At 49.4% G+C, this 139,785-nt stretch overlaps 13 protein-coding genes across 14 annotated transcripts; 7 read left to right on the plus strand and 6 right to left on the minus strand.

Moving 5' to 3' along the window:
- Positions 1-1,796: 1,796 nt before the first annotated feature.
- LOC116238488 (olfactory receptor 14J1-like) lies at positions 1,797-2,723 on the minus strand. The gene has a single exon (XM_090147772.1). It carries the CDS (start codon positions 2,721-2,723, stop codon positions 1,797-1,799), a length of 927 nt encoding a protein of 308 aa, XP_090003898.1.
- Positions 2,724-11,384: 8,661 nt separating this feature from the next.
- LOC149916497 (olfactory receptor 14J1-like) lies at positions 11,385-12,347 on the minus strand. Its single transcript, XM_090147773.1, has one exon. It carries the CDS (start codon positions 12,345-12,347, stop codon positions 11,385-11,387), a length of 963 nt encoding a protein of 320 aa, XP_090003899.1.
- Positions 12,348-20,752: 8,405 nt separating this feature from the next.
- LOC116234979 (olfactory receptor 14J1-like) lies at positions 20,753-27,085 on the plus strand. The gene is made up of 2 exons (XM_090147774.1): positions 20,753-21,662; positions 27,006-27,085. Exons 1-2 carry the CDS (start codon positions 20,753-20,755, stop codon positions 27,083-27,085), a joined length of 990 nt encoding a protein of 329 aa, XP_090003900.1.
- Positions 27,086-29,337: 2,252 nt separating this feature from the next.
- LOC149916498 (olfactory receptor 14J1-like) lies at positions 29,338-31,127 on the minus strand. The gene is made up of 2 exons (XM_090147775.1): positions 31,040-31,127; positions 29,338-30,320 (listed from the first exon to the last, which is right to left on the minus strand). The coding sequence occupies exon 2, from the start codon at positions 30,295-30,297 to the stop codon at positions 29,338-29,340; it is 960 nt and encodes a 319-aa protein (XP_090003901.1). The 5' UTR covers positions 30,298-30,320; positions 31,040-31,127.
- An 8,973-nt stretch (positions 31,128-40,100) lies between these two features.
- On the plus strand, positions 40,101-41,125 carry LOC149916499 (olfactory receptor 14A16-like). Its single transcript, XM_090147777.1, has 2 exons — positions 40,101-40,994; positions 41,081-41,125. Exons 1-2 carry the CDS (start codon positions 40,101-40,103, stop codon positions 41,123-41,125), a joined length of 939 nt encoding a protein of 312 aa, XP_090003903.1.
- Positions 41,126-54,697: 13,572 nt separating this feature from the next.
- On the plus strand, positions 54,698-55,657 carry LOC149916500 (olfactory receptor 14J1-like). The gene has a single exon (XM_090147778.1). It carries the CDS (start codon positions 54,698-54,700, stop codon positions 55,655-55,657), a length of 960 nt encoding a protein of 319 aa, XP_090003904.1.
- A 5,964-nt stretch (positions 55,658-61,621) lies between these two features.
- Positions 61,622-63,346, plus strand: LOC116234981 (olfactory receptor 14A16-like). The gene is made up of 2 exons (XM_031602834.2): positions 61,622-61,709; positions 62,367-63,346. The coding sequence occupies exons 1-2, from the start codon at positions 61,685-61,687 to the stop codon at positions 63,344-63,346; spliced, it is 1,005 nt and encodes a 334-aa protein (XP_031458694.2). The 5' UTR covers positions 61,622-61,684.
- Positions 63,347-67,990: 4,644 nt separating this feature from the next.
- LOC149916501 (olfactory receptor 14C36-like) lies at positions 67,991-121,110 on the minus strand. The gene is made up of 3 exons (XM_090147779.1): positions 120,517-121,110; positions 87,226-87,254; positions 67,991-68,327 (listed from the first exon to the last, which is right to left on the minus strand). The coding sequence occupies exons 1-3, from the start codon at positions 121,108-121,110 to the stop codon at positions 67,991-67,993; spliced, it is 960 nt and encodes a 319-aa protein (XP_090003905.1).
- On the plus strand, positions 78,147-79,109 carry LOC149916502 (olfactory receptor 14J1-like). Its single transcript, XM_090146936.1, has one exon. The coding sequence runs from the start codon at positions 78,147-78,149 to the stop codon at positions 79,107-79,109; it is 963 nt and encodes a 320-aa protein (XP_090003062.1).
- Positions 83,713-87,611, plus strand: LOC149916503 (uncharacterized). The gene is made up of 4 exons (XM_090146938.1): positions 83,713-85,804; positions 85,903-85,974; positions 86,074-86,145; positions 86,245-87,611. The coding sequence occupies exons 1-4, from the start codon at positions 85,021-85,023 to the stop codon at positions 86,850-86,852; spliced, it is 1,536 nt and encodes a 511-aa protein (XP_090003064.1). The 5' UTR covers positions 83,713-85,020; the 3' UTR covers positions 86,853-87,611.
- LOC149916504 (uncharacterized) lies at positions 90,065-94,282 on the plus strand. Of its 2 annotated transcripts, none has more exons than XM_090146940.1 (6): positions 90,065-91,156; positions 91,444-91,567; positions 91,827-91,889; positions 92,143-92,229; positions 92,473-92,529; positions 92,629-94,282. In XM_090146940.1, the coding sequence occupies exons 1-6, from the start codon at positions 91,103-91,105 to the stop codon at positions 93,759-93,761; spliced, it is 1,518 nt and encodes a 505-aa protein (XP_090003066.1). In that variant the 5' UTR covers positions 90,065-91,102; the 3' UTR covers positions 93,762-94,282. The 2 variants fall into 2 exon arrangements, with proteins under 2 accessions (XP_090003066.1, XP_090003065.1); XM_090146939.1 differs by having other exon boundaries at positions 90,066-91,156; positions 92,470-92,529; positions 92,629-94,280.
- Positions 112,360-115,161, minus strand: LOC149916505 (olfactory receptor 14J1-like). Its single transcript, XM_090147769.1, has 3 exons — positions 115,147-115,161; positions 114,060-114,174; positions 112,360-112,997 (listed from the first exon to the last, which is right to left on the minus strand). The coding sequence occupies exons 1-3, from the start codon at positions 115,159-115,161 to the stop codon at positions 112,360-112,362; spliced, it is 768 nt and encodes a 255-aa protein (XP_090003895.1).
- A 14,362-nt stretch (positions 121,111-135,472) lies between the features above and the next one.
- On the minus strand, positions 135,473-136,009 carry LOC149916506 (olfactory receptor 14J1-like). The gene has a single exon (XM_090147780.1). It carries the CDS (start codon positions 136,007-136,009, stop codon positions 135,473-135,475), a length of 537 nt encoding a protein of 178 aa, XP_090003906.1.
- Between the last annotated feature and the right edge of the window lie 3,776 nt (positions 136,010-139,785).

Here is a 139,785-nt window from a genome sequence, read left to right on the forward strand (position 1 = left end):
CTCCAGATGAAACGCATAACATTTTGTCCAAGTCCAGGGAAGAATTTATTTACTGGGGGCTGCTGATCACTGGAACCGGCTGCCTAGAGAATTTCCTTCCCTGCAATCAAAATCAAAAGATGTAACCAAAAGATGTGTGGACCCACTCCTGGAAATTCAAGTCAAATCTACAGCCCTATGTCCAGATGGAGGCCTGTGATGAATGTTGTCCTTGGGACAGGTGATCTGTAACATCTTTATGAATGGCATAGACAGTGGGATCAAGTGTTCCCTTAGCAAGTTTGATGATCACACCAAGCTGAAGGGTGCAATTGACACAGCAGAAGGAAGGGACACCATTCAGAGAGACCTGGTTGGATTTGAGAAGGTGGCCCACATGAACCTAATAAGATTCAACAATATCAAGCACAATGCACTGCACTTGGGTCAGGGCAATCTCAGATATTTGTACAGAGTGGGAGAAGATCTCGTAGAGAGCAGCCCTGCAGAGAAGGACTTGGGAATCCTGATGAGTGAAAAGCTGGACGTGAGTCAGCAATGTGCTCTCGCAGCCCAGAAGGTCAACTGTGTTCCAGGCTGCATCAGATACGAGTGCCCAGCAGTGGAGGGAGGGAATTGTCCCCCTCTACTCTGCCCTTGTAATGCCCCAGCTGGAGTAGTGCATCCAGCTCTGAGGTCCCCAGCACAAGAAGGATGTGGAACTGTTGGAGTGGGTCCAGAGCAGTGCCACCAGAGAGCTGGAGCACCTCTCATATGAAGAAAGGTTGAGGTCAGTCTGGAGAGAGCTCTAGAGAAGCCTCACTGCAGCTTTTAAATAATTAAAGAGAGCTTATAAACAGGAGAGAGACCGACTTTTTCTTAGGAAGAACGTGATAAACAATGGGGCAACATTTTAAACCAAGAGACAAGACATTTGGATTATACAATAGCAGGAACGTAGTTACTCAGGGAGTGGGAAGGCACTGGTACAGAGAAAGAGGGCAATCTGGAGGTCCTCAAGGCCAGGCTGAATTCAGCCCTGGGCAACCTGATCTAGTGGGAGGCAACCCTTCTCTTGACGGGTAGTTAGGAAGGAATTGTTAAGGCCCCTTTCAACCCAAGACATTCTATGGTTTTATAATATCAGAATAAATGCCACCAAGAAAGGAGCTCTTGGTTCAGCACTCAAATCACTTCCAGATCACCTGGGCCTCTTAGCCTGTGTCCTTCAGTCTGTGGAGAACACCAGCAAATAAAAAAGAAAAGAGCAACTCTGCAACCACACGACTGCCACTATGAGATGCAACAGGACTGCTGTGAAATGGCATGAGACCCGAGGGCTACCAGGAGTGTAGAGGTACAGCATGGGTACAGGAGTGTAGGAAAGCATGGGAGTGGAAACAGCAGCACTCAAAAGACCACCTCCTGCCCCTGCCCATCAACATGGCCCCAGCAAAGAAGCAGCCCCAGCTCAATGGGCACAGATAGCGGGAGACAACCAGGCAGTGAGGAGCATTGCCCAGGGACACCAGGGCTGCTGCTCCATTTGGTAGCTGGGCTTCTGGTCCCTGAAATCCTCCTGCATAACAACTTTGTTCCACCAGGTCCAGAGCAGGAGAGAAATGGCTGCTGGAAGAAATGAACAACTTCTGCCTCAGTTATAGTGTTTATCTACAGAGGAACCCTACTTCTGTAGGTACATGAGATGACTGGGTCAAAATAAACAGCTAACAAGTAGGAGGCTTAAACTCAAAATCCAAGTTTTAAGAAATAGCAACAAAGAAAAATAACAAAATATTGTTCTAATAGTTTCTGAGCTACTGTGGGATTCTTCTAAGAGTCCGCAAAGCGTCCTTGAGCTCCTGGTTCCTCATGCTGCAGATGAAGGGATTCACAGTGGGAGGTAACACTGAGTACAGAAATGAAACCATCAGGTCAAGGGATTGGGAGGAAATAGAAGAGGGCTTTAGGTAGGCAAAAATCACAGTGCTTACAAACAAGGTGACAACAGCCAGGTGAGGGAGGCACATGGAGAAGGCTTTGTGCCGTCCCTGCTCAGACGGCATCCTCAGCACAGCCCTGAAGATCTGTGCATATGACACAACAATAAAAACAAAACATCCAAGGACTACAGAAAAAATAAAAGCAAGAATCCCAGTTTCCCTGAGGATGTCTGATTCTGAGCAGGAGAGCTTGAGGATGTGGGGGATTTCACAGAAGAACTGATCCACAACATTGCCTTGGCAGAGTGGCAGGGAAAATGTATTGGCAGTGTGCAGCAGGGAATAGAGAACCCCAGTGCCCCAGGCAGCTGCTGCCATGCTGGCACAAGCTCTGCTGTCCATCAAGGTCCCATAGTGCAGGGGCTTGCAGATGGCAACGTAACGGTCATAGGACACGATGGTGAGAATGGAATACTCTGCTGAAAACAAAAACAAAAAGAAAAAGACCTGTGCAGCACATCCTGCATAGGAGATGGTCCTGGTGCCCCAGAGGGCATTGGCCATGGCTTTGGGGAGAGTGATGGAGATGCAGCCCAGGTCGAGGAGGGCGAGGTTGAGGAGGAAGAAGTCCATGGGGGTGTGCAGGCGGTGGTGGCAGGCTACGGCTGTGCTGATGAGGCCGTTGCCCAGCAGGGCAGCCAGGTAGATGCCCAGCAAGAGCCCGAAGTGCAGGAGCTGCAGCTGCCGCGTGTCTGCCAACGCCAGCAGGAGGAACTCGCTGATGGAGCTGCTGTTGGGCATCTGCAGTTCCTGGGCATGGAGTCCTGTGCAGAGTGCAGAAGATAATGACAGGACAATTCTCTGAGACACTCCTCCTAATACACTTTTATTTATTTTTCTTTCTCTCAATACAGTGTTCATTTAGTTCCATTCCTTGAATTTAATTTCATGAAATTTAGCATTCCATGTGCATGAAACAATTATGGAGCTTACACATTTCTCTCATTTTTTCATCTTATCCCATCTCCCTTGATATTTTCATCTTTTTCCCTGTCTCATATCTTTAACCCAAGTGCTCTTAGAGCCCCCAGCCCCAACTTCTTTGCCCGTCCATTTCTGTCAGAGAAAGCTGCCTGTTTGCAGGATAAGTGCATTGTTCACCCCTACAGAAAATGAGAGTAGTGTAATTTGGCTCTATTCTTCAAGAGAGGAGAGGCTGAAAGCACATTCTGTGCTACTGTTCACAGAACAAGTGAGTGAGAGAAGTTTGATTCAGGAGCCATAGAGATGTGTTCACAGTTGGCAGCCCCTTTTAGATTTCTGCCTCAAATCATTTCCCCTCCCCTGAGAATAGGAAAAAGAAAATCCCTGCCTTGTCTCTCCTCTTGCACAGTGTCCTTAGAAACATTCTGGCATGCAGTGAAGCTGTGAGCCCCCTGCCCCAGGCAGCAGCTGCGGCAGCAGAAGGCCCCTGCCCTGAGGCGGGTAGCCCTCATGTGGAACAGGTCTCCTTCATGATAAAGAAACACAGACTCTCTGCATCCTGATCTGCAATGGGATGTCCCAGATTTAGTGATCCCTCCAGTTAGTGCAGCAGTACTGCCTGCAGCCAGAGACTTACCGTGTTTATGGCTGTGAGTAATGCTCCTCAAGTGAGGTCGCAGCCTCCTCACGCCCAACACATCTTGTAAGCTCTCTCTCCTCTCTCTTCTATCCTCATGTCAGCTGCAGATCATGCCCCCAGCCCTGCTGTGCTGTGCAGAAGAGCTGCTCCTTGGCACAGCTGTCTCTCTGCAGCACTGCCCACTTGTAGGAGCTCCCTGTGTCCCAGGAGCCTGGCCCAACTCAGCAGCAGAGGATGTGATTTTTTCTTCCCCAGTGATTTCCCCTGAGAAGTGCCTGGGTCTCCATGGCCAACAGCTTCTGAAAGACAACAGTATCATGATTGTACTTAGAAATCTGCTGAATTAACCATCACATGCCCACTGGACACTGACTAATTGCATCCATTTGGTTAGCCCTACCTGAAAGTGTTTGCTGTAACAAAATGGGCACACAGACAGGGACAGGGAGGGGTGGACTTCCCCTGGGCAGGGCACTGATCCAGCTGAGGCAGTGCAGGCATTTCATCCCTAGATGGAAACCCTGTGGCTGAAGTGGGATTCTGCTCCCCACAGACCCACAAGAGTTTCAGGGATTTCTCTGGTTCAGTTCAGATGTGCACAAGAAGTTGCCTGCAAGTGAGCTTCTGCTCTGAGTCCTTGGTTCTTCAGCGGGGAGTCAGTTGCTCACACACAGACCCTGGGTGATGACCAAGGTGCCTGGGGTGCTCCTGGATGTGTGCTAGTGCTTGTAAAGTGTGTGGGAAATCCCTGAGATAGACACCTCCTTCCTGAGCATCAGCTGAGGGGGATAGGGCTATTCTTTGCCATCCTAAATGACAACAGACTCTTGCATTTATGGCAAGGCAGATGTACTGTTGTTGAAAGAAGAGGTGATTAGGGAATTCCTAAGCTTTGCTTAGGTTGGAAGTATTGGAAGAGGCTGACAGGAATCACAGGATTTTGGAATGGTTTGGGTTGGAAGGACCTTAAAGACCATCCAGTTCCATCTCCCTTGCTGTGTGCAGGGCTGTCCCACAGTGAATCAGGATTCCTTGGGTCCTTGACATCTCAAACATCTCCAGGGATGGGGCAGCCCCATCTTCTCAGGGCAGCCTGTTCCATACCATCTCCATGCCTCACGTCATGATCTATTGAATGCTGGGAATTCCTTCCAAATGTCTAATGTAAAGCTCTCTTTTAGTTTATTATCTTGTCATCCTAGCCCTACAATTCAGAAGTAATGTAAGAAGTCGGTCTCCACCTTTTTGTTTGAGCAAGACCATGGCTAGAAGATGGAAGGAAGACATAATGCAGAGTAGTGCCTCCACATTTCAGATCCCCAACACAAGGAAGATGTCTGCAAGTGGGAGATGATATAAATGTGGTAACACTTCTCAACTTCAAATATTCTCATGTGTCATTTCTCACTTTTTAAGCTGAAAACACTCCATTTGAGAGGATACTGTGTCTTTTATTTTATTTATTTATTCAGATATTTTTCCTAAAAGGACAGTGTTTTAAAGAACTGTGTTAGCAGGGCACAAATGCCTTCAGGTAAAGGGACACAGACAGTGGTGCCAGTGCCAATGCCCTCTGTCTAATGTCCAGCATCCACTGCTGCTCTACCCTGCTGCGTATTTGATGTCCCTCATCCTGCAGGTGTCTCCAGCTCTCCTAAATCAATGACCATGGTTCAGGGCATGTTTTCAGCAGGCCATCTGGACACATGCTCTTCCCACAGTCTCCATATTTCCCCATCCCTTGCTCTTTGTTCACTCAGATACCTCCCAGTTATCTAGCTGATCTGTGACTTTCACAGAGATTATTGGAACTTGCTCCATCTCTCCAAAATGTGACAGACTCTTTTCTCAGTTCCTTAGCTGTGACTGTATCTATCCCTTCCTATCCCCGTCTAACTCATTTCTTGTACAAATATTCCAAGTGAAAGACAAAACTCATTAGGTGCATCTTGGACAAGGCATGCAACTGATCACTGTGTTTTACTGTTCATTCATTTGCATCATGTTTACAATTGTTTGCTGGAAAAAAACAAAAGAAAAAAAAATCTTTCCTTGCCCATATGCAGCTGGTTCTCTGAGGAAAGCCAGTGGGAGTTGGTGCAAAAGTTGTCTAACCCTGAGTGGGTGACTGCAGAGGAGAAGAGTGATGTGACGAAAAGTGATGCAAGACCCATAGGGAAAAATGAGTAGAAATGGGGTGGAAAAGTTGAGGAGGACATTTGTCCACACAGTGACAGAACAAAGTCCATTAGGGGACATCCTGGGTCACTATCAGTTCCCAAGTGCTGCTTTAAATTCTTGTTTAAACCCAACTATAAATAAATAGACAATAAATGTCTGTTGGATTCATCGTCCTTAAGCAGTCTCCAGATACCTCTCCAGTTTACTGTACAAGTTCTGAACACCTGAAGAGGATGACAGGAAGGCACAAGGCACAGGAGGGCTCTTCAGGTTGTAATGGGCCCCAGGGGGCATTTGCTGCTGAGTCCATCAACCTCCAGTGCACAGAGAAGATTGCCTGAAGTGCTCAAGAAGACCAAGTCAGAAGGAACAGTGAAGTTTCTTGGAGTATTAATGGGCCCCACTGAGGGCCATTCACAAGCAAGCTTCCCCAGGGACTTGTTAGAGCAGATAATGGGAAGCCATGATTGCAGGCAGACCATGGCAGTGGGATGGTGGCTGTGATGCTGAGCAAAGCCTCCTTTGTCTTGTGAAGCAGAAAGGCCAAGCCCTGATCCCCAGAGCCTTGGCAGGGAGATCGTGTTCCTCCTGCTGGCTCAGGGCCCTTCCTGGGGCAGTGGGATGGAGGTTTGTCTGATGTCAAATGAAAGACCAGGGCACAGCAGCTGCCAGACTCTGCATGGGGTGCAAGGATGCCGTGAGGCCCAAGTCCCATGTGGGCAGTGTGTCTCATGCCAGGATGTGGGATGTGAGAAGGGCCCAGTCTGGACAAATTATTCAACTGCAGTTGAACTTTGAACATGAGATCTCTCAGGCGCAAGGTGGAGACACCATTTCCTCACTGGTAGCATTTGGTTCTGGGGATGCCATGTTTGATGCTCACCCACATGCAGAGCTCCTGTCTGACTGCAACACCACTGTGCTCATATCAGCTGTGACAACACAGTGGAGCTGAAATCACTGAGCTTGTCTCCCCTTTACAGCACAGTGACTCTGACATCACTGCAATACTGACCACTGACACAACCCAGTAATTCTGACATCACTGCTCTCCACACTACCGAGACAACACCGTGACTGTGCTGTCACTGAACTCCTACCCACTGTGACAGCACAGTCATCCAACATCACCGTGCTTGTACGCACTATCATAGAATCCTAGGACAACCCGCAATGGGAAGGACCCACAGTGATCATCAGGTCCCACATTTGGCTCCACACGCCTGTCCTAAAAGCAGAGCATATGAGTGAGTGTGTTGTCTATTACTGAGTTATCTAGATCAATGTGTGTCCGTGACAGAGGGCAGAAGGCTTGGCAGTCCCACTGGCCAAAAAATAACTGAACTAAACTAAACTAAACTAAACTATAATTTAATATAAAATAATATAATATAATAATAAATAAAGAAATAAAATAATAATAAAAATAATAAAAAACAGCAGCAACGATCTAAGGAGGAAACTTATTTTCACTAAATATGATATTGGAACCTAAGATAACACAATGTTATAAAATAAAATTGCAATTTACTGTAATCAACTAAAATGAGACAGCGAGTGTCTGAAACGAAAAGCCTTACACTGAACTGAAGGCGCACGGCTGGGGAACGCAGCCACACACTGCCAGGCAGCGAGCAAGTGAGAGATCCTGGGACTTCCTCCCATGGCTTATCTTCCCCTCTGAACTCAGAGTCCTTGGGAAATGGAGTTCTCTTCTGCAAATCAGGTATTCAGAACAGTCAGTCCTGGAATCAGAACTGGAGCATTAACTCTTTTATTCCGTGTGCTTTACATGATGTTATGATGTGGAATACTGATACCAAGAATCATAAAACCATGACACCAGATGGGGCATTTGCAGCTTTGCTAGGCACACACAATGTGTTAGGACAAACAACGCTTCTGGAATCAGCCTGTCTACTCATGATCAATTCATCTGACTTCAAAGTACGTTTTGCAGAGATGACCCTGTTGTCTATCAGGAGCTGCCAGCCCCGCAAGCCCCAAGGACGTCTCCAGGGAAAGCAGTGAGGAAGAGAAAATGACATCCTCTGCTGCTGAGCTGGGCTGGGCTCCTGGGACACAGGGAGCTCCTACAAGTGGGCAGCGCTGCAGAGAGACAGCTGTGCCCAGGAGCAGCTCTTCTGCACAACACAGCCTGCGGGTGACAGGAGGAGAGGAGAGAAAGGGCAGAGAGCTTATAGGATGTGTACGGTGTGAGCAGGTGTTGAGCTCACTGCTGGAGCACTGCTCACAGCCTTTGACAAGGTAATTCTCACTGCAGGCTATGACGCTGCCGCCTGCCAGACTTGTGCTGTGAAAAACAGCCAGATGGTCTCCCCAGAGACATCTCTTCTCCAGGCTTAATGACCCCAACTCTCTCAGCCTCTCTTTGCACAGATCAGACACGTTCCAGCCCTCTGGTCATCCTTGCTACCCTCCTCCAAACTTGCTCCAGCAGATACATGCCCTGTTGTTTGTGGCCCTTGATCCAAATGCTGTACTCTGGCTGGAGTCTCCCAAGAGTGGAATAGAGGGGAAGAATCGCCTCCCTTGACCTCCTAGCTACACTCCATTGGGTGCAGCCCAGGATATGGTTGGTTTTCTGGCATGCAAGTGCACATTGCCAGTTGAGTTTTTCATCAACTAACACCCAAAGTGTTTCTCCTCAGGACCGCTCTAAGTGCATTCTCCACTCTGCTTGCATTGTTGCTTGGGACTGCCCTGACACGTGTGAATATCCTTGCACATGGCCTTGCTGATCTTCATCAGTTTTGTACAGACCCATCTCTGTAGCCTGTCAAAGTCGCTCTGGATGGCATCTCTTCTCTTTATTGGGTTGATCTCATGACAGAAAGTGGTGTCACCCACAAACTTGCTGAAGGTGCACTCAACAGCACTGTCCCAGTCAGCAACAAAGAGGTGAAATAGCACCAGTCCCACTTGCAGACCCCTGAGGTGTACCGCTGTGTTCACACAGCCCTTGAGCTGTTGACCACAACTCTGGCCATGAGCATCCAGCCAATCTTTATCCATTGAGTGGCCAATCCATCAGTTCATGCCTCTACCATCTAGAGAGAAGGGTGTCATACAAGGCAGAATCAAATGTCATCCACCAGTCCAGGTAGCCCGAAAGTGCCATCATTTCAGAATCTACCCTCCAGGTAGGGCAGTGTACCAACCCATCAGCCTTCTTTTGGCCTGCCAGCAGACCACACAGAGGAAATCTCACCATGATCTCTCAGTCACAAGCCTGATCCTGACCTTTCAGGTATACATGCCCATGTTATGTGCCCATTATGTGCTAACGTGCAGGGGACGTGAAAACCCACACCCAAGGCCTCTTCCTGCACGCAGGCAATCAGCTTCTCAGGCAGAAGGGACCTCTCAATCCACCTGCCAACCTGGTGCCTTCTACTGGCTTACCAGAGACATGGGAATGACCATTAGCTGCATTCCTAAAGGTACAGACCTCAGCCCTGCATTAAAGGCTGTCCTATTGGCTACTACGGAACGAATGTCTTCCAAGGCCCTTTGCCAGCCATGTTCCTGCTGCTGCTCTGTCTCCTCCAGAGACAGAAATAACCTCTCAAGCACAATCTAAGCCACATCCTGCTACAAAATGATGAGCTCTGTTTGCACAAGTGACCTCACTGCAACATATCTACCCATCCCCCTCCTTTGGGCCCAAGACGTGATCAGATCAAAGTAAGCTTTTAAAATGAAATGTATCAAATAACATTCAACCAGTGGTTCAAGTCCTGCTTGACCAACCAACCTGGTGGCTTTCTGTGATGGTGTCACTGCATCAGCAGACAAAGGAGGAGCCACTGATGTCACCTGTGTGGACTTGAGTGAGGCCTTCTATGACATGTATGAGTATGACATGGTACCTCATAATATCCTTCTCTCCAAATTGGCAAGATAACGATTTGATGGGTGGACTGTTTGCTGGATGAAGAACTGACTGCAGGACTGAAACCAGAGAGTGGTGGTCAGTGGCTCAGTGTCTGGATGGAGATCAGTAACAAGTGATGTGCCTCACGGAACGGAATAGGGACCAATAGTCTTTAAGATCTTCTTCAGTGACATCAGCAGTGAGATTGAGCGCACTCACATCCAGTTTGCAGATGACACCAATCTGTGTGGTGTTTCAGTGGTTTTATGATTTTTGGTGTTGGTGTTCCACATCGTCATATCATGGAGTGCACTGGGAGTCTCAGAAGAGAAGAAATGTACTGCAGATCCCAGAAATCTTTGCTGTTCCGTTTCCAATTTCCAATAAGAAGGAAAGAGATAACTGACTGGAAATCATGAGACTTTCTCTGTTTTCTCCCTGGCAGATCAGAGTAAGAACCTCAGTTTTCAGAAACCCATTTATTTGATTTCTTAGCTTCAATCCCAATTAACTTGTATTTCTACTATTACAATTAGTAAATTTGTTCTCCTCCATAGACTGTTGCTGTTGTTTTTTTGTTGTTGTTTTTGTTTGTTTGTTTGTTTGTTTGTTTGTTTGTTTGTTTTCCCCCTTTGTTCCCTCTCCCCATTCTCCTCCCCCTTTTTTGGGCCAGTGGACCTGTGGGCCTGCCGTCCCACTGTCATGGACACAGACAGATCTAGAGATAACCATGACAGGGTCTGAGCATTATCCCAGCCTCTTCCCTTGTGCTGAAACACACCCCCTCCATCAACAAGCTCTTCTGTTGCAGCTGCTTTTGTCACTTCAGTTCCAGGTGTGGGGGCCCTGAAGGACAGCACCAAGACTGTCACCTGCCCCACTGCCATGCCTCTATCGCTGTTCTTCTCAAGGACAGTCTTCTAAGAGTCCCTAGAAGGTTCTCAATTCCTTAGTGAAGGAAAAATGAAAGGAACCTGACGTTTCCTTGGACTGCGGACTTATCTGAGCACCCTGGAACACACTGAGCCACTGTTCCACTGACAATCATGGTTCCTGGTAGGAAGCTGTAGATTATTATGCCGTCTCCCCTCAGTCTCCTCTTGTCTAAGATGAACAAGCCAGGTGACTTCAGCCATTCGTCATACTTCTCTCTTCTGGACACGTACCATTTTCAGAGCACTCATAGAAATGCTCTCCAATAGCTTGATGTCCTTCTTAAATTGTGGCACCCAAACTGCACCCAGTGTTTGAGGTGATGCTGTACCAGCACAGAGGAGAGCAGGACAATCCCTTCCCTCACCCAGCAGCCAGCAGTGCTGGCCCTGATGCACCCCAGGGGACTGTTTGATCCTCAGGCTGTCAGGGCAAACTGCTGGTTCATGCTCAACTTGACATCAACCAGAAGCCCCAGATCCCTTTCCCACAGCTGCTCCCCAGCCCTCTGACCACAGTCTGTACACATGGACAAGGTTGCCCCATCCCATGCACAGAATCAAACACTTGCTCTTGTTAACAGTCATGCAGTTGGTGATTGCTCAGCTCTTAATTCCCCTCTTCAAGGCCTCTCCACAGACTTCAGGCAAACTTCAGGCAGTGCAATGTGGATATCTTGTTTTATTAAGCAGATGCTAATTTAGCACTGATCTACATTTGAATGCATATTTATACAGATGGAAATATAAACAAATCAGAATCGTTCCTCAGTGGAATGCAGATAAACAAAACCATCGACCTGAGAGAACAATAAAAGGAAGTGACTCTAAAGACTGCAAGAACAGAGAGTGAACTTATGACAGCTCAGAAACATTTGTGAAATGACTTTCCTAACTGACCATATGAGCTCCTTGTTTCTAACACTGTAGATGAGAGGGTTCAGTGTTGGGGGCACCACTGAGTACAGAACTGCCACTGTCAGATCAATAGATGGGGAGGACATGGACCGGGGTTTCAGGTGTGCAAATGTGGCAGTGCTGACAAAGAGGGAGACCACGGCCAGGTGAGGGAGGCACGTGGAGAAGGCTCTGTGCCGTCCCTGCTCAGAGGGCATCCTCAGCACAGCCCTGAAGATCTGCACATAGGAGAAAAGAATGAAAGCAAAACACCCAGATGCTAAAGAGGCACTGACCACAAGAACCCAAATGTCTTTGAGGTGGGAGTGTGAACAGGAGAGTTTGAGGATCTGGGGGATTTCACAGAAGAACTGATCCACAGCATTGCCTTGGCACAGAGGCAGTGAAAATGTATTGGCAGTGTACAGCAGGGAATAGAGAACCCCAGTGCCCCAAGCTGCTGCTGCCATGGTGGCACAAGCTCTGCTGCCCAGCGAGGTCCCATAGTGCAGGGGCTTGCAGATGGCAATGTAGCGGTCATAGGACATGATGGTGAGAATGCAATACTCTGCTGAAAACAAAAACAAAAAGAAAAAGACCTGTGCAGTACATCCTGCATAGGAGATGTGCCTGGTGCCCCAGAGGGCATTGGCCATGGCTTTGGGGAGAGTGGTGGAGATGCAGCCCAGGTCGAGGAGGGCGAGGTTGAGGAGGAAGAAGTCCATGGGGGTGTGCAGGCGGTGGTGGCAGGCTACGGCTGTGCTGATGAGGCCGTTGCCCAGCAGGGCAACCAGGTAGATGCCCAGCAAGAGCCAGAAGTGCAGGAGCTGCAGCTGCCGCGTGTCTGCCAACGCCAGCAGGAGGAACTCGCTGATGGAGCTGCTGTTGGGCATCTGCAGTTCCTGGGCATGGAGTCCTGTACAGAATGCAGAAGATAATGACAAGTCAAGACATTATTCAGAGACACTCCTCTCTCCGAACTACAACAGTTTTTCTTTCTCTTTGGAAAATGTTCATTTAACTCCATAACTTGAACTTACTTTCATGAGCTTCACCATCCCATAAGACGTAAAAAATGAAGGAGCTCTTACTTTCTTCTCATTTCCTAATCATATCCTAGCCTCCTGGATATTTTTCTCCTATGAGCAATTTCCATGCCTCATCTCTACCTTGTCTGCACTCAGAGTGCCCATCCCAACCTCTGTGCACTTCAATTTCTGTTAGAGAAAGCTGCCTGTTTGCAGGATTAGTGCATTATTCATCTCAGCAGAAAAAGACGATAATTTCAGCTGGTGCTGTCCTTTGGGAGGGGAGAGGTAGAAAGCACTTTTAGAGATGGTTTGCATAACAGCAGATTGAGAAAGGCACAATTCAGGATGCTCAGAGATGTGTAGTATTTCACAGCTCCTTTCAGATTTCTACCCCCAACACTTTCCTCATCCCTAAGAACAGGAAATGGAAAATCCCTGCCCTGTCTCTCCACTTGCAAATTGCTCTTAGAAACACTCCGTGATGCAGTGTATCTACGATGGCCCTGCCTCAGGCAGCAACTGTGGCAGCAGAAGGCACATGCCCTGCCCTGCTGTGCAGGGGGCTCCTTCCCCACACACGTCTCCCCGCAGCGCCCTGGGCAGCTCCCCAGGCAGGCTGAGTGCTGAGTGCTGAGTGCTGAGCCTGGCAGGCGGCAGAGTCCCTGCCCCGGCACACAGCCCCTGGGGCACAGCAGGGACCTGCTCTGCAGGACAGCCCTGGGCACCTGGCTGCAGTCCCGGCTGCACAGCCTGCAGCCGTCCTGAGACACGCAGCCCTCAGGGCTGTGCTCTGATGCCGCAGCACAGAAGCCTTCAGCTGGAGCAGGTCTTTCTCCACAGTAAGGAAACAGAGAGTGTTTTCGTCCAGATCTGCACTGGGATGTCCCAAATTTAGTGATTCCTCCAGGAAAACTTATCAGCAATGCCTGTAGCAAAAGGCTTACCTTCTCAAAGACTGTGAGCAACGCTCCTGCAGTGAGCACACAGCCTGCTCACACTCCGTCCAGCTTGGAAGCTCTCTGCCTTCTCTTCTCTCCCTCTCATCCACAGATCATGCCCCCAGCCCTGCTGATCAGTGCCCTAGGTCTTCTCCTGGGCCCAGCTGTCTCTCTACAGCACTGCCCACTTGTAGGAGCTCCCTATGTCCCAGGAGCCTGGCCCAGCTCAGCAGCAGAGGATGTCATTTTCTCTTCCTCACTGCTCTCCCAGGAGATGACCTTGGGGCTCCGGGGCTGGCAGCTCCTGATAGACAACAGGGTCATCTCTGCAAAATGAACTTTGAAGTCACATAAATTAATCACCACTAGACAGACTGATTCCAGAAGCATCTTTGGTCCTAACACATCGCGCTTGCCTAGCAGAGCTGTAAATGCCTCATCTGGAAACCACTGCTCATGGCTCTTAACTAAAAGGACACACAGACAAGGACAGGGATCCTCTGACTTCCCCTGCACAGAGTAGTCATTCAGCTGAGGCAATCAGTGCAGGTGTCTCATCTCCAGATGGAAATGCCGGGGTTGAAAAGAGGTTCAGTTCCCCACAGACCCATGGGAGATGGGACTCCTCTTGTTTCAGATCAGATGTGCACAATGAGTTGCCTGCATATGTGAGCCCCTGGTCTTCCTTCTGTGGGAAGTTGCTTGCTCGCACACAGGCACTCCATGATGACCAAGGTGCCTGTGGGGCTCCTGGATGTGTGCAACAGTGCCTGCAAGCTGTGGTTGACAACCTCTGAGAGAACAACCTCCTTCCTGAGTGTCAGCTGGGGGCAGACAGGGAATGGGAGCATTCTTGTCCATCCTAAATGATATCAGATCTGCCAGTAATGGGTGCCTGAGAGTGTCATTTTTCACCTCTCCCCATGGAGCATGCAGCGTTATTCAGCTGACCAAATGGAGGAGCTCACCAGATGAAGAGTCAGATCTTTCTCTGTTCCCCATCTATTGCATATTCTGGAGGATAAGGCATTACAAAGCTGTGACACACCTACATGCTTTCACTGATGACACTTTCGGTTTTTTTGGGCTCTCCTTTGAATGGCAGTTCCAAGGGGTCTCCAGCACGCCCCCAGCCAGCTGGCAAATGCAGCTCAAGGCCTTCAGGAAAGCCATGCCCTGGTGGTGTCAGTGCTCGCTGGACAACTGTGAGTCCCACAGTGGGTCTAGTACCTGTGTGTCACCTTCTGAACACCAGTACTATGGTATAGATTCAAGGCCCAGCCAGGCTAAGTCAAATGATGCTTCTGGCATGGGACGCTTTCTGAAGTGTCTTTACACTAATGAGAAGACCACAAACATTAACACAGTGACCTTGAAATCTTGGTGCATTTGCAGACCTGGGGTCTTGTTTGGCTCACAGAGACATGGTGGGATGGTTCCCACCTCTGCACTGTAGCAGAGGGGGTACAAACTCTTTATGATAAATGGTCAAGGAAGAAAAGGATAGGCTGCTGCTCTCTGTGAGAGTGCACTGAGCTCTGCCTGGGGGTGGCAGAGCAGCCAACTGAGAACTGAAGGAAATGGCTCAAAGAGGAGACCAGCCGCATCTGTTCCTTGCTTCCTGATCAGGAAAAGGGACCCAAAAAGACAAACAGGCCCTTTTTCCACTCAGGAACCTTACTCTCTCCAGTACCTGCTGCAGGGACAGCCCAGCAGAGCATACGACATCCAGAAGATCCCTGGAGAGTGCTGCTGACAGCTTCTTGATCAAGCCATAGAAGAACCAAAGAGGAGAGCTGCTCTGCTGGGTCTCATAGTCACCAGCAAGGAGGAAGTCGTTGGGAATATGAGTATCAAAGATAGCCTGGGCCACAGTGCCCATGAGATAGTAGAGATTTCTGATGGGAGGGCATAAGACAAATTCATGACTCTAGGCTCACACAAACTCACAACAAGCTCACAGCTTTGGCATCAGGAGAGAACACTTTGGATTCTTCATATAGGAAGCAGTAACAAGAAGTGGTCACTTGGCAGCAGAAGAGACTTAGTCCTGGTATGCCTTTTGAGATGAATTTGAAAGCCTAAAGCTCAAATGCGGTTGAATCTGCCCAGGCATATCTAAGAAAATAAGGACGTGTAGAAATACATATGCAGCAAAAGGAAGGCTAGGGTGAATGTGGACCAAGTGGAATGGGGCAGGGTACCTGTTATGAAGGGCATGACAGGCATGAAGGGCATGAAGGGCGTGATGAATCCTGTGCTGCATGTCACCATCTAAAAGAAGCTCTAAGAAAAACGAGAAGAGCTCAGCACTGCAGTGTGGCTCAGTCAGTGCAAAGTCTGAGAGATGTCATGGACAGTTCTGGGCAGGGAAATTCTGGGGGGGGGGGCACCAGGCTCTGTGCAAGACACAAATGGATCTTCTCTTCTTTGTGAAGCAGTAAGTCCAAAAGATGTTCATTAATGTCAAACAATGGTTTGCAGACCAAAATAGAAATAAAGAAAAGCATACTAACACACTTCTCAACTTCGAATCACCTCATGAGTACTCTCTCATTTTAGGTTGAAAACACTAGTCATTGAGGAGATTTTGTGTCTTTTTCTGTTTTTCTTTTTCATAAATAAAGTTTTTTTCTAGATTGGGTTTGCAGGATAGAAATGCCTTCATGTACAGGCACACAGACAGTGGTGCCAGTGCCAATGCCCTGTGACCAATGCCCAGTGTCCACCGCTGCTCTACCCTGCTGCGTATTTGATGTCCCTCATCCTGCAGGTGTCTCCAGCTCTCCTAAATCAATGACCATGGTTCAGGGCATGTTTTCAGCAGGCCATCAGGACACATACTCTTCTCACTTCTCTCCAGATTAACCCATTCCTTGCTCTTTGTTCATTCAAATGCTTCCCAACTATTTGGCTGATCTGTGACCTTCAGGGAGATTATTGCTCCATCTCTCCAAAGTCCAATTGATTCTTTTCCCAACTCCTTAATTGTGATTATATGTATATCCTCCTTTCTCTGTCAAACACATTTCTTGTAATATAAAAATAGTCCCTGTGAAAGACTAACTTCATTAGATGCAGCTTGGACAAGGCATGCAGTTGATCACTGTGTTTTACTGTTCATTCAGTTGAATCGTATTACCTACCATTTGTTGGCTAAAAAAATGAAATGAAATGAAATGAAATGAAATGAAATAAAATAAAATAAAATAAAATAAAATAAAATAAAATAAAATAAAATGGAAATCTTTCATTTCCCATGTGCAGCTGGTTCTCTGAGGAAAGAGTTGTTGCAAAGAAGGTTGAACGCTGCACGGGTGACTGCAGAGGAGACGTTTGATGGGAGGAAAAGTGGTGCAAGTCCCATGGGGCCAATGTGAGTAGAAATGGGGTGGGGAAGTTGAGGAGGACATTTCTACACACAGTGACAGGGCAAAGCTCATTAGGGGACATCCTGGGTCAATATCATTTACAAAATGCTGCTGCAACTTCTTGTTTACACCCAGCCATAAATAAATAATTAAATTGTCTTCATAAATGCCTGTTGTTCTCTTCCTCTTTATGCTCTCTCTAGATACCTCTCCAGTTTTCTGTACAAGTTCTGAACACCTGAAGAAGATGACAGGAAGGCACAAGGCACAGGAGGGCTCTTCAGGTTGTTATGGGTCCCAGGGAGCATTTGCTGCCGAGTTCATCAACCTCCAGTGCACAGAGAAGATTGCATGAAGTGCTCAAGAAGACCAAGTCAGAAAGAACAGTGAAGTTTCCTGGAGTATTAATGGACCCCACTGAGGACCATTGAGAAGCAAGCTTCCCCAGGGACTTGTTAGAGCAGATAATGGGAAGCCATGATTGCAGGCAGACCACGGCACTGGGATGGTGGCTGTGATGCTGAGCAAAGCCTCCTTTGTCTTGTGAAGCAGAAAGGCCAAGCCCTGATCCCCAGAGCCTTGGCAGGGAGATCGTGTCCCTCCTGCTGGCTCAGGGCCCTTCCTGGGGCAGTGGGATGGAGGTTTGTCTGATGTCAAATGAAAGACCAGGGCACAGCAGCTGCCAGACTCTGCATGGGGTGCAAGGATGCCGTGAGGCCCAAGTCCCATGTGGGCAGTGTGTCTTATCAGAGGATGTGGGATGTGAGAAGGGCCCATTGTGAACAAGCAGTCAATCCCAGTGAAACCTTGAACTCCTGGTCTTTCAGCTCTTCTGCCCTCCTTTGGACAGTTTCCAATAGTTTTATGTCCTTTATGTTCTGCAGTGCCCAGAAACGCTCCCAGTGCTCCAGCAGTGCAGAGCAGATCAGGAAAATCCCCCCTCAGTTCCACATTTAGCAATTGCATGCACAGTGTACCCAAGGGAATGGTTGGCCTTCCTGGCTGCCTGGGCACACTGCTGACTCATGTTCAATTTGATGTTGACCAGGACCCCCAGTCCCTTTCAGTCAAACTGCTCTCCAGTGTCCCATATTCAGTCAGTGAGTATGTTCAGGGTTGCCCCTTGCCAGGTGCAGAATCAGGCACTTGTTCTTGTTACATGTATTACAATTGGTGCTTACCCAGTTCTCTAACTTGTCCACATCGCTCTGTAAGTCTTCTCCAACCTCATAGAATCAACTTGGTATCATCAGCAAACTTGCTCAAAACATCTTCTAGTCCTGCATACAAGTCATTGATGAAAACAATAAAGAGAAGTGCCCTTAATTGGAGTACTAGGGAACCCTGCTATTGGCAGTCCATTAGCCTGATGGAACCACATTTACTGTAATCCTTTGGTCCGACCCATTGGCCAACTGCTCACCCATCACATTATGTTTCTGTGTAGCTGAATGCAGGACATTTGGCCCAGAAGGATACTGTGAGAAATAGTATCAAAGGCTCTATTGAAATCTTAAAGGATAACCTCAACTGGCTTCCCTTGGTCGACTCAATGGGTGATGTTGTCATAAAGGGACATTAAGTTAAACAGGACCTTCCCCTCATGAACTTGTGTTGGCTGTGCCAATGACAGAATTGTCCTTCAAGTTCTTTTCAGGAACTCTCCGCAGCTTTTTCTCCATATGTTTACCAGCCTTTGAAGTAAGAATGGCAGCTCTGTAATTGCCGATGTCCTCTTTCTTGCTTTTGTTTAAAATTAGCACAGTGTTTGCCATTTTCCTCTGAACTGGGAACTGGCATGACCCTAGACTTCTTCTGATGCTACTCTCATAAGAGTCCAGAGCAAACTAGTAAGGTGTCATGAGTGAAAGAATGTAGATATGTCATAGCTTTGTAATGCCTTGAACTCCAGAGTTGCCACAGATGGAGCAGAGAGGAAGATCTGGCTCTTGTGTTCTGAGCTCATCCATTTGGTCAGCAGAATGACACAACATGCTCCATGGGGACAGGTGCAAAAGGCACAGTGGGTGCCCTAAGCACAGGGCTGTGGTGGCATTTAGGATGGCCAGGAATACCTCCCTTCTGGCCCTCAGCTGATGCTCAGGAAGGAGGTGTCTGTCTCACAGATTTTTCACCACAGTTTACAAGCACGAGCACACAGCTAGGATCACCCCAGGCACCTTGGTCATCCCTGAGTGTGTGTGTGTGAGCAGTGCAGTCCCTGTTGAATAAAGAGCAAGGATTCAGATGAGGGGCTCACACACAGACACCTCACTGTGCACATCTGAACTCAGCTAAGGGGACTCCCAGCTCCCATGGTTCTGTGAGGAACTGATCCATTTTAGCCCCAGGGTTTCCATTTGAGAGTGAGATGCCTAAACCTGCATGTAGGATGGGCTGGCCTGATAGAATCAGAACAAAGGGAAATGGCTTCAAAATTAAAAAGGGGGGACTGAGATTAGTTGTTAGAAAGACATTTTTTACACACAGGCACTGGAAAATGTTATCAAAAGAGGCTGTGGATGCCCCATCCTTGGAGGCATTCAAGGTCAGAATGAATGCAATTCTGGGCAGACTGATTTTGTGGTTGGCAACGCTGCCCATGGCTGGGGGATTAGAACTAGGTGATCTTTGAAGTCCCCTTTAGCCAAAACGTTTCTATGATTCTGTAATGTTATGACTGCATTTAGAAGTCATGAATGGAGGATTTCCAAATTTGCCATTTGTTTCTCTCATGATCTCATGATCTTTTTTTTTTTTTTTTTTTTCTTGTAGGAGCAACCGTGCTTCAGGAATTGTGTTGATTAATTGAGCTGACTTTGAAGTATGTACTGTAGTGATGACCCTGCTGCACTGCAGGAGCTCTTAGTTCAGGAGGGTCATGGATATCTCCATGGAGAGAAGGAAATCACATTGTCTGCTGCTGAGCTGGGCCGGGCTCCTGGGCCTCAAGGAGCTCATGTAAGTGGGCAGCACTGCAGAGAAAGCTATGCACAGGAGCAGCTTTTGTGCAGTACACAGCAGGTCTGGGGACATGATCTGCAGGTGATAGGACAGAAGAAGAAAAGCTTACAGGCTGTGTGCCACGTTAGCAGGCTGTGAGTTCGCTGAAAGAGCATTTCTCACAGCCCTTGACAGGGTAAGTCTCTCACTGCAGGCAACGTAGTGGCTTTTACTGGTGGGATTACTAAATTTGAGACATCGCATTACAGGTCAGGCTGCATAAACTCTGTTTCATTATCATGGAAAAAGACCTGCTCCAGCTGTGGGCTTCCATGCTGCACCATCAGAGCACAGCCCTGAGGGCTGTGTCTCCCAGGACGGCTGCAGGCTGTGCAGCCAGGGCTGGAGCTGGGTGCCTAGGGCTGTCCTGCAGAGCAGGTCCCTGCTGTGCTTCAAGGGCGGTGTGCCAGGCCAGAAGGAGTCTGCAGAACAGAGCTGAGCACACAGTGGCTGTGATGTGCTCTGTGAGCTCCAGGGATGGGATGTGGGGACAGAGAAGCGGCTGCAGGCAGTTACAGCTGCAGGCAGCAGAGATATGGGCAGGGAGGGAGAGGAGAGTGCTGACTGAAAAGGCTGGGAGGGGAAATGGGCACCTCACTGCCATCCCTGCAGTGCACATACCTTCCCTGCAGCAACCCCTTGGTCTGTTTTCACTGTTAGCCTGCGCATCCATTCCTAGTGCCATGAGAACTTGATTAAGAGTTGCATTAAGGGCTCAGCACAGAGTGGGATGGGGACTCAGGAGGGGCTCAGGCACCCTCTGATAAACGCTGTCTTTAGGGCTAGGAATGAGCTGATTCTCTTTCAAGAACACCCCGTGTTTTGGCTTTTTACTCTGCTCCTGTGATTCCTCCTGTATTCAGAAGACATGGCGAAGGCTTTTTTTGGAGAGGTCTGAAGTAACATTTTCCCGTTATTCCCTCCTCAGACAGGTCTCCATGCCCAGAGGCAGCAGATGCCCAACAGCAGCTCCATCAGCGAGTTCCTCCTGCTGGCGTTGGCAGACACGCAGCAGCTGCAGCTCCTGCACTTCTGGCTCTTGCTGGGCATCTACCTGGCTGCCCTCCTGGGCAACGGCCTCATCAGCACAGCCGTAGCCTGCCACCACCGCCTGCACACCCCCATGGACTTCTTCCTCCTCAACCTCGCCCTCCTCGACCTGGGCTGCATCTCCACCACTCTCCCCAAAGCCATGGCCAATGCCCTCTGGGACACCAGGCACATCTCCCACACAGGATGTGCTGCTCAGGTCTTTTTCTTTCTCTTCATCTCAGCAGAGTATTGCATTCTCACCATCATGTCCTATGACCGCTATGTTGCCATTTGCAAGCCCCTGCACTACAGGACCTTGATGGATGGCAGAGCTTGTGCCACCATGGCAGCAGCTGCCTGGGGCACTGGGGTTCTCTATTCCCTGCTGCACACTGCCAATACATTTTCACTGCCTCTCTGCCAAGGCAATGCTGTGGATCAGTTCTTCTGTGAAATTGCCCAGATCCTCAAGCTCTCCTGCTCACGGTCCTACCTCAAAGAAAATTCACTTCTGGTGCTTAGTATATCTTCAGCATCTGGGTGCTTTGCTTTCATTGTTGTGTCCTATGTGCAGATCTTCAGGGCCGTGCTGAGGATGCCCTCTGAGCAGGGACGGCACAGAGCCTTCTCCACGTGCCTCCCTCACCTGGCCGTGGTCTCCCTGTTTCTCAGCAGTGCCACATTTGCCTACCTGAAACCCCCATCACTTTCTTCCCCATTTCTGGACCTGGTGCTGGCAGTGTTATACACAGTGGTACCTCCTGTACTGAACCCCCTCATCTACAGCATGAGGAACCGGGACCTCAAGGATGCCCTCAGAAAACTACTTATATGTATGTTTTTTCAGCATTAATTATATCTTCATCATCTCCACATGATTACCACAAATTCAAGAAAAGCTGGGAATGGCATCATGTAATATTTCAATTTTTTTCCTTGTTTATTATGTTAATTCTTGCAATAGTTTTTACTCCACATAAATAATATTATTAATTGATATTTCTCATGTACATTATTTTTTCTTCTGAAATCTTTACTATTCTTCAAGCACTAGGCTGTTTGAGTAGATAAAAAAAATAATAATAATAAAAATAAAACTTAGACTATCATCTGTATCTCAGAGAACATCCCTGCACACAGGAGGGCTGCAGGAACCAAGAGCCCAATGCCACACATTACAGCAGCCCTGGTGTCTGTGGGGCTGCCCCTCACCGCCCGCTGGGCGCTCCCTCTCTGCTGCCTTGGAGTTGTGCTGCTGCTTCCCTGGAGCCACGGCCATGGGCAGCAGCAGGACGTGCTCTTTTCAGTGCTGCTCTCTTTGTACCACCTTTGCACGCTATTCTCCTTTCTCCTTGCACTTGTGTCAGCCCTCAGGCCCTGCATTACGTAGCAGACTAACAAAAAACACTTTGCCTGTGGTGTGCCTGGAGTTGTCGCAAAGGCTTGGAAGTACATTGATATGTCAACAGACTGAAGGCTGGACACTTGGGGAGGAGGGAATCCTGTGAAAAATGAGACAGCCTTGCTCTGTCCAAAACGTTCCCATTGTGCTGTAGGAAGTTCTGACTGCAAACTTGTTTTTGATGGACTTGTTTATTGCCGGCTCACTCACAGCCCTGGATGGCACACCGTAAACCTAGGAGACACAGAAGGATGCCAGAGAGATCCTTAAGGTCCTGTCTGGAGATTTTCATGCTTCAAAACTATGAGACAAGCACACTTACAAGTCAAGGACCCCCCACTTCTCTCTGCTGGATCAAAGCTGGAACCCAGACCTGTGATGTCTTTCTCTGTCCCTCTTTCCTCCCTACCCCCCAACTCTGTCTCTCTCTTTTCTTTCTCTTCCTCTCATAGAGTTATTAAGTATCACAAGGCTTACTTGGTTTCTTATAACATCACAAGGTGTAGCTGCACATGGAAATAACTGTAGAAGTGCCAGTACCTTACAGATAACTGCAGTGCACAGATTCTCATTAAAACTGATGCCTGTGTCTGGACACTGAGTGTCAGTTTCACTGTTATCTAACCAGGAGTTGCAAATCAGCTGAGGTTCCCCATCTCTGCTCACTGTGTAATCAGTGCAACCCACTTACTCCAAGTGGCATCAGTTGCATGATGGGTGGAGGGAACCTTTCCTTTAAACATCCAGTTCAGCACTGGCAGTTGAGGTGCCAGAGGAGCTGTGTTTCAGTACCGACTACTTCAGAAGCAGCCCGAATCCCCTCATATGCAGCTAAGATCTCCTTCTCAGTTGGAGTGTAGCACTCTTTGAACCCCCTTTATACTCACCTCAAAAATCCCAGGCATCATCCTCGGGTCTTTCCTGAGGATCTTTACCATAAACTCCAAGTGGGACCTTTCTCTCCAGCAGCAGTGTAGAGGATGTTCTTTACATCCTGTCCCAACCATACTGACCCAAGGGCCATGGCACGGGCTATGTCCTGTTTAATCTGTTCAAAAGCCTGCTGCCTTTGAAATGTGAAGTCATTTTTCATCCGCGTCACCTGATGAAGGAAGTGCACAATAACGCTATAGTTTGGAACATGCATTCTCCAAAAGCCCTCTACACCCAGAAAAGACTGTGTCTCTCTCTTGCTAGTGGGTGGAGACATAGCAGTGATTTTGTCAATCACATCTGCTGGAATGTGATGACGCCCATCTTGCTACTTTATACCTAAGAACTGAATCTCCTGGGCAGGTCCATTCACTTTGCCTCGCTTAATAGCAAAACCAGCTTGCAGAAGAATTTGGATTATTCGCTCTCCTTTTGTGAAGGTGACTTTTGCTGCATATCCCCACACAACAGTATCACAAATGTAATGCAGGGATCCTTGAAATGCCCACCTCACTCTTTACTCCAAGTTCTCTCACACATTACTCTGGGTTTATTCACACTTCTTTTGTGTGTGTGTTTTACTCACACTTTCCTCAGCGTTTACTGAAACATTTCTTCAAGTTTACTCACATTTCACTCTGGGTTTACAAACTTTTCTCCGATTTTTACTGAAACCGTACTCTGTGTGTACTCATGCTCTACTTCTGGTCTACCCACACTTTGCTCCTGGTCTTTCTCACACTTTACTCAGAGTTTATCCACACCACTCCAGGTTTACTCACACTCTTTTCCATGTTTTACTCACACTTCACTCTGGTTGTTATGCACACTTTACATCAGATTTGCTCTCAATTCACATTGACTTTTTTTTTCCTTACTCCCCATGGTCAAGGAACCCACAGTTCGTGTGGCGGCACCAACCTTTCATCCACTTATTCCAAGCCTGTGATTTCCTAGACTGCTCCGTATCCCTCACCACCCCAGAAGAAGGAGAGAGGAAAATACCACTGGTGAACCCACTCCTTCAGCCATTCGCCCTAACCCCTGAAATCCTCTTGGATAGCTCACAGGCTTCCCTGAGCAATTTCACTGCTGCCCACTGGAACTATCAAGAATGGGTAGTAATCAGAGGAGCAAACCAGACCTGGGACTTTTCTGGTGATGTCTGTGATGCAGGCAGGCCCCAGGGAGGCAGCACACCTCCCTACAAGTTGGGTTGGGTCTGCAAATGGGGCCCTTTGTTCCCCTGAGAAGGGAACGGCTCACCACAATTCCCCTCCTGCCTTTCCTGACAGAGGCAGTCTCAAGGCTTGGGGGTGACCGCCTCACCCCAGGCTCCCTCCTAGGCAGATCCTCCCTCACCTCCCCACTCATCTCCCCTTCCATTTCCAGTGTCTCAAACCTGTTGCTTAGCGGGACCTGAGGAAGTAGGGTAAGCAGGCAGGGGATGCACCTGAGACTTCAAGCCAGGACGCACGTCCAACCCTCTTGCTCTGTCAGCTCTGTCTGACTGTGACAGGGCAGGGGATCCACCACTTATCATTGCATTATCTCCCTGGCATCCTTCCCTCTGGCACATCAGTGACTCACTCCACCAGTTCATCTCCTGCTCGCACTCCCTGTTGGCCCTCAGTCTCTCCACCTCCTCCTTCAGCTCCCCCACCAGGCTGAGCAGCTCATTCACCTGCTCACACCTCACACAGCTGGAATCCCTGCCTCCCATCCCTGGCAGCAGCAGGCTCAGGCATTCCCTGCAGCCGCAGACCTGAATAGTTGCATTTCTGGCAGGCCCTCTGTCCAGGTCATCATGGTCTCCTTGGAGTAATCCCGCTGTCTTGTGGAGACCATGTTTAAGCCTTTGGTTTCAGAGAGCGCCAAGTGGAAAGCCGGTCCCCTAAAACCAAGAGGGACAGCACTTATACACCCTGCATTTGAGCCACCTCCCACACCCACAGCTGCAGCACCGTAGAGGCAGTGTGGGCTATGCCCACACACAGACTTACCCTCCCTCTTCTCAGCAGGCAGCAACAACCCGCTGTGCTCTGTGGCCGGAAGTGAGCCTCCCTTGAGAATACTGAAAACTTATCACCATGGGTCAAGTGTCGAGGTTATGGGTTGGCAGTGCCAGCCCCACCCTGCTCGCTCAGCAGCCTGCCTACAAGCTGCCAGCCATCCAGCAGATTTACCTGCTGCAGAATTGCTTGCCCTGATAACTAGTCTCCACAGTATTTACTCACACTTTCTTCCAGGTTTACTCACACTTCACTCTGGGATTTGCTTAAAATTTACTCCACCTTTACTAACACTATACTCTGGGTCTACTCACACCCTTTACTTTGGGTTACCTCACACTTTCCTCCAAGTTTACTCACACTTCACTCCATGTTTACTCGCACTTTTTTGTGTGTGTGTGTTTTATTCAGACTTTACTCAGGATTTCCTGAAACTTTTCTTCCAGTTTACTCACATGTTACTCTCCCTTTACTCAAAGGTTTCTCTGGGTTTTACTGACACCCTACTCCAGGTATACTCACTCTCTTCTCAGGGTCCATCCACACTTTACTTTGGGTCTTTCTTTATTTTACTCCAGCTGTACTCACACTTTTCTCCATGTTTTACTCACACTTCACTCTGGTTTTTGCTCACAGTTCACTTCAGACTTACTCTCAATTCCCACCAAGTTTTCTCTTCCTTACTCCCCATGGTCAAAGAACCCAAAGTTCCTCTGGTGGCACCAACCTTTCATCCACTTAGTCAAAGCCTGTGATTTCCTAGACAGCTCTGTATCCCTCACCACCCCAGAAGAAGGAGAGAGGAAAACATCACTTGCAAACGCACACCTTCAGCCATTCCCCCTAAACAGCTATGTTACAGAGTCATCCCTAGAGCAGGTCCCTGTCAGGGGGGACACAGGCCCCAGAAAAAAAGAAAAAAAAAAAGGAGTGACAAAAGAGCAAACAAATAAAAAGAAATGGGTACTAGAATCTTGCCATGCAATCCTGCTGGCCCTGCCCTTGCAGCAAGGTGCGTCGCGGGCCACGCGCTCTGGAAGAAGTGGAAGGGCAGAGAGCTAGTAGATGGGTTTAACAAGTGGATCACAACAGCAACGATCTGTGGAGGAATGGTAATTTACTAAATCCTACTGAATCAAACAAAATGAGAGAGAGAGATCAGGGTGCCCAAAGTGCGAGTCCTCATGATAGTACAAGGGAAGCACATGCCCTTCTCCACTGCAAACTGAGCGGGGCCTGAGGGAGAGCCACTGTGGTGCAGTCCGGATCTCCACCTATCTTCCTCTTCACACCACGTGCTCCAGGAATTCCGCTCCTCCCCTCCCATCAGAATGCTCAAAATGCCCATAAAAGGCAGCAAATGGAACCAGAACACTAACTCTTTAACTCCCACTGCTTCACATGATGTTTTGATGTGAAATACTGACAACAACAAAAAATCATGAAATCACAGCTGCCAGGACCTCACAACCCTCTCACTGAAAATATCCTCCCAGTCTCTAATCTAAATCTCACCTCTTTTAATTTAAAACATTTGTACATTATGATATCAATATCTGCCCATGTTAAAAGTTGATTTCTGTCTTCTTTCTCAGCTCTCTGCGAGTACTGGAAGGCTGCAATATGCTTTCCTCTAGGCTGTTTCTTCTCCTATCTCCCTTAGCCTGTCTTTCTAGGAGAGGTCCTCCAGCCCTCTGATCACCCTTGTGGCTTTCCTCTGGGCCTTCTCCAAAAGATTTATGTCATGCTACATATGGGGCCTTCTGAGGGCTGAGTGGAAAAGGACAGTGCCCTTCCTTGCTCTGATGACCACCTGTCTGTTGTTACAGACCTGGGTACAGTTGGCCTCTCAGGCTGCAAGCACCCCCTGCTGGCTCCTGTTAAGGTTTTCGTCTACCAGGTCCTCTAAGTCCTTCCCCACAGGGCTGCTCCCAGGCAGTTCTTCCCTCATACCTGGGTTTGTCCCGACACAAGTGCAAAAACTGGCATTTGATCTTGTTGAACCTCATGCTGTTTCTTTGGGCCCACTTTTCAAGCCTGGCCAGGTCCCTCTGGATGGCACCCCTTCATTCTGTCATGCCAACTGCACCACACAGCTTGGTGACATCAGCACACTTGCTGAGGGTGCTCTCTGTCTCATCATCCATGCCACTGATAGACGTTGAACAGCTCTGGTCCCAAGGCTGACCCCTGTGGACATAACTTGTGATCGGCCTCCACCTGGTGGAGCCGATTTCCCAGAGAGCCATTTACCACAGTCCTTTGGCTGCAACCTTCCAACCAATTTCTTATCCAATGAACAGTCTGCCCTTCAAATCCATCCCACACATCTCTCCACAGAGATATGGATGTGATGTGGGACCATGCCAAAGGACTTCCAAAAGTCCAGGTAGAGTTTTGTACTGGTCTGTGTAACTGATGTACTGACAAAGCATCCAGATTATCATTCTGACCATAAGGAAACACAACATGTAATGAACTTTGGGGAAAATACTGATTTCTCATTTAGATCCTTATAATATTGAGGTAAACAAAGCATTGTAAATCTCAGGACTAAGGCTGTGTTATAGTAAAACACATCTTTTTACAGTACACACCGAGAAATTGTTTATTAGTTTGTTTCTTTGTGTACAACTGGCACCTGGTAGATAAGTAATGTAGAAACCTTTATTTTGGGATCCAGAGAGCTGTTATTGAATGGTCTGGAGTTCAGCAAATGACCAAAGCATTCAGAAGTGAATCATTACCCGAGCTGCAGTGACACAACAGACTGGGTCTGACAGTAAGAACAGAAATAAATAGCTGGTACACAGGATGAGTTTAGGAAGTTATTTCTAAATATTAGGAAAATAGGTCAGGATGTAGATAACAAAGATGAAATAGAAACATGGCATATCACTTTGATTACAGTAAATAGGTAAGGAATAAGAGGAATGTGAAACCCTAACTAACAGTGAGCAGATTTCTGTGTTGGAAATCATTAAATTACATAAACTATTAGTCAAATGTGTTGTCAGTTAGGTGTAGTTTCAAATAATATACTGAGGTGAAAGGGACACTGAATTCAATAGCTTTTCCAAAGTGTGCAGAAAAAAACCCTGCATTTGATATGTAGCCATTAACACACACAATTTGTTGTCATTGGGTTTTAAGCAAGGAAAGAATAAGCACCTTGTGCCTCAACCCAGGAATTGCAGAGATGTGTTTTCTCCCCCGTCCTGTTGAGGAGGGGCAGTGACAGAGCAGCACAGGGGGCACCTGGGAGCCAGGCAAGGTGAGCACAGCACAGCTGGGCGCTGAGTTCCAGGCTGATTTTGGAGTCCCAGCCCTGCAGCATGAGGCTCCGTGTGCCTTCCCCTCTGCAGGACAGCCCAGCCCCACCGCCCCACAGGCAGCCCCTGGCAGCTCAGTGCAGGCACTGTGTGGGGCAGCATGCGTGCAGTAGTACAGAGATGGGCCCCCAGCACAGCCCCTGACACTGCATGTCCTCCTCATAACACCTACTTCCTCCCCTTTATTTCATCTTCCTCTTCATCACTGTGCACCCTGGCTCACCTTTTAGCTCTTTTACCCCAATTTGGCAAATTTCCATTGCTAGATTTGCCACAATCAGCAACTTTCTATCTTGGCCTGGTGTAACTACAAACAGTTATATCAAACCAAAGAACAAGTCCTTGCACCTGGCAGAGGCAAAAAAAGTGATTTCAGAGCTTCTGTGAAACAGGATGATTGATAAAAACAGGGCTATTCACACACCAATCAAAACTAAACACAGAAGTTTTAGGACGAGCACACACTGATTCCTTCTGCTAAAGTAATATATTGTTCAATCGGCTAATACATTGATCCCATTTGCTAATCAAGCCTATATCAGCTCCACGGTGCCTGCTGGCATCTCATTTGCCTGCAAACACAGAGATGGAACACGGAGTCTGTGAGAAAGTCAGCACTGAGCCAGAGTTCCTATGGGCTCCAGGAGAAAGAGAGCAAGGTGATGCCTCAGTACAACTAGAAGGAAGCCAAACATATGTATAGGACCATGATAACCACTAATGATAATTACACACACATATATATGAACATTAAAGAAAAATGAAATGATAAACATAGATAAATATTATAATGAGTAAGAAAAATAAGTTTGTTATTGTACACACTGAGTCACTTGTTGAGACAGGTGTGAAGTTTATGCCTGCTGAAATGTGACAATGACATCATTTTCTTCACTGCATTCTTGAGCTCCTGGTTCCTCATGCTGTAGATGAAAGGGTTCACTGCTGGAGGCACCACCAAGTACAGAAATGAAACTACCAGATCCATGGATGGGGAGGAGATGGAGGGGGGCTTCAGGTAGGCAACCATGCCTGTGCTGAGAAACAGAGAGACCACGGCCAGGTGAGGGAGGCACGTGGAGAAGGCTCTGTGCCGTCCCTGCTCAGAGGGCATCCTCTGCACAGCCCTGAAGATCTGAACATAGGATACAACAATGAAAACAAAACATCCAAGGACTAAAGACGCACTGACCAGAAGAAGCCAAATTTCTTTGAGGTAGGAGTGTGAGCAGGAGAGCTTGAGGATCTGGGGGATTTCACAGAAGAACTGATCCACAGCATTGCCTTGGCAGAGAGGCAGGGAAAAAGTATTGGCAGTGTGCAGCAGGGAATAGAGAGCCCCAGCGCCCCAGGGAGCTGCTGCCATGGTGGCACAAGCTCTGCTGTCCATCAAGGTCCCATAGTGCAGGGGCTTGCAGATGGCAACGTAGCGGTCATAGGACATGATGGTGAGAATGCAATACTCTGCTGAGATGAAGAAGAGAAAGAAAAAGACCTGTGCAGCACATCCTGCATAGGAGATGGTCCTGGTGCCCCAGAGGGCATTGGCCATGGCTTTGGGGAGAGTGGTGGAGATGCAGCCCAGGTCGAGGAGGGCGAGGTTGAGGAGGAAGAAGTCCATGGGGGTGTGCAGGCGGTGGTGGCAGGCTACGGCTGTGCTGATGAGGCCGTTGCCCAGGAGGGCAGCCAGGTAGATGCCCAGCAAGAGCCAGAAGTGCAGGAGCTGCAGCTGCCGCGTGTCTGCCAACGCCAGCAGGAGGAACTCGCTGATGGAGCTGCTGTTGGGCATCTGGTACTTCTGGGGATGTGGTTCTGTGAAAGGAGGATAAGACATGTTGATGGTAAAAAAGACTTCAGAGCAGTCAGTCTGTTCTCATCCTTTGGGGACATGGAAGTTTCCAGCAGTGTCTCCTGGATTTGAAGTGGGGAAATTTCTGCACTTGGATTCCTGCTTTGAATTATTCAGATTCTGTCGAGTGGCTCTTTGGGGATATTCTCTGTTTAACACAGTGAGACATGATATTGGAACACTGTCCTCCTGCCTGGGTAAGGGAAGGCGATGGGATTCATTTCATCCTTCTTTTCCATCCTTCAGAGATGGGTCCATACTATCAGAATCACAGTGCTCATGCTGACATACTAGGCAAGGGAGAGAAGGATGCTCATGAGAGCAGCACTGAACCAAACTTCTACACATTTTGTCTCTTTGGTAGGAGATAGCCTGACTTCAAATCAATTTGCAGTATACTCTGTTTTTTTCGGATCCTGTATGAGTAATAGGATTTCACAAGCTTTGCTGTATGCAGTCTCCCACTGATTAAAGTCAACTTCACACCTTGCTCTCAAGAAGATGAGAGGAAAGAAAATTTTCTGTTTTTGGATTTGGATTCCCCACAAAATAAATTGTGAAATTGTAAATATCTTCATGTTTGCTTTCCAGGAGTAAGTGCAAGTCAGTGCACAGAGGTAAAACCCCCTCACTGTCACTTAGAGAAGAGTCAAGCTACTCTGTCCATCAGGCTTGTTCCTACCTGCCCCGTGCTGCCCCTTGCTCAGCTGGAGGATGGCTGCACACACAGGTTGCTCCGGAGAAGAGCCTGGGCTGTGCAGAGGGCCAATGTCCAACTGCTCTCTCTCAGCCCAGCTCTGGGGGGAAGGAGGAAAGGGGCTTGCTCACAGGAAGGCATCTGTACTGGAGGGACAGATGGGGAGAAGCCCATATCCAACCTTTCTGTCACAAGTTCCCTGCCTGTCTCTGCCCCTGTATCTGCAGCCTGCAGTTCTCCCAGGCAGTAGCTGCTTCCCACATCTCCTTCTTGGTATCACCCATAGACCCCATCACAGATCCTGTGCACTCAGCTGTGCCCTTCAGACCCCTCCTGGCAGCAGGGCACTGTTCAGCAGCATCTCCCTGTCTGCAGGTAGCACAGAGCAGGTCACACACATGCTGATGGGGCCAACAGAAGGGATTTTGGTGCTGTCTGTAGGCAGAAGAGTGGGTATGGATAATTTCTGAGGTTTCATGCAGGTTTGATGATCTCTCCACATAATGATTCCACAGTCTCAGAAAGTAGTTCAAACTAATTTTCACATTCCTTTAAGAAGAAAGTATAAGCACAGACTATGCAACTTCTTATCTGAAAGATGGAAACATGGAATGTCTCCACAGAAGTGTCCTTTGGTGCAGTTTCGCCCATGCCCCAGGCAGCAGCTGTGGCAGCAGAAGGCACATGTCCTGCCCTGCCCTGCTGGGGGGCTCCTTCCCCCCAACACATCTCCCCGCAGCTCCCTGGGCAGCTCCCCGGGCAGGCTGAGTGCTGAGTGCTGAGCGCTGAGTGCTGAGTGCTGAGTGCTGAGTGCTGAGCCTGCACACAGCCCCTGGGGCACAACAGGGACCTGCTCTGCAGGACAGCCTTGGGCACCCGGCTGCAGCCCCGGCTGCACAGCCTGCAGCCATCCTGGGACATGCAGCCCTCAGGGCTGTGCTCTGATGCTGCAGCACGGAAGCCCTCAGCTGGAGCAGAAGTTCTTCCTTGATGAAGAGGCACAGAGTGTATGCAACCTGTTTTGCAATGGGATGTCCCAGATTTATTCATCCCTCCAGTAAAAGCAGATGCATTGTCTGCAGCAACTTACCACGTCAAAGGCTGTCAGCAGTGCTCCTCCTGTGAGCTCACAGCCTTCTCACACTGTTCACATTCTGTAATTGCTCTTCCTTCTCTTGTCTCCCACTCATTTGCAGATCATGCTCCCAGCTCTGCTGTGTGCTGCACAAGAGCTTCTCCTGGGCACAGCTCTCTCTGCAGTGCTGCCCACTTCTATAAGCTCCCTGTGTCCCAGGAGCCCAGCACAGCTCAGCAGCGGAGGATGTGATTTCCTTCTCTCAATGGAGATATCCATGGCCCTCCTGAACTGAGAGCTCCTGTAAGGCAGTAGGGTCATAGCTACAGAATGTACTTCAAAGTCAGCTCAACTAATCAACACATCCACTGGATTCCAGAAACACAGTTGTTCCTACAGGAAGAAATTTGACTGTTAGAGAAAAAAAAATGGTAAATCTGGAAACCTCTGAACATGATCTGTAAATGCAGTCATAACATTACAGAATCATAGAAAGGCTTTGGCTGGAGGGGACTTTGAAGATCACCCATTTCTAATCCCCCAACCATGGGTAGGGTTGCTATCCACCTGATCAGTCAGTCCACAATCCCATCCATTCTGACCTTGAATGCCTCCAAGGATGGGTAATCCACAGCCTCTTTCAATAATATTGTCCAGTGTCTGTGAGTAAAAAAATATCTTCTTAACATCTAAACTCATTCTTCCTTTTTTAATTTAAAGCCATTCCCCTTTGTTCTGATTCTATCAGGCCAGCCCAACCAAAACTCTAGGTTTAGGCATCTCACTCTCAAATGGAAACCCTGGGGCTGAAATGGGTTCAGTTCCTCACAGAACCATGGGAGCCAGAAGTCCTCTTAGCTGAGTTCAGATGTGCACAGTGAGGTGTCTATGTGTGAGCCCCTCATCTGAATCCTTGCTCTTTATTCAGCAGGGACTGCACTGCTCACACACACACACTCAGGGATGACCAAGGTGCCTGGGGTGATCCTAGCTGTGTGCTCGTGCTTGTAAACTGTGGTGGAAAATCTGTGAGACAAACCACTCCTTCCTGAGCATCAGCTGAGGGCCAGAAGGGAGGTATTCTTGGCCATCCTAAATGCCACCACAGCCCTGTGCTTGGGGCACCCACTGTGCCTTTTGCACCTGTCCCCACAGAGCATGTTGTGTCATTCTGCTGACCAAATGGATGAGCTCAGAACACAAGAGCCAGATCTTCCTCTCTGCTTCATCTGTGGCATAGTCTGGAGTTCAAGGCATTACAAAGGTATGACACATCTACAGTCTTTCACTTATGACACCTGAGTTTACTCTGGGCTCTCATGTGAATGGCATCAGAAGAAGTCTAGGGTCATGCCAGTTCCCAGTTGACAGAAAGATGGCAAACACTGTCCTTATTCTAAACACGAGGAAGTAAGAGGACATCAGGAATTACAGATCTGTCATTCTTACTTCAGTGCCTGGTAAACTTATGGAGAAAATGATGCTGGGAGTTACTGAAAAACACCGGAAGGACAATTCTGTCATTGGTCACAGCCAACACAAGTTCATGAGTGGAATGTCCTGTTTAACTTAATGTCCCTTTATGACAACATCATCCATTGAGTCGACGAAGGGAAGCCAGTTGAGGTTATCCTTCAGGATTTCAATAGAGTATAGAGAGAATAGTTTGACTATTTCTCACAGCATCCTTCTGGGTCAAATGTCCCGCATACAGCTACGCAGAAACGTAATGTGATGAGTGAGCAGTTGGCCAATAGGTCAGACCAAAGGATTACAGCAAATGGGGTTGCATCAGGCTAATGGACTGTCACTAGCAAGGTTCTCCAGGGCTCCATTTAAGGGTATTTCTCTTTAATGTTTTCATCAATAGCTTTCATGTAGGACTACAAGATGTTTTGAGCAAGTTTGCTGATGATGCCAAATCGGTAGGAGCTGTTGTTTCCATTGAGTGGAGAGGACTTACAAAGAGATGTGGACAAGTTAGAGAACTGGGTAAGCACCACTTACTTATGAAGCATGAAGTGTAACAAGAAATAGTGCCTGATTCTGCACCTGGGTAGGGACAACTGTGGGCATACACACCTGATTGGGGATGGGATATTGGAGAGCAGTCCCACTGAGGGAGATTTGAGGTTCTGGTCAGCATCACACTGAACATTTGTCAGCAGTGTGCCCGGGTAGCCAGGAAGGCCAACCATCCCCTGGGGCGCACTAAGAAAAGCATTGCCAGCTGGGTGAAGGAAGGGATTGTCCCCCTCTGCTTTGCACTGCTGCAGCCTCACCTGGAGCACTGGGAGCACTTCTGGGCATCACAGAACACAGCACCAATTGTAATACATGTAACAAGAACAAGTGCCTGATTCTGCACCTGGCAAGGGGCAACCCTGAACATACTCACTGACTGAATATGGGACACTGGAGAGCAGTTTGACTGAAAGGGACTGGGGGTCCTGGTCAACATCAAATTGAACATGAGTCAGCAGTGTGCCCAGGCAGCCAGGAAGGCCAACCATTCCCTTGGGTACACTGTGCATGCAATTGCTAAATGTGGAACTGAGGGGGGATTTTCCTGATCTGCTCTGCACTGCTGGAGCACTGGGAGCGTTTCTGGGCACTGCAGAACATAAAGGACATAAAACTATTGGAAACTGTCCAAAGGAGGGCAGAAGAGCTGAAAGACCAGGAGTTCAAGGTTTCACTGGGATTGACTGCTTGTTCACAATGGGCCCTTCTCACATCCCACATCCTCTGATAAGACACACTGCCCACATGGGACTTGGGCCTCACGGCATCCTTGCACCCCATGCAGAGTCTGGCAGCTGCTGTGCCCTGGTCTTTCATTTGACATCAGACAAACCTCCATCCCACTGCCCCAGGAAGGGCCCTGAGCCAGCAGGAGGGACACGATCTCCCTGCCAAGGCTCTGGGGATCAGGGCTTGGCCTTTCTGCTTCACAAGACAAAGGAGGCTTTGCTCAGCATCACAGCCACCATCCCACTGCCGTGGTCTGCCTGCAATCATGGCTTCCCATTATCTGCTCTAACAAGTCCCTGGGGAAGCTGGCTTGTCAATGGGCCTCAGTGGGGCCCATTAATACTCCAAGAAACTTCACTGTTCTTTCTGACTTTGTCTTCTTGAGCACTTCATGCAATCTTCTCTGTGCATTGGAGGTTGATGGACCCAGCAGCAAATGCCCCCTGGGGCCCATTTCAACCTGAAGAGCCCTCCTGTGCCTTGTGCCTTCCTGTCATCTTCTTCAGGTGTTCAGAACTTGTACAGAAAACTGGGCAGGTATCTGGAGAGGTATCTGGAGCTTAAAGAGGAAGAGAACAACAGGCATTTATGAAGACAATTTAATTATTAATTTATGGTTGGGTTTAAACAAGAAGTTCAAGCAGCACTTGGCAATTGATATTGACCCAGGCTGTCCCCAATGAGCTTTGCTCTGTCACTGTGTGTAGAAATGTCCTCCTCACCTTCCCCACCCCATTTCTACTCACATTGGCCCCATGGGACTTGCACCACTTTTCCTCCCATCAAACGTCTCCTCTGCAGTCACCCATGCATCATTCAACCTTCTTTGCAACAACTCTTTCCTCAGAGAACCAGCTGCACATGGGAAATGAAAGATTTCCATTTTATTTTATTTTATTTTATTTTATTTTATTTTATTTTATTTTATTTTATTTTATTTCATTTCATTTCATTTCATTTCATTTCATTTTTTTAGCCAACAAATGGTAGGTAATACGATTCAACTGAATGAACAGTAAAACACAGTGATCAACTGCATGCCTTGTCCAAGCTGCATCTAATGAAGTTAGTCTTTCACAGGGACTATTTTTATATTACAAGAAATGTGTTTGACAGAGAAAGGAGGATATACATATAATCACAATTAAGGAGTTGGGAAAAGAATCAATTGGACTTTGGAGAGATGGAGCAATAATCTCCCTGAAGGTCACAGATCAGCCAAATAGTTGGGAAGCATTTGAATGAACAAAGAGCAAGGAATGGGTTAATCTGGAGAGAAGTGAGAAGAGTATGTGTCCTGATGGCCTGCTGAAAACATGCCCTGAACCATGGTCATTGATTTAGGAGAGCTGGAGACACCTGCAGGATGAGGGACATCAAATACGCAGCAGGGTAGAGCAGCGGTGGACACTGGGCATTGGTCACAGGGCATTGGCACTGGCACCACTGTCTGTGTGCCTGTACATGAAGGCATTTCTATCCTGCAAACCCAATCTAGAAAAAAACTTTATTTATGAAAAAGAAAAACAGAAAAAGACACAAAATTTCCTCAATGACTAGTGTTTTCAACCTAAAATGAGAGAGTACTCATGAGGTGATTAGAAGTTGAGAAGTGTGTTAGTATGCTTTTCTTTATTTCTATTTGGGTCTTCAAACCATTGTTTGACATTAATGAACATCTTTTGGACTTACTGCTTCACAAAGAAGAGAAGATCCATTTGTGTCTTGCACAGAGCCTGGTGCCTCCCAGAATTTCCCTGCCCAGAACTGTCCATGACATCTCTCAGTCTATGCACTGATTGAGTCACACTGCAGTGCTGAGTTCTATTTGTTTTTCTCAGAGCTTCTTTTAGATGGTGACATGCAGCACAGGATTCATCACGCCCTTCATGCCCTTCATGCCTGTCATGCCCTTCATAACAGGTACCCTGCCCCATTCCACTTGGTCCACATTCACCCTAGCCTTCCTTTTGCTGCATATGTATTTCTACATGCCCTTATTTTCTTAGATATTCCTGGGCAGATTCAACCATGTTTGAGCTTTAGGCTTTCAAATTCATCTCAAAAGGCATACCAGGACAAAGCCTCTTCTGCTGCCAACTGACCACTTCTTGTTACCAATTTCTGTACGAAGAATCCAAGGTGATCTCTCCTGATGTCCGTGAGCTTGTTGTGAGTTTGTGTGAGCCTAGAGTCATGAATTTGTCTTTCGCCCTCCCTTCAGAAATCTCTACTATCTCATGAGCACTGTGGCCCGGGCTATCTTTGATACTCATATTCCCAACGACTTCCTCCTTGCTGGTGACTATGAGATCCAGCAGAGCAGCTCTCCTCTTTGGTTCTTCTATGGCTTGATCAAGAAGCTGTCAGCAGCACTCTCCAGGGATCTTCTGGATGTCGTATGCTCTGCTGGGCTGTCCCTGCAGCAGGTACTGGAGAGAGTAACATTCCTGAGTGGGACAAGGGCCTGAAAATGTGAGGCTCCTGTTTGTCTTTTTGGGTCCCCTTTCCCTTGTTTTTCCTGATCAAGAAGCAAGGAACAGATGCGGCTGGTCTCTCGTTTGAGCCATTTCCTTCAGTTCTCAGTTGGCTGCTCTGCCACCCCCAGGCAGAGCTCAGTGCACTCTCACAGAGGGCAGCAGCCTATCCTTTTCTTCCTTGACCATCCATCATAAAGAGTCCGTACCCCCTCTGCTACAGTTCAGAGGTGGGAACCATCCCACCATGTCTCTGTGATCTGAACAAGACTCCAGGACTGCAAATGCACCAAGATTTTGAGCTCACTGAGTTCGTGTTTGTTCTCATTAATGTAAAGACACTTCAGAAAGTTTCCCATGCCAGAAGCATCATTTGATTTAGCCTGGCTGGGCCTTGAATCTACACCATAGTACTGGTGTTCAGAAGGTGGCACACAGGTACTAGACCCACTTTGGGGCTCACAGTTGTCCAGCGAGCACTGACACCACCAGGGCATGGCTTTCCTGAAGGCCTTGCGCTGCATTTGCCAGCTGGCTGGGGGTGTGCTGGAGATACCAGGGAACTGCCATTCAAAGGAGATCCCAGAAAGAACGAAGGTGTCATCAGTGAAAGAATGTAGGTGTGTCACAGCTTTGTAATGCCTTAAGCTCCAGAATATGAAATAGATGGGGAATAGAGAAAGATCTGACTCTTCATCTGGTGAGCTCATCCATTTGGTCAGCTGAATAACGCTGCATGCTCCAAGGGGAGAGGTGAAAAATGACACTCTCAGGCACCCATTACTGGCAGATCTGATGTCATTTAGGATGGACAAGAATGCTCCCAGCTCTGTCTGGCCTCCAGCTGATGCTCAGGACGGAAGTGGCTCTCTCAGAGGTTGTCTACCACAGCTTGCAGGCACTGTTGCACACATCTAGGAGCCCCACAGGCACCTTGGTCATCACTGAGTGTCTGTATGCAAGCAAGCAACTTCCTGCTGAAGGAAGACAAAGGATGCAGACCAGGGGCTCACACATGCAGGCAACTCATTGTGCACATCTGATCTGAACCAACAGGAGTCCTATCCCCTGTGGGTCTGGGGGGAACTGAACCTAATTTCAACTCCGTCTTTTCCATCTGGAGATGAGACACCTGCACTGATTGCCTCAGCTGAATGACTGCTCTGTGCAGGGGAAGTCAGAGGATCCCTTTCTGTTAAGGGCCATGAGCAGTGGTTTCCAGATGAGGCATTTGCAGCTGTTCTGGCAAGCATGATCTGTTAGGATGAACCACAGTTCTGGAATTCTGGATTAATTCATCTGACTGCAAAGTTCGTTTTGCAGAGATGACCCTGTTGTCTATTAGGAGCTGCCAGCCCCGCAGCCCCAAGGACATCTCCAGGGAGAGCAGTGAGGAAGAGAAAATGACATCCTCTGCTGCTGAGCTGGGATGGGCTCCTGGGACATAGGGAGCTCATACAAGTAGGCAGTGCTGCAGAGAGACAGCTGGGCCCAGGAGAAGATCTAGGGCACTGATCAGCAGGGCTGGGGGCATGATCTGTGGATGAGAGGGAGAGAAGAGAAGGTAGAGAGCTTACAAGCTGGGTGGAGTATGAGCAGGCTGTGTGCTCACTGCAGGAGCATTGCTCACAGTCTTTGAGAAGGTAAGCCTTTTGTTACAGGCATTGCTGATAAGTTTTCCTGGAGGGATCACTAAATTTGGGACATCCCAGTGCAGATGTGGATGAAAACACACTGTGTTTCCTTACTGTGGAGAAAGACCTGCTCCAGCTGAAGGCTTTGGTGCTGCAGCATCAGAGCACAACCCTGAGGGCTGCGTGTCCCAGGACGGCTGCAGGCTGTGCAGCCGGGACTGCAGCCGGGTGCCCAGGGCTGTCCTGCAGAGCAGGTCCCTGCTGTGCCCCAGGGGCTGTGTGCTGGGGCAGGGACTCTGCTGCCTGCCAGACTCAGCACTTAGCACTCAGCACTCAGCACTCAGCACTCAGCACTCAGCACTCAGCCTGCCTGAGGAGCTGCCCAGGGTGCTGTGGGGAGACGTGTGGGGAGAAGGAGCCCCCTAGCAGGGCAGGGCAGGGGCCTTCTGCTGACACAGCTGCTGCCTGGGACAGGGGGATCACAGCTACTGCACCAGCAGTGTTTCTAAGAGCAAGAGGAGAACAAGGCAGGGATTTTCAATTTCCTGTTCTTTGGGACGGGGAAAGTGTTGGGGGTAGGAATCTGAAAGGAGCTGTGAAATACGAACACATCTCTGAGCATCCTAAACTGTACCTTTCTTAATCTGCTGTTATGCGAATCATCTCTTAAAGTGCTTTCAACCTTTCCCCTCCAAAGGACAGCACCAGCTGAAATTATCATCTTTTTCTGCTGTGATGAGTAATGCACTTACCCTGCAAACAGGCAGCTTTCTCTAAGAGAAATTTAAGTGCTCAGAGGTTGGGATGGACACTCTGAATGCAGACAAGATAGAGATATGAGACATGGAAATTGCTCATAGGAGAAAAATATCCAGGAGGCTGGGATATGATTAGGAAATGAGAGGAAAATTAGAGCTCCTCAAGCTTCTCCTTCTTAAGGGATTGCGAAGGTCATGAAAATAAATTCAGGTTATGGAGTTAAATGAACATTTTCCAAAGAGAAAGATAAGTTTTTATAGTGTAGCATGGGGAGTTTCTGTGAAAAAGATCTTGACTTGTTATTATATTCTGCACTCTGCACAGGACTCCATGCCCAGGAACTGCAGATGCCCAACAGCAGCTCCATCAGCGAGTTCCTCCTGCTGGCATTGGCAGACACACGGCAGCTGCAGCTCCTGCACTTCTGGCTCTTGCTGGGCATCTACCTGGCTGCCCTCCTGGGCAACGGCCTCATCAGCACAGCCGTAGCCTGCCACCACCGCCTGCACACCCCCATGGACTTCTTCCTCCTCAACCTCGCCCTCCTCGACCTGGGCTGCATCTCCATCACTCTCCACAAAGCCATGGCCAATGCCCTCTGGGGCACCAGGACCATCTCCTATGCAGGATGTGCTGCACAGGTCTTTTTCTTTCTCTTCTTCATCTCAGCAGAGTATTGCATTCTCACCATCATGTCCTATGACCACTATGTTGCCATCTGCAAGCCCCTGCACTATGGGACCTTGATGGACAGCAGAGCTTGTGCCAGCATGGCAGCAGCTCCCTGGGGCACTGGCGTTCTCTATTCCCTGCTGCACACTGCCAACAAATTTTCACTGCCTCTCTGCCAAGGCAATGCCATCAATCAGTTCTTCTGTGAAATTCCCCAACTCCTCAAGCTCTCCTGCTCACACTCCAACCTCAAAGACATTTGGGTTCTTGTGGTCAGTGCCTCTTTAGCATCTGGGTGCTTTGCTGTCATTCTTTTCTCCTATGTGCAGATCTTCAGGGCTGTGCTGAGGATGCCCTCTGAGCCGGGACAGCACAAAGCCTTCTCCACGTGCCTCCCTCATTTGGCTGTGCTCTCCCTCTTTGTCAGCACTGGTACCTTTGCTTACGTGAAGCCTCGTTCCCTATCCTCCCCATCCCTGGATCTGACAGTGGCAGTTCTGTACTCAGTGGTGCCCCCAACACTGAACCCTCTCATCTACAGTGTTAGAAACAAGGAGCTCATGTGTTCAGTTAGGACAGTCATTTCACAAATGTTTCTGAGTTCACTCTCTGTTCTTGCAGTCTTTAGAGTCACTTCCTTTTATTGTTCTCTCAGGTCGATGGTTTTGTTTATCTGCATTCCACTGAGGAACGATTCTGATTTGTTTATATTTCCATCTATATAAATATGCATTCAAATGTAGATCAGTGCTAAATTAGCATCTGCTTAATAAAACAAGATATCCACATTGCACTGCCTGAAGTTTGCCTGAAGTCTGTGGAGAGGCCTTGAAGAGGGGAATTAAGAGCTGAGCAATCACCAACTGCATGACTGTTAACAAGAGCAAGTGTTTGATTCTGTGCATGGGATGGGGCAACCTTGTCCATGTGTACAGACTGTGGTCAGAGGGCTGGGAAGCAGCTGTGGGAAAGGGATCTGGGGCTTCTGGTTGATGTCAAGTTGAGCATGAAGCAGCTGTTTGCCCTGACAGCCAGTTGTCAGTTTGCCCTGACAACCGTCCCCTGGGGTGCATCAGGGCCAGCACTGCTGGCTGCTGGGTGAGGGAAGGGATTGTCCTGCTCTCCTCTGTGCTGGTACAGCATCACCTCAAACACTGGGTGCAGTTTGGGTGCCACAATTTAAGAAGGACATCAAGCTATTGGAGAGCATTTCTATGAGTGCTCTGAAAATGGTACGTGTCCAGAAGAGAGAAGTATGACGAATGGCTGAAGTCACCTGGCTTGTTCATCTTAGACAAGAGGAGACTGAGGGGAGACGGCATAATAATCTACAGCTTCCTACCAGGAACCATGATTGTCAGTGGAACAGTGGCTCAGTGTGTTCCAGGGTGCTCAGATAAGTCCGCAGTCCAAGGAAACGTCAGGTTCCTTTCATTTTTCCTTCACTAAGGAATTGAGAACCTTCTAGGGACTCTTAGAAGACTGTCCTTGAGAAGAACAGCGATAGAGGCATGGCAGTGGGGCAGGTGACAGTCTTGGTGCTGTCCTTCAGGGCCCCCACACCTGGAACTGAAGTGACAAAAGCAGCTGCAACAGAAGAGCTTGTTGATGGAGGGGGTGTGTTTCAGCACAAGGGAAGAGGCTGGGATAATGCTCTGACCCTGGCATGATTATCTTTACATCTATCTCTGCCCATGACAGGGGGACGGCAGGTCCACAGGTCCACTGGCCCATAAAAGGGGGAGGAGAATGGGGAGAGGGAATAAAGAGGGAAAGAAAAAACAAACAGCAGCAACAGTGTGTGGAGGATAATTAATTTACTAATTATAATAGTAGAAATACAAGTTAATTGGGATTCAAACTAATAAATCAAATAAATGAGAGATTTTCTGAAAACTGAGGTTCTTTCTCTGATCTGCCATAGAGCAAACAGAGGAGGTCTCACGACTTCCAGTCAGTTTTATCTTTCTGGAAAATGGAAACGGAACAGCAAAGTTTTCTGCAGCTGCAGTACATTTCTTCTCTTCTGAGACTCCCAGTGCACTCCATGATATGACGATGTGGAATAACGAAATCATAAAACCACGACAACATCACACAGCCCAGTGTCATCTGCAAACTTGATTTAAGTGCACTCACTCTCAGTGCTGTTGTCACTGATGAAGATCTTAAGGACTATTGGTCCCTATTCCGTTCCGTGAGGCACATCACTTGTCACTGATCTCCATCCAGACACTGAGCCACTGACCACCACTCTCTGGTTTCAGTCCTGCAGTCAGTTCTTCATCCAGCAAACAGTCCACCCATCAAATCATTATCTTGCCAATTTGGAGAGAAGGGTTTTATGAGGTACCATGTCATACTCATACATGTCATAGAAGGCCTCACTCAAGTCCACACAGGTGACATCAGTGGCTCCTCCTTTGTCTGCTGATGCAGTGACACCATCACAGAAAGCCACCAGGTTGGTTGGTCAAGCAGGACTTGAACCACTGGTTGAATGTTATTTGATACATTTCATTTTAAAAGCTTACTTTGATCTGATCACGTCTTGGGCCCAAAGGAGGGGGATGGGTAGATATGTTGCAGTGAGGTCACTTGTGCAAACAGAGCTCATCATTTTGTAGCAGGATGTGGCTTAGATTGTGCTTGAGAGGTTATTTCTGTCTCTGGAGGAGACAGAGCAGCAGCAGGAACATGGCTGGCAAAGGGCCTTGGAAGACATTCGTTCCGTAGTAGCCAATAGGACAGCCTTTAATGCAGGGCTGAGGTCTGTACCTTTAGGAATGCAGCTAATGGTCATTCCCATGTCTCTGGTAAGCCAGTAGAAGGCACCAGGTTGGCAGGTGGATTGAGAGGTCCCTTCTGCCTGAGAAGCTGATTGCCTGCGTGCAGGAAGAGGCCTTGGGTGTGGGTTTTCACGTCCCCTGCACGTTAGCACATAATGGGCACATAACATGGGCATGTATACCTGAAAGGTCAGGATCAGGCTTGTGACTGAGAGATCATGGTGAGATTTCCTCTGTGTGGTCTGCTGGCAGGCCAAAAGAAGGCTGATGGGTTGGTACACTGCCCTGCCTGGAGGGTAGATTCTGAAATGATGGCACTTTCGGGCTACCTGGACTGGTGGATGACATTTGATTCTGCCTTGTATGACACCCTTCTCTCTAGATGGTAGAAGCATGAACTGATGGATTGGCCACTCAATGGATAAAGAGTTGGCTGGATGCTCATGGCCAGAGTTGTGGTCAACAGCTCAAGGGCTGTGTGAACACAGCGGTACACCTCAGGGGTCTGCAAGTGGGACTGGTGCTATTTCACCTCTTTGTTGCTGACTGGGACAGTGCTGTTGAGTGCACCTTCAGCAAGTTTGTGGGTGACACCACTTTCTGTCATGAGATCAACCCAATAAAGAGAAGAGATGCCATCCAGAGGGACTTTGACAGGCTACAGAGGTGGGTCTGTACAAAACTGATGAAGATCAGCAAGGCCATGTGCAAGGATATTCACACGTGTCAGGGCAGTCCCAAGCACAAATGCAAGCAGAGTGGAGAATGCACTTAGAGCAGTCCTGAGGAGGAAACACTTTGGGTGTTAGTTGATGAAAAACTCAACTGGCAATGTGCACTTGCATGCCAGAAAACCAACCATATCCTGGGCTGCACCCAATGGAGTGTAGCTAGGAGGCCAAGGGAGGCGATTCTTCCCCTCTATTCCACTCTTGGGAGACTCCAGCCAGAGTACAGCATTTGGATCAAGGGCCACAAACAACAGGGCATGTATCTGCTGGAGCAAGTTTGGAGGAGGGTAGCAAGGATGACCAGAGGGCTGGAATGTGTCTGATCTGTGCAAAGAGAGGCTGAGAGAGTTGGGGTCATTAAGCCTGGAGAAGAGATTTCTCTGGGGAGACCATCTGGCTGTTTTTCACAGCACAAGTCTCTACAAGGCAGTTAGGGAGGGAGTCTTTATCAGGAATGAAGTGATGGCACAAGGGGTAGCAGCTTAAATCAAAGCAGAGTAGATTTAAATTGGATTTTCAGAAGAAATTCTTTCCCAGGAGAGTGGTAACAAACTTGAGAGGTTGCCCAGACAAGTTGTGGCAGTCCTATCCCTGGAGGAGTTAAAAGTCAGCTTGGAGATTGGGCAAGAGAAAAGTGTCTCTGCCCATGGTAGGAGGATTGGAACTAGGTGATTTTTATTGTCCCTTCCAACTTAAACTGTTCTGTGATTCAATGATTCTTCAATTCCCTGGTGGTGGGAAACAGCAGGAAAGAGAAAAACTGGGGAAAACTGCAGCTTGGATGGTGGAGACTGGGCATGAGGAAAAGGCTGCCCGGAGAGATTGTGAAGGCTCCTCCAATGGAGATATTCAGACCCATCTGGACACCTGTCTGTGCAACATATTGTAGAGTACTTGCTCTAGCAGAGGGGTTGGACTCAATGATCTCTTCCTACACCTTTGATTCCGTGAAGGTGTGCAATGCCACTCAAGGTGACAGAAGTCATAGAATCACAGAAGCATAGAATGTTTCTAATGTAAATCTTGACTCTTTCAATTAAAAACTGCTCCCCCTTCTCCTATCACTATCTCTCTCATAGGAGAGGTTTCCAGCACTCTGAACATCCTCGTGGCTTTCCTCTGAACCTGCTCCAAAAGCTCTACGTCATACTCCAGATGGGGCCTTCTGAGGGCTGAGTAAAAAAGGACAATGCACCCCCTTGCTCTGATGACCACCTCTCTACTGATGCAGCCCAGGGTACAGTTGGCTGCAAGTGCACACTGCTGGCTCCGGTTAAAGTTTTCATCCACCGGGACCCCTAAGACCTTCCCTTCATATGGGCCCCAGGAGACAAAGAGCAGTGTGATGCCTCATAGAAGTGGAAGGAATCCAAACACGAGTTTAGGAACATGATATCCACTGACAGTAAATACAGACACATATGTATCTGAAGAGCAAAGGAAATGTACCTATTAATGAAAAGAAATACATAAAATAAACAGAAGCAAACATAAAATAGTGTCATTGTGGAGAAGACAAGATCATATGTAGAGACAGATGAGAAGTTTATCCCTGCTGAAATGTGACCATGACATCATTTTCTTCATTGCATCCCTAAGCTCCTGGTTCCTCATGCTGTAGATGAGGGGGTTCAGTGTTGGAGACACCACTGAATACAGAACTGCCACTGTCAGATCCAGGGATTGGTAGGAAAGGGAGGGGGGCCTTAGATTGGCAAAAAAGCCAGTGGTGACAAGCAGGGAGACCATGGCCAGGTGAGGGAGGCACGTGGAGAAGGCTTTGTGCCGTCCCTGCTCAGAGGGCATCCTCAGCACAGCCCTGAAGATCTGAACATAGGATACAACAATGAAAACAAAACATCCAAATAAGACAAGGACACTACACATAATAAGTCCAACTTCCCTGAGGTAGGACTGTGAGCAGAGAGCTTGAGGGTCTGGGGGACTTCACAGAAGAACTGATTGATGGCATTACCTTGGCAGAGAGGCAGGGAAAATGTATTGGCAGTGTGCAGCAGAGCATTGAGAACACCACTGCCCCAGGCAGCTGCTGCCATGCTGGCACAAGCTCTGCTGTCCATCAAGGTCCCGTAGTGCAGGGGCTTGCAGATGGCAATGTAGCGGTCATAGGACATGATGGTGAGAATGCAATATTCTGCTGAAAAAAAGAAAGACAAAAAGGAAGGTCTGGGCAACACACCCCGCATAAGAGATGTGCCTGGTGTCCCAGAGGGCATTGGCCATGGCTTTGGGGAGAGTGGTGGAGATGCAGCCCAAGTCGAGGAGGGCGAGGTTGAGGAGGAAGAAGTCCATGGGGGTGTGCAGGCGGTGGTGGCAGGCTACGGCTGTGCTGATGAGGCCGTTGCCCAGGAGGGCAGCCAGGTAGATGCCCAGCAAAAGCCCGAAGTGCAGGAGCTGCAGCTGCTGCGTGTCTGCCAACGTCAGCAGGAGGAACTCGCTGATGGAGCTGCTGTTGGGCATCTGCAGTTCCTGGGCATGGAGTCCAGTGCAGAGAGCAGAAAATAATGTCTAGTCAAGATCATTCACACAGACAATCCTCTTGCTACACTATAAAAATATTTTCTTTCTCTATGGAAAATTTTCATTTAGCTCTTTAACTTGAATTTATTTTCATGACCTTCACCATCCCTTAAGAAGGAGAAGCTTAAGGAGGTCTAATTTTCCTCTTATTTCCTAATCATATTTCAGCTTCCTGGATATTTTCCATCTTTGAGCAATTTCCATGTCTCATATCTTTATCCTGTCTGCTCTTGGAGTGCCCATCCCTACCTCTGTGTCCTTAAACTTCTGTTAGAAAAAGCTGCCTGTCTGCAGGATAAGTGCTTATCCTCTCTGCAAGTTAAGTGCATTATTCATCTCTGTGGAAAACAATGACAATTTCAGCTGGCGCTGTCCTTTGGAAGACAAGAGGTTGAAAGCACTTTAGGAGATTTTTCGCATAACAGCAGACTGAGAAACGTACAGTTCAGGATTCTCAGAGATGTGTTCATATTTCACAGTTCCTTTTAGCTTTCTTCCTCCGACTTTTTCCTCGTCCCTAAGAACAAGAAATGAAAAATCCCTGCCTTGTCACTCCACTCGCAAAGTGCTCTTAGAAACACTCTGGGGTGCAGTGTATCTGTGATCCCCCTGTCCCATACAGCAACTGTGGCAGCAGAAGGCCCCTGCCCTGCCCTGCCGTGCTGGGGGCCTCCTTCCCCCCACACGTCTCCCTGAAGCATCCTGGGCAGCTCCCCGGGCAGGCTGAGTGCTGAGTGCTGAGTGCTGAGTGCTGAGCGCTGAGCCCTGAGCCTGGGAGGCGGCAGAGTCCCTGCCCCGGCACACAGCCCCTGGGGCACAGCAGGGACCTGCTCTGCAGGACAGCCCTGGGCACCCGGCTGCAGCCCCGGCTGCACAGCCTGCAGCCGTCCTGGGACACGCAGCCCTCAGGGCTGTGCTCTGATGCTGCAGCATGGAAGCCCTCAGCTGGAGTTGATGGATAAAGAAACACTGAGTGTTTACATCCTGAAATGGGATGCCCCAAATTTAGTGATTCCAGCAATAAAAACTGATACATTGCCTTCAATGAGAAACTTACCTTGTCAAGGGTTGTGAGCAATGCTTCTTCCATGAGCTTACAGCCCAACGTGCCACACAGCCAGTTAGTTCTCTTCCTTCTTTCCTCTCCCTGTCTCTTGCAGATCATGCCCACAGACCTGTTGCATGGGGCACAGGAGCTGCTCCTGGACACAGCTGTCTCCCTGCAGTGCTGCCACTTCTATAAGCTCCCTGTGTCCCAGGAGCTTGGCCCAGCTCAGCAGCCGAGGATGTGATTTCATTCTCTCCATGGAGATATCCATGGCCCTCCTGAGCTGACAGCTCCTGCAAGGCAGCAGGGTCATCACTGCAGAACATATTTCAAAGTCAGCTCAGTTAATCAGGATGTCCACTGTTTTCCAGAAGCACTGTTATTTGTACTAAAAGAAGTCTGACCAAAAGAAAAGCAAATGCCATATCTGGGAATCCTCCATTCATGATCTGTAAGTGCAGATTCTGCAATAACATTACAGAATCACAGTATTGCTTAGGTTGGAGGGGACTTGAAAGATCACCTACTGACCAAATGGATGAGCTCAGAACACAAGAGCCAGATCTTCCTCTCTGCTCCATCTGTGGCAACTCTGGAGTTCAAGGCATTACAAAGCTATGACATATCTACATTCTTTCACTCATGACACCTTATTAGTTTGCTCTGGACTCTTATTTGAATGGCATCAGAAGAAGTCTAGGGTCATGCCAGCTCCCAGTTCAGAGGAAGATGGCAAACACTGAGCTAATTTTAAAGAAGAGGAAGAAAGAGGACATCGGCAATTACAGAGCTGTCATTCTTACTTCAAAGGCTGATAAACAAATGGAGAAAATGGTGCTGAGAGTTCCTGAAAAGAACTTGAAGGACAATTCTGTCATTGGACCAGCCAACACAAGTCCATGAAGAGAAGGTCCTGTTTAACTTAATGTCCCTTTATGACAACATCACCCATTGAGTCGACCAAGGGAAGCCAGTTGAGGTTATCCTTTAAGATTTCAATAGAGCCTTTGATACTATTTCTCACAGCATCCTTCTGGGCCAAATGTCCTGCATTCAGCTACACAGAAACATAATGTGATGGGTGAGCAGTTGGCCAATGGGTTGGACCAAAGGATTACAGTAAATGTGATTCCATCAGGCTAATGGACTGCCAATAGTAGGGTTCCCTAGTACTCCAATTAAGGGCACTTCTCTTTATTGTTTTCATCAATGACTTGTATGCAGGACTAGAAGATGTTTTGAGCAAGTTTGCTGATGATACAGCATGAGGGACACGATCTCCCTGCCAAGGCTCTGGGGATCAGGGCTACGCCTTTCTGCTTCACAAGACAAAGGAGGCTTTGCTCAGCATCACAGCCACCATCCCAGTGCCTTGGTCTGCCTGCAGTCATGGCTTCCAATTATCTGCTCTAACAAGTCCCTGGGGAAGCTGGCTTGTCAATGGCCCTCAGTGGGGTCCATTAATACTCCAAGAAACTTCACTGTTCCTTCTGACTTTGTCTTCTTGAGCACTTCAGGCAATCTTCTCTGTGCACTGGAAGTTGATGGACTCAGCAGCAAATGCCCCCTGGGGCCCATTTCAACCTGAAGAGCCCTCCTGTGCCTTGTGCCTTCCTGTCATCTTCTTCAGGTGTTCAGAACTTGCACAGCTAACGGGAGAAGCATCTGGAGACTGCTTAAGGACGATGAATCCAACAGACATTTATTGACTATTTATTTACAGTTGGGTTTAAACAAGAATTTAAAGCAGCACTTGGCAACTGATATTGATCCAAGATGTCCCCTAATGGACTTTGTTCTGTCACTGTATGGACAAATGTCCTCCTCAACTTTTCCACCCCATTTCTACTCATTTTGCCCTAAGGGACTTGCACCTCTTTTCATTACGTCACTCCTCTCCTCTGCAGTTACCCACTCAGAGTTAAACGTCTTTTGCACCAACTCCCACTGGCTTTCCTTAAAGAACCAGCTGCACATGGGCAAGGAAGGATTTCTCTTTCTTTTCTTTTTTTCCAGCAAACAATTGTAAACATGATGCAATTGAATGAATAGTAAAACACAGTGATCAGCTGCAGGCCTTGTCCAAGCTGCACCTAATGAGTTTTGTCTTTCACTTGGAATATTTGTACAAGAAATGAGTTAGACAGGGATAGATACAGTCACAGCTAAGGAACTGAGAAAAGAGTCCATCACATTTTGGAGAGACGGAGCAAGTTCCAGTAATCTCTGTGAAGGTCAGAGATCAGGCAGATAGCTGGGAGGTTTTCAAGGCTGAAAACACACCCTGAACCATAGTCATTGATTTAGGGGAGCTGGAGACACCTGCAGGATGAGGGACATCAAATACGCAGCAGGGTAGAGCAGCAGTGGACGCTGGGCATTAGACAGAGGGCATTGGCACTGGCACCACTGTCTGTGTCCCTGTATGTGAAGGCATTTGTGTCCTGCTAACACAGTTCTTTAAAACACTGTCCTTTTAGGAAAAATATCTAAATAAATAAATAAAATAAAAGACACAATATCCCTCAAATATGAGTGTTTTCAGCTTAAAAAGTGAGAAATGACACATGAGAATATTTGAAGTTGCGAAGTGTTAACACATTTATATCATCTCCCACTTGCAGACATCTTCCTTGTGTTGGGGATCTGAAATGTGGAGGCACTACTCTGCTTTATGCTTTACCTCCATCTTCTGGCCATGGTCTTGCTCAAACACAAAAAGGTGGAGACGGACTTCTTACATTACTTCTAAATAGTAGGGCTAGGATGACAAGATAATAAACTGAAAGAAAGCTTTACATTAGACATTTGGAAGGAATTCCCAACATTCCATAGATCATGATGTGCGGCATGGAGATGGTATAGAACAGGCTGCCCAGAGAAGATGGGACTGCCCCATCCCTGGAGATGTTTGAGATGTCAAGGGCTCCAGGCATCCTGATCTACTGTGGGACAGCCCTGCACACTGCAAGGGAGGTGGAACTGGATGGTCTTTAAGGTCCTTCCAACCCAAACCATTCCAAAATCCTAAAATTCCTGTCAGCCTCTTCCAACAGGGGATCCTGTTTGCTTAGGTATTCCCTGATCACCTCTTTCTTCACCAAGGACTTCTGCCTTGCACCAACATTTCCCACCTGTTTCTGCCACCTAGGATTCCAAGAAGCCCAGTCCAACTAATAAACCGTGAGGTCAGGAAGAAAATGAGTATCAGAGGCTTCTCCATGTCCTGTCTCACCAGATTCCCTGCCCCATCCTACTATGGGCCCACTTTCTCCCTAGCCTTTCTTTTGTAGACTACATATTTCTACAAGCCCTTCTTGTCTGTGAAATGCCTGGGCATATTCAATTCCAGTTGAACTCTGACTTACCTATACTCATCTCAGCATGTACGCCTCTGCATTGCTGCCAGGTGACCTCTTCTTTTTTCCACTACCTATTTGCTTCCTTTCTGTGTTTGTGTGAGACCCATGCAATCCATTTCCAGTCATGCAGGAATTTCTGACATTTTTATCTGGCTTTCTCTTCCTTGGAATGGACGTATTCTGCCTGGAAGCCAAGATTCCCTAGATATTTATAACATTTTTTGACTCTATTCCCTCAGAGCCTTTCCCTGCTGTTATGTACCCCACTCCATAGCTTGGAAGAATCCAAGGTATGCTCTCCTGAAGGCAAAAGCTGTTTGACTTTTGCCTTCCTTTCAGAATCCTCAGCTCCACCATCCCATGGCCACTGCAGTCCAGGTTCTCTTTGATCTTCACATTCCACACCATCCCTGCCTTGTTGGTGAGTATGAGATCCAGCAGAGCACCTCTCCTCTTTGGTTCCTCCAGGGCTTGGTCAAGAATCTGCCAACTGTGCCCTCCAGGGACCTTCTCGATGTTATATGTCCTGCTGTGCTGTCCTTGCTGCAGGTAGTGGAGAGAAATAGGCCCCCAAAGGGGACAAGGGCCTGACAACATGAGGCTCCCATCTGTGTGCAGAGGGCACCTTCCACTTGCTCTTCCTGATCAGGAAGCCAGGAGCAGACATTGTTGGTCTCTTCGGTTTGCCATTGCCATTCGCTCTGACCTGGCTGCTCTGCCATCCCCATCAAGAGCTCAGTGCACTCTCACAGAGGGCAGTGGCCCTTCCTTGTCTTCTTGCCCATCCATTGTAAAGACTTGTGCTACAGTCCAGTTGTGGAAGCCATATAACCATGTCCCTGTGGTCCAAACAACAGCTCAGACCTGCAAGTGTACAAAGCTTTCTAGCCTAGCATGTGCTGGTGTTCTCATTAGTGTAAAAACATGTAAAAAAACATCCTATTCAGGAGGCATTATTGGATTCAGTGCATCCATAGAATCATAGAATCACAGGTTTGGAAAGGACCTACAAGACCATCTAGTCCAACTATCCTCCCATCACCATTACTACCACCAGCACTAAACCAGATCTCGTAGCTCCTAATCCAGGCACCACTTGAACACTGCCAGGGACGGCGACTCCACCACCTCTCTGGCAGCCATTCCAGTGCCTGACTGCTCTCTGAGATAAAAAGTTCTTCCTTATGTCTAACCTAAACCTCCTGTATAACTTGCGGCCATTTCCCCGGGTCCTGTTTGTTGCCTGGGAGAAGAGGCCAAACCCCTCCTCACCACAGCCTCCCTTCAGGAAGTTGTAGAGCGTGATGAGGTCTTCCCTGAGCCTCCTCTTCTCCAGACTAAACAATCCCAGCTCCCTCAGCCGCTCCTCTTAAGACTTGTGCTCCAGACCCCTCACCACTTTCGTTGCCCTTCTCTGGACACGCTCCAGGGCCTGAATGTCTTTTTTGTAGTGAGGGGCCGCAAACTGGACACAATAGTCAAGGTGCGGCCTCACCAGAGCTGAGTACAGGGTGATGATTCCCTCCCTGCTCCTGCTGGCCACACTATTGGTCATGCAGGCCAGGATGCCATTGGCCCTCATAAATCCATGGTGGCACAAAGGCATTGAACACATTGTGGGTGCCATCTTGTCCAAGCAGCACAGACAATGCAAGGACATGGCTTTCCTGAAGGCCCAGTGCTGAATTTGCAGCTGCATGTGGGTGTGCTGGACAGCCCGGGGAACTGGCATGACACTAGGCTGCTTCTGATGCCATTCACATGAGAGCCCATAGAAAACTGAGGTTTCATCAGTTGAAGAACAAAGACGTGTATTAGCTTTGTAGTGCCTTGAGCTCAGAATATACAGTAGATAGAGAACAGAGAAAGATCCATTTAGTCAACTGCATAAATCTCCATGTTCCATGGAGATGGGTGGAAAAGGGTCACTTGGGTGCCCTAAACACAGGAGTCTGTTGCCATTTAGGATGAACAAGAATACCACTATCCCCTCTCTTGCCCTCAGCTGATGCTCAGGAAGGAGGTGTCTATCTCAGGGATTTCCCACACACTTTACAAGCACTAGCACACATCCAGGAGCACCCCAGGCACCTTGGTCATCACCCAGGGTCTGTGTGTGAGCAACTGACTCCCCGCTGAAGGACCAAGGACTCAGAGCAGGAGCTCACATGCAGGCAACTCTTTGTGCACATCTGAACTGAACCAGAGGAATCTCAGCTCCTGTGGGTCCGTGGGGATCTGAACACCATTTCAGCTGCAGGTTTTCCATCTAGGGATCAGATGCCTGCACTGCTTCAGCTGGATCATTGCCATGCCCAGGGGAAGTGCGCCCCTCCCTGTCCTTGTCTGAGTGCCCTTTCTGTTACAGCAGACACTCACTGTTAGGCTAACCATATGTCTGGAGTTGGTCAGTGTCCAGTGGGCATTTGGTGGTAAATTCAGCAGATTTCAGAGTACAGTCATGATGCTGTTTTCTTACAGGAGATGTTGGCCATGGAGATCCAGGGACATCTCAGGGGAGATCATAGGGAGGATAGAAATGACATCCTCTGCTGCTGAGCTGTTCTGGGCTCCCGGGACACAGAGAGCTAATACAAGTGGGCAGCACAGCAGGTAGACAGCTGTGCCCAGGAGCAGCTCCTGTGCAACATACTGCAGGGCTGGGGACATGATCTGCAAGTGACAGAGAGAAGAAGGAAAAGAGCGTACAGGCAGTGTGGTATGCTAGCAGGCTGAGAGCTCACTGGAAGAGCATTGCTCACAGCCTTTGACAAGGTAAGTCTCTCATTACAGGCAGCAGAGTGGCTTTTACTGCAGGGATATCTAAATCAGGGACATCCCTTTGCAAAACAGGCTGCATACCCTCAGTTTCTTGATCATGGAAAAAGACCTGCTCCAGCTGAAGGCTTCTCTGCTGCTGCATCAGAGCACAGCCCTGAGGGCTGCGTGTCCCAGGACGGCTGCAGGCTGTGCAGCCGGGGCTGCAGCCGGGTGCCCAGGGCTGTCCTGCAGAGCAGGTCCCTGCTGTGCTCCAGGGGCTGTGTGCCGGGGCAGGGACTCTGCCGCCTGCCAGGCTCAGCACTCAGCACTCAGCACTCAGCCTGCCTGAGGAGCTGCCCAGGGCACTGCGCAGAGATGTGTGGGGGAAAGGAGCCCCCCGGCAGGGCAGGACATGTGCCTTCTGCTGCCACAGCTGCTGCCTTGGGCAGGGGCATCACAGCTACACTGCATGCCAGAGTGTTTCCAGGGGCACTTTGAAGAGCAGAGATAAGGAAGGGATTTTCCTTTTCCTATTCTGAGAAAAGGGAAACAGGTTGTAGGCAGAAATCTAAATCAGGCTGTCAACTTTGAACACAGCTCTGAGACTCCTGAATGGTGCTTTAATCAATCATCTGTTTTGCATACAGTCACCCAGAATGTGCTTTCAGTCTCTCCTTTCATTTTCTGCATACAGGAATAATGCACTTATCTTGCAAATAGGTAGCTTTCCCTATCAGAAATTTAGGGGCACAGAGGTAGGTGCTGGAGACTTGAAGAGCAGCTGGGGTAAAGATATGAGACATGGAAACAGATGAAGATATCCGCAAAGATAGGGTAAGATCAGAAAATGAGAGGAAGGAAAAAGCTCCATAAGCTTCTTCTGCTTATGGAATGCTGAGCTTCATGAAATTAATTTCAAGTAATGGAGCAAATGAACACTGCAATAACGGAAAGAAAAAGTTTTGTAGTAAAGCAGGAGGAGTGACTCTGAGAATGGCCTTGTCATTATCTTCTGTATTCTGAACAGGACTCCATGCCCAGATGCCCAACAGCAGCTCCATCAGCGAGTTCCTCCTGCTGGCGTTGGCAGACACGCGGCAGCTGCAGCTCCTGCACTTCTGGCTCTTGCTGGGCATCTACCTGGCTGCCCTCCTGGGCAACGGCCTCATCAGCACAGCCGTAGCCTGCCACCACCGCCTGCACACCCCCATGTACTTCTTCCTCCTCAACCTCGCCCTCCTCGACCTGGGCTGCATCTCCACCACTCTCCCCAAAGCCATGGCCAATGCCCTCTGGGACACCAGGCACATCTCTTACACAGGATGTGCTGCACAGGTCTTCTTTGTATTATTCTTATTTTCTGCAGAGATTTTTCTTCTCACCATCATGTCCTATGACCGCTACATTGCCATCTGCAAGCCCCTGCACTATGGGACCTTGATGGACAGCAGAGCTTGTGCCACCATGGCAGCAGCTGCCTGGGGCACTGGGGCTGTCTATTCTCTGCTTCACACTGCCAACACATTTTCAATACCACTTTGCCAAAAAAATACCGTGGACCAGTTCTTCTGTGAAATGGCCCAGATTCTCAAGCTCTCCTGCTCAGAATCAGACTACTTCAGGGAAACTGTGAATATCTATTTTAGTATTTGTTTAATCTTTGGTTGTTTTTTATTCATTGTTCTGTCCTATGTGCAGATCTTCAGGGCCGTGCTGAGGATGGCCTCCCAGCAGGAACGGCACAAAGCCTTCTCCACATGCCTCCCTCATTTGGCCGTGGTCTCCCTGTTTGTCTGCACTCTCTTGTTTGCCTACCTGAAGCCGCACTCCCTTTCTTCCCCATCCCTGGACCTGGTGGTGTCATTTCTGTACTCCGTGGTACCTCCCACTGTGAATCCTTTCATCTACAGTGTGAGGAACCAGGAGCTCAGGGATGCCCTGAGGAAACTTTGGGAAATCCCAAAGTGTTTGTTACTTCCTAAAACTTGCATTACCTTTTAAATATAGTTGTTCTAATTATGTTATTATAGTCAATTATGTATTTTTACCGAGTCATCTCATGTGCCTACAGCACTCGGCTTCCCATGTCCATAAACACAATGAAGAGGACAGCAGAAATTCATTTCTCTCAGCTCACTTTTCTTCCCTTCTCCTCTAGAGCTGGAGGAGAAACCCCCTTATGCAGGAGGGATCCAGGGGTCAAGAGCCTAAACAGCAACCCAAAATTCCTTGGAGGCTGCCCCCACTACTCAGTGAGCTTCTGCTCCTGAAGTTCTTTACTATGAGAGTGGTGAGGTGCTGGAACAGCTGCCCAGAGAGGTCGTGGATGCCCCATCCCTAGAAGTATTCAAGGCCAGATTGGATGGGGCCCTGGGCAGTCTGGTCTAATATGAAACTGGGAGGTTGGTGGCCCTGCATGTGGAGGGGGATTGGAGATTCATGATCCATGAGGTCCCTTCCAACCCTGGCCATTCTGTGATTCTGTGATTCTGTGATTCTGTGATTCTATGATATTGCTCCTCACTGCCTTCAAGTCAGGGCTGCTGCTTTCCTGGGGCCATGACGATGGGCAAGGGCGAGATGTGGTCTTTTGAGTGCTGCTCTCTTTCCACTTCCATGCTTTCATTTTGTACCTCTACACTCCTGGTAGCCCTCGGGTCTCACATGAATTGACAGCAGTCCTGTTGTCTCCACAGTGGCATCCAGTGGCACCCAGTAGCAATGAGGTAGCAGGCAGGAACAGGCAATATGTACCAGTGTGTCAGTGTTTGTCTCGCTGCTGCCAGCACCATAAGACAAGGGGCTGCTTGTCACAGTCTAGGAACACGACACAGGGTTCTTGTGCAAAAATTTTCTTTTATTTTCCCATGCAAGGTTTTTATAGTCTAATACTATGTATTCAGGACATTTCCACTAAAAATCCATTGGCTAGAAAGCAAGCAAGTTTCAAAACAGATCTTCATAACAGCAGCAAGTGTATCTTACGCTTAGATACTGTAAGAAACATGCTCAAGGTCAACAATTTCTAATCAGGCAAAGATCTCTGTGAAGAGCAGTTTGTTCATTATTGCAATAATGGGCGCACAGCTCCTATTGACCAGGGAGAAATTGCACAACTAGTCAGCAAAATCCATCCCGTTACGTACCCTGGGTCTGACACAGGTAAAGCCTCTCCTGGCACTCACTGGTTGAACATCTCAGGCTCACAATCTTCTAACACTATGGCTACATTACACTTCCATAGCTACATTACACTTCCATAGCTACGTTTACACTTCCACACAATGTCTGCTACCAATCCATTGTCTATGGGAATATTCTGGACTTTCTATTGTGATAGAAGGACAATATTTTCACTTGTTTGGTCTCTTCTTTACCTTAGTGCGTGTACCAGTTCTTCCTAGGTCAAAACGCCCCAGTCTCAACTTGACTCTGTTCAGGAGTTTCCTTTGTAAAAGCTTTCTTATCCTATGCTATATACAGAAAATACTGAAACTTCCACTGCAAAAAAAAACAATCTGCCTCTCACAGGCCCATGGCCATTCTGGGCCCTTCTGGACACAAATGAAAGGGGATTGTATTTGCACCATGGTAAAACATAGTATCATTATTATGATTATTAATATCATTATTCAACCTGCTGGGTCATCCTGGAATCTAGGTCCGTCTGTGCACATGTGGGTCATTCAAGACTCCTGTAGACACAAAAGGAAAGAAAATGCACTCAGTCACATTTGTTTGCAAGCATTAAAAAGGTGACATCTATCAGGTGCTTATTCGGGATAACTTTACCAAACAATTTCTTGCTTCTCACACTTAGGGATTTTTGGGTATAGATAGTACCACTGATATTGCTCCAATCTGAGGCGTTTTCAGCAGTACAGGTTGTTGCAGAATCCCATAGGATCTTTTCCTGGCTTGGTATGAACTTCTAGGATGGTTGTATTCACAGATAGACAAACGGCTTTCATGTTGAGGCAGCCACCCCTACTTCATCTATTAGTTAATTGGTTGGCAACATTATACAATTGCAAACACCACCCAGATTCAAGTATTTCTGAAAGAAACTTAACCAACCAGTTGGTGTGTTCAGCGATGCCCTTAGCCTGAGAATAGCAGGGAGTGTGGCATACCCAACAAACCCCTTCCTACTTGGCCCAGTCTTAGAATCGTAGAATCATAGAATCCTTAGAGTTGGAAGGGACCTCTGAAGGTCATCTAGCCCAACTCCCCTGCAGTGCACAAGGTCACCACAGCTCTATCAGGCTGCCCAGGGCCTGATCCAGCCTCACTTAGAAAATCTCCAGGGACAGGGCATCAACCACATCAGTGGTCCATGTCTGCCTGTGCCTCACCACCCTCACTGTAAAATACTTCTTCCTTATATCTAACTTAAATCTACCCTCTTTGAGTTTGAAGCCATTTCCCTTTGTCCTTGCCACAGAAGCTACTAAGGATTCTGTCCCCTTCTTTCCTGTATCTCCCCTTTAGATACTGACAGGCTGCTCTCAGGTTGCCTTGCAGCCTTCTCTTCTCCAGGCTGCACAGCCCCACCTCTCTGCCTGTCCTCGTAAGAGAGGTGTTCCATTCTGTGGATCAGTTTTGTGGCCCTTCTTTATACGTGCTCCAACAGCTCCATGTGTCCCCTGTACTGAGGACTCCACATCTGGATGCAGTACTCCAGGTAAACTCTCAGCAGCACACAGTAGAGGAGCAGGATCACCTCTCTTACCCTGCTGGCCACGCTTCTTGTGAAGCAACCCAGAGTACGGCTGGCTTCCTGGGCTGTGAGGGCACATTGCTGGCTCACGTCCACCTTCCCATCCATGGTCGTGTCAACCACACCTCACAGCTTGGGATTTCATGATTGACAAAAAAAAAAAAAAAAAAAAGCACAAATGGCGTTGGAACTGTGCAGACTGTCACTCACCCCACGCTTCAAGGTAACAGCCATGTACCATCCTGTGGTTTTACCTGCATGACCATGGAGAGGGTATGAGGATGTGGGATGGCAAAACCCACCTCAGCCCTACAGGCACGGGTACGTGAAGTGCAAAGGAAAACAATCACAAGAAAGGGTCCTTCCAGGAAAATGTCAGCTCCATTTTCCAGTGAGCCTGATGGACTGATCTTATCTCTGAGGTTGTCAGTGCACCTTCTGGTTTCTACACACAAAAGATGAGTTATGAATACATAAATCAGAACTTGAGGAGCCGTGCCTGCGGCTAGGTAGAAGAAAGGGGCAATTGGGTTTATTGGACTGCATGGATTCAATGGCCTGGCACATCAGGGCCACGGAAATAGGAGGCTCCAGCTGACACTGGTGCACAATGTACTCTAATGCCATCAAGTTATAAAGGAACAAAAACGATTTGTATTTCAGGAGTGACAGGGGAACACAATAGTTAACTAAGCTAGAGGCCAAAATGAGCCTAATTAAATGAGTGGCAAAAGAATGTTTGTGATTACCATTGTAACTGGCCCAGAGGCTCTGTGCATCCCTGCTACAGATTGCTTTGGGAGATAGCACTTCAAGGACCCAAAAAGGGTACTGGTGGGGTTTCAGTACAGCTGCCTTGGAGATGGAGGGCATTAAACTGCTGTATAGCTTGTCTGGTCTCTCAGAGGACCATTCTGTTGCAGGATTGCTAAGAGCAGAAAAACAGCAGGTGCCGATCGCTAATGAAATGGCATGTTGACGTCAATATTGCATCAACAGGGACTCCCTGTTTCTCATTCACCACCTGCAGAATCAAGGAGTAATCAGCAAGATTCACTCACCCATTTGGTCCTCTAGACTCACTATTGTCCTATTTGGCCCAAAAGTCTAATGGAGAAGAGAGGAGTAGAGGACTATCATGGCCGGAATGAAGTCACGCCACTGCTAAGCACTGCTGCACCAGGCATGCTAGAACTCCAATATGAACTGGAGTCAAAGGCAGCCAAGTGATATGTCACAACTGACAATGGCAGTGCGTTTTTCTCCACCTGTCTAGCAGCAGAGTGCAGGCCATATTTGGCTTTTACTTGGAGGGGCAATATGGAACAGTATTTGGGCATGTGTGTTATACTCACTCAGCCACCCTGAACATGGCTAGGCAATGAAGGGTGTACATGAGACAGAGACCATTTTACCCCCAGGGCAGCTGGGGAGTACAGCTTGGGCTGAAGAGAGAGAAAGACGTAGTTCTCCCTATGGCACATGAATCCATTTTCTCAGCTCTGTATTTCTGGGTGCTGTTTTGCACAAAATGAGTAGAGAAGAGGTTCAATTGACTCCACATAGGTATCTTTCACTTCACTTAGAAAGATTTCCCACCAAAAGAATATCTCCAGATTCAGAACGAGGTACCTCAATCAACTCATCTGAGTAATTTTCTTCTGCTTGGGCACCTGTGATCCCTGCCTGTCACTGCCCAGGTGTCCTGTCGGTGTTGGGACAAGGGAGGGTGGTTTTTCTACTTAACTCTGTCTCTGACAGGAGCAGTGACACTGCTGGGAAGGAAAGTGCTCTCCCACGCAGAGGAAAGGAACATCAAGGACTCCTTCAGTATTTTTCCACATATCATCCTGTGGAGCCCTAGGGACATCTGCAGGGAGCCCACAGGGATGGAGAAAGGGATCCTTGTGCCTCTGCTGCTGAGCTGGGCTGGGCTTCTGGGATACAGGGAGCTCATACAGCTGCTGGTACAGGAGCAACTTCTCTGCACAGTGCAGGACTCCGAAGACATGGCCTGTAGGTGACAATGAGGAGACAGAAGGGAGAGAAATGCAACACGCTGTGTAGAAGGAAGAAGGCTGAGTTCACGGAAGGATCAATGCTCGCAGACCTTAACACAGTAAGTCTACATTGGCAGGGCAAAGTACACAAGACCATGCAATCGCTTCTGGTCTTGTTAGACCAGTGTATCAGTCAGGAGGCACTCCATGCTTCTTTACTGCAGAGCAGGACCTGCCCAGCTGAGGGCTTCGGTGCTGCAGCATCAGCACAGCCCTGAGGGCTGCGTGTCCCAGGACGGCTGCAGGCTGTGCAGCCAGGGCTGCAGCCGGGTGCCCAGGGCTGTCCTGCAGAGCAGGTCCCTGCTGTGCCCCAGGGGCTGTGTGCCGGGGCAGGGACTCTGCCGCCTGCCAGGCTCAGCACTCAGCACTCAGCACTCAGCACTCAGCACTCAGCCTGCCCGGGGAGCTGCCCAAGGAGCTGCGGGGAGACATGGGGGGGGAAGGAGCCCCCAGCACAGCAGGGCAGGGCAGGGCAGGGCAGGGCAGGGCAGGGCAGGGCAGGAGCCTTCTGCTGCCACAGCTGCTGCCTGAGGTAGTGGCTCTTGACACTTCTGTGGAGACTTTCCATGTATCCATCTTTCACATAAGGACCTTGCAGAGTATGAGCTTTTATTTTTCACCTAAATGAAAGCACAAATGTGTTTGCATTAATCACCGAGGCTCTTGCATCAAGAAGGAGATATTTGAAGCAGCTCCTGTAAGGAACATCTTCAGAACGTAAATATGGGCACAGACAGATAGGGAACTTTTGAAGTAAGGCTCTGCAATGAGGTTTTGGACTGTGCTGCTTGGGAGGTGTGTGCAGCTGGGTAAGGAGCAGGCTTCCTGGAGTGCCCCCTGTAACCGCACTGCTGATGGGGGATGTTAAGCTCCAGTTCTGCTACAGATCCTGTCCTAGGGGAGTTGTCTTAAGACCATGTTGCCCCTCCCCTTAACACTTCTGACGATTGGTGCAGTGTGATTTTTTCTGATTAAGGAATGAGCTTGTTCTCCCCAGGAGACATCAGCTCGAGGCTACCACTGCGGCAGTGCCCTGGAAGGCTGCCGCAAGCCCCAAGATGGGCACAGCTCCTGTGCGCCCATCCTCCAATCTGAGAGCCTTTGCTCCTATCATGTAAATCAGAAGCCTCACTATGTCCCTTTCCTCCTTCCCCACAGAGCTGTTCTGAGAGAGAGCAGTTGGACACTGGCCCTCTGCACAGCCCGGACTCTTCTCCGGAGCAACCTGTGTGTGCAGCCAGCCTCCAGATGAGCAAGGGGCAGCATGGGGCAGGTAGGAACAAGCCTGATGGACAGAGCAGCTTGACTCTTCTCTAAGTGACAGTGAGGGGGTTTTACATCTGTGCAATGACTTATGCTTACACCTGGAAAGCAAACTGATTTAACAATTTCACAATTTATTTTGTGGGGAATCCTAATCCAAAAACAGGTGTGAATTTAATTTAATCATTTGGAGACTGCACACAACAAAGGTTTTTCATCCTATTACTTATATAGAATTTGAAGAATCTGCATTCTGCAAATTGATTTGAAGTCAGGTTTTTCCCATATCAAAATCACAAAATGTGAAGAGGTTTCATTCAGTGCTGATCTCATGAGCATCTCTCTCTCCCTTTCCCAGCATGTCAGCATGAGCTCTGTGATTCTAACTCTATGGACCCATCTCTGAAGGACAGAAAAATAGGATGAGAAGAATCCCATCTAATTTTCTTACCCAGACCGATGGACAATGTGCCAGTTTCATGACTGTTGTGATAAACAGAGACACTGGAGAGAAACTGAATAATTCAAAGCAGGGATCCAGGTGCAGAAAACGCCCCCCTTCAAATCTAGAAGACTCTGGTGGAAACCTCCAGGTCCCGAGAATTTTAGAAAAGAGTGACTCTTCTGAAGACTTTTTCCACAATCTTCATGTCTTAACCTTGCACAGAACTACATCCCAAGAGGCAGCAGATGCCCAACAGCAGCTCCATCAGCGAGTTCCTCCTGCTGGCATTGGCAGACACACGGCAGCTGCAGCTCCTGCACTTCTGGCTCTTGCTGGGCATCTACCTGGCTGCCCTCCTGCGCAACGGCCTCATCAGCACAGCCATAGCCTGCCACCACCGCCTGCACACCCCCATGTACTTCTTCCTCCTCAACCTCGCGCTCCTCGACGTGGGCTGCATCTCCACCACTCTCCCCAAAGCCATGGCCAATGCCCTCTGGGACACCAGGCACATCTCTTACACAGGATGTGCTGCACAGGTCTTTTTCCTTTTCTTTTTGATGTCAGCAGAGTATTGCATTCTCACCATCATGTCCTATGACCGCTATGTTGCCATCTGCAAGCCCCTGCACTATGGGACCTTGATGGACAGCAGAGCTTGTGCCAGCATGGCAGCAGCTGCCTGGGGCACTGGCGTTCTCTATTCCCTGCTGCACACCGCCCATACATTTTCCCTGCCTCTCTGCCATGGCAATGTTTTGCAACATTTCTTCTGTGAAATCCCCCAGATCCTCAAGCTCTCCTGCTCAGAATCCTATCTCAGGGAATTTGGGTTTCTCCTTGTTTGTGTCTTTTTAGCCTTCACATGCTTTGTATTCATAGTGTTGTCCTATGTGCAGATCTTCAGGGCCGTGCTGAGGATGCCCTCTGAGCAGGGACGACACAAAGCCTTCTCCACGTGCCTCCCTCACCTGGCTGTGGTCTCCCTATTTCTCAGCACAGGCATGGTTGCCTATCTGAAGCCACCCTCCATCTCCTCCCCATCCCTGGACCTGGTGGTGTCATTTCTGTACTCAGTGGTACCTCCAGCACTGAACCCCCTCATCTACAGCATGAGGAACAAGGAGCTCAAGGATGCTCTTCGGAAACTGATGACCAAATGCGTTTCGAAAGCAGTGAACTGCCCACCTTTTTCTATCTAAGAGTTGTAATACAGATTATAACAGAATCAAACTGTCTTACTTGGTTTATGTATTCATTTTCTAAGTGTAATTTAATGAATGTTTTATTCTGTGTTTTATGTATTCTAATGTTTTTCACTTAAATGTCATTATCCACATCAATTATTACTCAGTTTGTTCCTATGCAGTGTTGCCCAGACACACTGTACATGAGTGACCAGGATTTCTGTGAAGCTTAACAAAACAAAGGATATGTAATGGCTTCATTTTGTCTTCCTTCCTGTGAGACATTTCTGGAGCTGCTGGGGTCAACTGTTCTCAGAAACCCAAAATCCAGCAGGAAGCATACAACTGTTAATCAAACTGTGCATGAAAATGCACACTGTTGCGCTAAGAGACAGAATTCAGTGGTGTGTTGGCGGTGTGTTGAGCTGAAACTCAGCCCCATAGCCCCTTAGCCTTGCAGCTCCTGTGGCTTGGTGACAGTGCTGCTGTGTGGCTGCAAACACAAGCAAGGACACACAGTGGGCACTTCTGTCACACAGACTGTTTCCACCACAGCAAGTCCATTGTTAATGGAGATCTCCTCACGGCATTGCCTGAAGGCTCTGGGCTTCTTTAATTGTTGCTGACAAGAATATTACCAAAGAATGGACTGCACAGATTCCCACACTTACTCTCCCACTCATGCTAAAACCAAGCTTTAGTTGCTATTGTATTTAATGCTAGCCCAAACTGCTGCCCAAAACAAAACACTAATCTGTAATGCTTCCCCGTACCCTAATACTGTCCTGAAAACCTTAGCAGAACACCAAGCCCTCTCACTAAACCTTTGCTTAATCTCTGGCCCTAAAGGTGAGTTGTAACCCTCAATCCCTATCCTGAACACCCAACACCCACATAGCCTGCTCCTGCGTTCTGCCCTCCTCACCTTCAACCCCTCCCCTAACCCTAAACTTTGGGTACTTGGCCCTTCAGGGCTGAGCAGAACTGGTGGAGTCTTTGAGCAAATCCATGTAATGCAGTGATGAATGTGAGGCGATGTCTGTACAGGAGGTGACGTGTGACTGAGCAGCTTGAGGCCATAAGGAGGAGGTGGGTAGGAATGCTGCCATGAGCTCAGCTCTACCTCAGGCCCTCATGGGCCTGCAGGTGGCACGAGGCTGTGAAGGTGGCTGTGAGATCACTTCTGTGTGTGGAGTTGACAGGCCAGCCCCAGGAGCGTGTCCCAGAAAGGAATGGTGTGCTGCCTTCGGGCTGAAGCAACTGGTGGTCAGCTCTTGACTTCTGGCTGGGATCTGTGCACACAGGATCACATCTGCAGTGTCCCTGGGAGGCCGACAGAAAGTGCCAGGTTGACGTGTTGGCTGTGGGATCCTCTCTGCCTGAGCACCTGGTAGGGCCCATGGAGGAAGGAAGGAGGTTTGTGTAAGGGATTGTGATGGCTCTTCTGTGTGAGGACACAACTCCATAGCAGGAGGGACGTGACTTGGTTGTGTCTGTCCATGAAGCTGGCACGTGCCTTGGAAGATGATGGTGAGGTTCCTTCTTCTCAATGGCTGACAGGCCACAAGAAAGCTGATGGGTGGCATTTCCATGAGGAAGTGATTTCCAACATGATGGAGTTGACCTTGGTAGTGGATATGAGCAAAGGGGGAAAAAGTCCCTCAAAGTGCAGCTCGAAAGCTCAAGGCTGGGCACGAGGAGGAAGAAATGTCCCTGGAAGGGTTATGATGTGGGGCCATGCTGAGGGATCACTCCATGGCTTTGTGTTTCAAGGGACGTTCAGAGAGGCTTGAGAGACATCAGTGACATGACTGAAGTGCCAGGGTCAGAGCGGGGCGGAGAGGAGAGGTGGGTGTCTGCAGACCACAGGGAAATAGGGGCTGGGCTGGAACAGCATTGGAAATCCTGCAGAGGAGAAGGCAGTGGGTGCTGGTGAGGATGGAAGGCCCCAAAATCAATGAAATCTTTATCCCCTTGGCCATGGTTTGTGAGGAGATTCATTATGCTTATGGTAAGGGGGCCTCAATGCCTCCTTGCATCCCTGTGCAGAGGCTGGGAGGTGTCACACTGCTGCCCTTCACATAGAGTACAATGTGGCCCCACCACACGAACCCCAGGATAAACTCTGAGCTCATTCCCTCAGATACAATGGATCTCCCCTCCAGTGTTTGGATGTCAGGCCTTCTCATTCATCAAACAAACCACAATACTTTACCTGACTGTAATCATTGCCTCCAATTCCCTGCTCTAACGAGTCCAAGGGGAGGCTGTGTTGTAATGTCCCTCAGTGGGCATCATTAGTACTCCAAGATCCTTCAAGTTTTTTGTCCGACTTTACTTTCTCAAGTGCTTACAACATTCTCCTCTCAGTACCTGAGGTTCATAGACATATCATCAAAGGTACCACACGCCTCTGAAGTGTAGAAATTTGCAGAGAGATCCATGTCTGTTCCACAATGTTCAGATTTATACATCTAGGTGGAGAGGTTTCATAATGTAGTAAAGGAAGAAGATTTCAAAGGGTACCCAATAAAAATGTTTTCATCTTTAAAGTAGTGCATCTTGTTACTTTTGGAGCATCATTCACCAACTGATGTTGATCTAGAGAGTCTCCTAAGGAAAAGCAATTGCTTGAGGTCTGACACTGTACAGACAACCTGACTGCTCACCTCCCCAGGCCTGACGTGTCTGCTGTATGCCACCTGGCACTTGCATCACTTTTCCCGACAGCAGAATTCTCCACTGAAATCTGCAGCTGGATGTTAACAGTTCCCTTATACAGTTCCTTTACCTGCTTTCCTTAGAGAACTGTCTGCACACAGGCACAGGATGTTGCTTCCTACTTTGAAACAAACAACAGTAAAGCACGATACAATTTCCCTAAAAACAGAACATGCTCCTCAGCCATATCCCATCAGCGTGGTTCACCTTCCCAATAGGAGAAGTACTTTACACAGGTAGATAGGAAATGATAAATATTAATAGAAAACATATATTAGTTGAAGGATAAATGGTAAGGAGCAAAACCCCACTGTGTGATCACAAGCATCTCCAGTGATCTCCAGGGGCCTCAGAGGTTCTGTCTGGGACAGGCAGCTTTCCGAGAGGACCTGCAGGAGACCAGAGCCCCTGGATACTGCAGATGTAACTGGGGAAGAGGGTCTCAGGGCAGTAACTGCCAACTGTTGTCTTTGTCCCTGTAGCTGCAGCCCAACCCAGCGCACTCAATGCCTCCCAGACAACTCAGTGGAGCCCTGGCAGTGACCCAGCATTGAAATGGCCACTGGGAAGCCAAGAAACTCTGATTTATTCTCAATAAACACAAACATTCATGAACCATTGTGGGTCATTGGTGTCAAGCTCAACCTGAAAGACTCAAGTATAGATCACAGTCACTGCGGTGAAACCCACCACAGTGGGAAAACATCCCCACCAAACTATGGACATTAAAAAGGAACAATGTGGAAAGATCCATCAGGTCAGTCCTCAGATGAAGGGTATGTAAAATTTATCTGCTACAGAGGCGAAGAGCAAAAGGCATTGGATTGTGACTCAAAGAACTAAAAGAGGTCTAATTCATTTAATCCATGAGCTGATACAAACACTGTCAGAGTGAGAGACACTGGTTTATGACATAACATGAGGAAGAAAGTAGGTGGTGTCCCTCAAGGGTCAGTCTTGACATGGATGCTCTTCAACATCTTCATCAATGACACAGATGATGGCATCGAGTGCACCCTCAGCAAGTTTGAAAATGACACCAAGCTGAGCAGTGCAGTCGATCCATTGGAGGGAAGGGAAGCTATCCAGAGGGAACTGGACACACTGGAGAAGTGGGACCATGTGAACCGATAGAGGTTCAGCAAGGCTAAGTGCAAAGTGCTGCACTTTGGCTGGAGCAGTGCAAGGTGTTTATACAGACTGGGCAAAGAAACGCTTGAGAGCAGCCCTGCGGAGAAGGACTTGGGGGTCCTGATGGATGAGAAGCTGGACATGAGCCAGCAGTGTGCGCTTGCAGCCCAGAAGGCCAACTGTGTTCTGGGCTGCATTAAAAGGGGGTGGCCAGCAGGGAGAGGGAGGTGATTGTCCCCCTCTACTCAGCTGTTGTGAGACCCCATCTGCAGTGCTGCGTCCAGCCTGGGGCCCCCAGCACTACAAAGGACGTGGGGCGGGTCCTGAGGAGGGCCACTAAGATGATCAGAGGGCTGGAGCACCTCTCGTATGAGGAAAGGTTGAGGGAACTGGGATTGTTTATCTTGGAGAAGAGAAGGCTGCAGGGAGACCTCATTGTGGCCTTCCAGTACTTGAAGGAAGCATATAAACAGGAGGGGGAACGGCCGTTTAGGAGGGTGGATGGTGACAGAACACGGGGCAATGGTTTTAAACAGACTGAGGAGGCTTAAGTTAGATATTAAAAGGAAGTTTTCCACTCAGAGGGTGGTGAGGCACTGGGACAGGTTGCCCATGGAGGTTGTGGATGCCCCATCCCTGTAGGCATTCCCGGCCAGGCTGGATGTGGCTCTGAGCAGCCTGGTCTGCTGGTTGGCGACCCTCCCTGTGCCAGAGGAGTTGAAACCAGATGATCATTGTGATCCTTTTCAATACAGGCCATTCAATGATTCTGTGATAACACAGGCACGTTACAGAAAAGACTGCGAGTCATTTGTTGAGACAGATGAGAAGACGATCCCTGCGGAAATTTGTCCACGACATCATTTTCCTCACTGCATCCTTGAGCTCCTGGTTCCTCATGCTGTAGATGAGGGGGTTCAGTGTTGGAGGCACCACCGAGTACAGAAATGAAACCACCAGGTCCAGGGATGGGGAGGAGATGGAGGGGGGCTTCAGGTAGGCCAAAAAGTCAGTGCTGAGAAACAGAGAGACCACGGCCAGGTGAGGGAGGCACGTGGAGAAGGCTCTGTGCCGTCCCTGCTCAGAGGGCATCCTCAGCACAGCCCTGAAGATCTGCACATATGACACAACAATGAAAACAAAACTTCCAAATATGGCAAGAACACTAAGCACAATAAATCCACTTTCCCTGAGGTACCCTGATTCTGAGCAGGAGAGCTTGAGGATCTGGAGGATTTCACAGAAGAACTGATCCACAGCATTGCCTTGGCAGAGAGGCAGGGAAAAAGTATTGGCAGTGTGCAGCAGGGAATAGAGAGCCCCAGCGCCCCAGGGAGCTGCTGCCATGCTGGCACAAGCTCTGCTGTCCATCAAGGTCCCATAGTGCAGGGGCTTGCAGATGGCAACGTAGCGGTCATAGGACATGACAACAGGGACAGAATATTCTGTCGATATCAGAAAACAAATATAAAGGTCTGTGTAGCACATCCTGCATAGGAAATGCGCCTGGTGCCCCAGAGGGCATTGGCCATGGCTTTGTGGAGAGTGGTGGAGATGCAGCCCAGGTCGAGGAGGGCGAGGTTGAGGAGGAAGAAGTCCATGGGGGTGTGCAGGCGGTGGTGGCAGGCTACGGCTGTGCTGATGAGGCCGTTGCCCAGGAGGGCAGCCAGGTAGATGCCCAGCAAGAGCCAGAAGTGCAGGAGCTGCAGCTGCCGTGTGTCTGCCAATGCCAGCAGGAGGAACTCGCTGATGGAGCTGCTGTTGGGCATCTGGTACTTCTGGGGATGTGGTTCTGTGAAAGGAGGATAAGACATGTTGATGGTAAAAAAGACTTCAGAGCAGTCAGTCTGTTCTCATCCTTTGGGGACATGGAAGTTTCCAGCAGTGTCTCCTGGATTTGAAGTGGGGAAATTTCTGCACTTGGATTCCTGCTTTGAATTATTCAGATTCTGTCGAGTGGCTCTTTGGGGATATTCTCTGTTTAACACAGTGAGACATGATATTGGAATACTGTCCTCCTGCCTGGGTAAGGGAAGGCGATGGGATTCATTTCATCCTTCTTTTCCATCCTTCAGAGATGGGTCCATACTATCAGAATCACAGTGCTCATGCTGACATACTAGGCAAGGGAGAGAAGGATGCTCATGAGAGCAGCACTGAACCAAACTTCTACACATTTTGTCTCTTTGGTAGGAGATAGCCTGACTTCAAATCAATTTGCAGTATACTCTGTTTTTTCAGATCCTGTATGAGTAATAGGATTTCACAAGCTTTGCTGTATGCAGTCTCCCACTGATTAAAGTCAACTTCACACCTTGCTCTCAAGAAGATGAGAGGAAAGAAAATTTTCTGTTTTTGGATTTGGATTCCCCACAAAATAAATTGTGAAATTGTAAATATCTTCATGTTTGCTTTCCAGGAGTAAGTGCAAGTCAGTGCACAGAGGTAAAACCCCCTCACTGTCACTTAGAGAAGAGTCAAGCTACTCTGTCCATCAGGCTTGTTCCTACCTGCCCCGTGCTGCCCCTTGCTCAGCTGGAGGATGGCTGCACACACAGGTTGCTCCGGAGAAGAGCCTGGGCTGTGCAGAGGGCCAATGTCCAACTGCTCTCTCTCAGCCCAGCTCTGGGGGGAAGGAGGAAAGGGGCTTGCTCACAGGAAGGCATCTGTACTGGAGGGACAGATGGGGAGAAGCCCATATCCAACCTTTCTGTCACAAGTTCCCTGCCTGTCTCTGCCCCTGTATCTGCAGCCTGCAGTTCTCCCAGGCAGTAGCTGCTTCCCACATCTCCTTCTTGGTATCACCCATAGACCCCATCACAGATCCTGTGCACTCAGCTGTGCCCTTCAGACCCCTCCTGGCAGCAGGGCACTGTTCAGCAGCATCTCCCTGTCTGCAGGTAGCACAGAGCAGGTCACACACATGCTGATGGGGACAAGAAAAGGGATTTTGGTGCTGTCTGTAGGCAGAAGAGTAGGTATGGATAATTTCTGAGGTTTCATGCAGGTTTGATGATCTCTCCACGTAATGATTACACAGTCTCAGAAAGTAATTCAAATTACTTTCACCTTCCTTTAAGAAGAAAGTAAAAGCACAGACTATGCAAATTCTTATCTGAAAATGGAAGCATGGAATGTCTCCACAGAAGTGTCCTTTGGTGCAGTTTGGCCCATGCTCCAGGCAGCAGCTGTGGCAGCAGAAGGCACATGTCCTGCCCTGCCCTGCTGGGGGGCTCCTTCCCCCCACATATCTCTGCACAGCTCCCTGGGCAGCTCCCTGGGCAGGCTGAGTGCTGAGCGCTGAGTGCTGAGCCTGGCAGGCGGCAGAGTCCCTGCCCCGGCACACAGCCCCTGGGGCACAGCAGGGACCTGCTATGCAGGACAGCCCTGGGCACACGGCTGCAGCACCGGCTGCACAGCCAGCAGCCGTCCTGGGACACGCAGCCCTCAGGGCTGTGCTCTGATGCTGCAGCACAGAAGCCCTCAGTTGGAGCAGAAGATTTTCCTTGATAAAGAAGCATGGAGTGTATGCAGACTGATCTGCAATGGGATGTCCCAGATTTATTCATCCCTCCAGGAAAAGCAGATGCATTGTCTGCAGCAACTTACCACGTCAAAGGCCGTCAGCAATGCTCCTCCAGTGAGCTCACAGCCTTCTCACACTGTTCACATCCTGTGATCTCCCTTCTCTCCTCTTCCACTCACCCTCAGATCATGCCCGCAGCTCTGCTGGGTGCTGCACAAGAGCTTCTCCTGGGCACAGCTCTCTCTGCAGTGCTGCCCACTTCTATAAGCTCCCTGTGTCCCAGGAGCCCAGCACAGCTCAGCAGCAGAGGATGTGATTTCCTTCTCTCCCTGGAGGTATCCATGGCCCTCCTGAACTGAGAGCTCCTGCAAGGCAGTAGGGTCATAGCTACAGAACGTACTTCAAAGTCAGCTCAATTAATCAACACATCCACTTGATTTCAGAAGCATGATTGTTCCTACTAAAAGAAATTTGACCATGAGAGAAAAAAATGGCAAATCTGGAAACATCAGATCATGACCTGTAAGTGCAGTCATAACATTACAGAATGATAGAAAGGCTTTGATTGGAGGGGACTTTGAAGATCACCTAGTTCTAATCCCCCAGCCATGGGCAGCATTGCCAAACACCAGATCAATCAGTCCAGCATCCCATTCATTCTGACCTTGAATGCCTCCAAGCATGGTCATCCACAGACACTTTCTATAACATTTTCCAGTGCCTGTGTGTAAAAAAACATCTTTCTTAAAACTAACCTCAGTCTCCCTTTTTTCAATTTAAAGCCATTTTCCGTTGTTCTGATTCTATCAGGCCATCCCACCCTAACTCTAGGTTTAGGCATCTCATCCTCAAATGGAAACCCTGGAACTGAAATGGGATCAGTTCCTCACAGAACCATGGGAGCTGGAAGTCCTCTTAGCTGAGTTCAGATGTGCACAGTGAGGTGTCTGTGTGTGAGCCCCTCATCTGAATCCTTGCTCTTTATTCAACAGGGACTGCACTGCTCACACACACACACTCGGGGATGACCAAGGTGCCTGGGGTGATCCTAGCTGTGTGCTCGTGCTTGTGAACTGTGGTGGAAAATCTGTGAGACAGACACCTCCTTCCTGGGCATCAGCTGAGGGCCAGAAGGGAGGTATTCTTGGCCATCCTAAATGCCACCAAAGCCCTGTGCTTAGGGCACCCACTGTGCCTTTTGCACCTGTCTCCATGGAGCATGTCGTGTCATTCTGCTGACCAAATGGATGAGCTCACAAGACAAGAGCCAGATCTTCCTCTCTGCTCCATCTGTGGCAAACTGGAGTTCAAGGCATTACAAAGCTATGACACATCTACAGTCTTTCACTGATGACACCTTAGCTGTTTGCTCTGGGCTCTCATGTGAATGGCATCAGAAGAAGTCTACGGTCATGCCAGTTCCCAGTTGACAGAAAGTTGGTAAACGTTGTCCTTATTTTAAACACGAGGAAGTAAGAGGACATCGGCAATTACAGAACTGTCAGTCTCACTTCAAAGGCTGGTAAACATATGGAGAAAACGGTGCTGAGAGTTACTGAAAAAAAACACCTGAAGGACAATTCTGTCACTGGTCTCAGCCAACACAAGTCCATGAAAGGAAGGTCCTGTTTAACTTAATGTCCCTTTATGACAGCATCACCCATTGAGTCAACCAAGCGAAGCCAGTTGAGGTTATCCTTGAGGATTTCAATAGAGTATAGAGAGAATAGTTTGACACTATTTCTCACACTATCCTTCTGGATTTCATGGGTGAGCCATTAGCGAATGGGTTGGACCAAAGGATTAAAGTAAATGGGGTTCCATCAGGCTGGATGATGATCACTAGCAGGGTTCCCTAGGACTCCATTTTAGAGCCACATCTCTTTAATTTTTTGTGAATGACTTGCATATAGGACTAGAAGATGTTTTGTGCAAGTTTGCTGATGATACCAAATTTGGAGAAGGTGTTGCCCTCACAGAGGTTGGAGAAGACTTTCAGAGAGATGTGGACAAGTTAGAGAACTAGTTAAGCACCAACCACAAATGAAGTATAAGAAGAAATAGTGCCTGATTCTGCACCTGGGTAGGGGCAACTGTGGGCATACACACCGACTGGGGAATGGGACACTGCAGAGCAGACCCACTGAAAGGGATTGGGGGTCCTGGTCAACATCAAATCAAACATGAGTCAGCAGTGTGCCCAGGCAGCCAGGAAGGCCAGCTGTCCTCTGGGTGCATTGAGCATGGCATCACCAGCTGGGTGAGGGAAGGGATTGTCCCACTCTGCTCTGCATTGCTGCACCTTCACCTGGAGCAATGGGTGCATTGCTGGGCATTGCAGAACATAAAGAACATATAGAACATAAAGGACATACAACTATGGGAGACTATCTAAAGCAGGGCACTAGAACTGAGAAGTATGAAGTTCAAAGTTTCATTGTGACTGACTGCTTGTCCAGACTGGGCCCTTCTCACATCCCACATCCTGGGATGAGACACACTGCCCACATGGGACTTGGGCCTCACGGCATCCTTGCACCCCATGCAGAGTCTGGGAACTGCTGTGCCCTGGTCTTTCATTTGACATCAGACAAACCTCCATCCCACTGCCCCAGGAAGGGCCCTGAGCCAGCAGGAGGGACACGATCTCCCTGCCGAGGCTCTGGGGATCAGGGCTTGGCCTTTCTGCTTCACAAGACAAAGGAGGCTTTTCTCACCACCACAGCCACCATCCCAGTACCTTGGTCTGCCTGCAATCACGGCTTCCAATTATCGGCTCTAACAAGTCCCTGGGGAAGCTTGCTTGTCAATGGCCCTCAGTGGGGCCCATTAATACTCCAAGAAACTTCACTGTTCCTTCTGACTTGGTCTTCTTGAGCACTTCATGCAATCTTCTCTGTGCAGTGGGGGTTGATGGACTCAGCAGCAAATGCCCCGTGGGGCCCATTACAACCTGAAGAGCCCTCCTGTGCCTTCTGCCTTCGTGTCATCTCCTTCAGGTGTTCAGAACTTGTACACCAAACTGGAGAGGTATCTGGAGAGAGCTAAAATTGGAAGAGAATGACGGGCATTTATGAAGAGTAATTATTTATTTATTTATAGTTGGGTTTAAACAAGAAGTTAAAGCAGCACTTGGCGATTGATATTGACCCAGGATGTCCCCTAATGAGCTTTGCCCTGTCACTGTGTGTAGAAATGTCCTCCTCACCTTCCCCACCCCATTTCTACTCACATTGGCCCCATGGGACTTGCACCACTTTTCCTCCCATCAAACGTCTCCTCTGCAGTCACCCGTGCAGCGTTCAACCTTCTTTGCAAGAACTCTTTCCTCAGAGAACCAGCCGCACAATCAAATGAAAGATTTCCATTTTATTTTATTTTATTTTATTTTATTTTATTTTATTTTATTTTATTTTATTTTATTTCATTTCATTTCATTTCATTTCATTTCATTTCATTTCATTTTTTTAGCCAACAAATGGTAGGTAATACGATTCAACTGAATGAACAGTAAAACACAGTGATCAACTGCATGCCTTGTCCAAGCTGCATCTAACAAAATTAGTCGTTCACAGGGACTATTTGTACAAGAAATATGTTAGAGAAAGGAGGATATACATATAAGGAGTTAAGGAGTTGAGAAAAGAGTCAGTCGGACTTTGGAGAGATGGAGCAATAATCTCCCTGAAGGTCACAGATCAGCCAAATAGTTGGGAAGCATTTGAATGAACAAAGAGCAAGGAATGAGTTAATCTGGAGAGAAGTGAGAAGAGTATGTGTCCTGATGGCCTGCTGAAAACATGCCCTGAACCATGGTCATTGATTTAGGAGAGCTGGAGACACCTGCAGGATGAGGGACATCAAATACGCAGCAGGGTAGAGCAGCGGTGGACGCTGGGCATTGGTCACAGGGCATCGGCACTGGCACCACTGTCTGTGTGCCTGTACATGAAGGCATTTCTATCCTGCAAACCCAATCTAGAAAAAAACTACATTTAAGAAAAAGAAAAACAGAAAAAGACACAAAATCTCTTCAATGACTAGTGTTTTCAACCTAAAATGAGAGAGTACTCATGAGGTGATTAGAAGTTGAGAAGTGTGTTAGTATGCTTTTCTTTATTTCTATTTTGGTCTGCAAACCATTGTTTGACATTAATGAACATCTTTTGGACTTACTGCTTCACAAAGAAGAGAAGATCCATTTGTGTCTTGCACAGAGCCTGGTGCCTCCCAGAATTTCCCTGCCCAGAACTGTCCATGACATCTCTCAGTCTATGCACTGATTGAGTCACACTGCAGTGCTGAGTTCTATTTGTTTTTCTCAGAGCTTCTTTTAGATGGTGACATGCAGCACAGGATTCATCACGCCCTTCATGCCCTTCATGCCTGTCATGCCCTTCATAACAGGTACCCTGCCCCATTCCACTTGGTCCACATTCACCCTAGCCTTCCTTTTGCTGCATATGTATTTCTACATGCCCTTATTTTCTTAGATATTCCTGGGCAGATTCAACCATGTTTGAGCTTTAGGCTTTCAAATTCATCTCAAAAGGCATACCAGGACAAAGCCTCTTCTGCTGCCAACTGACCACTTCTTGTTACCAATTTCTGTACGAAGAATCCAAGGTGATCTCTCCTGATGTCCGTGAGCTTGTTGTGAGTTTGTGTGAGCCTAGAGTCATGAATTTGTCTTTCGCCCTCCCTTCAGAAATCTCTACTATCTCATGGGCACTGCGGCCCGGGCTATCTTTGATACTCATATTCCCAACGACTTCCTCCTTGCTGGTGACTATGAGATCCAGCAGAGCAGCTCTCCTCTTTGGTTCTTCTATGGCTTGATCAAGAAGCTATCAGCAGCGCTCTCCAGGGATCTTCTGGATGTCGTATGCTCTGCTGGGCTGTCCCTGCAGCAGGTACTGGAGACAGTAACATTCCTGAGTGGGACAAGGGCCTGAAAATGTGAGGCTTCTGTTTGTCTTTTTGGGTCCCCTTTCCCTTGTTTTTCCTGATCAGGAAGCAAGGAACAGATGAGGCTGGTCTCTCATTTGAGCCATTTCCATCAGTTCTCAGCTGGCTGCTCTGCCACCCCCAGGCAGAGCTCAGTGCACTCTCACAGAGGGCAGCAGCCTATCCTTTTCTTCCTTGACCATCCATCATAAAGAGTCCGTACCCCCTCTGCTACAGTTCAGAGGTGGGAACCATCCCACCATGTCTCTGTGATCCAAAGAAGACCCCAGGACTGCAAATGCACCGAGATTTCGAGTTCACTGAGTTTGTGTTTGTTCTCATTAACATAAAGACACTTCAGAAACTTTCCCATACCAGAAGCATCATTTGATTTAGCCTGGCTGGGCCTTGAATCTACACCATGGTACTGGTGTTCAGAAGGTGGCACACAGGTACTAGACCCACTGTGGGGCTCACAGTTGTCCAGCGAGCACTGACACCACCAGGGCATGGCTTTCCTGAAGGCCTTGAGCTGCATTTGCCAGCTGGCTGGGGGTGTGCTGGAGACCCCTTGGAACTGCCATTCAAAAGAGAGCCCAGAAAAAACAAAGGTGTCATCAGTGAAAGGCATTGTTGCTCACATCTAGGAGCCCCACAGGCACCTTGGTCATCATCGAGTGCCTCTGTGTGAGCAAGCAACTCCCTGCTGAAGGAAGACCAGGAGCTCACAAATGCAGGCAACTCATTGTGCACATCTGATCTGAACCAACAGGAGTCCCATCTCCCAAGGGTCTGTGGGGAACTGAACCTCTTTTCAACTCCAGGCTTTTCCATCTGGAGATGAGACACCTGCACTGATTGGCTCAGCTGAATGACTGGTCTGTGCAGGGGAAGTCAGAGGATCCCTGTGCTTGTCTGTGTGTCCTTTTCGTTAAGAGCCATGAGCAGTGGTTTCCAGATGAGGCATTTACAGCTCTGCTAGGCAAGCACGATCTGTTAGGACCAAAGATGCTTATGGAATCAGTCTGTCTAGAGGTGATTAATTTATTTGACTTCAAAGTTCATTTTGCAGAGATGACCCTGTTGTCTATCAGGAGCTGGCAGCCCCGGAGCCCCAAGGTCATCTCCTGGGAGAGCAGTGAGGAAGAGAAAATGACATCCTCTGCTGCTGAGCTGGGCCAGGCTCCTGGGACATAGGGAGCTCCTACAAGTGAGCAGTGCTGTAGAGAGACAGCTGTGCCTAGGAGAAGATCTAGGGCACGATGTAGCAGAGCTGAGAGCATGACCTGTGGATGAGAGGGAGAGAAGAGAAGGTAGAGAGCTTACAAGCTGGATGGAGTGAGAGCAGGCTGTGCGCTCACTGCAGGAGCGTTGCTCACAGTCTTTGAGAAGGTAAGCCTTTTGCTACAGGCAATGCAGCTATATTTTCCTGGAGGGATCACTAAATTTGGGACATCCCAGTGCAGATCTGGATGAAAACACACTGTGTTTCCTTATTGTGGAGAAAGACCTGCTCCAGCTGAAGGCTTTGATGCTGCAGCATCAGAGCACAGCCCTGAGGGCTGTGTGTCCCAGGACGGCTGCAGGCTGTGCAGCCAGGGCTGCAGCCGGGTGCCCAGGGCTGTCCTGCAGAGCAGGTCCCTGCTGTGCCCCAGGGGCTGTGTGCCGGGGCAGGGACTCTGCCGCCTGCCAGGCTCAGGGCTCAGCGCTCAGCGCTCAGCACTCAGCACTCAGCCTGCCTGGGGAGCTGCCCAGGGCACTGCAGGGAGACGTGTGGGGGGAAGGACCCCCCCAGCAGGGCAGGACAGGACAGGGGCCTTCTGCTGCCACAGCTGCTTCTTGGGGCAGGGCCATCGCAGATACACTGCATCACGGAGTGTTTCTAAGAGCAATGTGCAAGTGGAAAGATGAGGCAGGGATTTTCCATTTCCTGTTCTTAGGGATGAGGAAAGTGTTGGGGGTAGAAATCTGAAAGGAGCTGTGAAATACAAACACATCTCTGAGCATCCTGAATTGTGCCTTTCTCATTCTGCTGTTATGAGAACCATTTCGTAAAGTGCTTTCAACCTCTCCCCTCCCAAAGGACAGCACCAGCTGAAATTATCATCTTTTTCTGCTGAGAATAATAATGCACTAATCCTGAAAACTGGCAGCTTTCTCTAACAGAAATTGAAGTGCACAGAGGTTGGGATGGGCACTCTGAGTGCAGACAAGGTAGAGATGAGGCATGGAAATTGCTCATAGGAGGAAAATATCCAGGAGGCTGGGATATGATTGGGAAATGAGAGAAAAGTAAGAGTTCCTTCATTTTTTACTTCTTAAGGGATGGTGAAGCTCATGAAAGTAAGTTCAAGTTATGGAGTTAAATGAACATTTTCCAAAGAGAAAGAAAAACTGTTGTAGTTTGGAGAGAGAAGTGTCTCTGAATAATGTCTTGACTTGTCATTATCTTTTGCACTGTGCACAGGACTCCATGCCCAGGAACTGCAGATGCCCAACAGCAGCTCCATCAGCGAGTTCCTCCTGCTGGCATTGGCAGACACACGGCAGCTGCAGCTCCTTCACTTCTGGCTCTTGCTGGGCATCTACCTGGCTGCCCTCCTGGGCAACGGCCTCATCAGCACAGCCGTAGCCTGCCACCACCGCCTGCACACCCCCATGGACTTCTTCCTCCTCAACCTCGCCCTCCTCGACCTGGGCTGCATCTCCACCACTCTCCCCAAAGCCATGGCCAACGCCCTCTGGGGCACCAGGACCATCTCCTATGCAGGATGTGCTGCACAGGTCTTTTTCTTTCTCTTCTTCATCTCAGCAGAATATTTTCTTATCACCATCATGTCCTATGACCGCTACATTGCCATCTGCAAGCCCCTGCTCTACAGGACCTTGATGGACAGCAGAGCTTGTGCCACCATGGCAGCAGCTGCCTGGGGCACTGGGGTTCTCTATTCCCTGCTGCACACTGCCAACAAATTTTCCCTGCCTCTCTGCCAAGGCAATGCCATCAATCAGTTCTTCTGTGAAATTCCCCAACTCCTCAAGCTCTCCTGCTCACACTCCAACCTCAAAGACATTTGGGTTCTTGTTGTCAGTGCCTCTTTAGCATCTGGGTGCTTTGCTGTCATTCTTTTCTCCTATGTGCAGATCTTCAGGGCTGTGCTGAGGATGCCCTCTGAGCAGGGACGACACAAAGCCTTCTCCATGTGCCTCCCTCACCTGGCCGTGCTCTCCCTCTTTGTCAGCACTGGTACCTTTGCTTACATGAAGCCTCGTTCCCTATCCTCCCCATCCCTGAATCTGACAGTGGCACTTCTGTACTCAGTGGTGCCTCCAACACTGAACCCTCTCATCTACAGTGTTAGAAACAAGGAGCTCATGTGTTCAGTTAGGAAAATCATTTCACAAATGTTTCTGAATTGTCATAAGTTTATTTGCTGTTCTTGCTGTCTTTAGAGTCACTTGTTTTTATTGTTCTCTGTGATAAATGATTTCATATATGCAAGTACCACTGTCAACGGTTTACGGGCTGGTTCGGCCCAGTTCCGTGACTAGCAGGGCGGAGGGACCCGCAGATCCGCGCCTCTGGAAAAAGGGAACAGGGGACCCCAAAATAATTAAAAACAGCAGCAACGATCTGAGGAGAAACAAACTAATTTACTAAATATATTATCGGAATGCAAGATAACACACTATAATACAATATAATTAAATTTGAAGCTAATAAATCAAATATAATGAGAGAGAGAGAATGTCTGAAAGGTGGGTAGGCCTCACCACAACGCGGAGAGCTGAGGTGAGATGCGCAGTCCAGTTGAGCAGCAGGGAGAAAAAGGGGAGGAGAGCCGACGAAGAGCAGGCTAAGAAGAGAGCATCAGGTGACCTTGCCAGGAGTTGTATCTCGAGACTCTCTGTGACCGCAAAGTCCCCTGGGCAATGCAGTTCTTCTTCTCTTCCAGGCAGGTACCCAGAGCTTGAGTACCAACAGTTAAACTCCCACTGCCCCACATGATGTTATGATGTGGAATACCGAAAACCAAAAATCACAAAACCATGACAACCACTGAGGAATTATGCTGATTTGTTTATATTTCCAGCTGTATAAATATGTGTCTAAATGTAGTTCATGCTAACTTAGCATCTGCTTAATAAAACAAGATATCCACAATGCGCTGCCTGAAATTTTCCTGAAGGTTTTGGAGAGGCCTTGAGGAGCTGAGCAATCACCAGCTGCACTGATTTTAACAAGAGCAAGTGTTAGATTCTGCATCTCAGACAGGGCAACCCTGACTGTGTGTATGGACTGTGGACAGAAGTCTGAGGAGCAGCTGTGGGAAAGGGATCTGGGGGTTCTGGTTGATGTCAAGTTGAGCATGAACCAGCAGTTTGCCCTGACAGCCAAAAGATCCAACCATCCCCTGGGGTGCATCAGGGCCAGCACTGCTGGCTGCTGGGTGAGGGAAGGGATTGTCCTGCTCTCCTGTGTGCCGGTACAGCCTCACCTCAAACACCGGGTGCAGTTTGGGTGCCACAATGAAAGAGGGCCATCAAACTTCAGGCGTGGCAGTGGGGCAGGTGACAGTCTTGGTGCTGTCCTAAAGGACCCCCACACCTAGAACTGAAGTGACAAAAGCAGCCCCAGGAGCAGCACTTGTTGGTGGAGGGGGATCAGCACAGGGGAATGGGCTGGGACAATGCTCTGACCCTGTCATGGTTATCTCTGGATCTATCTGCATCCACGAAAGGGGGACAGCAGGCCCACAGGTCCACTGGTCCATAAGAGGGGGAGGAGAATGGGAAGAGGGAATAAAGAGGGAAAGAAAACAAACAAACAAACAAACAAACAGTCAAAAAACTACATCAACAGTCTGTAGAGGAGAATTATTTTACTAATTATAATAGCAGTAGTACAAGTTAATTGGGATTGAAGCTAATCAATCAAATATATGAGAGATTTTCTGAAAACTGAGGTTCTTACTCTGATCTTCCACAGAGCAAACAGAGGAGGTCTCACGACTTCCAGTCAGTTTTATCTTTCTGGAAAATGGAAACGGAACAGCAAAGTTTTCTGCATCTGCAGTACATTTCTTCTCTTCTGAGACTCCCAGTGCACTCCATGATGTGACGATGTGGAATAATGATAACTGAAATCATAAAACCATGACAACACCACTCAGCCCAGTGTCATCTGCAAACCTGATTTAAGTGCACTCACTCTCAGTACTGTTGTCACTGATGAAGATCTTAAGGACTACTGGTCCCTGCTCTGATCTGTGAGGCACATCACTTGTCACTGATCTCCATTCAGAAACTGAGCCACTGACTGTCACTCTCTGGTTTCAGTCCTGCAATCAGTTCTTCATCCAGCAAACACTCCACCCATCAAATTGTTATCTTTCCAATATGGAGAGAAGGGTGTTATGAGGTACCATGTCATACTCATACATGTCATAGAAGGCCTTACTCAAGTCCACACAGATGACATCAGTGGTGACACCATCACAGAAAGCCACCTGGTTGGTTGGTCAAGCAGGACTTGAGCCACTTGTTGAATGTTATTTGATACATTTCATTTTAAAAGCTTATTTTTATCTGATCAGGTCACAGAATCACAGAATCGTAGGGGTTGGAAGGGACCTCCAGAGATCATCAAGTCCAACCCCCCTGCCAAAGCAGGTTCCCTACACCAGGTTGCACAAGTAGGTGTCCAGGCGGGTCTTGAATATCTCCAGAGAAGGAGACTCCACAACCTCCCTGGGCAGCCTGTTCCAGTGCTCCGTCACCTCACCGTAAAGAAGTTCTTGTGTACATTTGTGCGGAACTTCCTATGCTCCAGCTTCTGGCCATTTCCCCTTGTCCTGTCTCCGCACACTGCTGGAAAGAGTCTGCCCTCACCACTCTGCCCCCCACACCACAGATATTTATAGACCTGGATCAGGTCCCCTCTCAGTCTTCTTTTCTCCAGGCTAAACAGACCCAGCTCACTCAGCCTTTCTTCACAGGGAGATGCTCCAGGCCCTTCGCCATCTTTGTGGCTCTCCGCTGGACTCTTTCCAAGAGATCCCTGTCTTTTTTGTACTGGGGAGCCCAGAACTGGACACAGTACTCCAGATGAGGCCTTACCAGGGCAGAGTAGAGGGGGAGGATCACCTCCCTTGACCTGCTGGCCACGCTCTTTTTAATGCACCCCAGCATGCCGTTGGCCCTCTTGGCCACAAGGGCACACTGCTGGCTCATGGCCGACCTGTCTTCCACCAGGACACCCAGGTCCCTCTCCGCAGAGCTCCTCTCCAGCAGCTCATCCCCCAACCAGTGCATGCGATTATTCCTCCCCAAATGCAAGACTCGACACTTGCTTTTGTTAAACCTCATCTGGTCTCTTACTGCCCAGCTCTCCAGCCTGTCCAGGTCTCGCTGAATGGCAGCACAGCCTTCAGGCGTGTCAGCCGATCCTCCCAACTTCGCATCATCAGCAAACTTGCTGAGGGTGGCCACCGTCCCCTCATCGAGGTCACTGATGAAGATGTTGAACAACGACCCAGCACCGACCCCTGAGGAGCAGCATTAATTACAGGTCTCCAATCAGACTCTGCACCGCCAACGACGACCCTCTGCGCTCTGCCAGTCAGCCAGTTCTCAACCCACCTCACTGTCCACTCATCTATCCACACTTCCTCAGCTTTGTTGTAAGGATGTTGTGGGAGACAGCATCCAAGGCAAGCTAGAGGTAATACGTATCTTTACAAATCTCGATGTTGGAAAACTACTAGCTTTTGGTGCTGGACAGACAGGACCTGAGTAATAGAGAATTCAAGGAGGAGAAGTTAAATTATTTAAAATATATATATAGGCCAGTAACAACTTATGTATAGCCAGCATTGAAAATAGATGTCACACACTGCAAGAGTACATTAAAAGGACAATTTGTTACGTGCCTCTGGGAGTGCCTGAAGAAGGTATGGAGGAAGATGGGGCACCTCCCCTCCGTACCCTTTGTTTAACAAGGACTCTGAAGAAAATCACCGTATCAGTATGAACAAGAAGAGTGTTGAGGCATCTTCCGGGCTGACAGCAGATAACAAACAAATTAACCAGTAATTAACAAATGTGAACCTTTGATACGATTGTGAACCTGGAGTACACAGCCAATGAGGAAATGGGGGAGGCAAGGGGGGGAAGAACGGGGTATGCAGACTGTCACGTTGTGTCCATAGGTGCTCCTGCCTGTGGGACGCCCGCCGTTGCAATCGCGACTAAAATCTGCTTTTCTCAGAGATCCCGTCCTGACAAAAATCACTGGGATATTTCCAGCACCTGCAAGGGGTGCCTGTGTGTGTGTCCGTGTGAGCGTGCTGAACGAAACTCACAGGGCCGTGTGCTGCTCTGGGTGTGTGGTTTGCTCGCCTCTGCTCCTGAGACAGCCTGTCTGTCAGCTCCAAACGTACCCTGGGACGGACAGATGGACAGACAGCCAAAGGCAGTGCAGAGCGGTGGGATTGCACGCGTGCACGCGCACGAGGATGTTTCCTCGATGGCATCTGCGTGTGAGCGTGCAAAAGGGCTGCGTTGCACACGTGTCTGCACGCGCGTGTGCCTGCATAACCACGGCTGGGAGCATCGGGGGCTTTGCACGTGGCTGCGTGGCTTTGCACACGACTGCACACTCGTGGGTGGTGCGTGCACATGGGTGTGTGTGAATGCAGAGGGGTGTGTGTGAGTCCCTCTTTGCACTCGTGTGCACGGTTCTGCACACACGCGCATACAGACGCTGCCAGGGGCCGTGGAAACGGAGCGGGCGCACGGCGACAGGCATCGCCGAGAGCAGCCGGGCCGGGGCCAGACGGGACGCGCGCGGTGATGACGCAAAAACCGCGCGACCGCCACAGAAAGGACCCCGCGCGCAGCGCCCGCCCCGTTCTGCAGCCCGACCAATGGCAGCACGGCGCGGGCGGGCCGAGCGCGGGCTCTCTGCCAATGGCGGCCGCTGCTGCGACGGCGCCGGCGGAGCGCGGGGCTCCGCAGGGGGAAAGCGGCGCTCCGCCGCCCCGCGTCCCCGCCGCCGCCCGCCCCGTGCCTCGGGGACGCCGGGCGGTCAGGGGAAGGCGGCGCGGGGCCGTCCGTCCCCCGTCGGCGCCGAGCCGTCCTCCGGAGTCGCCGGTCGGACGGGAGCCGGTCGGGAACGCGGTCGTTTCCGTTGATCGCTCTGCGCGCTCGTCGATTAAACGTCGAACCTTCGTTTCCCGGCGCTTCTGCCCGCGGTCGTTTCTGCGGCTCCGATAACCCGCCCCGTCCCTGCGCCCGGCGCCGGGTGAGGACGGGGCGGCGCGAATGGCTGCGTCATAGGATGCGAGCGCCGGCCTCGTCGCTCCCCCCGCATCCCCTGCCGTCCTCGGCACCGCGTGGGAAATGGCTGGGCTGGGATTTCTGGGAGAGACGGGGCGGCTCAGCCCGCAGAAGAGGAGGCTCGGGGGGATCCCGGGCACGGCCGTCGGTCCCCGCAGGGAGGCGCGGAGTGGGGGATGTTGGGGTGGTTGCAGCTAGCCAAGAGCTGCAGCTCCTCCAGCTCCTCCTCGCTGCTGCTGCCAGTGCCCCCGTTGCCCCGCTTTGTGCCTGGGGAAGGAGATGGTCACGTACTGAGCGTCGTGTGTGTTGGCCCCAGTGGGGGCACTGGGCAGGACTGGTGGCCCTGGGAGGCTGTCGAGGGCCGCAGGAAGCTCTGGGCACGTGTGGAGCACTGGGTCAGTTCTGGGCTCCGCAGCTCCAGGCAGCCTCTCCTGTGCAAGCGCTGCAGGGAAGCTGCTCTGGGGGAGGTTGTTCTGCGTTCATCTGCAGAGGTCCCTTCCAGCCCCTGTGCTTCTGTGACAGGCAGATGTGTGAAGGGAGATGGCCAGCAGATGGAGGTTTGGTGGCTTTGCAGAGTCAGAGCGCCGCAGCCCTGCAATGCCACCGCATGTTTGAGCGTCATCAGCCATGTCCCTCCCTTTGTCTCCATTCACTGCAATGGGAGCTGAGTCGAGTGCACCTGCAGGGCTGGCGCACCCACGGCCTGTCTGGGCAGCAGTGCCAGGGCCTCGACTGCCTCTGGGATGAACTTCCCTGACATCTAATCCAAATCTCCCCCCCTTTACATTAAAACCGTTCCCCTTTGTCCCATCACCATCTCAACACACAAAAAGTTCATTTCGATCATGTTTACCATCTCCACTGAAACAATGGAAGGCCACAATGAGCAGCCACAGTGAGTGTTGGTGACGGGGCAGGCAGAGAGCAATGCCTGTGACAGTGTCACAGAGAATCCTTGTGAGCTCAGGGGAGAGGGGCTGACCTCAGCGGTCACGGAACCCCCCGCTGCCACTCTCGAGCTCCCATGGCAGGTAAGGCAGCGGGCTGCTCTGCTCCTGGCACTGCGGCCCTCCGGGTGATCCCAGTGCCCCAGATCTCACCCCGGCGCCCATTTGGGCATTTCCCCACAGAGAGAATCCCTTCAGGGACGCTGACAGTGCTTCCGACACCCGACGCCACTTTCTTTGGATCCTTTGTGCCACCACCGGCCACTGCTGCAATGCAGCCCAGCATCGGCAGAGCAGTGCCGGTGTCACCGCAACCCCTCCCTGTCCCCAGTGTCACCCACGTGGCGCCTCAGGCCTCCATCTGGCCTGGGCTACCAGGTGTCCAGGGACAGGGAGCGCAGCTCCCACCTGGGGGGCTGCCTCCAGCCGTGGTTCAGCTGCCACCCAGGGGGCAGCACTTACCGCTGCTGCAGCTGCTACCTTGGGAGCTGCACCCAGGTATGGCTCCCCCCACGGCCCCTGCCCACTGCTGGGGACATCCCCTACTGGCAGGAACACCGCAGCCCCAGCAGCCGATGGGGCTGTGGCCTGGGGCCGTGTTCCATGGGGAGCCCCCGCAGCCCGCAGGCAGCTGCCCTCTGCAGGCCTCCGGCAGCCCCATCCTTCTGCCAGCACCTTCAGTGCAGCAGCAGGTGCTCCCCGTGCCCTGCACTCGGCCCGCCAGCTGGGAGCAGGCGGTGGGGCCCTTTGGAGATGCCGTGGTGCTCATGGAGGACCAGGGGCACCCAGCGCCCATCAACCTGTGCCCCCATCCCACCACGGCTCCGCTCACCTGTAGCACCGCAGCGCTGGAATCAGGTGGTGAGTTTGGGGGCTGCAGAGCGGGCGGCAGGCTGTCCGCACCGGCTGGCTGTGGGAAAGCTGGCATTGCCCCACTGGGGATTTTCTTGCTTTTCCAGCAGCAACAACGAGCACAGACATCTCGCAGGACACCATGGACATCGATGAGCTCCTGACATGGATGAACAGCGGTGAGTTTGGGGGCAGCAGAGCTGGCAGGGAGGTGTTCACGTTGAGTGGGCGTGGGAAAGCTGGCATTGCCCATGTGGGGATTTTCTTCTCTTTTCCAGAAGTGACATCCAGCACAGAGATCCTGGATGACATCCCGGACATGGATGACCTCCTGGCGTGGGTCAACAACGGTGAGTCTTGGGGCTGCAGAGCTGGCGGGGGGGTGTCTGCATTGGGTGGCTGTGGAAATGCTGTGATCATCATTCTGGGGGATGTTCTTGCTTTTTCAGAAGTGACGAGTCCTCTGGAGGTCCCCCAGCTGAACCAGGACCTGGTTGATGTCCAAGCAGAGGGGACCAATTGCACTGAGACTGTGGAAAACGGTCACGATGAGCTGCTGCCAGATCTGAACGCCCAGGAAAGGGCAGAGCTGCTGCGGTGGATTGATGCCACACAGCCACCGAGCCCAGCTGTCCCCAGCAGCCTCGACAGCGCTCCTTTCATCGCAGCGCTCCCTGACTTTCCCTGGGCTGGCACGGAGCTCAGCAGAGAGGCAGAGGCTGATGCCAGGCCCATCAGCGACCTGTTCTGGAGGCAGCCAGCATGCTGTGGGCAGCTCTCCGAGTCGCTGCCCTTTGGGCATCTGACGGAAGAGGCACGGCAGAGGCAGCCCCGGGTGGTTCTCACCCGCCTGGCACTGCCACCCGGCTGCATCTCCTGCCACGTGCCAGACGACCCCCACAGGGATGGCACCGAGCCGGCCGAGTGCCCAGCGCCCGCCTGCACCACCGGGAAAGGCAAGAGCAGAGGGCACAAGCAGCACACTGGCAGCATCCCAACCAGAAAGAGGAAGCTGCCCCTGGGCCAGGACGCTCCGGGACAGAAACGCTGGTGCTAGGTGAAGCTGGGTGGGCTCAGCACGAGCGGGAGCGTCCGCAGAAACCAGCCCATGTGGTGCAGCAGGAGGCACAGCCATAGCCAATAAACAAGGCTACCTGTAGCCCTGGGCTCCTCGCTGGCCCCAGTGGCACACAGAGAGCAGCAGCAGTGCTCCAGGGGCACCAGCACTGGCCCCAGCCCTATCCCTCCAAACCTGGGCTGTCCACAAACGTCATCTTGGACTAGGACAATGTGGGACTGTGTTAAATTATGTTAAATCCTGTTAGATTCTGTTCAATTATGATCAATTATGTTATTTTACATTACGTTATATTATTAAATGTTTTGCATTCACTTTCCTACGCCTCCACCTGCAGTTGTTCATGCAGCACCAAATCCCCCCCAGGCCCACTGCAGACACCTGTGGGGCAGGATGGGGCAGCACAAAGGGCCGTGTCCCAGGGCTGCCCCCACCGGCCCCATCCCACCCCTCCAAAATCCCCTCTCCCCCTCAGTCAGCACTGCCTGGGAACGTAGGGATGGGGAATGGTTGGGTGAGATTCTGGGAGAGCTGGGGCAGCTCAGCCTGCAGAAGAGGAGGCTCGGTGTATCTTGGGCACGGCCATCAGTCCCTGCAGGGAGGTGCAGAGAGGACGGAGCCAGGCTGCACCCAGCAGTGCCCAGCAGCAGGACCGGAGGCTCGCACTGCAGCACAGCAGGTTTCCCTCTATGTCGCCACTGAGTCCCCAGCTGGGTTCAGCACTGTTTGATATTTTTGCCCATTATCACAATGCAGGAGATGAGTGCATCCTTGTGAAATCCATCAGGCATCCTAAGTCACGAGGTGCTGCTGGCATTCCTGAGGCTTTTAAGGGACAGCAGGGAAAACTGGAGGGCTCAGGGCAGTAGGTGGGGGCTCTTGAAAAAACTTGGAGGTGCCGTGGGTTCAGAATTGTGTTTTTTCCTCATGTTTGACACAGAAGGTGGCAGTTTGGCTCAGCACCTCGAGGTGGCAGCAGGACCCCCAGCAACGGAAACGTCCGCTGCCCAGAGCCCCGTGTACGGCTGTGGGAAAGATGGAGGGTGGAATAAACGTAGAACATGCACAGGAGGTTATCAGATCAAATTCACAGTTGGCACCAAGCTTCCCCCAGCAGCTCTTTGAAGGCAGCTCAGTCATCGTGTTTCATCCTCTCCTCACTCGGTCCAAAAGCATTATGCTCATCTGCCAGCAGGTGTTACCCCCGACTTTGTCACTGGGCAGTGCTTCAGCAGCACCAAGTTGCCTCTGTGGCCCTCATTTACCTCACTGCGTTAGCACTCAGATGTTATTCTCATTAAACTACACTCTTTCTTTCCTCCCCCAAATAAAATATTTGTCAGACTAGAGAAATAGAAGGCTGAATCTGGGGCACCCACAGTCTGCAAAATAGTCTGCCACGAGGAAGCAAGGCCGAGAGAGGTCTGTGCCAAGGAGCGCATCTGCAAGACAAAAGGGAAATATCACCCTGCAGCCTTCTCCTTTAAAGCAGAAGGGAACGCCTTAGAAAGACAGAGCACATTTCATAAGCTCAAAATCCAGCAAGTCAAGCTGGCAAGAGAGGATTCTGAACTGCCATCCTTTACGCTTCCCTCCGCAGTGGGGTCTGTCACACAGAGCTGGGTAGGAACTTACTGGCACTGGCAGGGCCCTTTCTTGCAGCACTCCTCCTGATATTTAGGATTAAAAGCACAAAGAAATCATAACAGAAGTTCTCTGTGAAAACTACACGTAACGTTGTTCCTTCCACAAGCAAACAAGCCCAACACATGCTAGTAAAAATTCCTGCACCAAAAAGCAGCAAAGATGGCACGCAGGACAGAAATAGGTAGTGTGCGTGTTTAAAGGCATTTTAGAGCCTAATGGTTCTTGCTACAGCACACCTGGCTCACGTTAAAAGCTGAACAGCCACAAGAGTACCTGTTTCCATCAGCAGCCATCAACCAGAACAGCCAGACTTCTGAGGTCACCTGGCCCAAACATTCCTTTTGCTCAGCACTTTATTCCTGCAAGAGGGATTTGATCACGGCACGTGCATCGGTCTTCAAACAGCAGCAAGGAGCAGCAAGGAGCAAGGAGTGGCACTAATACTTCTTCACTGGTGGGAATCTCAACAGAAGCTGTTGTGCTAAAGGTGTGTGGTTAAGGGAACATCCCTATCAAGATACAAATCTTAGCATGGAAGGTTTAGTTATGGCATGCTGACCGGGAGAAAAAAATAGGACTGTTACCTCGTACTTTTTTTCTTTTTGTCTCTCTCATCACGAAGATCTGAGGATGACCAAAGCCTGTTGCTGTGAGCTTTGCTGAACCCATCAATGCTGTGGTTTAGAGGTATGACACCAGCACATGGCATAGGAGAACTCTGTAAGCTAAGTGCCAAGGGAAGAAGAAGGGGAACTGTTTAAATTCATGACCTCCTGTAAACTGATAGTCATTGGCTTCTTGTCACACCCTACTCCTGTAACGCAGGATAGCAAGGATTTAAAGATGTTTACAAATGTGGCAGAGATTGCTGCATACAGCCAAGCACACACGGCTGAGCACGCTCTCCTGTCTCTGTCCCAGTGCTAGAAATACCCAGAAGAGCTCAGTGTTGTCCTGCTTTCATTTGCTTACGTGAACTGTTTTAAAATGTGTGTTGTTCCAGGCTGGCACAAGCTTTAGTGCCTACAGCCACCGCTTGAGAGGCTGACAGCAGCTCTGGGGCCTAAAAACTCAGCAGAGAGACCGGCACTGGCACCGGGGCCTGGAGCCACAGCCACAGCCTGAGAGGCCGGCAGTGAGCCTGGGGCCTAAAGCCACAGCCAGGCAGAGCAGCACCAGCCTTGGGGCCGAAAGCACAGCACAAGAGGCCGGAGCCAGGCCAAGGGCCTGAAACCACAGCCACAGCTCGAGAGGCCGGCACCAGCCCTGGCTGTACAGCCACAGTTACAGCCACAGAGGCCGACAGCAGCCCTGGGGCCTAAAGCCACATCGACAGCCAGAAAGGCCGGCACCAGCCCTGGGGACCAGAGACACAGCACGAGAGGCTGGAACCAGACCAGGGACTGAAAGCCACAGCCACAGCCAGCGAGGCCGGCACTGGCCACAGGGCCTGAAGCCACAGCCCGGGAGGCCGACATCGGCCCCAGGGCCTGAAGCCACAGCCAGAGGCCAGCACCGGCCCTGAGGCATACAGATGTGCATTCCTAGTGCTGCTGCTGGTTCCCTGGGACTCCATTGACCACCATGAGGCCGTACTGGTCTTTCCTGGTTTCTACTGGGCTGCACAAAGTCATCCTCACTTCTCCGTTACTTTACTTCAGATAACCCCATTGGGTGACCCCGGTGTTTATTTCCCAAAAGCTGGATCTGGGAGGCGTCCGTTTCCTTCCCTTGTGATGAAGGCACAGAAGCGATGCGGGCACTCGCTGAGGTCACAGTGGTTGCTGGGCTGGGAGCGTTTGTGCCACAGCTGGTGAGCAGAGCTGGTGCTCTGGTGAGCGTGCTGCACGCAGACTGAGCTGTGAGCCTTCCTTGGAGCAGATCACCTGTGAGAGCCCGTCAGAAGCACCACTGCGGCGTGTGTGTGAGCTGGGCACAGCTCCGGCTGAGCAGTGACCAGGTGAGCTGGGTTTGGTGCCGGCTGCTTGCCGGGAGCTGTCTCAGCAGGAAAGCTGGGCTGGGGAGGAGTTCCCAGCTCCAGCAGTGCCCCTCGGCACGGCTGTTTCCAGGGGAAATGGGTTCTTGTTGCGATTCCATCCCACGTTTCGGTGAGGATGATGAAATGTCATTCCTCCCCTGGTCAGTTGCTGCCGGGCCTCCGCCTTCATGTCAGACCCTGACAAGGAAGGAGAGCACAAACATTACAGAGTTCAAGTTGTGCCTTGCTGCCCCACGGATGGCTGGGTGCAGAGCTGCTGAGGAGATGGAGAAGAGCACTTGCTGACACAAGCCATGCAGTCAGACACAAGCTGGAGCTTGGGTTGGGCAGCTCTTGCAGCCAGCTGATTTCCAGACATTGCCCTCCTCAAGAGACTGAATTGCGTGCCAGAAGAAAGGTGGGAAAATGCTCCTTCCTCACGATTTGTCACTTGTTGGTACTTTCTGCAGGGTTCCTGTCCAAAAGGAGAGTTTGGGGATCGAGGCAGTCTGAGGAAGAGTGAAGCCAGCTCTTTCCAAGAGCGGGGGAAGTTCCTGCGGAGAGAGCCCTCGGAACTTCAGCTTCCTCTGACACTTCACCGGTCATGTCTCAGCAAGGAGAGGACTGCTATTCCTATTTCTGCCTTGTGAGTGGAAAGGTATGGCTGGGTGTCTTTTGCGTAGTATTTCTCCTTTTTTTCTCACTTTAAGTGAAGGGCTGTGGCAGGAGGAGCCCTTTTGGTCCTTTGTGACCTCAGTAAGTGGTTGGATTCTGCGCTCACTGCTGACAGCCTGGGCTAATGATGTGGACATGGCTCAAGCTGCATTTTCCCTCAGTGATAATTAACATCTCAGCACTCTGATATCCTATCTCTGGCACGATCTGGAAGCTCTCTGCAAACCTTGGCTGCTGTTCCCTGCAACGTTTCTTCCTTTCTCTCTTCAGAAGCAGCACGGCGCGGTTCCCGTCATTTGGGAACAGCAGCCAGCAGGCTGCCAGAGATCCAACTGCGCCTTGCAGTGCACAGAGGGATGCGATGGGGACGGACCGTCCTTCCTGCCAGGCAAGAGTGAGTTTCTTCAGTCCTCTGTCATGAAGGATGGATGGATGAATTTTGAGAATTGCTTCTGGGCGGGTGCAGTGCTGCAGGAGATGTCGAGCCACCACCCATTTGGATGCAGGAAGGAGCAGTGAGAAGTGAACTATCAGTGTGTGTTTTGGCTGTCAAAATAGCATCTTTCTGTTTTCTGGGGGGACATGGGCTTACTGGACAATACTTCTGCTGCTTGCTGGTGTCTGTGAAATCAACACACAGTCTGTTGTTGTAGGGACGGAGCCTGCGCGTCCATGGAATGGTGCAGGGCAAGGAGGGAAACGGAAAGCCTCCACTGGTAAGAAGCTCTTGTGAGCTGTGGTGTGGGTACCTGCCTTTAAATAGGGCTGCGTGAAGGGCAGTGTGTGTGAGGGAGGGGAGAGGAAAGGGCATGGCAGTTCTGTGCTGACTGCAGAACTGGCACAATGTTGGAACAGCAGAAAGGCAGCTTGAAGAACCTGCTCTCGAAGACCAGAAGTTTGTGGTTGGCTGTGCTCAAACCTTCCTCCACAGAGATGCTCTTCATGTCTTTGTTGTCTCCTTTCTGTCAGAAGCTGATGCAAGCTGCCTTCCAGCAAAGTGCAGCCATGTGGAAAGCCAGGGGAGGAGCACAGGATGTGGCACAGCACCCAAGAGAGGTACAGACACACAGCAGGCATGTGGGTTTGGTGCGCTGCATTTCTAGTTAGGCTTTCTGCCTGTTCTTTCCTGGGACTGATCTCATTGCTTGTTGCTTTGGGTCTTAATCCCTGGGCTTTGCAGTTACCTTTCCTGTCCTGATTTGTAATGGGAACCCAACGTTCACCCGAGATCCCTTACCGTGAACATGGTATGGGAGAGCTGGCATTGAGCCTTTGGGATTTTCTTGCTTTTCCCAGCAGTGACGGATGTGCCGGAGGACATCACGGACATTCAGGGTTTGCTCTCTTGGATCAATGGTGAGTTTGGAGGCTGCGGAACCCTCAGGTGTGTGTTTGCACCGAGTGGGTGTGGGAAGGTTATCATCACCGTTTTGGGGGATGTTCTTGCTTTTCCAGAGGTGGCAAGAGCTGTTGAGGTCCCCCATGAGAAGCACAGCAGCCCTGCCCCAGAATGCCTCATCGCTGAGCTCCCTGACGAGCCCAGGGACAGCAGAGAGCTCAGCACGGAGGCACAGGCTGCCACCAGGACCCCCACCGACCCCTTCTGGGGGCTTCCACCATCCCCTGGGTTCCTGCCTGAGCTGCAGTGTGGGTTGTCGCAGCTGCACCCCGTCGTGCCACCAGCGAGTGCCCGGCTCAGCCCACGGCCGACCACCCTGGCTGTCAGCACACCTCCCAAAGCAGCCCAAAGCACACAGCCCATCAAGGAGGTGCAGCACAGGCAGCCCCAGGAGGTTCCGGCAGAAAAGAAGAACAGGGGCAGCACCAAGCGGGCCAAGCGCCCTGCGCCTGCTGGCACCTCCCAGAAAGGGGAGAGCTCCCAGCAGGAGCAGCCCAGCAGCAGCGCACCAGCCAAGAAAAGGAAGCTGCCACCATGCAAAGAAAGAAGAGAAAGACAAGGCCGCAAACACCTGGGCCAAGTGAAGCTGTGTGGGGCCAGCACAGGAGCCAGCGGCAGCGGGCAAGCGGGCACTGCCAGCGAGCTGCGCGTGCACTTACGCGAATCCATCCAGGCCGTGCACCCGCTGGGGCAGAGGGTGACTGCGGTGGGGCCGGTGCGCCAGCCACCCTCTGTGCAGCCCCAGCCTACGGCCGGCGCTGGCCCCGCCACCCCCCGGCCCCAAGCTGGCGGCACAGACCGGGCGGCGCCGGCACCCCCAGGCGGCACGGCACGAGAGGAGGGCACCACCAAGAAGACAGCGCCGAGCTGCCCGCGCCCGTCCTTGCGGAGGAGTTCACCACCGCTGAGGGACCCACTGTCACAGCGGCACAAACCGCAGCCTCGGCTGCAGCGCCCCGTGCAATTTGTGCCCTGCTCGGGGCCCCGGCTGCGTGGCGGTGTGGCACCCACAGCACTGGAGGAGTCGCTGCCCATCACAGCTGAGCAGCGGCCCGAGCGGGAGCACTTGAAGAAGCTGGCCCAGGAGGAGCGGCAGCGGGCGGCCCGGCAGATGAAGATCGGCCCCGTGCAGTTCCTGCTGCAGCGGGAGATAGACATGGCCATAGCCAACCGGTACGGCTACCCGTAACCCTGCGCTCCTCGCTGGCCCCGCAGCACCAGGCGGCAGCCGCAGCGTTCCAGGGGCACCACCAGCGGCCCCATCCCTCCCCTCCTGAACCCAGCCGTCCTCCACAGTCAGCAGTGCAGTGGGATGGGACGTTGTCTGGGCGCTCAGCTGTGGTGGGATGGGAATTCTGTCGTTTCTGTTTCTCGTTGTATTCTCAGATAGGTTATTAAAAGCCCTGTGTTTGTGTTTTGCTACGTCCCTCTGCCTGCAGTCATTTGTGCCATGTCACAGCCCCCCAGCTCCCCACGCCCACCTCCGGGGCACCACAGATGGCCACGGTGTCCCTCAGCTGCCACCAGCAGCCCCAGCCCTCCTCTCTTCCTGCAGTCCTTTGTGCAGCGGGATGCAGAGGGCGTTTCACACAGCTCGCCTGCGCTGCCCAGCGCCATGAATTGCCGTGGGGATAGGCAGCAGGCAGGGCACGGGAGGATGAAGGGGAATCGCATCGGGTCACCGTGGCCAGCAGAGACTCCGGCAGCGGCAGCAGGGACAGTTCCCATGGAGGGGGGAAGCAGGGGCGGCTGGGCCTGCTGTGCAGACGGACAGACAGGCATCAAGACGCCTCCCACGTCACGGCTCTTCTGCCCCCACACTGTTTGGCTCCCGGCAGTTTTGTCTGCAGACGGGGACCCGGCCAAGTCTGTACACCCAGAGCAGGATTTTCCAGCTGGCGGCCGCTCACGAGTGCTGTCCCCCAGGGCTGGGGACTGGGGCCACTCCTACTGAAGTTCTGTGCTTCTACGCTTCTACGCTGCCATATCCATTCCAAGTCCATCCCGTATCCAGAGCCCAGCCCATATATATCCCATTTCCCGATATCCCATCCAGTATCCATCCCATAACCATATTCCTGCACCCCACATCCCAATCCCACATCCTGTATCCCACACCCTATATCCCACATCCCAGCCCCACGTGCTGTATCCCACATCCCAATCCCAATTCCAAATCTCATTCCCCATCCCTCATCCCAACCCCATCTCACACCTGTCAATCCCAATCCCTCATCCCAAATCCTGATCCCAATCCCAATCCCACATCCCATCCCCTACAGCAATAGGGAACACTCCGAGCCCCGCCCCCACCGCAGCTCCGTCCCGCCTCCGAGCTCTCATTGGTCAGGGGCAGTTCCGGCTCATTCGTGCCTCTCATTGGTCAGCGGCAGCGCCGCCGGCTCCGATTGGCTGAGGCGCAGCGCGCGGGAACGACCGTCGGCAGCCGGCTCTCCCTTCGGACGGTGCTGGTCCCACAGCCGCTGCGCGCCGAAGCTGTCCGGGCAGCACCGAGACGGAACCGCGGCACGACGGGAGCGGTGCTGAGGACAGCGGCGCCGGAGGTGCGCGGGAGAACGGCTCCGGGCCGGGGCCGGGGAGAGGAGCCGGCAGCGCTGCTCGCGGTGCCCCCCGGGGCTGAGGTGGGCTGTGGGTGCAGAGGGCGGTGGGGGAGATCCGGGGGGATGTGGGAGTTTAGAGGCTGTGGGGGTGTTGGGGGGTATTGGGGGATTTGGGGTACTGTGGGGCTACAGGGGGGCATGGAGTAATGTGGGGATATTGGGGGCAGTGGGGGGTCTGTAGGGGTGGATATGGGGGGATATCGGGGGCTGTGAGGAAACAGGAAGTTCTGAGCGGAATATCGGGGATGATGGGGGCTGTCGGGGGCTCTGGGGGATATGGGGTATAGAAAGCTGTGGGGGACTATAGAAAGGGTCCAAGAGGGGGCTGTCGGGGTGATATAGGGGACTGTGGGGGACTGTGGAAGGGTATAGGGCCGATGTGGGGCTGTGGGTGGCTATAAGGACTGGGGGGGCTGTAGGGAGGGTTTTAGGGCTATAGGGGCTCTATAGGGGGCTATTGGGATCTGGGGGGGGTGATGGGGGAGAAATGGAGCTGTAAGGGGCTATACAATTCTATTGGGGAGGTACAGGGGGTTGTGGAGGAATATAGCGAGATATGGGGCAATAGGGGGGGTGTTATAGGGGGATATAGGGTTATAAGGGGTTGTGGTGGGCTGTGGGAGGGTGTTTGGTGTGATAGGAGGCAGGGGGCAATAGAGAGGGATGTTGTTCTATAAGGGGTTATGTGGGGAGCTATGGGGGGGAAATAGGGTGGCTGTGGGAGGTTATTGGTGGATAGAGGGAGAATGGGGCTATAGGGGGTCTATGGGGGATATGGATCTCTAAAGGGTTGTGTGGGGCCATAGGGTGATACGGGGCTGTAGGGTGGGCTATAAGGGAATGTGGGGCTAAAAGGCTGTCCCTACCTTTGCCCCCCTATCTTTGCCCCCTCCCTTTCTCCCTTCCATACCAGGGTGGGTGAAATGCTGGTCATGAAACTTAAATCAGAATTGAAGTTGTATTGGAATAGAATATGATTGTTCTGTGGTCTTAAATCTGAAACGTGTTTTCTCCTTAGATGCAGGTATTGTTTAATAAGGACTTTGGAGAAGGTTTCAGTATGAAGTCTCCTGGTCAGGAAGAAAGAAGAATGTTTTTGGAGGACTTAATCACGAGTGGAGCTGCTGCTGAACCTCACTTGCAACCAGCAAGCAGGTGAGGATGTTGTGCATCTCAGCCTTTCCTCACTGCAAGGTACCAGCGATTCAGTCTGTGCTGTGCGGTGATTTTCCACCAGTACTTCTGCTCGTCTGTGAGCACCAGGCATCCGCTGACGTTGTCTGGTGGCTTTAGGCTGGGCAGACATGGGAAGCACTGGCTGCAGCAGCAGCAGCTGAGCTCTGTGTGCCAGAGGAAGGAACGCGGCGTCTGGAGGAGCAGGAGGAGGAGAGCCTGCGTGACTCTGCGTGTTCTGCAGGGCCGTTCCTCACAGACTGCCACTGACAGATGTTGGGGCACTGCAGAGCCTGTTGGTGCGGAGGAGGTAAAGTGGTGTTGGTGTGTAATGCCATTTGATCTGTGTGCATGCAGAATGGTGTCGGAGAAAAGACCACGGGAGACAAGTCTCATGCTATCATGATCAACAGGTCTCAACTTTATTAAGTATATCGTATACATGAAATAATTAGCTCATACATATTGCAAAAGCGAAGCTCATGATTGGAAATTCCTCTAATACCCTTGAAGTGGCATTTGTCTGCTTTATTGTTAAGCACTACTCTCTTTATACATGTTAACAGAGCATTCTGCAAAACACTCCTTAACCGTTCACACAGGTGCTTAGCCAATCAGAGCCGTGAGATGTTCTTTCTTCTTCTGAAGGTGTCCTTGGTTCTCATGCCGCTTATCTTGCTCCGCAGCTGCTGCTCTGTGCAGTCCCCCGACTCCAGAGCTGCTGCTCTGAACAGTTTTTCCTTACGTTCCCACAGAATGGCCCCGTGTTTGTATTTCTCAGTGTTTGTGGCCCTGCTTTTGTTCAAAGATGTCAGACCTCTGTGCGTCTTTGCTCCCCCTCCAGCCGGTTTGAAGAAGTCTCCTATTGGAAGTGTTTAAGATGGTGAATTTTGCTAGACAGAGCGCTTGTCTAATCCAACCTCTTAACTGCAAGGTCTGTTCTGCAGGTCCTGATGATGGCACAGGCATTAAACAGCCCAGAACTCGTCGCTGGGGAGAGGCTGCGCATTGCACCGTGAAGGGAGAGATGCAGGAGGGGTTTGAACAGCGTTGTGCAGGAATGGATAACTGGTAAGAGAAGAGGTGTGTGTTCTGAGAGCAAGGGCTGTGCGGCTCATCTCTGTGTTCTCCCAGGAAATGCAAGGCAGAGCTCTCTGCTCTCTGTTCTTTCTTGCAAGGCTGCGGCCCTTCAAAGTGCACTGTGGATGGGCGGCGCGATGACAGCCCAAGGATGGCAGCAGGAGATGCAGCACAGCCCTCTCCAGCAGCAAGGTGCATTGGTTTGTCTTGCTTATTCTTGAAGTAGAAGGTGTGTTTAGCTTCCACAGTCAGTGGCTTGATAGCATGTTTAGAAGGCTTTGGGGCCCTTCCTCCGTGTTACTCACATCCTAAGGCAGTGAAGGACTTCCCTTGCTGTGTAGGAATGGTTCCTGTGCAAGGCCATGGTCGTCTGCCTGTACCAGATACTGAAGGTGATGGTTTTGTGACTGCAATTATGGAGTTGGCTTTTTAATGGCAGCTACACCCTGCTAACGTGCAGCTCTTTCTGACACAGGCAGGAGGCGGGCAGCGGTACTGCAGCTCCTCTGGCAGCCTTGCAGCTAAGTTGGGAAGCAGAAGATGTGGATTTGAAAGAAGAACTCAGTTCCTGGGACGTTCCCCTGTTCTTCCCCTAGCTGTTCCCTTGCCTCAGCCCGAATTCCCCTTTGCATTCCTGTAAGTTTCCCTTCCATCCTACTGGCTGCCCCTTGTTTTCCCCATGCTTGCCCTTTCCTTTCCCGTGACAACCCACCCATAATTCCCTCAGCGTGCCAATAACTCCCTCAGTATTTCCCTGGCAAGATCCCTGTAGGCACTCCACAGCCCCCCACAGAGCCCCATAGCCCCTGCTGAACCTCCTCAGACCTGGTACTCCTCCCCCATAGCTGTCTGGAAACATCACAAACCTCCATAGTCCTCAACAGCACCCCATGTCCCTTACTGGACTCTTACCAAACCCCCTTATTTCTCCCTCAGATCTCACTTGCCACCTCCAGGACCCCCCTGGGATCTCACAGACACCCACAGTCCCTAACAGAACCCCTGTCACTATTCCAGGACCTGCACAGCCCACCTGGGGCCCCTCCTCACCCCCATGTCTCCCTATATCCCATACAACCACACGATACTGGGTCAGTGTGCAGTAGAGGAATTTGGAGCTGGAGAAGGGGTAGGGTACAGATGTGAGTAAAAGTGGCGTGTGGGGCACTGGGGATATGGGGGCACAGGGACATGGGAGGATATGGGGATATAGGAGTGCTGCACAGGAGAAGGCAACGTGTGAGGTAAAGGTGGGACTTGTGGGTGCAGGGACATGGGGTGGCATGGGGACGTAGCGGGTCTGGGGGCATGTGGGGAGGGGTCTGGGGTCAGAATGGGGGATGTTGGGCCGTGTTGGAGTGCATGTATTGATTTCTTCCTGAGAGGGGATTGGGATTCCCTGTGGCCCAAAGGTGGAGCCCTGATTCATAACCCCACATGACCCCATAACCCCATAGAACTCGGTGTGACCCCAAGGCTCCACATCACTCATAGCCCTGTGAGCACCCTCAGCCCATATGAGGCTGTGGACAGTGATGGGTCAGTTCTTAGGTTGTTCAGGGGGTACTGGAGGGTGGCTGTGGGGCTGGTGTAGAACAGCAGTCTCTATCTGCTCCTGACCCTTATCTTGCCCACATCTTGGGGGGCAAGATGGGGGTCAAAAGGGCAGTGGGGGGCTATGGGGGAAGTCCCATGATGGGAGCAGATTCACCACCACTGCGTGTGGGGGAACATCAGCCCCACTGAGTTGTGTGTGTGTCCCATAGCAGCTCCAGAGCCATCCTAGAGCAGCCCCAGAACAGCCCCATCATTGCCCACGGCCCTGGCCAGCAGCAGTTCCACCACAGCTCCTAGGTGTGGCTCTGCCCCTTAGCTGCCCCGGAGTGCCCCTATAGCGCTCCCATAGGCGTCCTTTAACTGCCCCACAACCCCGTATGGCTTCCCCACATCCCAGCAGATCCCCCCAAGTGCCTTTGGGATGTGCAAGAAACGCTCTCATCTGATGTTCCATTAGGCACAGTTCTTGGTGCAGCAGCAAAGCTCATTTCTTATTGCTCAGATGATTTCCAGCAGCACACAGGTGACACACACAGCCATGCTGACCACGGCAGGATGCAGCTTCTTGTTGCAGAGTCCCATAGTGGTGGGTGCCCGTGCAAAAGGGGAATCCCACCGCTGATGTTCTCCACCCTTCTCCTTCTGCACCACCATGCATTCCTTCCTCCTCGTGCTGCGCTGCCATCAGAGTTCTTTGTCCATTCCTGCTCCAACAGCCCCAGTCTGGGATACCTTTTTTGTAAGGAGTTCTGCTGTTTGTTCTGCAGCTGACTTGGATTTCTTCTCACGCTGTCTTGTGAAGGAGTTGATTTGCTTCAGTCCATCCCAGCTCCATTCCTGGTTCAAGTCTCCCTCATTGCCACGCAGCACTGCAGGTCCAGTCCCTTCCCCAGTCTCAGTGGGATCAGTTTGTTCTGTTCTTGTCCACTTAGAGGAACAGAAGCTACCAACCCACCAACCCTTGTGACAGGTATTTCCCTCCAGAAGCATTCCTGTCCTTGTGGCCCCTTTGTCCAGTTCGCAGCTCTCCATACTGTGGCGAACAGCTGCAGGTCACCCCATGTCTTCTTTGGGCAGCTCTGGGGCAGCCCCACCCCGAGGAGGAGATGCCTTTTCCTCATACACAGCTGGTTCAATGGCCACATGGGGTGAGGACACGGGGTCGTGGGTCACATAGGGGTTGTGCAGGGTCAAAGAGCTGTAGGTTTATGTGGGGTTATGGGGTGGCTCAGTGTTATGGGGTCAGATGGGGTTATGGATCACAGTGATGGGGTCATATGGGATGGGTCATGTAGGGTGACATGGAGTTATGGGCCACATGGGGTTATATAGTCAAGGTGAGGTGGAGGCAAGGATCCCAGCATTCTGGGGCCACATGTCATGGGGCTGCAGTGTGATGGGGGCAGGCAGTGCCAGGGAGTCACAGTGTGATGTGTGGGTATGGTTCATACAGGGCTGTGGGTCACGTGCAGCCATGGGGTCTCGCACATACAGGATTATGTGGTCATCTTGGGTTATGGCTTATGTGGGGTTATGGCTCAGGGCCCCACCTTTGGGCCACGGGGACCACCAGTCCACTCTCAGGAAGAAATAAATGCACTCCAACATCACCCTACACCCCCCCTTTTTACCCCAAAATGCTCCCCACATCCCCCAGTTCCCCCTATCTCTCCATACTACCCCATACACCAGTGTTCCACCTGCAGCCCACATCTTGCCTGCTCGAGCGCAGGCTGTGTTGTCATACCCACCCCATGTCTGCCACAACCCCCCACAGAGCCCCATAGTTCCTCAGTGACCTCTCAGACCTGATACACCTCCCCCACAGCCAACCCGGGACCTCACAGATCCCCACAGTCTCCAGCAGCACCCCGTGTCTCCCACTGGGCTCCCTTGCAACCCCCATATTTCTCCCCTCTGACCTCTCTTACCACCTCCAAGATCCCCCTCAGATCTCACAGACCCTCCACAGTCCCCAGCAGCACCCCATATCTCCCACTGGGATCCCTTTCAACCCCCATATTTCCTCCCTCGGACCTCCCATACCCATTCCAGGTTCCCCCTGATATCTCACAGCCCCCCAGAGTTTCTGACAGGACCCCCATCACTGTCCCAGGCCCCCCATAACCCACCTGGGGCTCTGGTGCTGAACCCGGCGTCCTCAGTGAGCTGTGCCGCAGTGCTGCACCCTGAGCCCTTGTGCAGTGCTGCAGATCCCAGGGCAGTGGGCGCTGCTCTGCATGTCCCCGCCTGGCCCAGGAACGCCACCCCTGCGCTGTCTGTGAAAGTCTTGTCTTGGCTCCTGGCACATCTTCCATCTGCAGAGCACACGAGGAGTGTCCCTCAGACTGCGGCTCCGGGTTAACCCCACAGCGTGCAAACGAGGAATTCAGCAGCAACCCGCATCTCAGGATGGGGCTGCAGCTGTGCCCCCATGCCTTCATTACAGGTGTCCTTGCACACGCGCGTGCGTTTGCACACGGGCTGTGTGCAGGTGTGTGGATACACGTGCGTGTGCATGCACAGGGGTGCAGCAGCTCTGCCTCAGAGCCTCGTGGGCCCGCAGGAGGCATGTGGCTGTGGAGGTGGCTGGGAGCGCACTGCTGGCTGCAGAGCTGCTGGGCGGTGACAGTTTGAAGGGTGAGCAGGGAAGGGGGCCCCTTCCATAGCATCACAGAATCACTCAGGCTGGAAAAGACCTTCAAGATCATCGACTCCAACCACAACCTAACCATCCTACCCTAACTCTAACACCCCTCAGCTAAATCACGTCCCTGAGAACCACATCCAAAGTGTTTTTAAACACATCCAGGGATGGTGACTCAACCACCTCTCTGGGAGCCTATTCCAGTGCTTCACAATCTTTTCTGTAAAGTGTTTCCTGATATCCAGCCTAAACCTCCCCTGGTGCAACTTGAGGCCTTTTCCCCTCGTCCTGTCAGCAGTGAGAAGAGACCAGCCCCACTCTCCTGGAAGCACCTTTCGGATACTGGAGAGAGCAATAAGGTCTGCCCTCAGCCTCCTTTTCCCCAGACTGAACAGCCCCAGTTCCTTCAGTCTCTCCTCGTAGGCCATATTCTCCAAGCCCTTCCCCAGCCTTGCTGCCCTTCTTTGGACCTGCTCCAGCACCTCCATGTCCTTTCTGTACTGAGGTGCCCACAGCTGAACGCAGCACTCAAGGTGAGGCCTCACCAATGCCGAGTGCAGGGGGAGGATCACTTCCCTGGTCCTGCTCACCACTGCATTCCTGATCCAAGCCAGGATGCCATTGGCCTTCTTGCCCACCCAGGCACACTGCTGGCTCACATTCAGCCGACTGTCCACTGACCACAACTCTGGGCCTAGCCATCCAGCCAGTGTTTCACCAGCAGAGCGTGCGCCCATGCAAACAGTGGGCAGCCAGCTTCTCCATGAGAATGTTGTGGGGGACAGTGCAAAGGCTTTCCTGAAGTCCAGGTAGAGCACATCAGCAGCCTTACCTTCATCCACTAAGCGGGTCACCTTGTCATAGAATGACATCATTCTATGTGGGAGGAAAAGAGTTGCAAGTGCTGCACTTCCCATGTGTGTAGAAATGGGGTGGGGAAGTTAAGGAAAACATTTCTCCACACATGACAGAGCAAAGCCCATTAGGGGACATCCGGGGTCAATATCAGTTGCTAAGTGCTACTTTAAATTCTTGTTTAAACCTATTTGTATAGAAATGAACAACTGGACTTTGTAAATGCCCATCAGTCTCTTCCTTTTTTAGCTCTCTCCAGATACCTCTCCAGTTTGCTGCACAAGTTCTGAACACCTGAAGAAGATGACAGGAAGGCACAAGGCACAGGAGGGCTCTTCAGGTTGAAATGGGCCCCAGGGGGCATTTGCTGCTGAGTCCATCAACCCCCACTGCACAGAGAAGATTGCATGAAGTGCTCAAGAAGACAAAGTCAGAAGGAACAGTGAAGTTTCTTGGAGTGTTAATGGGTCCCACTGAGGACCATTGACAAGCAAGCTTCCCCAGGGACTTGTTAGAGCCGATAATTGGAAGCCATGACCGCAGGCAGACCAAGGCACTGGGATGGTGGCTGTGATGCTGAGCAAAGCCTCCTTTGTCTTCTGAAGCAGAAAGGCCAAACCCTGATCCCCAGAGCCTTGGCAGGGAGATCATGTCCCTCATGCTGTCTCAGGGCCCTACCTGGGGCAGTGGGATGGAGGTTTGTCTGATGTCAAATGAAAGACCAGGAGCAGCAGCTCCCAGACTGCATGGGGTGCAAGGATGCTGTGAGGCCCAAGTCCCATGTGGGCAGTGTGTCTCATCCCAGGATGTGGGATGTGAGATGGGCCCAGTCTGAATAAACAATCAATCCCAATGAACTTCAGATCTCTCAGTTCTGGTGCCCTCCTTTGGACAGTCTCCTGTAGTTTTATGTCCTCTTTGTTCTGCAATGCCCAGCAGTGCTCCCTGTGCTCCAGGTGAGGCTGCAGCAGCACAGAGCAGAGCAGTACGATCCCTTTCCTCACCCAGCTGGCAATGCCATGCTCAATGCACCCCAGAGGACAGCTGGCCTTCCTGGCTGCCTGGGCACACTGCTGACTCATGTTTGATTTGATTTTGACCAGGACCCCCAATCCCTTTCAGTGGGACTGCTCTCCTGTACCTCATTCCCCAGTCAGTGACTATGTTCAGGGTTGCCCCTACCCAGGTGCAGAATCAGGCACTTGTTCTTGTTATAATTCATGTGCATTTTGTGCTTACCCATTTCTCTAACTTCAGCACAGCTCTCTGTAAGTCTTCTCTACCCTCAATGGAGGAAACATTTCCACCGAATTTGGTGTCATCAGCAAATGTACTCAAAGCATCTTCTAGTCCTGCATGCAAGTCCTTAACAGAAACTTTGAAGAGAAGTGGCCCTCAAATGGAGCCTTGGGGAACCCTGCTTGTGGCCATCCACCAGCCTGATGGAACCTTATTTAATGTAACCCTTTGTGCCCAACCCGTCATCACATAAAGTTTCTGTCAAGCCCTGTGCAGGAAAATTTGTCCAGAAGAATTATCTAAGTAACAGTATCAAAAACTACGGTGAAATCCTCAAGGGTAACCTCAACTGGCTTCCTTTGGTCAATTAGATGTGCCATCTTGTCATAAAAGGATATCAATTTTAATAAGACCTTCCTCTAGTGAACTTGTGTTGGCTGTGACCAATGACAGAGTTGTCCTTCAGGAGTTTCTCAGTAACTCCCAGTATCATTTTTTCCAGAATTATACTGAAGTGAGACTGACAGCTCTGTACTTGCCTATGTCCTCTTTCTTGCTCTTGTTAAAAACTGGAACTATGTTTGCCAGTTTCCTGTCATCTGGGAACACCAGAATATGCCACAGATGGAGCTGAGAGGAAGATCTGGCTCTTCTGTTTTAGCTCATCCATTTGGTCAGCAGAATGACACGACATGCTCCATGGAGACAGGTGCAAAAGGCACAGTGGGTGCCCCAAGCACAGGGCTGTGGTGGCATTTAGGATGGCCAAGAATACCTCCCTTCTGGCCCTCAGCTGATGCTCAGGAAGGAGCTGTCTGTCTCACAGATTTTCTGCCGCAGTTTACAAGCACGAGCACACAGCTAGGATCACCCCAGGCACCTTGGTCATCCCCGAGTGTGTGTGTGTGAGCAGTGCAGTCCCTGTTGAATAAAGAGCAAGGATTCAGATGAGGGGCTCACACACAGACACCTCACTGTGCACATCTGAACTCAGCTAAGAGGACTTCCAGCTCCCATGGTTCTGTGAGGAACTGATCCCATTTCAGTTCCAGGGTTTCCATTTGAGGATGAGATGCCTAAACCTAGAGTTAGGGTGGGATGGCCTGATAGAATCAGAACAACGGAAAATGGCTTTAAATTGAAAAAAGGGAGACTGAGGTTAGTTTTAAGAAAGATGTTTTTTTACACACAGGCACTGGAAAATGTTATAGAAAGTGTCTGTGGATGACCATGCTTGGAGGCATTCAAGGTCAGAATGAATGGGATGCTGGACTGATTGATCTGGTGTTTGGCAATGCTGCCCATGGCTGGGGGATTAGAACTAGGTGATCTTCAAAGTCCCCTCCAATCAAAGCCTTTCTATCATTCTGTAATGTTATGACTGCACTTACAGGTCATGATCTGATGTTTCCAGATTTGCCATTTTTTTCTCTCATGGTCAAATTTCTTTTAGTAGGAACAATCATGCTTCTGAAATCAAGTGGATGTGTTGATTAATTGAGCTGACTTTGAAGTACGTTCTGTAGCTATGACCCTACTGCCTTGCAGGAGCTCTCAGTTCAGGAGGGCCATGGATACCTCCAGGGAGAGAAGGAAATCACATCCTCTGCTGCTGAGCTGTGCTGGGCTCCTGGGACACAGGGAGCTTATAGAAGTGGGCAACACTGCAGAGAGAGCTGTGCCCAGGAGAAGCTCTTGTGCAGCACACAGCAGAGCTGCGGGCATGATCTGAGGGTGAGTGGAAGAGGAGAGAAGGGAGATCACAGGATGTGAACAGTGTGAGAAGGCTGTGAGCTCACTGGAGGAGCATTGCTGACGGCCTTTGACGTGGTAAGTTGCTGCAGACAATGCATCTGCTTTTCCTGGAGGGATGAATAAATCTGGGACATCCCATTGCAGATCAGTCTGCATACACTCCATGCTTCTTTATCAAGGAAAATCTTCTGCTCCAACTGAGGGCTTTGGTGCTGCAGCATCAGCACAGCCCTGAGGGCTGCGTGTCCCAGGACGGCTGCTGGCTGTGCAGCCGGTGCTGCAGCCGTGTGCCCAGGGCTGTCCTGCAGAGCAGGTCCCTGCTGTGCCCCAGGGGCTGTGTGCCGGGGCAGGGACTCTGCCGCCTGCCAGGCTCAGCACTCAGCACTCAGCACTCAGCACTCAGCCTGCCTGGGGAGCCCACGGCGCTGCGGGGAGACGTGTGGGGGGAAGGAGCCCCCCGGCAGGGCAGGGCAGGGCAAGGGCCTTCTGCTGCCACAGCTGCTGCCTGGGGCAGGGGGATCACAGCTACACTGCACTGTAGGCTGTTTCCAAAGGCACTTTGCAAGAGGAGAGATAAGGCAGGGATTTTCCATTTTCTATACATAGGAAAGGGGAAGTGTTTTAGACAGAAATCTGAAAGGAGCTGTGGAATATGAACACTGAGGAATCCTGAATTGTACATTTCTCATTCTGCTGTTATATGAATCATCTCCTCAAGTGCTTTCAGTTTCTCTTCTCCCAAATGACAGTACCAGCTGAAATTACCATAATTCTCTGCAGACAGGAACAATGCACTTTGTCTGTAAACAGGCAGCTTTCTTTAAGAGAACTTTGCACAGAACTTGAGATGGGCACTCTGCGTGCAGACAGGTAAAGATGTGAGACATGGAAACTGCTTGTAAGAGTAAAATATCCAGGCAGCTGAGATATGATCAGAGAATGAGAGGAAATAAGAGCCCCATAAGCTTCTAATTATTAAGGTACCGTGAAGCTCATTAAAATAAACTCCCGTAATGGAGTTAAATGAACATTATCCATACACATAGAAAAACTTCTATATAGTAGTGGGAAGAGTGTTTGTGCAAATGGTCTTGACTCGACATTATCTTCTGCACTCTGAACAGGACTCCATGCCCTGGAACTGCAGATGCCCAACAGCAGCTCCATCAGTGAATTCCTCCTGCTGGCGTTGGCAGACACACGGCAGCTGCAGCTCCTGCACTTCTGGCTCTTGCTGGGCATCTACCTGGCTGCCCTCCTGGGCAACGGCCTCATCAGCACAGCCGTGTAGCCTGCCACCACCGCCTGCACACCCCCATGGACTTCTTCCTCCTCAACCTCGCCCTCCTCGACCTGGGCTGCATCTCCACCACTCTCCCCAAAGCCATGGCCAATGCCCTCTTGGACACCAGGCACATCTCCTGTGCAGGATGTGTTGCCCAGACCTTTCTGTTTGTCTTTCTGATATCGGCAGAGTATTGCATTCTCACCATCATGTCCTATGACCGCTACGTTGCCATCTGCAAGCCCCTGCACTACGGGACCTTGATGGACAGCAGAGCTTGTGCCACCATGGCAGCAGCTGCCAGGGGCTCTGGGGTTCTCTATTCCCTGCTGCACACTGCCAATACATTTTCACTGCCTCTCTGCCAAGGCAATGCCATCAATCAGTTGTTCTGTGAAATTGCCCAGATCCTCAAGCTCTCCTGCTCAGTCTTCTACCTCAGAGAAATTTGGCTTCTTCTGGTCAGTGCTTCTTTAGGATTTGGATGTTTTGTTTTCATCCTTTTCTCCTACGTGCAGATCTTCAGGGCCGTGCTGAGGATGCCTTCTGAGCAGGGATAACACAAAGCCTTCTCCACGTGCTTCCCTCACCTGGCCCTGGTCTCCCTGTTTCTCAGCACTGGTATATCTGCCAACCTGAAGCCCCCATCACTTTCCTCCCCATCCCTGGACCTGGTGGTGTCATTTCTGTACTCGGTTGTGCCTCCAACGCTGAATCCCCTCATCTACAGCATGAGGAACAAGGAGCACAAGGATGCCCTCAGGAAACTATTTATATATATGTTTTTTCAGCATTAATTATATCTCTTCATCTTCACATGATTTCCACAAACTTGAGAAAAGCTGGGAATGGCATCATGTAATAATTCAGTTTTTATTCCTTGTTTAGATTTTAATTCTTACAATAGTTTTTACTCCACATAAATAATATTATTAACCAATATTTCCCATCTTCATTTTTTTTCTTACTTCTGAAATCTTTACTGTTCTTCAAGCACTAGGCTGTTTGAGAAGATTTAAAAAAAATAAAAATAAAAATTAGATTATCATCTGTATCTCAGAGAGCAGCCCTGCACACAGGAGGGCTGCAGGAACCAAGAGCCCAATGCCACACATTACAGCAGCCCTGGTGTCTGTGGGGCTGCCCCTCACCGCCTGCTGGGCGCTCCCTCTCTGCTGCCTTGGAGTTGTGCTGCTGCTTCCCTGGAGCCACGGCCATGGGCAGCAGCAGGACGTGCTCTTTTCAGTGCTGCTCTCTTTGCACCACCTTTGCACGCTGTTCCCCTTTCTCCTTGCACTTGTGTCAGCCCTCACGTCCTGTGTTGTGTAGCAGATCAATAGAAAACACTTTGCTTGCAGTGTACCTGGAGTTGTCTCAAAGGCTTGGAATTGCATTGCCATGTCAACAGACTGAAGGCTGCAGACTTGGGGGAGGAGGGAGTCCTGTGAAAAATGAGACAGCCTTGCTCTGTCCAAACGTTCCCATTGTGCTGTATGAAGTTCTGACAAGTTCTGCAAACTTGTTTTTGATAGACTTGTTTATTGCCAGCTCACTAACAGCCCTGGATGGCACACCTGTAAACCTAGGAGCCACTGAAGGATGCCAGAGAGATCCTTGAGGTCCTTTTTGGAGACTTTCATGCTTCAAAACTATCAGACAAACATGCTCGCAAGCCAAGGACCCCCCACCTCTGTTGGCTGGATCAAAGCTGGAACCCAGACCTGTGATCTCTTTCTCTGTTCCCCTCTCCCTCTCTCCCCCAACTCTCTCTCTCTCTTTTCTTTCTCTTCCTCTCACAAAGTTGTTAAATAACACTAGGCTTACTTTGATTTCTTATAACATCACAAGATGTAGCTGCACATGGAAATAACTGTAGAAGTGCCAGTACCTTACAGATAATTGTGGTGCACAGATTCACATTAAAACTGATGCCTGTGTCTGGACACTGAGTGTCAGTTTCACTGTTATCTAACCAGGAGTTGCAAATCGGCTGTGGTTCCCCAACCACGTTCGTTGTGTAATCAGTGCAACCCACTTACTCCAAGTATCATCAGTTGCATGATGGGTGGAGGGAACCTTTCGTTTAAACATCCAGTTCAGCACTGGCAGTCGAGGTGCCAGAAGGAGCTGCATTTCAGTGCCGACTACTTCAGAAGCAGCCCAAACCCCCTCATATGCAGCTAAGATCTCCTTCTCAGTTGGAGTGTAGCACTCTTTGGACCCCCTTTACACTCGCCTCCAGAATCCCAGGCATCATCCTCGGGTCTCTCCTGAGGCTCTTTACCATAAACTCCAAGTGGGACCTTTCTCTCCAGCAGCAGTGTAGAGGATGTTCTTTACATCCTGTCCCAACCATACTGGCCCTAGGGCCATGGCATGGGCTATGTCCTGTTTAATCTGTTCAAAAGCCTGCTGCCTTTGAAATGTGAAGTCATTTTTCATCCGCGTCACCTGATGAAGGGACTGCTGTAGTTTGGAATATGCAGTCTCCAAAAGCCCACTACACCCAGAAAAGACTGTGTCTCTCTCTTGCTAGTGGGTGGAGACATAGCAGTGATTTTGTCAATCACATCTGCTGGAATGTGATGACTCCCATCTTGCCACTTTATACCTAGGAACTGAATCTCCTGGGCAGGTCCATTCACTTTGCCTCGCTTAATAGCAAAACCAGCTTGCAGAAGAATTTGGATTATTCGCTCTCCTTTTGTGAAGATGACTTCTGCTGCATCTCCCCACACAACAGTATCACAAATGTAATACAGGGATCCTTGAAATGCCCACCTCACTCTTTACTCCAAGTTCTCTCACACATTACTCCGGGTTTATTCACACTTCTTTTGTGTGTGTGTTTTACTCACACGTTTGATGTGAAATACTGACATAAAAAAAAATCACAAAATCACAACAGCCAGGACCTCACCACCCTCTCACTGAAAAGATCCTCCCAGTCTCTAATCTAAAACTCAACTCTTATAATTTAAAATATTTGTACCTTGTGATATCAATATCTGCCCATGTTAAAAGTTGATTTCCCTCTTCTTTCTCAGCTCTCTGTGAGTACTGGAAGGCTGCATTGTTTTCTCCTCCAGGCTGTTTCTTCTCCCATCTCCCTCAGCCTGTCTTTCCAGGAGAGGTCCTCCAGCCCTCTGATCACCCTCATGGCTTTCCTTTGGACCCTCTCCAAAAGATTTATGTCATACTCCAGATGGGGCCTTCTGAGGGCTGAGTGGAAAAGGACAGTGCCCTTCCTTGCTCTGATGACCACCTGTCTGTTGTTACAGACCTGGGTACAGTTGGCCTCTCAGGCTGCAAGCACCCCCTGCTGGCTCCTGTTAAGGTTTTCGTCTACCAGGTCCTCTAAGTCCTTCCCCACAGGGCTGCTCCCAGGCAGTTCTTCCCTCATACCTGGGTTTGTCCCGACACAAGTGCAAAAACTGGCATTTGATCTTGTTGAACCTCATGCTGTTTCTTTGGGCCCACTTTTCAAGCCTGGCCAGGTCCCTCTGGATGGCACCCCTTCATTCTGTCATGCCAACTGCACCACACAGCTTGGTGACATCAGCACACTTGCTGAGGGTGCTCTCTGTCTCATCATCCATGCCACTGATAGACGTTGAACAGCTCTGGTCCCAAGGCTGACCCCTGTGGACATAACTTGTGATCGGCCTCCACCTGGTGGAGCCGATTTCCCAGAGAGCCATTTACCACAGTCCTTTGGCTGCAACCTTCCAACCAATTTCTTATCCAATGAACAGTCTGCCCTTCAAATCCATCCCACACATCTCTCCACAGAGATATGGATGTGATGTGGGACCATGCCAAAGGACTTCCAAAAGGCCAGGGAGATTTTTGTACTGGTCTGTGTAACTGATGTACTGTCAAAGCATCCACATTATCATTCTGACCATAAGGAAACATGACATGTAATGAACTTTGGGGAAAATACTGATTTCTCATTTAGATCCTTGTAATATTGAGCTAAAGAAAGCATTGTAGATCCTAGAACTAAGGCTGTGTTATAGTAAAACACATCTTTTTACGGCACACACAAAGAAACTGTTTATTAGATTGATTCTTTGCTTACAAGTGGCACCTGGTAGATAAGTGTGTTTCTGTAACATAGCAACCTTCCCTTCAGTACCCAGAGAGCTGTTATTGGAATGGTCTGGAGTTCAGCAAAGGAATCATTACCAGAGCTGCAGTGACACAACAGACTGGGTCTGACAGCAAGAACAGAAATAACAACTTGTACACAGGGGTAATTTAGGGAGTTATTTCTAAATATTAGGGAGAAAAAAAGTCAGGACATGAGACAATAAAGATTAAATAGAAACATGGCATATCACTTTGATTAGAGTAAATAGGTAAGGAAGAAGAGGATGTGAAACCCTAACAGTGAGCAGATTTCTGTGTTGGAAATCATTTAAATTATATAGAATAACAGCAACAAATAACAGTAACGTGTTGTGGGTTAGGTGCAGTTTCAAATAATATATTAACGTGAAAGGGACGCTGAATTCAATAGCTGATCCAAAGTGTGCAGAAAAAAAAAGAAAAGAAAAAAAAAAAAGAAAAAAACCTGCATTGATATGTAGCCATTAACACACACAATTTGTTGTCTTTGGGTTTTAAGCAAAGAAAGAATAAAACACTTTGTGCCTCAACCCAGGAATTGCAGAGATGTGTTTTCTCCCCCGTCCTGTTGAGGAGGGGCAGTGACAGAGCAGCACAGGGGGCACCTGGGAGCCAGGCAAGGTGAGCACAGCACAGCTGGGCGCTGAGTTCCAGGCTGATTTTGGAGTCCCAGCCCTGCAGCATGAGGCTCCGTGTGCCTTCCCCTCTGCAGGACAGCCCGGCCCCACCGCCCCACAGGCAGCCCCTGGCAGCTCAGTGCAGGCACTGTGTGGGGCAGCATGCGTGCAGTAGTACAGAGATGGGCCCCCAGCACAGCCCCTGACACTGCATGTCCTCCTCATAACACCTACTTCCTCCCCTTTATTTCATCTTCCTCTTCATCACTGTGCACCCTGGCTCACCTTTTAGCTCTTTTCACCCAGTTTGTCAGACTTTCATTGCTTGTTTTGCCACAGTCAGCACCCAGCAGCGGCAAAAAAATGATTTCAGAGCTTCTGTGAAACAGGATCATTAATAAAAACAGGGCTGTTCAAACACCAATCAAAGCTAAACCGAGAAGTTTAAGAACGAGCACACACTGATTCCTTTCGCAAAAGTAATATATTCTTCAATCGGCAATTGATCCCATTTGCTAATCAAGCCTATATCAGCTCCACGGTGCCTGCTGGCATCTCATTTGCCTGCAGATACAGGGATGGAACACGGAGGCTGAGATAAAGTCAGCACTGAGCCAGAGTTCCTATGGGCTCCAGGAGAAAGAGAGCAAGGTGATGCCTCAGTACAAGTGGAAGGAACCAAACATATGCGTAGGACCATGATAACCACTAATGATAATTACACACACACACATATATATGAACAGCAAAGAAAAATGAAGTGATAAACGTAAATAAAAATTATAATCAGTAAGAAACATAAGTTTGTTATTGTACAGACTGAGTCACTTGTTGAGACAGATGTGAACTTTATCCCTGCTGAAATGTGACCATGACATCATTTTCCTCACTGCATCCTTGAGCTCCTGGTTCCTCATGCTGTAGATAAGGGGGTTCACTGCTGGAGGCACCACCAAGTACAGAAATGAAAACACCAGGTCCAGGGATGGGGAGGAGATGGAGGGGGGCTTCAGGTAGGCCAGAAAGTCAGTGCTGACAAACAGGGAGACCACGGCCAGGTGAGGGAGGCACGTGGAGAAGGCTTTGTGCCGTCCCTGCTCAGAGGGCATCCTCTGCACAGCCCTGAAGATCTGAACATAGTATACAACAATGAAAACAAAACATCCAAGGACTAAAGACGCACTGACCAGAAGAAGCCAAATTTCTTTGAGGTAGGAATGTGAGCATGAGAGCTTGAGGATCTGGAGGATTTCACAGAAGAACTGATCCACAGCATTGCCTTGGCAGAGAGGCAGGGAAAATGTGTTGGCAGTGTGCAGCAGGGAATTAAGGACCCCAGTGCCCCAGGCAGCTGCTGCCATGGTGGCACAAGCTCTGCTGTCCATCAAGGTCCCGTAGTGCAGGGGCTTGCAGATGGCAACGTAGCAGTCATAGAACATGATGGTGAGAATGCAATACTCTGCTGAAAACAAAAAGAAAAAGAAAAAGACCTGTGCAGCACATTCTGAGTAGGAGATGTGCCTGGTGCCCCAGAGGGCATTGGCCATGGCTTTGTGGAGAGTGGTGGAGATGCAGCCCAGGTCGAGGAGGGCGAGGTTGAGGAGGAAGAAGTCCATGGGGGTGTGCAGGCGGTGGTGGCAGGCTACGGCTGTGCTGATGAGGCCGTTGCCCAGGAGGGCAGCCAGGTAGATGCCCAGCAAGAGCCAGAAGTGCAGGAGCTGCAGCTGCCGCGTGTCTGCCAACCCCAGCAGGAGGAACTCGCTGATGGAGCTGCTGTTGGGCATCTGGTACTTCTGGGGATGTGGTTCTGTGAAAGAAGGATAAGATGTTGATGGTAAAAAAGACTTCAGAGCAGTCAGTCCTGCTCTCATCCTTTGGGGACATGGAAGTTTCCAGCAGTGTCTCCTAGATTTGAAATGGCGAAATTTCTGCACTTGGATTCCTGCTTTGAATTATTCAGATTCTGTCCAGTGGCTCTTTGGGGATATTCTCTGCTTAACACAGTGAGACACGATATTGGAACACTGTCCACCTGCCTGGGTAAGGGAAGGCGATGGGATTCATCTCATCCTTCTTTTCCATCCTTCAGAGATGGGTCCATACTATCAGAATCACAGTGCTCATGCTGTCATACTAGGCAAGGGAGAGAAGGATGCTCATGAGAGCAGCACTGAATCAAACTTCTACACATTTTGTCTCTTTGGTAGGAGATAGCCTGACTTCAAATCAATTTGCAGTATAGTCTGTTTTTTCAGATCCTGTATGAGTAATAGGATTTCACAAGCTTTGCTGCATGCAGTCTCCCACTGATTAAAGTCAACTTCACACCTTGCTCTCAAGAAGATGAGAGGAAAGAAAATTTTCTATTTTTGGATTTGGATTCCCCCCAAAATGCATTGTGAAATTGTAAGTATCTTCATGTTTGCTTTCCAGGTGTAAGCATAAGTCAGTGCACAGAGGTAAAACCCCCTCACTGTCACTTAGAGAAGAGTCAAGCTGCTCTGTCCATCAGGCTTGTTCCTACCTGCCCCGTGCTGCCCCTTGCTCAGCTGGAGGATGGCTGCACACACAGGTTGCTCCGGAGAAGAGCCTGGGCTGTGCAGAGGGCCAATGTCCAACTGCTCTCTCTCAGCCCAGCTCTGGGGGGAAGGAGGAAAGGGGCTTGCTCACAGGAAGGCATCTGTACTGGAGGGACAGATGGGGAGAAGCCCATATCCAACCTTTCTGTCACAAGTTCCCTGCCTGTCTCTGCCCCTGTATCTGCAGCCTGCAGTTCTCCCAGGCAGTAGCTGCTTCCCACATCTCCTTCTTGGTATCACCCATAGACCCCATCACAGATCCTGTGCACTCAGCTGTGCCCTTCAGACCCCTCCTGGCAGCAGGGCACTGTTCAGCAGCATCTCCCTGTCTGCAGGTAGCACAGAGCAGGTCAGACACACACTGATGGGGCCAACAGAAGGGATTTTGGTGCTGCCTGCAGGCAGAGGAGTGGGTATGGGCAATTTCTGAGGTTTCATGCAGGTTTGATGTTCTCTCCATGTAATGATTCCACATCACAGAAATTAATTCAAAATAATTTTCACCTTCCTTTAGGAAGAAAGTAAAAGCACAGACTATGCAAATTCTTATCTGAAAATGGAAGCATGGAATGTCTCCACAGAAGTGTCCTTTGGTGCAGTTTGGCCCATGCTCCAGGCAGCAGCTGTGGCAGCAGAAGGCACATGTCCTGCCCTGCCATGCCCTGCTGGGGGGCTCCTTCCCCCCACACGTCTCTCTGCAGCTCCCTGGGCAGCTCCCTGGGCAGGCTGAGTGCTGAGTGCTGAGTGCTGAGTGCTGAGTGCTGAGTGCTGAGTGCTGAGCCTGGCAGGCGGCAGAGTCCCTGCCCCGGCACACAGCCCCTGGGGCACAGCAGAGACCTGCTCTGCAGGACATCCTGGGACACGCAGCCCTCAGGGCTGTGCTCTGATGCTGCAGCATGGAAACCCTCAGCTGGAGCAGAAGTTTTTCCTTGATGAAGAGGCACAGACTGTATGCAGCCTGTTTTGCAATGGGATGTCCCAGATTTATTCATCCCTCCAGGAAAAGCAGATGCATTGTCTGCAGCAACTTACCACGTCAAAGGCCATCAGCAATGCTCCTCCAGTGAGCTCACAGCCTTCTCATGCTGTTCACATCCTGTGATCTCTCTTCCTTCTCTCCCAATCACCTTCAGATCATGCCCGCAGCTCTGCTGTGTGCTGCACAAGAGCTTCTCCTGGGCACAGCTCTCTCTGCAGTGCTGCCCACTTCTATAAGCTCCCTGTGTCCCAGGAGCCCAGCACAGCTCAGCAGCAGAGGATGTGATTTCCTTCTCTCCCTGGAGGTATCCATGGCCCTCCTGAACTGAGAGCTCCTGCAAGGCAGTAGGGTCATAGCTACAGAACGTACTTCAAAGTCAGCTCAATTAATCAACACATCCACTTGATTTCAGAAGCATGATTGTTCCTACTAAAAGAAATTTGACCATGAGAGAAAAAAATGGCAAATCTGGAAACATCAGATCATGACCTGTAAGTGCAGTCATAACATTACAGAATGATAGAAAGGCTTTGATTGGAGGGGACTTTGAAGATCACCTAGTTCTAATCCCCCAGCCATGGGCAGCATTGCCAAACACCAGATCAGTCAGTCCAGCATCCCATTCATTCTGACCTTGAATGCCTCCAAGCATGGTCATCCACAGACACTTTCTATAACATTTTCCAGTGCCTGTGTGTAAAAAAAAAATCTTTCTTAAAACTAACCTCAGTCTCCCTTTTTTCAATTTAAAGCCATTTTCTGTTGTTCTGATTCTATCAGGCCATCCCACCCTAACTCTAGGTTTAGGTATCTCATCCTCAAATGGAAACCCTGGAACTGAAATGGGATCAGTTCCTCACAGAACCATGGGAGCTGGAAGTCCTCTTAGCTGAGTTCAGATGTGCACAGTGAGGTGTCTGTGTGTGAGCCCCTCATCTGAATCCTTGCTCTTTATTCAACAGGGACTGCACTGCTCACACACACACACTCGGGGATGACCAAGGTGCCTGGGGTGATCCTAGCTGTGTGCTCGTGCTTGTGAACTGTGGTGGAAAATCTGTGAGACAGACACCTCCTTCCTGAGCATCAGCTGAGGGCCAGAAGGGAGGTATTCTTGGCCATCCTAAATGCCACCAAAGCCCTGTGCTTAGGGCACCCACTGTGCCTTTTGCACCTGTCTCCATGGAGCATGTCGTGTCATTCTGCTGACCAAATGGATGAGCTCACAAGACAAGAGCCAGATCTTCCTCTCTGCTCCATCTGTGGCAAACTGGAGTTCAAGGCATTACAAAGCTATGACACATCTACAGTCTTTCACTGATGACACCTTAGCTGTTTGCTCTGGGCTCTCATGTGAATGGCATCAGAAGAAGTCTACGGTCATGCCAGTTCCCAGTTGACAGAAAGTTGGTAAACGTTGTCCTTATTTTAAACACGAGGAAGTAAGAGGACATCGGCAATTACAGAACTGTCAGTCTCACTTCAAAGGCTGGTAAACATATGGAGAAAACGGTGCTGAGAGTTACTGAAAAAAAACACCTGAAGGACAATTCTGTCACTGGTCTCAGCCAACACAAGTCCATGAAAGGAGGGTCCTGTTTAACTTAATGTCCCTTTATGACAGCATCACCCATTGAGTCAACCAAGCGAAGCCAGTTGAGGTTATCCTTGAGGATTTCAATAGAGTATAGAGAGAATAGTTTGACACTATTTCTCACACTATCCTTCTGGATTTCATGGGTGAGCCATTAGCGAATGGGTTGGACCAAAGGATTAAAGTAAATGGGGTTCCATCAGGCTGGATGATGATCACTAGCAGGGTTCCCTAGGACTCCATTTTAGAGCCACATCTCTTTAATTTTTTGTGAATGACTTGCATATAGGACTAGAAGATGTTTTGTGCAAGTTTGCTGATGATACCAAATTTGGAGAAGGTGTTGCCCTCACAGAGGTTGGAGAAGACTTTCAGAGAGATGTGGACAAGTTAGAGAACTAGTTAAGCACCAACCACAAATGAAGTATAAGAAGAAATAGTGCCTGATTCTGCACCTGGGTAGGGGCAACTGTGGGCATACACACCGACTGGGGAGTGGGACACTGCAGAGCAGACCCACTGAAAGGGATTGGGGGTCCTGGTCAACATCAAATCAAACATGAGTCAGCAGTGTGCCCAGGCAGCCAGGAAGGCCAGCTGTCCTCTGGGTGCATTGAGCATGGCATCACCAGCTGGGTGAGGGAAGGGATTGTCCCGCTCTGCTCTGCATTGCTGCACCTTCACCTGGAGCAATGGGTGCATTGCTGGGCATTGCAGAACATAAAGAACATATAGAACATAAAGGACATACAACTATGGGAGACTATCTAAAGCAGGGCACTAGAACTGAGAAGTATGAAGTTCAAAGTTTCATTGTGACTGACTGCTTGTCCAGACTGGGCCCTTCTCACATCCCACATCCTGGGATGAGAGACACTGCCCACATGGGACTTGGACCTCACGGCATCCTTGCACCCCATGCAGAGTCTGGCAGCTGCTGTCCCCTGGTCTTTCATTTGACATCAGACAAACCTCCATCCCACTGCCCCAGGAAGGGCCCTGAGCCAGCAGGAGGGACACGATCTCCCTGCCGAGGCTCTGGGGATCAGGGCTTGGCCTTTCTGCTTCACAAGACAAAGGAGGCTTTTCTCACCACCACAGCCACCGTCCCAGTACCTTGGTCTGCCTGCAATCACGGCTTCCAATTATCGGCTCTAACAAGTCCCTGGGGAAGCTTGCTTGTCAATGGCCCTCAGTGGGGCCCATTAATACTGCAAGAAACTTCACTGTTCCTTCTGACTTGGTCTTCTTGAGCACTTCATGCAATCTTCTCTGTGCAGTGGGGGTTGATGGACTCAGCAGCAAATGCCCCGTGGGGCCCATTACAACCTGAAGAGCCCTCCTGTGCCTTCTGCCTTCGTGTCATCTCCTTCAGGTGTTCAGAACTTGTACACCAAACTGGAGAGGTATCTGGAGAGAGCTAAAATTGGAAGAGAATGACGGGCATTTATGAAGAGTAATTATTTATTTATTTATAGTTGGGTTTAAACAAGAAGTTAAAGCAGCACTTTGTAAATGATATTGATCCAGGATGTCCCCTAATGAGCTTTGCCCTGACACTGTATGGACAAATGTCCTCTGCAGCTACCCCAACCCATTTCTTCTCACATTGGCCCCATGGGACTTGCATCACTTTTCCTCTCATCACACTTCTCCTCTGCAGTCACATTCTCAGTGTTGTACCTCATTTGCACCAACTCCCACTGGCTTTCCTCAGAGAACCAGCTGCACATGGGAAATGAAAGATCTCTCTCTCTCTTTTTTTTTTTTTTTTTTTTTTTTTTGTCCAACAAACAGTTGTAAACATGATGCAATTCAACGAACAGTAGAACAATGTAATCAACTGCATGCCTTGTCCAAGCCACACTTAATGAGGTTTGTCTTTCACTGGGAATATTTGTACAAGAAATATGTTAGGCAGAGATAGGAAGGCATAGATAGAATCACAGTTCAGGAGTTGATCAAAGAGTCCATCAGACTTTGCAGAGATGGAGAAAGTTCCAATAATCTCCCTGAAGTTCACAGATCAGGCAGATAATTGGGAGGTATCTGAGTGAACACAGAGCAAGGGAAGAAAAAATGTGTAGAGCAGTGGGAAGAGCATGTGTCTAGATGGCCTGCTGAAAACTTGCCCTGAACCATGGTCATTGATTGAGGAGAGCTGGAGACACCTGGAGGATGAGGAACATCAAATACGCAGCAGGGTAGAGCAGCGGTGGACGCTGGGCATTGGTCACAGGGCATTGGCACTGGCACCACTGTCTGTGCCCCTGTACCTGAAGGCATCTGTGTCCTGCTAACACAGTTCTGCAAAGTTCTTTCTGGAATAAGATAGAAAAGACACAAAATCCCCTAAAAGACTTGAATTTTCAACTCATGAGTATTTCAGAACTTGAGAGGTGTGTTAACTCATTTTCACTGACTTCCATCATGGTCTTCAATCCATTCAATTCAATTCAATTGCTACAGTTTTATTGACATGAAGATCTTTCAGACTTACAGCTTCAAAAAATAAAAGAAAATCCATCTGTGTTTTGAACAGAGCCTGGCGCTCCCCAGGATTTCCCTGCTGAGAATTGTCCATGACAGCTCTCAGCGTTTCCACTGAGTCACACTGTGGTACTGAGGTCTTCTCACATTCTCAGACCTTGTTTTAGAAGCTCACATGCAGCACTAGGACAAACACTCTGCATTGCTCCCAGCTGACCACTTCTTGTTTCCAATTCCTATATATGCTTTCTTTCTGTACCGTACACCACAGACACTTGAAGAAGCCAAGGTGTGCTCTCCTGAACCCAAAGGTGTGAGGTTGACTTTTGCCCTCCCTTCAGACTCCACAGCTCCACCATGGACCTGCATACCAGGTCCTCTTTCACATTCACATTCTCCACCAGCCCTTCTTTGCCAGTGAGTATGAGATGCAGCAGAGCACCTCTCCTCTTTGGTTCCTCTAAGGTTTGGTGAAGAAACTGTCAGCTGTGCTCTCCAGGGATATCCTGGATCTTGTATGCCCTGCTGTGCCGTCCCTGCAGCAGATACTGCAGTGAAAAAGGCCCTCAAAGGGGACAAGGGCCTGACAACATGAGGCTCTCATCTGCATGTAGAGGGCACCTTCCACTTGCTCTTCCTGATCAGGAAGCCAGGAACAGACACTGTTGGTCTCCTCTCTTTGACATTGCCATTTGCTCTGAGCTGGCTGCTCTGCCATCCCAAGGAAGAGTTCAGTGCGGTCCCACAGAGGGCAGTTGCTCATCTTTGTCTCCTTTCCAATCTATCATGAAGATTTGTGCTACAGTCCAGTTGTGGAAGCCATTACTCTGCATCCCTGTGATCCAAACAAGAGCTCAGGCCTGCAAGTGTACAAAGCTTTCTAAACTAGCACATATTGGTGTTCTCATTCGTGAAAAAGCATGTAAGAAAACATCCTGTTCAAGAGGCATTATTGGATTCAGTGCATCCATGGTATCTATGAAGGTGGCACATAATCATTGGACCCACTGTGGGGCGCCAAGTTGTCCAAGCAGCATGGAGCATATTTGAGCTCCTGGTTCCTCATGCTGTAGATGAGGGGGTTCACTGCTGGAGGCACCACCAAGTACAGAAATGAAAACACCAGGTCCAGGGATGGGGAGGAAATGGAGGGTGGCTTCAAATAGGCAACCATGCCAGTGCTGAGAAACAGGGAGACCACGGCCATGTGAGGGAGGCACGTGGAGAAGGCTTTGTGCCGTCTCTGCTCAGAGGGCATCCTCAGCACGGCCCTAAAGATCTGCACATAGGACAGCACAATGAATACAAAGCACCCAAAAAATACAAGGATACCAACCACAATAAGCACAACTTCCCTGAGGTAGGCATCTGAGCAGGAGAGCTTGAGGATCTGGGGGATTTCACAGAAGAACTGATCCACAACATTGCCATGGCAGAGAGGCAGGGAAAATGTATTGGCAGTGTGCAGCAGAGCAAAGAGAGCCCCAGTGCCCCAGGCAGCTGCTGCCATGGTGGCACAAGCTCTGCTGTCCATCAAGGTCCTGTAGTGCAGGGGCTTGCAGATGACAACATAGCGGTCATAGGCCATGATGGTGAGAATGCAATACTCGGCAGAGATGAAGAAGAAAAAGCAAAAGACCTGTGCAGCACATCCTGTGTAAGAGATGTGCCTGGTGTCCAAGAGGGCATTGGCCATGGCTTTGGGGAGAGTGGTGGAGATGCAGCCCAGGTCAAGGAGCGCGAGGTTGAGGAGGAAGAAGTACATGAGGGTGTGCAGGCGGTGGTGGCAGGCTACGGCTTTGCTGATGAGGCCGTTGTCCAGGAGGGCAGCCAGGTAGATGCCCAGCAAGAGCCAGAAGTGCAGGAGCTGCAGCTGCCGCATGTCTGCCAACACCAGCAGGAGGAACTCGCTGATGGAGCTGCTGTTGGGCATCTGCTGCCTTTTGCCACAAGAACCTGTCCAAGGAGTACAAAAGTTAAAGACAGAGATTTCAGTGTGGAAAACTTTCAGTTAGCCCCAATGATGTGAGCTACATTTCTTGACGTCGAGTTTGCCTTGAGGGCTTCTGCACTTTTTCTCTCCAGGAAGCGGTCTTGTCCCCATAGCGATAGGAAAATGAGGTCATGTAGGGAAAGGTTTTCTTTTCAAAATGTTTCACATGAAGTAAATTCTAATAGGGAGGTGCTTTGTCAGCACCTGTGGACTCAAAGCCAAAAATATGTGGATCACAAATGGAAGTTGCAGTGATAGTTTTTTCTGCACTCAGTGTGTCCATGGAGTGTTTGCTGAATTGAGAAATTCGGAGCACTTCTGCTGTACTCAGTATGAATGCCTATGAGACTTGAGAGGCAAAAGGATTCACCTCTGCTTAGTGTGGAGAAAGGGGAGTTGGTTGGGCTTGTTTCTAATTGCTCTGAGGTTGTCAGTTTTGAAGAGGGATAATGATTACACTCCCAAAAAATTGTGAAAAGAAGGCAGACCGAGCTGAGAGCAGAGGAATCCACTGCCCATCACGGAATATTCATCATTTCTTGACGTACTTCAGCAGTGCCTCATCACCACACGTATTGCAAAGGAAACCTAACATTCATTTTACCAGCCCAACAGCATTTCCTTGCATATTGCATCTCTCTGCAACTTCCCTCAAATTTGTTGTCCAGGCTATGGGAAAGATTTGCATTCTGAAGGTTGGCTCACGGCTCTGGAGGGCACCTCAGGGAGCTGTGTCCTACTGATGGCATCTCATTAAGGGAAAGCCAGCTCCTTCCCAGCCTCACAGACTGCATTGCCCGCAGCCCCAGGCAGTGGCTCTCAGCCCCTGTGCACTGCAGAGGGTGATAGACACGTGCCTGGGGAGATGCTGCTCTGCTCTGCTGGAGCTCTGCCTGCACAGGAGCTGGTTCACGCATCAGACCCCATGATCATGTGGGCAGAAATGTTTCTAGGTGGGAGCTTGCTCAGAGGAAGGTCCCTGCACTGAAGGGGGAAATTCCCTGATCATATCTCTGTGGTCTGCAGATTTTCATCCTGGGGGCTGTTTTCCTGTCATTTCCCTGACTGAGCATACAGACACCAGCCCAAACGCTCTGCATTCCTATTTACTGTCCAGAACCCACCCTGTTTGCAAGGCACTGTCTAAGTGCATGTTTATTTTTTCAAGTGAAAAAGGGAACCTAAGAGAACTCCCATGGCTTTATTGAAAGAATATATATGTTAAAGGAAAGCAGAGAGGTAAAACGCACTTTAGGGTTCTCTCTTGATGTGCCCTCAGGGCTGTGCGCTGATGCTGCAGCAGGGAAGCCCTCAGCTGTAACAACTCTTATTCCATGATAAAGAAACAAAGAGTGTATGCAGCCTGATCTCTACTGGGAAGTGCCAGATTTGGTGATCCCTCTTGGAAAAGTGTTTGCATTACCTATGGTGAGAGACTTACCGTGTCAATGCTCCTGCAGTGAGGTTGCAGCCCGCTCACACCCCTTATATCCTGTAATCCCTCTCTCCTTTCTCTTCTATCTTTGTGCCACCTGCAGAACGTGCCCCTAGTACTGATGCAGAGTACACGGGAGCTGCTCTTAGTCAGAGCTGTGTCTCTGCAGCACTGCCCACTTGTAGGAGCTCCCTGTGTCCCAGAGGCTCAGCCCAGCTCAGCAGCAGAGGATTTCATTTTTATCCACTGACCCCCCCGGAGATGATCCTGGGTCTCTGTGGCCAACAGCTCTTGAAAAACAACAGCATCATGATTGTACTCTGAAATCTGCTGAATTAATCACCAAATGTCCACTGGACAGTGACCAATTGCATACATATGGTAAGTCCTGCCAGAGAGTGTTTGCTAAAACAAAAAGGGCACACAGACCTGGAGAGAGAGGGGTGGACTTCCCCTGGGCAGGGCAGCGATCCAGCTGAAGCAGTGCAGGCATCTCATCCCTAGATGAGACCAGATAAAGATTAGGAATACTTGTGGCAATCCTGAATGAGAACAAACTTCCTGCATTTATGGCATCTCAAAGTGTCTTTTTCACTCATCTCCATGGAGCATGGAGAATTTTGCAGCTGACTAAATGGCTGGGCTCCCAAAAGAAAAGACAGATCTTTGTTCTCCTTCTGCTGCACATTCTGTATCACAAGGCACTGCAAAGCTAATAGGCATCTTTATTCCTCAACTGATGAAAACCCATGTGAATGGCATCAGAAGCAGCCTAGTGTCATGCTGATTTCCTTAGTTGTCCAGCAAACTCACATGCAGCTGCAAATGCAACTCGGAGCCTTCAGGAAAGCCATGCCCTAGCCATGTCTGTGCTGCTTGGACAGTTCTGAGCCTTACAATGGGTCTAATGCATGCGTGCCACCTTCTGAACAAAAATAACATAGATGCACTAAATCCAATGATCCATCCTGGTTGGGTAGTTGTCATGTGTTTTTACACTAATAAGAACAGCAACACATGCTGAGCTAGAAATGCTGGTAGAGTTGCTCTTGTTTGGACCACAGGGACATGATTAAATGGCTTCCACAACTGGACTGTAGCACCAGGGGATACAGAGTCTTTATGATGGATGGGTGAGGAGACAAGGAAGGGCACCTGCCCTCTGTGAGAGTGTACTGAGCTCTTCCTGGGGAAGATGTATCCAGACACCTCTCCAGTTTGCTGTACAAGTTCTGAATACCTGAAGAAGATGACAGGAAGGCACAAGGCACAGGAGGGCTCTTCAGGTTGTAATGGGCCCCACGGGGCATTTGCTGCTGAGTCCATCAACCCCCACTGCACAGAGAAGATTGCATGAAGTGCTCAAGAAGACCAAGTCAGAAGGAACAGTGAAGTTTCCTGGAGTATTAATGGACCCAATGAGGGCCATTGACAAGCAAGCTTCCCCAGGGACTTGTTAGAGCCGATAATTGGAAGCTGTGATTGCAGGCAGACCAAGGTACTGGGACGGTGGCTGTGGTGGTGAGAAAAACCTCCTTTGTCTTGTGAAGCAGAAAGGCCAAGCCCTGATCCCCAGAGCCTTGGCAGGGAGATCGTGTCCCTCCTGCTGGCTCAGGGCCCTTCCTGGGGCAGTGGGATGGAGGTTTGTCTGATGTCAAATGAAAGACCAGGGCACAGCAGCTGCCAGACTGCATGGGGTGCAAGGATGCCGTGAGGCCCAAGTCCCATGTGGGCAGTGTCTCATCCCAGGATGTGGGATGTGAGAAGGGCCCAGTCTGGACATGTACTCAATCACAAGGGAACTCTGAACTTCAGATGTCTCAGTGCTCGAGCCCTCCATTGGACAGTCTCCAATAGTTTTATGTCCTTTATGTTCTTTGGTGCCCAGAAGTCCACCCAATGGTCCAGCTGAGGCTGCAGCAGTGCAGAGCAGAGTGGGACAAACCCCTCCCTCACCCAGCTGGTGATGCCATGCTCAATGCATCCAGAGGACAGCTGGCCTTCCTGGCTGCCTGGGCACACTGCTGACTCATGTTTGATTTGATGTTGACCAGGACCCCCAATCCCTTTCAGTGGGTCTGCTCTGCAGTGTCCCATTCCCCAGTCGGTGTGTATGCCCACAGTTGCCCCTACCCAGGTGCAGAATCAGGCACTATTTCTTCTTATACTTCATTTGTGGTTGGTGCTTAACTAGTTCTCCAACTCATCCACATCTCTCTGAAAGTCCTCTCCACCCTCAATGGAGGAAACATTTCCACCGAATTTGGTGTCATCAGCAAACTGGCTCAAACATCTTCTAGTCCTACATGCAAGTCATTCACAAAAACATTGATGAAAAGCGGCCTTCAAATGGAGCCCTGGGAAACCCTGCTAGTGACCATCCACCCGCCTGATCGAACTCCACTTAATGTAATCATTTGGGCAGGATCCATTGGCCAACTGCTCACTGCTCACCCAGCAGTTTTTTCTGTCTAGACCTATGCAGGAAATTTTGTCCAGAAGAATTATCTAAGAAAGAATATCAAAAGCTCCACTGAAATCCTCAAGGATAACATCAACTGGCTTCGCTTGGTTGACTCAATGGGTGATGCTGTCATAAAGGGACATTAAGTTAAACAGGACCTTCCTTTCATGGACTTGTGTTGGCTGAGACCAGTGACAGAATTGTCCTTCAGGTGTTTTTTTTCAGTAACTCTCAGCACCGTTTTCTCCATATGTTTACCAGCCTTTGAAGTGAGACTGACAGTTCTGTAATTGCCGATGTCCTCTTACTTCCTCGTGTTTAAAATAAGGACAACGTTTACCAACTTTCTGTCAGCTGGGAACTGTCTTACCTTGGTCAACCAGATGTGTTTTGTCATTAAAGGACACTATGTTTAACAGGAACTTCCACTCATGAACTTGTGTGGGCTGTGACCAGTGACAGAATTATTCTACTGAGGTGTTTCTCAGTAAATACCAGCATCTTATTTTGCATAATTATACCAGGCACTGAAGTGAGACTGACAGCTCTGTAATGGCATAGATAATCTTTCTTGTTCTTATTTAAAACTGGAACAAAGATTGACATCTTCCTGTCAACTGGTTACTTGCATGACCCTAGACTTCAAATGAGAGCCCAGAGCAAACTATTAAGGTGTCGTCAGTGAAAGAATGTAGATGTGTCATATAGCTTTGTAACACCTTGAACTCCAGAGGATGCCACAAATTCTATGAGAAAGAGTATCAAAAGCTCCACTGAAATCAGCTGGCTTCCCTTGGTCAACCAGATGAGTGAGCACTTCACAAAAGGATATTAAGTTAAACAGGACCTTCCCCTCACTAGCAAGCATTGCCTGTGACCAATGACAGAATTCTTCTTAATTCATCCTCTTCAGGTGTTTTTCAATAACTCCCAGAATTATTTTCTCCATAACTTTAACACACTGAGAGACAGTGAGACAGACAAGTCCATAATTGCTGGGGTCTTCTTTCTTACTTTTCTTTAAAACTGGAACAATGTTTGCCAGCTTCCTGTCAACTGGGAACTGGCATAACCCCAGACTTCTGATGCCATTCAAGTGAGAGCCCAGAGCAAACTAATAAGGTGTCATGAATGAAAGAATGTAGATGTGTCATAGCTTTGTAATGCCTTGAACTCCAGTTTGCCACAGATGGAGCAGAGAGGAAGATCTGGCTCTTGTCTTGTGAGCTCATCCATTTGGTCAGCAGAATGACACGACATGCTCCATGGGGACAGCTGCAAAAGGCACAGTGGTGCCCTAAGCATAGGGCTGTGGTGGCATTTAGGATGGCCAGGAATACCTCCCTTCTGGCCCTCAGCTGATGCCCAGGAAGGAGCTGTCTGTCTCACAGATTTTCCACCACAGTTCACAAGCACGAGCACACAGCTAGGATCACCCCAGGCACCTTGGTCATCCCCGAGTGTGTGTGTGTGAGCAGTGCAGTCCCTGTTGAATAAAGAGCAAGGATTCAGATGAGGGGCTCACACACAGACACCTCACTGTGCACACCTGAACTCATCTAAGAGGACTCCCAGCTCCCATGGTTCTTTGAGGAACTGATCCCATTTCAGCCCCAGGGTTTCCATCAGCTGATGAGTTGCCTAATTTTAGGGTTAGGTTGTGATGGTCTGATATTAACAGGACAAAGGGCAATGACTTGAAATGACTTGAAAAAGGGGAGATTTAGTTTATCTGTTAGGGAGAAATTTTCTGCTCAGAATATATGGCACAGGTTGCCCATAGAAGTTTTGTGCCCCATCCCTGGAAGCATTCAAGGTCAGGATTGCTGCAATCCTGGGTAGCTTGATTTTGTGATTGACAGCCCTTGCCCATGGTTGGGGGCTTGGAACTAGGTGATCTTTCAAGTCCCCTCCAACCTAAGCAATACTGTGATTCTGTAATGTTGTGACTGCACTTACAGGTCATAAATGGAGGATTTCCAAATTTGGTATTTGCTTCTCCCTTGGTCAGACTTCTTTTAGTACAAATAATGGTGCTTCTGGAAAACAGTGGACATCCTGATTAACTGAGCTGACTTTGAAATACGTTCAGGTGTGATGACCCTACTGCCTTGCAGGAGCTGTCAGCTCAGGAGGGCCATGGATATCTCCATGGAGAGAATGAAATCACATCCTCGGCTGCTGAGCTGGGCCAAGCTCCTGGGACACAGGGAGCTTATAGAAGTGGCAGCACTGCAGGGAGACAGCTGTGTCCAGGAGCAGCTCCTGTGCCCCATGCAACAGGTCTGTGGGCATGATCTGCAAGAGACAGGGAGAGGAAAGAAGGAAGAGAACTAACAGGCTGTGTGGCACGTTGGGCTGTAAGCTCATGGAAGAAGCATTGCTCACAACCCTTGACAAGGTAAGTTTCTCATTGAAGGCAATGTATCAGTTTTTATTGCTGGAATCACTAAATTTGGGGCATCCCATTTCAGGATGTAAACACTCAGTGTTTCTTTATCCATCAACTCCAACTGAGGGCTCCATGCTGCAGCATCAGAGCACAGCCCTGAGGGCTGCGTGTCCCAGGACGGCTGCAGGCTGTGCAGCCGGGGCTGCAGCCGGGTGCCCAGGGCTGTCCTGAAGAGCAGGTCCCTGCTGTGCCCCAGGGGCTGTGTGCCGGGGCAGGGACTCTGCCGCCTCCCAGGCTCAGCACTCAGTACTCGGCACTCAGCACTCAGCACTCAGCCTTCCAAGGGAGCTGCCCAGGGTGGTGCAGGGAGACATGTGGGAGGAAGGAGCCCCCCGGCATGACAGGGCAGGGCAGGGTCCTTTTGCTGCCACAGCTGCTGCTTCAGGGGGGTGGATCACAGACACACTGCTTCAAAAGCACAGCCAGGGATCTTTCTATAAGAGTAATAAAAGCAGGGATTTTAGGCCAGTTTTTTTCTGTCTGGTTTCTAGAAAAGGGTAAATAACTTCTCAATTTTGAGCACATGAATTGATTATCCTAACTGCAGACACCTTACTCACAGGAAGCTCCCACCTAGAAACACCTTTGCCCTCATGTCCATCAGGTCTGATGCATGAACCAGCTCCTGTGCAGGCAGAGCTCCATCAGAGCAGAGCAGCATCTCCCCAGGCACGTGTCCATCACCCTCTGCAGTGCACAGGGGCTGAGAGCCACTGCCTGGAGCTGCGGGCAATGCAGTCTGTGAGGCTGGGAAGGAGTTGGCTTTCCCTTATTTGAGATGCCATCTCCTAGAGGTATCCTTCAGAACTGTGAACTGACCTTCAGGATGCAAATCTTTCCCACAGCCTGTAGAGCAAAGTCCAGAGGTGAAGCAGTGAAATGCTATGTTCAAGGAAATGCTGTGTTGTTGGTGAAATGACTGGTAGGTGTCCTATGCAGGAATGTGGTGATGAAGCCTTTCTCAGATCCCTGGGAAAAAAAACCAAAAAAACAAAAAACAAAAAACAAACAAACAAAAAAACTGAATATTTGTGATGGGCAGTGTGTTCTTGTTCTCTCAGCAGGATCTGGCTTCTTTATATGGTAACACAGGAATGCAATCATCTTCCATCTTCTTCTCTATCCTCCCCATCCCTGGGTCTAGCAGTGGCAGTTCTGTATATGGTGCTGCCTCCAGCAGTGAATCCTCTCATTTACAGCATGAGGAACCAGGAGCTCAGGGATGCAGTGAGGAAAAGGATGCCATTGTCACATTTCAGCATGAACTTCACATGTGTCTCAACAAATGACTCACAGTCTGTACAATAACAAACCTATATTAAGTTTCTTACTGTTTATAATATTTATTTTTGTTAATACCTTCATTTTTCTTTGGTGTTCATATATATATGTGTGTGTAATTAACATTAGTGGTTATCATGTTCCTAAATATGTTTGGATTCCAATCACTTCTCTGAGGCATCACCCTGCTCTCTTTCTCCTGGAGCCCATAGGAACTCTGTGTCAGCGCTGACTCTCCCACAGCCTCTGTGTTCCATCTCTGTATCTGCAGGCAAATGAGATGGCACCGTGGAGCTGATATAGGCTTGATTAGCAAAAGGGATCAATGCATTAGCCAAAGGACCAATATATTACATTAGCAAAAGGAATCAGTGTGTGCTCATCCTAAATCTTCCCATTGTAGCTTTGCTTGGTGTGTGAACAGCCCTGTTTTTATCAACGATCCTGTTTCACAGAAGCTTTGAAATCACATTTTTGCCTCTGATGGGTGCAAGGACTTGTTCTTGGGTTTGGTATCAACTGTTTGCAGTTACAGTGCACCAAGAAAAATGGTGAGTAAAACCCGAACTAAAATGTAAATAAATACTGAGAATGGTTTGAGTAAACCCAGAGTAAAGTTGAACTTTACAACTCTTGAGGAAAAGTTTGAGTAAACCTGGAATAGAGTGTGAGAAAAATGCAATAACAAGTGTGAGTAAACCTGCATGAAAGTGTGAGTAGACCAGGAGTGAAGTGCAAGTAAAGCCCGGAGTAAAGTGTCAGTAAAAGTTGTAAATTTTGGATAAACACTGTGTAAAGTGTGAATAAACCTTAAGTAAACTGTCAGGAAAAAAAAAAAAAAAAAAAAAAAAACAGAATAAAGCGTAAAACCCAGAGTCAAGTGTGCGTAAACCTGAAATAAAGTGTGAGAAAATGTAGAGTGTGAGCAAATCCAGTTTAAAGTGTGAGTAAAACCCAAAGTCAGAGAAAACATAGAGTAATCAGTGAGTAAAATCCAGAGTAGAGAGTGAATAAAATCTGCAGAAAGGTAAGAGAAAACCCCACACAAATTGAGAGTAAACCTGAGGTAGTGTGCATAAAAGCCAGAGTGAAATGTGAGTAAAACCCAAAGAGAAATGTCAGTAACCTGTAGTAAAGTGTAAGTAAACTTGGAATAAAGTGTGAGAAAGACCTGGTGTAAAGTGTGATAAAGACTTGGAGTAGAGTGTCGGTAAAATCTGGAGAAAAGTTTGAGTAAACCCAGAGTAAAGTATGAGTAAAATTGAAGAAAAGTTCAAGTAAACCTTGAGTAAAGTGTGAATAAAAGATAAAAATATGTGTGAATAAAACCGGAGTAAAGTGTGAGTAAACTCGGTGTAAATTGTGCACAAACCCTGAGTAAAGTGTGAGTGAACATGGTGTAAACTGTGAGTAAAAACCAGAGTAGATATGAGTAAACCTGAGTAGTCTGTCAGTACACCCAGAGTAGAATGTGAATAAAATTCGGCGTAGCGTGTGAGTAGAACCTGGATTAAATTGAAGGAAAACCTAGAGTAAAACGTGAGTAAATCCTGGAGTAAAGTCTAAAAAAAGCCTAGATGTAAGACTGTATAAAACTGGGAGTAATGAGTGAGGCAAACACACAGAAAATTAAGAGAAAACTCGATGTGAATTGAGAGTGGGAGAAACACGCTCAAGATAAAAAATTCTAATCAGGCAAAGATGTTTGTGAAGGGCATTTTGTTCATTAATGCAGTGATGGGTGCACAGCCCCTATTGACAAGGGAGAAATTGCACAACTACCCAGTGTAATCCATTCCGTTATGTACCAAGGTACAGCCCCTCGTGGCACCCCAGGTATACTCAAACTTTACTTCAAGTTTTCTCTTCAGATCTTACTCAGGGTTTACTCACTCTCTACTTTGTTTCTATCCAGAATTTATTCTGGGTTTTACTCATACTTTACTTCAGGTAATTTCAAACATTACTCCAGGTTTAACCTTTTTTTTCTTCTGGTTTTACTCACGCTTTACAAACACTTTAGGTTTGTAGGTTTGTAAACCAGGTTTACAAACACTTTACACCTGGTTTAACTCTCACTTTATTCTGGGTTTACTCTTACTCTACTCCATGTGGACTCACCACTTACTGCTGGTTTTACTGCAACTTTGCTCAAGGTCTACTCTCACTGTACTCATGGTTTACTCTGTCTTTTCTCTGTTTTTACTGTGAGTTTTTACTCACACTTCACTCCTGGTTCACTAACACTTCACAATGGGTTTGCTCACACTTTACTTCAGGTTTACTCAGACCTTACTCAGGGTGTACTTACTCTCTACTCAGTGTACTCACAATTTACCTCAGTTTTACTCACACTTTACTTAACTTTTATACACACTTCACTCTGAGTTTACTCACTCTCTACTTCCAGGTTTACTCACACTTTTCATCGGGTTTACTCAAACCTTATTCAGAGTTTATTCATTCTCTACATCAGGTGTACTCACAATTTACTCTGTGTGTTCACACAGTTTACCCCACCTTTACTCTCACTTTACTCTGGGTTTACTCACACATTTCTCCATCTTTACCCTTACTTTTTCTCCTGGTTTTACTCACACTTTGCACCAGGTTAATACACACTTTACCTTAGGTTTACCTTCTCTTTACTCCGGGTTTACTCTTACTCTACTCAGGTTGTACTGACACCTTCCTGTTGGTTTTGCTCACCCCTTACTTCTGGTTTTACTTACAATTTACTCTGGATTTTACTCACACTTTACTCAAGTTTTGCTCTCACTTACCTTGTGGTTTACTATGTCTTTTCTTCAGGTTTCACTTACAGGTGACTACAGGTTCACTCACAACTAACTCTGGGTTTAATCACACTTTATTTGGGTTTACTCAGACTTGACTAAGGATTTTCTCTCTCTCTACTCCAGGTGTACTCACATTTTACTTTGGGTTTACATACAGTTTACTCCAAGTTTACTCATACTTTACTCCGGGTTTACTCACAATTTTCTCCAGGTTATCAGATACATTACTCTTGCTTTACTCTGTCTTTTCTCTGGCTTTTACTCACAGTTTACCCTGGGATCGCTCACACTTGACACCAGGTTCACTCACAACTGAAATTGGGTTTACTCAAACCTTACTCAAGGTTCACACACTCTACTCCTGGTGAATTCGCACTTCAAGTTTACTCACACTTTACTCTTGCTGCACTTACATTTTACTTCGTGTCTTCCCACACTTTACTCAGGATTGTAGTTCCAATTTATTCTGGGTTCTACTCACACTTTACTCTGGGTTTATTCTTTCCCTGGTTTTGCTCACACTTTTCTCCAGGTTTGCTCACATTTTATTCCAGGTTTATTCACACTTGGATTTTATTGGCACTTGCACTGGTATTAGTCACACTTTTATCTGGCTTTTACTCACATTTTACTCCAGGTTTACTCACTCTTTACTTCAAGCTTACTCACAATTTACTCTGGGTTTACTCACACTTTACTTTGGCTTTTTCTCACCCTGTACCAAAGTTCTAATCACACTTTACCCCAGGTTTACACTCATTTTACTCAGGGTTTACACATACTTTAGTCTGGATTTTGTCACTATTAACTACGTGTCTTCCCACACTTTACTCCAGTTCCATCCACACTTTACTCTATGTTTACACACACTTTACTACAGATTTACTCCTAGTCTACACTGGGTGTACTCATGCCTTACTCCAGGGTTTACCCACACTTCCCTCCAGGTTTACTCTGTACTATGGGTTTTACTATCACTTTACTCTGAGTTTACTGACACTTTTCTCCTGCCTTTACTCACCCTTTACCCCAGGTTTAATTAATTGTAGAAAATAATTTAAGTCAAAAGTTTTTGCCTTCATAGTGTTGAATTGGCAGCTGCAGATTTGACTTTGCTAAGCCAAGTTTTCGCTGCCAATAACAGATGCTTTTCTACAGCATCATTTTCTACAGGCAATTAGCACTGACAGTCATTCTCTCATTTTTCCCAATAACGTTGCTAACTATCCTATCTCTGGAATGCAAGGTTGCAGGCTCAGACAGTAAAACCACAAATTAATGAAGAAGTAGCAGATTGGTGAATGGAGTTGTGGTCGATGAGATGACCAACCAGAAGCAGCCAAGCGTCCTCCATCCTAACCCAAGCTTAAGAAAGTAACACAATGACTTTCATCGCAAAGACGGTATGTGTAAAATAACTGAGACTCAGGGTTGAGGGGGGGTATCAATCATTTTTGGGACTCAGTGTAATAAACCAGCCTATTTGAGGACATCTAATGCATATGTAAGCAGCCTGCTCTTTAAGTATGTGCATTTCTTGCCCTCCAGTATGCAGGCTAGGTGGAAATATCCCCTCTGCATCTGGCATGCATGCAGCCCTGATTAAACACACCTGCTTTAGAACTACTCAGTGGTTATAGAGTTTGATTTCCTCACGTCAGTTCCATCCCTCAGTGCAGCACTTGTCAGCCCTCCTCAAGTGCATCTGGTCCCGCTGCCTTCCTGTCAAGCTGAAGAGATCACTGCTCTGCCAGTCCCAAAATGGGACCCCGGGAGAAGAACCCTTCTGCACGGCGAGGGGAGGCTGCAGCCCTGAGTCCCAGGCCCTGGACCCGAGTCACTTCCCCACTGCACTCCAAGCGCTGCCAAGCGCAGCTCCTCAGGGCAGAGTGGGAAGCAGCCCTTCAAATCCATCTCACATATCTCTCCACAGAGATAAGGATGTGATGTGGGATCGTGCCAAAAGACTTTCAACAGTCCAGATAATTTTTCTACCGGTCTGTGTAACTGATGTACTGTCAAAGCATCCACATTATCATTCTGACCATAAAGAACCACAGCATTTAATGAAGTTTGGGGAAAATACTCAATTCTCATTTATATCCTTAAAATGTTGAGCTAAACAAAACAGTAAATCTCAAGACAGTGGTTGTGTTACAGTAAAACACATCTTTTTACAGCACACACAAAGAAATTGTTCATAAGATTGTTTCTTTGCTTACAAGTGGCACCTGATAGATGCGTGTGTTTCTGTAACGTAGCAACCTTTACTTTGGGATCCAGAGAGCTGTTATTGGAATGGTCCAGAGTTCTGCAAATGACCAAAGCATTCAGAAGTGAATCATTACCTGAACTGCACTAACACAACAGACTGGGTCTGACAGCAAGAACAGAAATAACTAAGGGGTACACGGGGTTACTTTAGGGAATTATTGGTAAATATTAGGGAAAAAAAAAAAAAAGAAAGAAAGAAAGAAAAGAAAAGAAAAAGAAAGTTCAGGATGTGAGAGAACAGAGAAATACAAAAGTGGCATATCATTTTAATTAGAGTAAGTAGGTAAGGAATAAGAGGGATGTGAAATCCTAACTAACTGTGAGCAGATTTCTGTGTTGGAAATCATTTAAATTATATAAACAATTAGTCATGTGTTGTGGGTTACATATGGTTTCAATTAATATATTAAGGTGGAAGGGACGCTAAATGCAATAGCTGTTCCAAAGTGTGCAGAAAACATTACATTTGATATGTAGCCATTAATACACACAATTTGTTCTCGTGGGTTTTAAGCAAGGAAAGAATAAAGCACCTTTTCCCTCAAACCAGGAATTGTTGAATTGTGTTTTCTCTCCCATCCTGTAGGGGAGGGGCAGTGACAGAGCAGCATAGGAGGCACCTGGGAGCCAGGCAAGGTGAGCACAGCACAGCTGGGCGCTGAGTTCCAGGCTGATTTTGGGGTCCCAGCCCTGCAGCAGGAGGCTCCGTGTGCCTTCCCCTCTGCAGGACAGCCCGGCCCCACCACCCCACAGGCAGCCCCTGGCAGCTCAGTGCAGGCACTGTGTGGGGCAGCATGCGTGCAGTGGTACAGAGATGGGCTCCCAGCACAGCCCCTGACACCGCACGTCCTCCTTCTCACAGCACCTACTTCCTCCCCTTTGTTTCATCTTCCTCTTCATCATGGTGCGCCCTGGCTTACCTTTTAGCTCTTTTCCCCCAGTTTGACAAATTTCCATTGCTTGTTTTGCACAATCAGCAGCTTTCTGTCTTGGTGCACTATAACTGCAAACAGTTGATACCAAACTCAAGAACAAGTCCTTGCACTTGGCGGAGGCAAACAAATGTGATTGCAGTGCTTCTGTGAAACAGAAGTGATAAAAACAGGACTGTTCACACACAAAGCTAAATGGTAACATTTAAGATGAGCACACACCGATTCGTTCTGCTAATGTAATATATTGATCCTTATACTAATACATTGATCCTTTTGCTAATCCAGCCCATATCATGACCACGGAGCCTGCTGGCTTCTCATTTGCCTGCAGATACAGAGATGGAACACAGAGGCTGTGAGAGAGTCAGCACTGACCCCAAGTTCCTATGGGCTCCAGGAGAAAGAGAGCAGGATGATGCCTCAGGAAAGTGACTGGAATCCAAACACATGTTTAGGAACACAATAACCACTAATGATAATTATGCAGATATATGAACAGCAAAGAAAAATGTAGATATTAATATAATTAAGTATTTTAAACATTAAAAAAAAATAACATAAGTATGTTAGGGGACAGACTGGGAATCATTTGTTATGACAGAGGGTAAATTTATCCCTACTGAAATGTGACCATGACATCATTTTCCTCACTGTGCCCCTGAGCTACTGGTTCCTCATGCTGTAGATGAGGGGGTTCAGAGCTGAAGGCACCACCGAGTACAGAAATGACACCACCAGGTCCAGGGATGGGGAGGAGAGGGAGGCAGGCCTCAGATGGGCAAAAAAAGCAGTGCTGAGAAACAGGGAGACCACGGCCAGGTGAGGGAGGCACGTGGAGAAGGCTTTGTGCCATCCCTGCTCAGAGGGCATCCTCAGCACGGCCCTGAAGATCTGCACGTAGGACACAACAATGAATAGAAAGCAACCAGATGCTAAAGAGGCACTGACCACAAGAGGACAAATTTCTTTGAGGTAGGTGTATAAGCAGGAGATCTTGAGAATCTGGGGGATTTCACAGAAGAACTGACTGATGGCATTGCCTTGGCAAAGAGGCAGTGAAAATGTATTGGCAGTGTGCAGCAGGGAATTAAGGACCCCAGTGCCCCAGGCAGCTGCTGCCATGGTGGAACAAGCTCTGCTGCCCATCAAGGTCCTGTAGTGCAGGGGCTTGCAGATGGCAACGTAGCGGTCATAGGCCATGATGGTGAGAATGCAATACTCTGCTGAAAACAAAAAAAGAAAAGAAAAAGACTTGTGAAGCACATCCTGAGTAGGAGATGATCCTGGTGTCCGAGAGGGCATTGGCCATGGCTTTGGGGAGAGTGGTGGAGATGCAGCCCAGGTCGAGGAGGGCGAGGTTGAGGAGGAAGAAGTCCATGGGGGTGTGCAGGCGGTGGTGGCAGGCTACGGCTGTGCTGATATCAGAAAGACAAACTTAAGGCACTACAAAGCTAATACACGTCTTTATTCTTCAACTGATGAAACCTCAGTTTTCTATGGGCTCTCATGTGAATGGCATCAGAAGCAGCCTAGTGTCATGCCAGTTCCCAGGGCTGTCCAACGCACTCACATGCAGCTGCAAATTCAGCACTGGGCCTTCAGGAAAGCCGTGCCCAGGAATGTCTGTGCTGCTTGGACAACTTGGCGCCCCACAGTGTGTTCAATGCCTTTGTGACATCTTTATAAATGCCATTGATTTATGAGAGCCAATGACACCTGGCCTGCATTACAAATAGTTTGGCCAGCAGGAGCAGGGAGGGAATCATCCCACTGTACTCAGCTCTGCTGAGGCCACACCTTGACTATTGTATCCAGCTTTGGGCCCCTGACTACAAGAAAGACATTGAGGCCCTGGAGCGTGTCCAGAGAAGGGCAATGAAAGTGGTGAGGGGTCTGGAGCACAAGTCTTAAGAGGAGCGGCTGAGGGAGCTGGGATTCTTCAGTCTGGAGAAGAAAAGGCTCAGGGGAGACCTCATTGCACTCTACAACTTCCTGAAGGGAGGCCTGCCTTCTCCCAGGCAACAAACAGGACCCGGGGAAATGGCTGCAAGTTATACAGGAGGTTTAGGTTAGACATAAGGAAGAACTTTTTCTCTCAGAGAGTGGTCAGGCACTGGAATGGCTGCACAGAGAGGTGGTGGAGTCGCCGTCCCTGGCAGTGTTCAAGAGGCGTCTGGATGAGGAGCTACGAGATCTGGTTTAGTGCTGGTGGTAGTAACGGTGATGGGAGCACAGTTGGACTAGATGGTCTTGTAGGTCCTTTCCAAACCTGTGGTTCTATGATTCTATGATACCATGGATGCACTGAATCCAATAATGCCTCCTGAATAGGATGGTTTTTTTAATGTGTTTTTACACTAATGGGAACACCAGCACTTGCTGAGCTAGAAAGCTTTGTACACTTGCAGGTCTGAGCTCTTGTTTGGACCACAGGAACACTGTTTAATGGCTTCCACAACTGGACTGTAGCACAGGTCTTTACAATGGATGGGCAAGAACCCAAGGAAGGGCCACTGCCCTCTGTGAGAATGCACTGAGCTCTTCCTGGGGATGGCAGAGCAGCCAGGTCAGAGCGAATGACAATGGCAAACCGAGGAGACCAACAGTGTCTGCTCCTGGCTTCGTGATAGGAAAGAACAAGTGGAAGGTGCCCTCTGCATACAGATGGGAGCCTCATGTTGTCAGGCCCTTGTCCACTTCGGGGGCCTTTTCCACTGCTGGGACAGCAGAGCACGGCATCCGCCATCTAGAAGATCCCTGCAGAGCACAGATGGCAGCTTCTTGACCAAGCCATAGAGGAACCAGAAATGAGAGGTGCTCTGCTGCATCTCATACTCACCGGCAAGGAAGGGCTGGTGGGGAAAGAGAATGCCAAAGGGAACTGGTCTGCAGTGGCCATGGGATGGTGGAGCTGAGGAGTCTGAAGGGAGGGCAAAAGGCAAACAGCTTTTGCCTTCCGGAGAACACATCTTGTATTCTTCAAGTGTCTGTGGGGTACAGAACAGCAGGGAAAGGCTCTGAGGGAATAGCGTCAACAAATGTGATAACTATCTGAGGATCTTGGCTTCCAGGCAGAATACGTCCATTCCAAGGAAGGGGAAGCCAAATAAAAATGTCAGAATTCCTGCATGAGTGGGAATGGATTGCATTGGTCTCACCCAAACACAGAAAGGGAAGCAAATATGTAGTGGAATAAAGGAGAGGTCACCTTGCAGCAATGCAGAGACTTTGTCCAGCGTACCTGCTGAGATGAGTATAGGTAAGTCAGAGTTCAACTGCAATTGAATGTGCCCGAGCATATCAGAGACAAGAAGGGCTTGTAGAAATATGTAGTCTACAAAAGAAAAGCTGGAGAGAATGTGGGCCCACAGTACAATGGGGGAGGGAACCTGGTGAGACAGGACATGGAAAAGCCTCTCATACTCATTTCCTTCCTGACCTCACAGTTTATTAATTGGACTGGTCTTCTTGGAATCCTAGGTGCCAGAGACAGGTGGGAAATGTTGGTGCAAGGCAGATGTCCTTGGTGAAGATAGAGGTGATCAGGGAATACCTAAGCAAACAGGATCCCCTGTTGGAAGAGGCTGACAGGAATCGTAGGATTTTGGAATGGTTTGAGTTGGAAGGACCTTAAAGACCATCCAGTTCCATCTCCCTTGCTGTGTGCAGGGCTGTCCCACAGTAGATCAGGATGCTTGGAGCCCTTGACATCTCGAACATCTCCAGGGATGGGGCACCTAATCTTCTCTGGGCAGCCTGTTCCATACCAGCTCCATGCCTCACATCATGATCTATGGAATGTTAGAAATTCCTTCCAAATGTCTAATGTAAATCTCTCTTTCAGTTTACTATCTTGTCATCCTAGCCCTACAATTCAGAAATAATGTAAGAAGTCCGTCTCCACCTTTTTGTGTTTGAGCAAGACCATGGCTAGAAGATGGAAGGAAAGCATAAAGCAGAGTAGTGCCTCCACATTTCAGATCCCCAACACAAGGAAGATGTCTGCAAGTGGGAGATGATATAAAAGTGTTAACACTTCTCAACTTCAAATATTCTCATGTGTCATTTCTCACTTTTTAAGCTGAAAACACTCCTATTTGAGAGGATACTGTGTGACTTATTTATTTATTAATTTTCATTTTTTTTTCCTAAAAGGACAGTGTTTTAAAGAACTGTGTTAGCAGGATACAGATGCCTTCAGGTACAGGGACACAGACAGTGGTGCCAGTGCCAATGCCCTCTGACTAATGCCCAGCATCCACTGCTGCTCTACCCTGCTGCGTATTTGATGTCCCTCATCCTCCAGGTGTCTCCAGCTCTCCTAAATCAATGACTATGGTTCAGGGCATGTTTTCAGCAGGCCATCTGGACACATGCTCTTCTGACAGCTCTCCATATTTCCCCATCTCTTGCTCTGTGTTCACTCTGATACCTCCCAACTATCTGGCTGATCTGAGACCTTCACAGAGATTAGTGGAACTTGCTCCATCTCTCCAAAATGTGATGGACTCTTTTTTCAGTTTCTTAGTTGTGACTGTATCTATCCCTTCCTATCCCTATCTAACTCATTTCTTGTACAAATATTCCCAGTGAAAGACAAACCTTATTAGGTGCATCTTGGACAAGGCATGCAGTTGATCACTGTGTTTTACTATTCATTTAATTGTGTCATGTTTACAATTGTTTGCTGGAAAAAAAAAAAAAAGAAAAAGAAAAAAAAAAAGACAGAGAGAGAAATCTTTCCTAGCCTGTGTGCAGCTGGTTCTCTGTGGAAAACCAGTGGGAGTTGGTACAAAAGAAGTTTAACCCCGAGTGGTGACTGCAGAGGAGAAGTGTGATGTGAGGAAAAGTGATGCAAGTCCCTTAGGGAAAAATGTGTAGAAAGGGGATGGAAAAGTTGAGGAGGTCATTTGTCCACACAGTGACAGAACAAAGTCCATTAGGGGACATCTTGGATCGATATCAGTTGCCAACTG

Source organism: Phasianus colchicus, chromosome 10 (genome assembly GCF_987193195.1).
Source record: "Phasianus colchicus chromosome 10, bPhaCol1.hap1.1, whole genome shotgun sequence".
NCBI lineage: Eukaryota > Metazoa > Chordata > Aves > Galliformes > Phasianidae > Phasianus > Phasianus colchicus.

Excerpts from the sequence above, each read along its gene's own strand:
- LOC116238488 (XM_090147772.1), bottom strand. The coding sequence starts at position 2,723 with ATGCCCAACAGCAGCTCCATCAGCGAGTTCCTCCTGCTGGCGTTGGCA.
- LOC149916497 (XM_090147773.1), bottom strand. The coding sequence starts at position 12,347 with ATGCCCAACAGCAGCTCCATCAGCGAGTTCCTCCTGCTGGCGTTGGCA.
- LOC116234979 (XM_090147774.1), top strand. The coding sequence starts at position 20,753 with ATGCCCAACAGCAGCTCCATCAGCGAGTTCCTCCTGCTGGCGTTGGCA. Across the intron at positions 21,663-27,005 it reads CCTCAGAAAACTACTTATAT|ACCTGGGTACAGTTGGCCTC; the intron begins GTATGTTTTTTC and ends CTGTTGTTACAG.
- LOC149916498 (XM_090147775.1), bottom strand. The coding sequence starts at position 30,297 with ATGCCCAACAGCAGCTCCATCAGCGAGTTCCTCCTGCTGGCGTTGGCA.
- LOC149916499 (XM_090147777.1), top strand. The coding sequence starts at position 40,101 with ATGCCCAACAGCAGCTCCATCAGCGAGTTCCTCCTGCTGGCATTGGCA. Across the intron at positions 40,995-41,080 it reads ACAAGGAGCTCATGTGTTCA|GTCGATGGTTTTGTTTATCT; the intron begins GTTAGGACAGTC and ends TTGTTCTCTCAG.
- LOC149916500 (XM_090147778.1), top strand. The coding sequence starts at position 54,698 with ATGCCCAACAGCAGCTCCATCAGCGAGTTCCTCCTGCTGGCGTTGGCA.
- LOC116234981 (XM_031602834.2), top strand. The coding sequence starts at position 61,685 with ATGAGCAAGGGGCAGCATGGGGCAG. Across the intron at positions 61,710-62,366 it reads CAAGGGGCAGCATGGGGCAG|AACTACATCCCAAGAGGCAG; the intron begins GTAGGAACAAGC and ends AACCTTGCACAG.
- LOC149916502 (XM_090146936.1), top strand. The coding sequence starts at position 78,147 with ATGCCCAACAGCAGCTCCATCAGCGAGTTCCTCCTGCTGGCATTGGCA.
- LOC149916503 (XM_090146938.1), top strand. The coding sequence starts at position 85,021 with ATGGCAGGTAAGGCAGCGGGCTGCTCTGCTCCTGGCACTGCGGCCCTC. Across the intron at positions 85,975-86,073 it reads CCTGACATGGATGAACAGCG|AAGTGACATCCAGCACAGAG; the intron begins GTGAGTTTGGGG and ends TCTCTTTTCCAG. Across the intron at positions 86,146-86,244 it reads CCTGGCGTGGGTCAACAACG|AAGTGACGAGTCCTCTGGAG; the intron begins GTGAGTCTTGGG and ends TTGCTTTTTCAG.
- LOC149916504 (XM_090146939.1), top strand. The coding sequence starts at position 91,103 with ATGTCTCAGCAAGGAGAGGACTGCTATTCCTATTTCTGCCTTGTGAGT. Across the intron at positions 91,568-91,826 it reads GTCCTTCCTGCCAGGCAAGA|GGACGGAGCCTGCGCGTCCA; the intron begins GTGAGTTTCTTC and ends CTGTTGTTGTAG. Across the intron at positions 92,230-92,469 it reads TGGCACAGCACCCAAGAGAG|CAGTGACGGATGTGCCGGAG; the intron begins GTACAGACACAC and ends TGCTTTTCCCAG.
- LOC149916505 (XM_090147769.1), bottom strand. Across the intron at positions 112,998-114,059 it reads CAAGGGGCAGCACGGGGCAG|CAGAGTATTGCATTCTCACC; the intron begins GTAGGAACAAGC and ends TTTTGTTTTCAG.
- LOC149916501 (XM_090147779.1), bottom strand. The coding sequence starts at position 121,110 with ATGCCCAACAGCAGCTCCATCAGCGAGTTCCTCCTGCTGGTGTTGGCA. Across the intron at positions 87,255-120,516 it reads TCAGGGAAGTTGTGCTTATT|GTGTCTGCAGTGGGCCTGGG; the intron begins GTGGTTGGTATC and ends CCTGCCCCACAG. Across the intron at positions 68,328-87,225 it reads GTGGGCCTGGGGGGGATTTG|TTTTGTTTTCATTGTTGTGT; the intron begins GTGCTGCATGAA and ends CATATTTGGAAG.
- LOC149916506 (XM_090147780.1), bottom strand. The coding sequence starts at position 136,009 with ATGGCCTATGACCGCTACGTTGCCATCTGCAAGCCCCTGCACTACAGG.